This window comes from Pseudochaenichthys georgianus, chromosome 8, assembly GCF_902827115.2.
Source record: "Pseudochaenichthys georgianus chromosome 8, fPseGeo1.2, whole genome shotgun sequence".
Taxonomy (NCBI): domain Eukaryota; kingdom Metazoa; phylum Chordata; class Actinopteri; order Perciformes; family Channichthyidae; genus Pseudochaenichthys; species Pseudochaenichthys georgianus.
Window position 1 is genome coordinate 14,859,794 of NC_047510.2, and position 102,011 is coordinate 14,961,804.

General features: G+C 40.9%; 5 protein-coding genes and 2 long non-coding RNA genes across 9 annotated transcripts in view; 6 read left to right on the forward strand and 1 right to left on the reverse strand.

Moving 5' to 3' along the window:
* The window catches only part of LOC117450719 (neurogenic differentiation factor 2-like), a 4,920-nt gene extending 993 nt beyond the window's left edge, over positions 1 to 3,927 (reverse strand). Inside the window, exons 1-2 of one of the 2 annotated variants that reach the window (XM_034088642.2) lie at positions 3,552 to 3,927; positions 1 to 1,255 (exon numbers count right to left, since the gene is read on the reverse strand). The exon at positions 1 to 1,255 is cut by the window's left edge and continues 993 nt beyond it. In XM_034088642.2, coding sequence (XP_033944533.1) covers positions 163 to 1,248 — 1,086 coding nt within the window. In that variant the 5' untranslated portion in view covers positions 1,249 to 1,255; positions 3,552 to 3,927 and the 3' untranslated portion in view covers positions 1 to 162. Of the gene's footprint in view, positions 1,256 to 2,142; positions 2,689 to 3,551 lie in introns of those variants that run through there. The other variant, XM_034088643.2, reaches the window with a different exon arrangement.
* Positions 3,928 to 15,666: 11,739 nt separating this feature from the next.
* Positions 15,667 to 34,933, forward strand: ppp1r1b (protein phosphatase 1, regulatory (inhibitor) subunit 1B). Its single transcript, XM_034089347.2, has 5 exons — positions 15,667 to 16,175; positions 28,499 to 28,582; positions 29,866 to 29,941; positions 31,129 to 31,257; positions 33,211 to 34,933. Exons 1-5 carry the CDS (start codon positions 16,011 to 16,013, stop codon positions 33,357 to 33,359), a joined length of 603 nt encoding a protein of 200 aa, XP_033945238.1. The 5' UTR covers positions 15,667 to 16,010; the 3' UTR covers positions 33,360 to 34,933.
* Positions 34,934 to 44,457: 9,524 nt separating this feature from the next.
* LOC139434316 (uncharacterized) lies at positions 44,458 to 45,552 on the forward strand. The gene is made up of 3 exons (XR_011643676.1): positions 44,458 to 44,579; positions 44,856 to 45,048; positions 45,444 to 45,552. It is a non-coding gene; the product is annotated as an uncharacterized lncRNA (long non-coding RNA).
* A 490-nt stretch (positions 45,553 to 46,042) lies between these two features.
* Positions 46,043 to 47,063, forward strand: LOC139434315 (uncharacterized). The gene is made up of 3 exons (XR_011643675.1): positions 46,043 to 46,183; positions 46,297 to 46,423; positions 46,506 to 47,063. It is a non-coding gene; the product is annotated as an uncharacterized lncRNA (long non-coding RNA).
* A 691-nt stretch (positions 47,064 to 47,754) lies between these two features.
* stard3 (StAR related lipid transfer domain containing 3) lies at positions 47,755 to 58,420 on the forward strand. Of its 2 annotated transcripts, XM_034089100.2 has the most exons (15): positions 47,755 to 48,025; positions 49,917 to 50,155; positions 50,236 to 50,313; positions 50,738 to 50,815; positions 50,914 to 50,967; positions 51,416 to 51,533; positions 51,623 to 51,724; positions 53,474 to 53,529; positions 53,605 to 53,697; positions 53,931 to 53,993; positions 54,964 to 55,059; positions 55,488 to 55,567; positions 55,676 to 55,780; positions 55,882 to 55,975; positions 56,783 to 58,420. In XM_034089100.2, exons 2-15 carry the CDS (start codon positions 49,943 to 49,945, stop codon positions 56,903 to 56,905), a joined length of 1,353 nt encoding a protein of 450 aa, XP_033944991.1. In that variant the 5' UTR covers positions 47,755 to 48,025; positions 49,917 to 49,942; the 3' UTR covers positions 56,906 to 58,420. The 2 variants fall into 2 exon arrangements, with proteins under 2 accessions (XP_033944991.1, XP_033944995.1); XM_034089104.2 differs by lacking the exon at positions 50,236 to 50,313.
* Positions 58,421 to 59,052: 632 nt separating this feature from the next.
* Positions 59,053 to 62,252, forward strand: mreg (melanoregulin). Its single transcript, XM_034089700.2, has 6 exons — positions 59,053 to 59,203; positions 59,346 to 59,538; positions 59,650 to 59,812; positions 60,028 to 60,118; positions 60,203 to 60,366; positions 61,403 to 62,252. Exons 2-6 carry the CDS (start codon positions 59,444 to 59,446, stop codon positions 61,604 to 61,606), a joined length of 717 nt encoding a protein of 238 aa, XP_033945591.1. The 5' UTR covers positions 59,053 to 59,203; positions 59,346 to 59,443; the 3' UTR covers positions 61,607 to 62,252.
* Positions 62,253 to 64,467: 2,215 nt separating this feature from the next.
* Positions 64,468 to 66,260, forward strand: tcap (titin-cap (telethonin)). Its single transcript, XM_034089346.2, has 2 exons — positions 64,468 to 64,802; positions 65,111 to 66,260. The coding sequence occupies exons 1-2, from the start codon at positions 64,654 to 64,656 to the stop codon at positions 65,499 to 65,501; spliced, it is 540 nt and encodes a 179-aa protein (XP_033945237.2). The 5' UTR covers positions 64,468 to 64,653; the 3' UTR covers positions 65,502 to 66,260.
* The last annotated feature ends 35,751 nt before the right edge of the window (positions 66,261 to 102,011 follow it).

Genomic DNA, 102,011 nt, shown 5'->3' on the forward strand with positions numbered 1-102,011 from the left:
ATAGCTTAAGAAATAGTAAAGACGGGAGAAATAAAAGGAAAATACTAATGACAACAAGTGAAACATCTCTCCAGAATGCCTGAATCCTGGCGGGTAAGCTTGTTAGAAAAGTGTGCCGTGGTTAGATTGTTGATTGCAGGGCTGCACTGTGGGCTTCTAATTTTAATTGTGAAAAAACGCGTTCAGTTCGTCATACACCGGAGCACGTTCGTGATGTAAGTGCATGTCGTGGTAAGGCACGACGTTTTCAGAATGAATGCCGCTCCGGGCTCCAGAAGAGCCAAACACTAGGTTGTGGGGCCCGGGGGGTCTGGAGCCAGGCAGGCCGGAGTAATGCATAGAGTAGTGGTACCCCTTCTCGTTCTCGGGCGACGCAGAGCCTTGTTGCTTCAGGGAAAAGTTGCCATTATTAACGCACAGAGGCGGGCTAAGGGGCGCCTCATACTCAGGGCTGTTGTACTCCGGGGATCCGCTCCCACCGTACGAGTCGTAAGTCGAGTAGCCCTGCGTCCTCAGTGGATGCGAGTTCGAGGTCGAGGTCGAGCCTGGCTGGCAGTGGGGGCTGGAGAGACGCGCACACTGGTAGGGGTAGGAGTGCATGGAGAAGGAGCCGGAAGCGTACCGGCTCCCGTCCGGACCCTGCTGCTCGGTTAGGAAGTTACGGGAGTTTAGCTGCAGGCACCCCGCTACCAGGTTGGTCGTGGGCTGGGAGAGTCCCTTGCACAGCGTCTGGACGTAGGCCACAACGTCGGGCCTTTTTCCAGAACGCAATATCTCCGATAAAGCCCAGATATAGTTTTTGGCCAAACGCAGTGTCTCAATTTTTGAAAGTTTTTGCGTTTTGGAGTAGCAGGGAACCACTTTGCGCAGATTGTCAAGTGCAGAGTTCAGGTCGTGCATTCGGGTCCTCTCCCGTGCGTTGGCCTTTGTCCGCCTCACCTTGGTGCGTTCGACACGGGCCGGGGTCATTTTTCTTTTTTTGGGTCCTCTTTTCTTGGGCATGTCCCCCTCTATCCCTTCTTCGTCTTCCTCTTCCTCTACCTCGTCGTCGTCGTCGTCCTCATCGTCTTCCCCGGCATGCTCGGAGTGAGTTCGGCTGCTTCCTCTCAGCTCTGATCCCTCGTCGTCCTGGATGTCCTGATCATCATCTTTCATTTTCGAATCCTCCTCATCGCTGTCCTCCGCCCAGCCCGAGTATTTCTGCACATCGGGGAGCAGCGATGGGTCACTGAAAAGCCTCGTCAACATTATGGCTCTAGAGAGGAGAGAAAGGAAAATAAGGCCTATGGAAATATACAATAAAAAACGAAGACATGATCTATATTATGAAAACGCAGTCATACGAGGTTACATTCACTATTGCGCACGAGTAAACATCCACATATTGGTATGATCGAAGTTCCACATATATTTGAAATTGTAACGTCACTAAAGCTCATCATGAACAAAGTGACTTTTGTCATAAAATATATCAGAGACGTTGTTTTTTGCCAAAAGGACAAAGTGTTAATTTGGGGGAAATAAAAAAGAGATAGACTTCAGCTCTGAAAGCTTTGCGCTGAGTTGCAGCCAGACGGATCCCCATTTAATTCCCTGCTGTCATCCGTGTGCCCTGTCGCGTCCTCTCGCAGCGGGTCCCAACGGCAGGGGCCACATTATAGGTCCCATGGGGGCCCCCACTTTCACTCCTCCTGACGCCCATATATACTCCTGGCTGCATTCCAGCACTATTCATCCACACCATACACCTCTACTCAGAGGAGGCAAAGGGGATTTCATTTAATTGATAGGCTGTAGCTCCGTTTAAAGTCACGCTGATTATTAAATTAAGGCTTACAGACAAACTGTAAAAAGGCTTTTAAATGCATGGCCTATAAGCAAGAACAAGCCCACAATTAAGACAACTTGGAAAAAAAGTCAAAATTGAATTATGCTAGCCTTAATAATAATCAAAATAAGAACAACAATGTTTTTAAACGCAATAGTTATTCTAAGCTATTTCCAAAATTGCACACATAATAATTCAAAGCTCTGTTAAAACGAAACATAACGAAATGTATATTAACCATCCACAATTGAATACTAAGAAAAAGTGCTAAATCATCAATCTAAAATTCGCCCAAAAAGTAGAGATTAGCCTACTTGATTAGTAAATGCGGTCCAATCCAGAAAAAATGGCTACTGAGAGACGAGGTGATCTTTGACAGCTTCAATAAGCCTCCATTGGCTTCCCCTCTAACATGTTTCACTTCCCATCTATTATTATAGTGCAGCAGGAGACAGACTTGCAGCACTAGTAAGGTAGGCTGTGATGGTTGGCTAATTATCTTGGGGGGTGTGCCAGGGGCAAAATCTAGTTTTTACATCTCAGGCTCAGGAGGTTTGTTCAATTAGAAGAAAAAAAACACAACAACGTTTAATTAACAGACCATGCAGCTACACGAAATAGATTTCACACATAATTCAGTATGCACGAGTGCGTGATTTCAAAGCACTTTTTAGGCAGCGATAACCATTCACAGATGGAAATCCCATGTATCCTTTTAGCCCTCGTTAAATATAAAAACATAACACAATTATTCAATCTCGCAAAAAAAGACTGCAATAGCCCCCCTTCAACGGAACGTCTGTGGTTCAGACAATGTTATGTCGAGATAGATTGTTGAAGATAAAACTAGACAAACAGAGATAAATCATGCTGCACACTGCTTGTCACAGTCAATGGCGTTGTCCCACCCTTTCATTTGCTCCAAGATTGAACGTGCAAATCATCGACAAAATTATCAATAAATATCCCATTAAGCTCGAGGACGTCCTTAGCTGAGGCAATTGTGCTGATGTCAAAATCTACCACGAATTGTTTTAATCTTGCATATGTCTTTTGTTGCTCTGATTCAGGTTCCAGACGCAGGAATCTCTAAATCAAATTAGTGTCCGGTATGATCTAGTACAGCCTGTGTGATGCTGTACGGGGATACTCCATCCTCAGGACTTCTCCTTGTAAATAATCCTGGAGGAACAACAACCGGGACCAGGAGACCCTTGCCTTTTGACTCAAGCGAGGTATTTCATAATAAGCTTTAGATTTGGATGTCAAAAGTTGAAGGGCACGCAGAGGGAGATCGGGGTGCGAGGAGATATAAAGCGATCGCTCTCACACGGACAGCTAATAAAAGACAAACATGGAAATGTCTTGTATATCCATTAATTGCATTTTGTTTTATTGGAATGGATTTCAAAGTGTGCCATCAACAGATTTAAATAAATAAACGTTGATCAATAAACGTTACATTTCCAAATTGATTATATTGCCAGTGGCGTTTTACCTTACAACTGTAAAAGATAATAAGGTTTTAATTCCTCAAAACGACTGCGAATACCTCAGAACTGTGTTAGACATAGATGACAACTTTTCAATAATAGCCTGCATTTGTTTATTAGATAAATGCTCTCCACCATTTTGGACTCAAGCATCCAGGTTTTATTTAGTTTTTGTGTATTCATTCATTTATTTATTTTCAGCTGTTATTGTTGATTGTGATTCAACTTACCTCGACTCGAGCTCTTCACAGGGGGTGGGAAGAAAAAACGCGCTTGAGTTTCAGACCATCTTCAGGGACCGCACGAGCGAACCAACGCTCCCTGTGAGTGTGTGGGTGCAAGGCAGCGCGCGGATGGGTTGTTTAGGGGTGCTTCTCTCCCAGCGCGCACACTCCAATAACCGGAGCTCGTGAACTGAACGTGCGTCTTGGCGTGTCTGTGTGTATATGAGTGAGAGAGTAAGTGAGCGTGTGTCTGCATGTGTGTGTGAGTGCGCGTGTGGCAACCGTGAGCTACCGGGGACGGGTTACATACCAGCTAAGACTGCGATGCCAGCGCCCATATGGCTGGCACGTCACCGGCAAGAGCCATCACATGAGAGCCCGGTGATTGACATGCGCCCGCATTCGCAGAGATTTGCCCGCGGGGGAAGAGAGACATAGAAAGAGAGAGGGAGAGAGAAAAGAGAGCGAGAAGGAGGAGGAGGTAGGAGGTGGAGGAGGAGGAGGGCTCCGCCATCTGTCACCGCGCTATAGAGCTCACACAGAAAAAAAGGAGTAAAAAACAGAAGAGAGGGAGAAAATAAAATGGTGGAACAAAAAAACTCATCATTGTTGACCTGTGCTGCATGCTGCTTCAAGGGATGTAGACTATTTGTTTTATTTGTAATCAAACCTGTGAATTTTCTCGTTCACCTGCCAAACCCACCCGTCAATGTTTAATCCAATTAAGCTTCCCAGATATCCCTCAGTCCCAATGAGAACGATAATAGTGATATTATAGGTGTTAAACATGTAAGATAAGGCCACATTAGCATCTAATAGGGATTTTAGAGTGATTAGTCCTCAGGGTCTATAAGGCATCTTTTCATTAAGTAAAAATAATAAGCCCCAAGTCATATGTTCTGCTATAAATCATATCTACACAAGCTATTAACCCCTGTCAAATATTTATTTTCTCATACACAAGTTTTAGAATTGCTACATGTAATGCAATACAATCCAATCTTCAGCTGATAAAAGGTGGGTACACTGGGTTTAGTTTCAGGGTTTACCCTCCATCACATATCTGGTTCAGATGCAGGTTGGGGGATGGGGATGCATTATAAGTGCATTACGGCCAGGGAACAGAAGGCATATTGTTTATTTATTTACCTAATTGGATCAAATTATGCTTCAATGTATTCAGAGTAACAACAAACCAATTATGATTTGTTCTGACTCTTGTGGGCACAACAGGGCCGCAGATGACCCACTTGCCCAAGCTGCGAATGAGTCCGACTGAAAGGAATAATTTATAACACAGGCCTCTGCTGCATGTGTGTGGATTGGTGCTCATGAGGTTAAGTGTGAAGATCAAATGTTCACTGGTAGCTGTGTCCGAATGTGCGAGGTTTGCCAGAGTTGCTGCTGGTGTTTCAAGCATGCAGAGCTGAGAGAGGGGAGCCTGCAGGGGCCACACGGAGAGACACAGTGAGAGTGAGACCCAGGTGTGCAGGCCCACTAGGGATGCATGAAAAATGAGGAGGGAGGGGGGTTTCGCTATAGATGACAGGGGATTGGAGCTGGCAGGAGCTGGCAGGAGCTGGCAGAGGTGCCCAAGATTTAGGAGGAGGCATGTTGGCATACAGTGGTGGCTGCATGAATTCCTCACCACTAACATCTTAGTCCCTGTCTGCTTCGCTGCATTGTGTCCGTCCCAGCTTCGAGATCTCTCTATTTAGCAGACATTAGTGGAGTTAATGTGGGAGAAATGAGCTCAATGACCACCAAGTCCAACTTGGCACAAAGACACCCACTGGACTTGGGGAACAGGGACATGGTGGCTGAGAAATAGCTGCAGAAGCTTATCATGTCCTTGGGCCAGGATCACCCCTACATCTCCTCGGCAGCCACAACTTAGGAGCGTTTGGGGGGTTGCAGGGTCATCTGTGTGGTCACCAGTGGTGTGGCAGCTGTGGTTGGGGAGCCAGGATACTGCACATTCACTAATGTATCTTCTCCATTATGGGATGAGGGGATGGTAGCCTGGCACTACCCCAAATATGGTGGGATGATTGTGTCTGTGTCTGTGTGTTTGTGTGGGGAGTAAAGGGGCATCCAGCTTCACTGCCAGCCAAATCCGTGCCCTATCCTACCTCAGCTGCACCAAGGAGGGGGGGGGGAGATGCTGCTGCCAGGGAGGGGATGATGCTTCTCAACAAGTCCCAAACAACCTTCAGGTCACCTTGCCAAAATAAATGCTAAATGTCAACAGTGTGGCTTTAGCCAGCGCCAGGCTAGAGGCAACTCCAATCAGGGAGGCTTTGATCTGATCTTGAAACGCTGGAGGAGAGCTTGTTTTTAATTATGATATTTTAGGAGGACTTCGCATCCTGTTTGTATGCAGATTAATCTTAAGTAAGGGCCACCTGCTTTGCTTTTTCATAGGCTAAATGCATGTCATCAAAATGCAAAATTGCAGCCCTTCCCCTTTAACATATCAAATTCTCCATCACTCTCTTTTTTCCCTCTATGGTCAAATGACACCCACTTGCCTTTCAAAGTCACCAAGCCACACCTCCACCTTTGTCACCCCCCCCCCCCCCCCATTTCTCCTCTTCTCACTGTCAGACATGCGAGGTGACGACCTGCACTTCACTTGTCTTTCTAGAAGAAGTGCAAACTTCTGCTGGCACAAATATAATACACAACACACACACACACACACACACACACACACACACACACACACACACACACACACACACACACACACACACACACACACACACACACACACACACACACACACACACACACACCCACACACACACACACACACACACACACACACACACACACACACACACACACACACGCACGCACGCACATGAACACCCCCCCCCCCCACCCCCCACCCCCACCAGACTCCCGGACCCCATCTGCACTCTCCTCTCTCCAGCCCCCTAATTGCATATGCACAAATGCAAATGCCTATTAATTAATTACTTGACTAATTAGTGCAGTGGTATTTTAGAGCGATAAATCAAGTGGAGATGGGGCCGAGGACGGTGGGGCAGGAGGAGGGCTGTGCGGAGCATCCACAATGAACCCACACCAGAGGGAGGGCTCCTATTGTACCAGCCCTGTGTGAGAGTGGGCTGTGAAGAAGGGTGTGTCCACACTGGATCCTCAGAAGTGAAGCACCATTTAAAAATTGCTGAAGTGCCCGAAAAGGTGTCTGAGTGAGATGCGTACTCTCTGTCCAAAGAGGAAGTGAGAAAGATAAAGAGAGAGGATAAGAAATGTAGGTTGCATATGAGAGATATGACCTCTGCTCTACCAACTGTGTTGTTTCCTGGCATGTGGCCCAGCTCGGAGGCTCGTTGTACCTATTTTCAGGAGAAACCACCATCCACATTATGACTGCTCCATACTGATGATGTATACTGATATTGTACGCCTCGTACAATAGTTCAATGAGCATAACAGTTGGCAACATTTACGCAGTGATACTGATGTGATAATTGTGCATCTGTGATTGGGAGGTGAATAATTCTGGCACCCGTGGTAAATAGTGTCTGTCTCTGTGTGTGTGTGTGTGTGTGTGTGTGTGTGTGTGTGTGTGTGTGTGTGTCTGTGTGTGCCTGTAGGTGTGCCAGGCCCCCACCATAGGTACCCGTGAAGATCTCCGGACTGAAATATTCATTCTTGTTTGCTCGCCCAGACAGTGTGGTCCTAATTGCAGCATCAGAAAGCTCCACCTCTCTTCTCGTCTCGTCTTGGCTGCTGTGGAGACAAACCTCATCTGGGAGCAGGATGCCTGCCTTTGTGTGTGTGTGTGTGTGTGTGTGTGTGTGTGTGTGTGTGTGTGTGTGTGTGTGTGTGCACGTCCTCCTACATCCGTCCTTCTTTCTAGGGAGGGGAACTGGTGTTGGTTGATTTGTACTTGGCTCGCTCTTCCTGTCACTTTCTCACTCATTCACAAACATGGCACACAAAAGCACATTTTCAAGAAAGAGTTTCACGTCCCTCAAATTCATTCATCTTATCTGCGTGCATGTCACATTCTCTGTGGCTTTTTATTTACCTTCATACCTCATTCACCCTGCTTGTGTTGGAGTTTGGTTGACTGTTGATCATTGATCTGCCTGCCTGCCTGCCTGCCTGCCTGCCTGTCTGCCTGTCTGTCTGTCTGTCTGTCTGTCTGTCTGTCTGTCTGTCTGTCTGTCTGTCTGTCTGTCCCTCTGTCTGTCCCTCTGTCTGTCCCTCTGTCTGTCTGTCTGTCTGTCCATCTGTCCCTCTGTCCCTCTGTCCGTCCGTCCGTCCGCCTGTCTGTCTGTCTGTCTGTCCCTCTGTCCGTCTGCCTGCCTGCCTGCCTGCCTGCCTGCCTGCCTGCCTGTCTGTATGTCTGTCTGTCTGTCTGTCTCTCTCTGTCTGTCTGTCTCTGTCTGTCCCTCTGTCTGTCTCTCTGTCCATCCGTCCGCAGGGTGCGTATGACGCTCTGGAGTTTTCCATCAGTTCCCGTGCCAACCCAACCCGTGCCTGGCCAGGCTGAACCATCTTGTGGGATTTTTGGCTTTTAATTATAGTAAGAGAGGATTAATTATGGCAGTGGAAACAAGGGGCCATGCATTATTGATGCTATGAGTGAAGGGCTGGAGGGGGTAGAGGGTGCTAATTAAATCACTGCCCTACTGCTACGTCCTCCTCTGTCTCTGCCTCCACCATGTCTTCCACCTGCTACATCTCAACACCCCACCCTACTTCACTGCTCACACCCACCCATACATATTGTCACTCAGACAAACATGCTCATGCATCTGTTGTTTTTTCTCACGCTGTTTTTCTGCATGATATTTATTTTTCACCCAGCTCTACCTTGCTCAAACCTTCAAATCAGAGTTTACAAATATCTTCCACTCATCTCACCTTTCCAGGTATTGCACGCCTTTTCAATGTTTCCTTCACCTTCTTGGGTATCATTTATGAAGAATGTATCTCTTTATATCTCCATAGTATATCAGTTTGCAAGCTGCCAGATTATATTAATAGTGATTGGTCCATCCATTTAATGTTCCTCTGTGATGACATGTTTAAATCTGCTTCAATCCTAAATCAGCATCTCGGTTTCAATGTCAACCCCCGTTAAGAAAGCTCCATCCATTCAACATGGGAGCCAAAGTTAACAAAAGGCTGCCATCTACTGGACGTTATTTGTAATGATCAGCTTTTACATGTTTTACAACCATTCTGAGATAATTGTATAATCTGTATTACACTTTTTAGTTGTAAATCCATAAAACTGACCAACACGAAAATCTAATAATTTCTGGAAAGCAATGCCTTTACTTTTATAGTGCCCTAAAAAATAACAGCATACAACTCCATCATTTTATACAATGTTCCCCTTCCAGAGAACTTACATAAACCGTATTGCCCATAAGAACCAATTAAGCAATGTCTACGCAAGAGAAATTATCCGTTTTTCCAACCAGACCTTTTTTATGTGAAACAACACAAATTCTGCCATAGAAGTGTTGTTTTCCTTCGGGATATATTAAAGTCCTGCATGTTTTGTCCATCTGAAAGTGCACCAAATCCTGTGCAGAGTGCAACCTAACAGACACTGGTCACACTGTACACAGTTCAACAACAGTCCACATTTGCTCAAATAGTGCACTTTATGTTTTTTTCTGATGCCCCATGGTCGTCTTATCTTCAGTCCTTGTTTTTTGTCTTTTCTCCTATTTTCTCACTTACTGGTGATCCCTCTCTTGATTCTCAGCATTCATCCCATCATGTGCTCTGTTGGTTCCCTGGCATCAAACAATACAATGATAAGAAGCTGAGGAGGTAATCCGCTGTCTATCCCTTTGTTTTTCTGCCATATTTTCATGACACCTCTTGGGCTTCTGCAGAAGACTAACAAAGAAAAACATTATAGCACTTTCTAAGAAAGTTCTTCATTGTCCACATGTTACACAAAGAAGAGTCAATCAAACAAGAGTATTGACTTCTACATAAGTCAAAGAAGAGTGTTAAATAAAAAGAACATATCAAAGCAACGGGAAGATCAATACATTGCCTTAGAGAAAAGTATGATGAGTTTAATGAACTCAGATAACCTGACCTCTGGCAAAGATAACAAAAGATTCAATGACATTTCATGCATGTTGACCTGCCATTCTAAATTGTAATAGCCCCAACAGGACAGCAGATGGTGCAGGTGCTTCCCTCACGAACAACACATTTCCACGCAACCAGAAATGAAACTGCCTATAGAGCATCTTTTCCCTGTGTGTGTGGCTTTGGCTATTCATGCTTGCCGTATCTGTTTATTGTGTGATGGAATGTTGTATAACCAGATGGAGGGGGATGAGTGGGGAGTGTTGAACGGCGGGCAATGCTTCTCTGTGTCTCTCAACAGAATTACCAGGACACCTGCTATGGCAGTACAAAGCCTCTCTGTGATCCTGATTAATGGAATATTTCACCTTTTACAGTAATAAGCTGATACCTTCACATGGGATTTCAGGGACACTGAAATCCCCTGTGAAGGTATCAGCTTATTACTGCTATAATTGGATCTGAAAACTAACCAGAAAGCATGTGGTCTTTAGACCAGGTTGGCTATCATCTGCAGAGGGGCCTCTGAATCACTTTCAGAACAGGGAGGTTGTTGTCCGCTCTTGCTCCATTGACTACAATGCTGCCCGGTTAAGGAGTAGATACAATTACATACTTTTTCCCAATCTGTCCCTGAGTTAGCTTGGAGTGTCTCCAGTGTGTGTAGAGTGCACATGTCACACATTTCGTACAGCATGTCCTGCTTGCTGCTGGAGTTATTGCAACATTTTGTGTTTTCAGCCTTGAAGCGTGATCCATCTTTTTTTATAGCTGGATTTGCTAGCCGAGTGCTTTAAAGAAGGTGGCCGGGTGACCCCAGTTTTGACAAGCAGATGCAATGTCTTACTGGTGGAGGGGGGCAATGTTTTTTAGCCTGCCTAAACAATCTAAATCAGTTGAAGTGTACACTTAAAAGAACTATTTTTTTACTGCTTTGCTTTGAGAGCTCTTTTCACAATAGAGTTGTTGGATCCATGTATGCTCGGCCGAAAGGAACCGAACCACCTTGGCAAAAATAGTAATTAAACTTATACTCACAAATCCCTTCTTCTTCACATTAGGGTTTTTGTCAATGGAGTTTGGTGACTTTAGTAAGCGCATCGGAAACAACTTCATGTTCTTGTTGGAAAGGGCTGTCTGACGGCAAGGTTAAATGGTATTCATTTCAAATGTAGCGTCTTTTTTAAGGTTGTTTTTTCTTGGATATGCCTATTTGAAAAATATCCAAACTATTAACTTTGTAACATATCTTACACATCAAAATGTATATACATATATATATATATAATATATACATATATATATACATATATAAACATAGTGAAATGCAATGCAATAAAATAGATGTTGGTGTGTCAGTAATACAAATAATAGCATAGAAATGTGATCAAATTACACATCAGTCTTAATTAGAGGTTCCCCAAAGGGATATTCAAACCCACAAACAAGGTAAAGAGGCTTGCACTGGTTACATAACATTATACCAATAGCAGATTAAACATTAACAAATGAGTTAAGGTGGCACAGCATTGGAAATATCAGGGTCAGCTGAGCTAAAACCGGAACAAAGAAAGTTTTTCTTTGAGGTAATTTCTTTGTTGATGCATTTAGGCACAAATTAGTTCATTAACTAAGAAATCTGGTTTCCAATTACAGCAATGTGTTCTCCTTGTAAGTGTGTCAGACATGTTGAGTAATATTGGTTACATGACGGCCAGAGAAATTGCAATGCCTCGATGCTCTGACACTTCTGTGTTTACACATTTGAGAGCTTAACTGAAAAAGTGTCTTTTCAGTAATACACAGATGAGGCTGCTTATGTTGCTTCCACATAGGGATGAGAGTTGAAGTATTTGCTTTCTCCATATAACACAATACCTAACAGCTTCACATTTCACTCTAACCTGACACAACTGCTCCTTGGAGCTGTAGATGACAAGCGTTGTTTTCTCACTTGATGAATCCTTTTTTCTAAACAAACATCTTTATACACTGAACAAAAATATAAATGCAACACTTTTGTTTTTGCTGCCATTTTTCATGAGATGAACTCAAAGATCTAAAACATTTTCTATATACACAAAATAACCATTTCTCTCAAATATTGTTCACAAATCTGAAAAGATCTGTGATAGTGAGCACTTCTCCTTTGCCGAGATAATCCATCCCACCTCACAGGTGTGGCATATCAAGATGCTGATTAGACAGCATGATTATTGCACAGGTGTGCCTTAGGCTGGCCACAATAAAAGGCCACTCTAAAATGTTCAGTTTTATCACACAGCACAATGCCACAGATGTCGCAAGTTTTGAGGGAGCGTGCAATTGGCATGCTGACAGCAGGAATGTCCACCAGAGCTGTTGCCCGTGAATTGAATGTTCATTTCTCTACCATAAGCCGTCTCCAAAGGCGTTTCAGAGAATTTGGCAGTACATCCAACTGGCCTCACAACCGCAGACCACGTGTAACCACACCAGCCCAGGACATCCACATCCAGCATGTTCACCTCCAAGATCGTCTGAGCCCAGCCACTCGGACAGCTGCTGCAACAATCGGTTTGCATAACCAAATAATTTCTGCACAAACTGTCAGAAACCGTCTCAGGGAAGCTCATCTGCATGCTCGTCGTCCTCATCGGGATCTCGACCTGACTCCGGTTCGTCGTCGTAACCGACTTGAGTGGGCAAATGCTCACATTCGATGGCGTCTGGCACGTTGGAGAGGTGTTCTCTTCACGGATGAATCCCGGTTTTCACTGTTCAGGGCAGATGGCAGACAGCGTGTGTGGTGTCGTGTGGGTGAGCGGTTTTCTGATGTCAATGTTGTGAATCGAGTGGCCCATGGTGGTGGTGGGGTTATGGTATGGGCAGGCGTATGTTATGGACGACGAACACAGGTGCATTCTATTGATAGCATTGTGAATGCACAGAGATACCGTGACGAGATCCTGAGGCCCATTGTTGTGCCATTCATCCACGACCATCACCTCATGTTGCAGCATGATAATGCACGGCCCCATGTTGCAAGGATCTGAACACAATTCCTGGAGGCTGGAAACATCCCAGTTCTTGCATGGCCAGCATACTCACCGGACATGTCACCCATTGAGCATGTTTGGGATGCTCTGGATCGGCGTATACGACAGCGTGTTCCAGTTCCTGCCAATATCCAGCAACTTGGCACAGCCATTGAAGAGGAGTGGACCAACATTCCACAGGCCACAATCAACAACCTGATCAACTCTATGCGAAGGAGATGTGTTGCACTGCGTGAGGCAAATGGTGGTCACACCAGATACTGACTGGTTTTCGGACCCCCCCAGACCCCCCCAATAAAGCAAAACTGCACGTTTCAGAGTGGCCTTTTATTGTGGCTAGCCTAAGGCACACCTGTGCAATAATCATGCTGTCTAATCAGCATCTTGATATGCCACACCTGTGAGGTGGGATGGATTATCTCGGCAAAGGAGAAGTGCTCACTATCACAGATTTTTTCAGATTTGTGAACAATATTTGAGAGAAATGGTTATTTTGTGTATATAGAAAATGTTTTAGATCTGTGAGTTTATCTCATGAAAAATGGGAGCAAAAACAAAAGTGTTGCATTTATATTTTTGTTCAGTGTATGTATTCACAGTTCCTTTCCTCACTTAATCTGCGAACCTGAAAGACTTATTTTCACAGCTGGTCTTCCTATTCATGATAACTGTGTCAGCTTTGCACTTGTTTAGTATTTGTTTGACTGTTTTCATGTTTTCATGTTATCTTGGCCTTCCAGGTTTGCTCATTCTGGTTGTGCTACAAACAAAGTGGAATAGAATAGCAAATGCAAAAGGATTTCTACAAGAAATGGCAGATGGCACAAAGGATTAGTCTCTTCAAATCTTAGCTTTCTAACCTTGTTGCAGTGACATACAAGTGTACTCCAGGACATGCATTTCCAAACATTTGGACTACCTATGTTGCAAATGTATTATCTTTTCAATTTACACACGGCATCTATTGCACGTCTGTCTGTCCTGGGAGAGGGATCCCTCCTCTGTTGCTCTCCCTGAGGTTTCTCCCATGTTCCCTTTAAACTGTGGGTTTTCTTCGGAAGTTTTTCCTTGTACGATGTGAGGGTCTAAGGACAGAGGGTCTAAGGACAGAGGGTGTCGTATTGTCATACTGATATTCTGTACAAACTGTGAAGTCCAATGAGACAAATGTAACATTTGTGATATTGGGCTATATAAATAAACATTGATTGATTGATTGATGTTACTTTTCTGTTAGGTGTGGTTAAAGAGGCAACAGAGCACACTTTGGAGCACACTCATTAGTTTGTGTTGGCCCAGTTAATGGATTTATTTTCAATTCAGTTGCTGGATTTCCTTTTCAATTGATGCCAATCCTTCTTTTCTATAGCCATAGCTGTAACTACAAGGTGGATTGAGAGGAGGGGGATCTTTTGATATTCAGCCCTTTGTGTCTTGCTTCCATTAATGACCACATTGCTGACCTGAAACCAGCTAATCAGCTCTTTCCCATGTTGTTCCACAGCTCATTTGTACTGCCCTTAAACCAAACAAGTGTTCAGCATATTTGCACAGGTCAGATTCAGTCTAAATCTTTATCTTGGTTGTTTAGATGCCGCTGGGATGCATGTGTTTATCATATCCTGCTTTTACACAGCACTATTAAGACTCTAATTGGCTTCTCTGATAAAAACAAAGAAGCTTATTTGTTATTCGTCAATAACACAGTCATTTGTTTCATTTAACTTTTCTTGTATAAGCTTATTTATTACACACTTTTCATGATGTATTGCGCAATTCATGCCAAAATAGTAAAACCAAATGGCAGCTTGAGACTGAAAAAGGTTTAATTTCATCAAAAACATTCAGCAACTACATAGACAGTCTGTATTTTGTCTAGCTTGTCATTAGCAACATCCTCTCAGTCTTCATAGATGCAATGATGAGTTTCCCCCTGCAGGCATGTGGAGGAGGATGCTTTGCTAAAAAAAAGGAATGGCCAAAACAACCAGACGAACCCTTTAAAAATCAACACCCCACAACCCCCCCCCCCTCACCCTCCCACGCTGCAGTGAATTAATACCATGCTGGCATGTTCCGGTTGCTCTGACCGGCGGGATAAACACTCAGTTGCCTGTTTAATGTGGCACATGCACTCCGAGGGCACCACACACCTTGACCTTCCTCTCTGTTCTGCCCACTAAGCCCCTCCAGCCACCTCTCTTCCTCCTCCTTCTCTTCCTCGTCCAACATCCCTCCAGATATATTCTCCATTCCAGCCCATGCCAAAGCTCAACTCTGCCCCGAGGCCAACTCCACCGCTTGCACTGTCCAAATCCCTCTGCCATATGAGAGAAATAACAACTAGGCCCTCATCATGGCGCTAGAACTGTCAATCTGTCCTTCCTACCATTGTGTGTCTGTGTTTTTCCACAAAAATATCTTGTTATTTAAAGATGTTCCATTTCCTGTTTTGTCATTAGATGCATGCTATTTGTACGATGAAAAACCCACATTTAATCTGATTTGTCTCAGTTATTGATGAATATCAACAGGATGGAAGACCTAAGCCTAAGCATGTCACTGCAACTCTGATAAGGCATGACATACAAATGATTGGTCATAGCACCACGTATAACACTAGTCAGCCTAATGTTGTCCGTAGAATGGGTTTAGCTGCTGGGTCATGTACATTGCCCCTTGTATACTCCACACATCTCTCTTCTTGTTTATCCCTCCTTGCACTCCATGCTCCCTCTCTCCCTCTCTCACCATAAATCTCTCATTCACAAATAGAGGCCAACAGAGGCTCAACTGATGTGATGAGATTATTATTTTTCTGATTACAAATCAACCTCAGCTTAGAAAGCTATAAAAACACAGCTGCCCCCACCACCCTGTTTGTTACATCCTCTCTCCTCTCCTCCCCTATGTGCTATGGCTCCTCCCCTCCTGCCTGATATCTCCACCCTCCTGTGGACCCTGGCCCCTCCCCTGCCACTTCTCTCCCTTACAGCCACATCTGAGGACCTGCTTCATTCACTCCAGATGCACAGGTTCTATAGCCAGTGAAAAAAGAGAGAAAGGGGGAGAACAGAAGAGGTACAAGAGAATATTAGCTGCTGCTGGAGAGAGGGAAGAAGACTGGAGGTGAACAAGAGAGGGTTTCTGTTCAGTGTGTTGCTTTGAGTCAGGGTGTGAGGGTAAGGTAAAGAAGAGATAAGACAAGTCTTCAGGAGCGGGACCACTCAGGAAGTTTCCTTCAACCTCCAAGGAGGTGTAAGTGATCTTCGGCAGAGACCCCTACTTTCTGCTGGGAGTCAGACCCCCAGGATCCAAAGCCATGGAGCCCTCTGTGTCTACCCAGGTCGAGGAAAAGCCCAAGGAAAGGAAGAAGATCCAATTTGCTATGTCATCTGATGACGAAGACGAGCCCAAGGAGAGGAAGATCCATTTTAATATGCCGGCCTCTGTGCCCTCCAACCTGGACCCTCGGCAAGTGGAGATGGTGAGCACTCAGGGGACAGATTGGTGTTTGAGCCAGAGAGTATTCGGTTAGAGCTGTTTAATTTGAATTTTAAGTATTTCACACATTGATTTCTTATTGTCCAAATGTGTCAATACTTTCCTTCCACTCATTAAGGCAGGGTGCTATGAGGTGCTGTAGCATAACTGACCAAGTGTCTCCCCTCTAGAGCATCATAACTCTTCACCACCTTCTGCAAGTCCGTTTGCTGGGTGCCAATCTGCCACACGATTGAGAAATCATGATGACATTTCCTTTTTGCTATTTCCTCATGAGATTACTGCCTTGCTGTCTCATCTTGATCTGTTTAACAGTGTGTACGAAAGTCATTATCTTGCGTATGAACGCCTTTTGTAACAGAGCAGCAACAACAAGCCCTTGACATTTTGTTGCTCACATCTTTGGCAACTTGTTTTGCGCGTGCGTGACCTTGGTTTTCGGAGGTTTTCTTAGTACAATTCATCAGCATTGCTTTGCCTTCAGAGATTATGTTATGGCTGACTCAGCATTGCCTGTACAATTCTGTGAAATGTGTTTGCTCAGGACAAATCTGAAGGTTTTTTTGGGCTCTAATGCTGGTGGCTCCTATTTTAGAGCAGAGAAAGTGGGACAAAGTGAGAATCGTTTGGAGCTGAGGTAGATCGAGGCCAATGGCTCATCCCTCACGAGAGCTTGAGGAGAGATTGGGCGCGAAAGAAAGAGATAGACATGTGAAGGAAAGCAGAGACAGAAAGATACACAACCCAATATCTAGGTCCACCTGTCTGGGGACAGTTCCCTCAGTAGCTGTCCCTGTTTCACAGCTTGCATCAAAGAGACTTTCGACGAACATAAAGGGCCTCAAACCCTGCTCCATAATTCCCCTGATCATCATAAACACTCATACCTTGTCTGTTTGTGAGAAACAGTTTATCATTTCACTTTCAGGCCCATTTTCTATTCCAGGCTTTCTTGAATCAAGTATAACTTTCTTGCCTTAGCAGCTTTTAACCTTAATATTGTTGTAAACACATTTGAGATGCTCGTGCTGCATTATAGACTAAAGGACCTGCTAAAATGGAAATGTGTTGCAACACTACACATGACTAACACTCACATTTATACATAAGCACTGGCTCTCCTCCTCTTCCTCGTTTTCTCTCCATCTCTCATGCCTGTTGTGACGCTCTGATCCCTATCATCGCTTCTAAGAAACTACAGGATATTAATCTACCATATGTGCGCTTCATATTCTCTCACTTCCTTTTGTTTTGGGGGAGACCTTCTTTCGCAATCACCTGATGGTCAAACAGTGATCAGCTATATTTAGGCTTGTTGGCTGGCTCTCCTCCAGCATTGGCCTCTTACCTTCAGATAGGTTGTGTGTGTGCTAAAGCTTCTGTGCCATTGCTTTACGAGACACCTTTGTCATTCAGAAGCCTCAAGTTGTTGTTGATCCATCTTGATGTTTGTTTGTGATTGTGTTGGCAGTCATGTTCAGGGGAGAATGTGTTTATATATGCTTAAAAGCAGATAGCATCTAGCCGGTGGCTGAGGGGAGTCTCTGGGGACGTGTGGGTGGGCAGGAGTAACGTTTAATGACACTCATTTAATTCCCCTCCCAAGCAATTACTGTCGCCCACAAGTCCGTCTTTGCTAATGAGCCGCACTGACTGTAACAGTCTTCCGAACTTCTTACACAACCCATAACTCTTCCTTACTGTTCTTTCCAATGGCATTCAAACCCCAAAACCGCTATCGACTGTAATGATGCGGCCTTGTTGCTATGGGGACAGGTTGCACAACTATGTTGCCAAAAGCTCCCCCACAGTTTGCATCTTAAAGGTCAACTTTAATGGACAGCACTGTGTGTCTCATAGGTGGTATGCATTGGTGCTTACATGTGGATATATTCTGTATGTGTGAATGCTCTTTGTTGGGTTGTGTGTTTATGTAAATACATTTCCATACCTCCCACTCAGTGAAAATAGTGCACATTGTGGGAGAAAAACAGCAGCCATGTGTACATTCCTCCATAGGTGTAAGATATTACTCCTGGACATGTATCTCCTGTTGTTGTTAAATGTTTATTTTGAAGGAATCTATTCTACTTTTAATATCTGCACACATCTATCATAAACACCCCAACACGTTTTTACTTTCCATTTGAGGTGAATTAGATTTTGAGCTTAGACAATTTACTTTTTCTTGTGTACAAAATTATCTTAATTTACAATTGTTAGGATAATCTTGACATGACAACATAAAATGTTCATGCAAGTGAAGTTTTCTCACTTAAAGTGGACCTATCATGCTATATTTGAATAATATATTGTAGGGCCATACCTATATAAAACATGTCTGTGAAGTTTTCTTTTCAAAATACCAAACAGATCATGCATTTTAGCCATGCCTCATTTCGCTCTATTTGCTCTATTCCAGCCCTGTCTTCACAAGGGCTGATTCTGTGGCAAATGAGCTGCAGCTGACCACGCCCCCCTGCAAAGGAGGGGGGCGAGGCACGAGTGTCATGTTACCATGCTGTTACCATGCTGTTACCATGCCACGCAACCTCTCATTCCCCTGGTAGGTGGAGAGTTGGCCATACAGGCGGAGCACCCCGTTTCTGACGTCAGACTATTTCAAATCTGTATCAGTCTGTATCAGATCCGTTGCAGCCCCGTTTTTAGAGATTTGGGTATGGAGGAAAAGAGAGAGAGTTGTGTTTTCTGACACTTGGTGAGTTCCCTGACACACCGGGGACACATATTCAAGATGTACAAAAGTGCATTTTGCATGATAGGTCCCCTTTAACTGAAAGACTTGTAACACCTTTTTCTCACTTTCTCGCTCTCAAGTGCCCTGATCAGTTTTTTTTATCACATTTACATATTTGGTTTTCCAACGTCATCACTGTCAGCTCTGAGTAGATCTGCAGTTTTGTTCTGCTCTCTTAGCATCTGACATAAATGATCTACTCATTATGAAACAGACATAAGTAAAATTGTGTTTTTTGCAACAACACGGAGAAGCACATGGTTTGTGTTTATCATCCCTCCCCCCACAACACACGAATACACACCAATCCTACGTGCTTAGCAAGTGATGTAGGGTAATGTGCACCCACCACGGACAGAGATTAGGGTCATGGTCCAGGCGCTGCGTCCGTGATTCCCTCCAAGTCTGCCTCCCTTTGGACTTAAAAATCAGACATCTCTCTACTGTATGTCTCTCCTCTTTAAACTCAATTTGATCTTGTCATCTTGTGTTGATCCTCTCAATTGAAAGGAAATAATAATATGAAAGGCAATATTAGAGGGCAGTAAAGGGCATTAATCACTTCGCACAATAATCTTTATTAAGGGAGTTATGTATGATTTAGGTTCCTCTGCCCCACCTACTCTCCTCACACTATATCTGATCCCGCCCCCCTTCAGCCCCCCCCGGTCCAGTCTCTGGGTTAAAAGTCAAACAACGACCTTTGATGCAGTGTGTGTTTGTGGGTAAACATTAGCGGTCAGGGGGACTGTCAACATGCACTTCCAGAAAGAACATATTTTGGTTGGCCCAAAGCAAGAGGGTGCAGTGATCTTTCCCTGCACGGATAGAATGTCACTGTGGTGGTGTGACCCAGCCCAATGACGTGTGTGTCCAATTTATGAACACAACTTTGAATGGACTTATTGTCCTTCAAAGTTGCATGCCCAAAGCAGTTTGTTGATGTTTGGAGTGGCAAAATTAATAGGGAAAGGATTTAGCTGAAAACCACAGATTGTTATTACAATGTATACACAATCAATGGACCTCTGTCCTCTGAAGGCTGCTATGTGTTTGTGCCTCCTTGTTCTTGACAGTCCAGGCATTTGATTAGTAAATGACTGCAGAAACATTTTCACGTCAGCAGTTTAGCACAAAGGTTCCTTTCATGGTACGTTCCCACTTTGTTTAAGAATCGCATGTGCATGAAAGCCAGTTCATTCTATTCATATGTTTGTCTCAAAATGATTTTGTCCTGATGAGTGCATGAACTAAACATCTATAGTCTGTGTGCATGGCTGTGTGTAATGTGTAAACACTTTATGAAACGTCAATATTGAGCTTGGATAGAGCTTTGATGACACCGTAAACAGTGAGTTGAAAATGCGCAACAATGCCCGCTGCACCTCAGGCACCGGCGTCGGTCACAGAAGCTGGTGGAGGCCAGCAATGATGCTAATGACACACTTAGCCTTCCACATTATGGTCAACACATCCTCTGGTGTCAGGTGGTGTCCAAATCACAAGTCACTCACTTGTCCCTTCAGGGGTCATTGTTAATCTAACCAAGTCAAGCTGTAGTGAGCACAGACAGCCCCATATGTGCATGGATCCATCTCTAACTGACCAAACATATCCTTATTCTCTACCTGGGACTGTGTTGATAAATGAAAGTGAATCGAGTGAGTATTAATCAGCAGGAAGAGAGATTGGGCTGGATAAAATCAGGAGCTGCCTTGCCACCACATTTCGTCAGATTATAGTAACTGCCTTCCTCCCTCCTGATTTTCCTTTTCCCATTGTGAGGGGCTTGAGTCCCTTCAGCTCTGTTCAAAGAGCCACAGGATGGTCAGACTGATGTAGGCATATTGAGATGAGCACTGAGGCTTGACTCAAAACAAATGGGATTGGTCTTGATCGCCGTTTCATCAACACTGAGAAGCCATGGCATTATGTTATTGCTGCCGTGCCCGTTGTAATCTCTGATTTTTGTTACAGCAGTTGAGAGAATTTGTGTTCATGTTTATCCGCCTGCAACTTAATGAGCTTACACAGGGACACACCAGGTCATCTTCAATGGGCTTTGGGAGCATGTCCCGATTCAGAAACAAGGTTATGCACACATATCAAAGTAACACATGGTTGCCGTGCCGAAACACAAAGTTATATTTGGAATGTGTAAACTGATGATAGATTAGCGGTTTTTAGATTTCAAATGAAGGCTAATTTTCAAAGATGAGGTGTTAGAAACATTGTGGTGCCAACAGGAAAACACAACCCTAGAGTTAAATATTAAGTGATGTTAAAATGTACACTTAGGGTAGATGCATGACATTTGCATCCAAGCAATGATGTGTGAAATTCATAGCAACCATCAACAGTATAATCTTCTTTCATGTACCTGTGGGCACAGTACATATGACGTTGCAAATCAGTAACTATGGCTACTCTGTCCTTTGTTTGTCCCTGCTGTTGACCTCTGGATCTGGTCTTTGTCCGATACACAATATAACATCTCTCTATTTGAGTGCATGAACAAGAATAGCAGAATGATTCTTTGTATGCAGGCTGTAAGAGGGGCCATCGTCTCTGGGAAGGCTTTGATTGGCATCTCCCCTGTTGTCACCTCGCTGCATCGTGCGCTGTGACCTGGCAGGAGGCTTCCTGTCACTCATCAGAGTCTGGTACATTAACTCCTTACGGACGTAATGGCAACACTTTCTATCAAGAGTCTCTGGAACAACGGCTCCCTGTACCTAATTACGTTAATGCTGGAGGGGAACTGTGAGACCGAAGAGAAGGAGGAAGAGGGGGATGGCCTCTGATGGTGATATCATTCTGCCATCATTATGTTGGGGTCAACAGAGAGCCCTTCCAGCAGCTATCGCTTGCCCATCTGTGTATTCAGTTAGCTGGTGTTGGGGCTAAAGGTCGCTGCAGGAGTGTCGCGTGAATGTTGAGAAGCAACATACTGCAGCCTCTCTGACTTATGGGAATTCAACGATGCTGTTCATTTGAATAGGAATGAGCTAAACATGCATATCTAACAGACCACGGACTTCACTGAGCTGCAGTTGGGGTTGTAAATTACGTAGCCTTGTCTTTGACCTTGTTTGAAACAGCTGGAAACCTCGAAAAGCTGGTGTTACTCAGTGAAGCCTTGTTGAGACTACCTGGCAGCGTTTTCTTTGAGTGACACCTAAGTACTGTATAGCCTGAATGTGTCGGACAGAGCTGTTTGTCACATGATATATCTGATCGCTGACCTTTGGTTCTGTATTTGTCATGCTTATGTGGAAACATTTTGTCTGCCAGCGTTGTCAGGAATGTGCTGAGTGGCTGGTATTTTGGGATAATCATGGCAACTGTGTGTCCAAATCTTTTAGCAAAACACAAAGTCGGAAAATAATCTAATTCTTCTAATTCCATTGTGGATATGCACACAAAAAAGCAAAACATCTGTCAAAGATGATAAAGTAAAGTATGCTGATATGTAGGAGCTCAAAAACAGCTTGGAATGTCTCCTTCAACAACAACAACAACAACAACACCACCACAACACATTTGTACTTTGAATTTGATAAACCTGTTTGAATTTCTAATTAACTATCACCCATTGCACTCTTGTATTAATAGCAAATATTTATATTTTATATTTAAAAGTTTGTCTTTTTTTTATTGTTAAACTTGCAAGGTTGATGCAGTTTTGTTCCACCATTTGTAATATCCAGAAACATAAACATAAAACGTGTGTCTTATCTCTCAGAAATACATTTGAACTAGAAATGTGCAAAGGAAAACAAATCATTCAGCCCATACTGACAGGGATCATCTTTCATGCTCACGGTGTTATTGAACTCAATGCAAGATGGCACTTAGAGAACCACATGGGGCTCTGCCACTTATTTTTAAAAGGCTCACTGGGGGGGGGTATGGCCCAGAGAGAAAGGCGGACATCATGAGTGCTTAATTGAGTTGCTCTTCAGAGACTAAACAGGCCAAAGATTACGACAGCTGAGACGGGACTCTGTGTTCAGCACCTGATGTTCCAGAGGAGACGAAATACAAAAACATGAAGGTGGCACAAATGATCAGGGTGAATGGTGTATGTGTTGCCTGAGTACATTTGCTACAGTTAAATAAATACCAACATTTCAGCATCATAAAAAAAATATTGTATTCAACTTTCAACAAGAACAGAGCTTCACCTTCAGAAACTCTATCCGACTGGTAACATACCAGCATTTGACACAAGACCTACATTGCATTTACAGCACAAATGTCTCCCCTCATTCTTTGGCTGAACATTTGACTATGTTCCCATTGGTGTCCGATACCACTGCACAGCCCTGTGGGCAGATGCTATACCTCCAGATCAATCTTGTACAAATCCATATGTGTCCATCCAGAGCTGGGTTACAGCTGGGCCACGAGGGAGAGAGTTGAAACTGCTTAAGAGGATATCGTGATAATGTAGGGCTATCGGACACCAGGGATGTTATCTGACAGGGAAGGAGATCTGAGGTGTATTTCTCTCTGTGTTTGTATTTGTTTTAACGCCAGGACTTCACAACTGACTCCCTTTGAGATGCTCCACTGTCGGCTGGTGCAGGCCAGAGTTTCAGAATCTTTCTGTCTCATCCCACCGAGCCCCCAGGGACCACCTCCGATCTAGTTTATGCTGTCCTACTACTGCTGCTTTTTATAGGCGCGGCCCGAGAGCACCAGCTTAGAGGATGACGGTCTTTAGAGAGCAGACCCACATGAGCCAAACTGCACCCGGGCTGCCATGCAAGAGTGTGTTGAGCCAACACACACATACCTGTGCACAGCATACACACATGTGCAAAGTCAACATTTCCCAATGACTCCTGCACCCCACAGAGCACAGAGTTAGGTAACGGAGTTCTTCCTGGATTGCGGCCTTGTCCCCAAATACACTTGACTTCTAAAGATTCAACCATAACATTACAGCATTTTAAATAATATGGCATGTTTCAAAACAAATGTCCAAATGGCTTTGTGGAGGTTTAAGGAAATCAATGATAAATCAATGAAACTAAGTAAATAAAAGCATGATCATTTAATGTAATAAAAGAGGAATACATAAAAACACACCAAGTAAAGCTAGTCTATAATTTATCAAATGAAGTTTAGTCAATCTATCAGCTGTGCCACAATTGATCTGTTGCTTACTTTAGATTTGCTTTTTGATTCCATGTCTGTGTCATTGTTTACTTGTTGATTGCATGACTTTGCCTGCTTATTGAGGTGAGATTCCTTCTTTAGGCTTCTAAGGGCTCTTTAAATGTCACCTGCACACCATGCTTCCTCACTTTAGATGCTGTGTTTCTTCAGCTCTGTCTATCGTGCAAACACAATAAGAAAGGAATCTAGAGGTTTCTCTCTGCCTCTCACCTGTGGCACATTGCAGAGTCAGCAGGATATTCAAGTTCAATCCTCAGCTTTAGATACGCTGGTGCATCTATTCTCTACGCTATGATCTATCAGCCACTTCTTTCAATGAAACTGAAGTGAGGTGCTGCTGCCTCTCAGGGAAGCCTGCAGGCCCGCACCTGTGGAGCCGCTGAAAGCCCACGGAAAGCTCTACTGATCTTGGTATAAAAACAATGGCTGCCAACAGAGGAGAGGGGTTAGGAAGCCTGGGCAGGGGACAGGGGGTTTAGAGAGGTGGAGGATGGAGGGTCTGTAGGGATAAAGCATAGCGGGAGTAATCTGACATGCTCACATATTATGTAACTTGGGGAGAGTGCGGTTTGAAAGCTGGAAAATTACTAGAGTCACTACAGTATGTGTGTTTATGTCATCTGGCATGCCAATGTCATACAGTAGCACGTCACCGCCACCATCACTGTGTGCAGTGAATGACAGGAAAAGACAGTTTGCTAGCTAAAAATGCATGTTTGCACGATGACCGTTTTTTTCATCCACTTTACTTTTGCAATTTAGGTGGAGTGTTGTCTTTTATATGGTTACGGAGGTCATGTCCTGGCATTTTCACAAGATCGCCATGATGATTAAATGATACATTAAGAGGACAGCCATCACACACACTGCATGTGAGCGGTGTTATTCAGGTAAATATATCAGCAGATTTACAGATTACGCTTCTCAGTGACCTTAATTATCTTACACAATCACTTTACCTTCTTTTATCTCACATCTCTTCCTGTGTCCATCCGAATAAAAGGGCAGGACCCGGTTGTTATTAAGTTTAAATGCTTTCATTCTGCAACCATCTCTTTCATTCAAGTGTCATTGGCGGAGTCAAAAAATGGACTTCAGAATTTGTGAAGAATGCGAATTTCTTTCTTCTGTTTGCTTCCAGGAAATAGAAATACAAAATGTGAAGGCAAAAGTCCTTGGGGGGGAAATTGATGTTTGATGTGCAGCTGAGAAATGTTTTTCTTTGAATATTGGTCCAGTGGATTTATCCAGTGCTTGAGTTCTATTCAGATTTTTTTCCCCAAAATAATGTAACATAACAAAAACAGTAGAATAAAAAAAGGGCAGCTATTTTATAGCTAGGCTTATGCTACACATTTGTGGAACACTAAAATGGGAAGGTCACCTTGCTGTAAGCTATGTGAACATTTGTATGAGCAACTGTTGATTGAATGCAGATAACAATTATTTCCTTATCAATAGCCGAAGTTATCAAATATTGGGAGTTTAAGAAAAAAAATCTCATTCTCTTCACTTAAAGGTCCCTTGTTATACTGTCTTTTCTCTAAAATCTGATCAGCTCATTTTCAGAAAGGTTTTTATATAAATGGATAAGAACAAAATGTGAGCAAATCTTTTTTTCTGAAACTTTCAGAATCTCTTTACACAGAGGCGACACATGTTTATGTATAAAAGATATGAAAAAGTGGATTTTGCATAATAAGTTACCTTTAAGTATAACAACCTTAACGTGACCTTACATACACAATGTCTACAATGGAGGACAATAAGGGGACAAACCAGAGGATTTCCCAGTTGAATGGCTTTAATGCCACAGGACTTGGGCATAGGCTCGGTCATGGCAACATCTGGTGTCTGCTCCCTCGTGTGGGTCTCTGTGTGAGACACCTTCAGGCTGCCCTGCAAGGCTGGGAGCAGGTGACCGGCAGGCAGAGGCAGCATGGAGCCCCGGGCCCCCACACCTCGCCCAGGGAGAGGTGGGCCCTGTGGATGTTCCCTGCCAGTAAAGAGAGAAATAGAGAGGTCACTTGAGGAAAGGTAAAGGACAGACTGTGGTGGAAATTCCACACTTAATGACCTTCTGGTAAGGAATGAACAAATACGTTTTAACCGAAGTTGTGTTATTTAATAAAGAGTTATAGAATTGAACAGAATCAATCTATTTCCAGCCGGAAGGACAGATAACCCTGCACCACCAACGTAGTACAAGAATCTGACTCTGTTACAACAGAAAAACAAGCACTTTATACAGGAAAAAGACAAAAGGGGGGGAGGTCTCAGATAGGGAATTCACATTACAGGCCATTGAAATGTTGGCTAACCTGCATACTAATTACAAACCTATAGATCCATAATATGATAATTGCCTGACAATGGACAAAGCGGCACCTTTCTGTCTGAGAACATTTAGTAGCTAGGCATGAATTTAAACTGTAAGCAAATAAAGTTACAGTGACATTATATATAATTAAATTAGACTTGTGATACATTTCTATATCATGATTTCAGTTATGACGCATTCTGGTGATGGAGAGGAGAGTAGGGGAGAAGTGAGGTAAATGTCAAGGAATGAAGGATGGATATGGAAGTAAACAGGAAGCAGAGGATCAAGTGAGATGGAAACGAGAGGTGAACGAGATAAAGACAGATAGTGTGTGAGATCCAGGGGAGACGGGACAGCTGGAAGTTGCGTGATGGGATTCAAATGTGTGTCGGGTGTCATAAATAAGGGCAAAATGCACGCTCTATTACCTTGTGTTGTCGTGATTGACAGCAGCAGCTTTCCAACATGCCTCTGCTTTGGCAACATGCGCCTCACTGCGATGACGCACACCTCCCTAAACGAAAAGAAGGGGAACCAACCATAAACAAATCTCTGAGTATGGAGGAGGATTAAATCTCCTCCATGCATTAAAGAGTGTGCCAGGGTTCATGCCATGGACAAGGTGGCTCTTTCCACAGAGGGCACTTTTCAATACCTTGTTTGTTCGACTTGCCAAGACCACTTAGCTAGCTGCTTTCATTCTCAGCACACTTTTTAAACAACATGTTTTCAAAAGGTAGTTTTATACATGTCAGCTATATATCCTTTTTGTGGGAAAGTTTTTATATCTGCACGCTTTCTTTTCTGGGCCTTACACATTCTTCTCAGGGGTTTTATCAGTATATTTCATTAATGACATTCTTCTCTTTTGTGTAGCACACAGTCCCCTCCTGATTTCTTAAAAGGTTACTTGCTAAGGTTGCAACTTCATGATTGACAGAAGCTGTTTCAAAATTGACTTTTCAGTTTTTAATGGTGCAGAAGGTCCAGAAAAACCTCCCAAACCACTCCTTAAGTATAATCTGCTTCAAAGCTGCAAATGGTTGCTACTAATAACTGTTGTTCATTGATGACTTAAATGTAGTTGAATGATTCAAATGATTCAAATAGTTCTTGAATCATTTTCTTGATACTTGTATTTGTTGCTATAATACAGCCTAAATGTCATTTTATAACGTGTTTCCGCTGCACTATTTCTTAAGGCTCTTAATGTCTTCTATTTTTGTAAAGCACTTGAACTTGAATCACCTTGTGTCGAAAGGTGCTATATAAATAAACTTGCATTGCCTTGCCCTGCCTTAATATATCTGTCTTTTTTCAGTAAGGCAAAATATATGGGATTTGCCAATACTTATCCTGAAAGGAGAAAAAAAGACCCACACCACCACAGGCAGGGCATTGGATTGGCGAGCTGCGGGGCACAGCAGGGCATTTGTTCCTGTGAGGGTAGAGAGTTTACTGTAGTGACTTTTTCCATATGCAAAGTGCAGACCTGCAGTCAGTCTGTCTGTCTGTCTGTCTGCTCTCAGATTAGCGGCGACCTGACTTTAGCCTACAGGGATCAGTGTGTGTTGATTATTGGGCCTTTACAATGGAGGGCAGTGTCTGAATGCTGGGGCTCATTAAGTCTAAAATCCCACCTTCCATGGTCCCTCTGTTTGTGAGGGTGGTATACCGTATAAGCTTATCTTAATTGCAGGATCATTTCTGACTTGAGCAAATAGCATGAGTTTCTCTGCTGTTTTTCAAAGCATACCTTTCACTGTATCTGTTACAAGCTACATAACGAGTCTTCCTCTACTCACGTTGGCTTCTGACCTGACCCGTGTGCACTGAAACCTGTCGACCAATCAGCCAACTGGGCAGCAGCACTGATGGTGTCAGCCGCAGAATTCCTTTCACCAGCATCAACTCTCAACAATCTCAATTTGATTTATAGGGCTGCATTAATATTATATAAAATGTTGGCCAGTTAGATTACTTATTTATTTATGGCTGCCCTTTACGTTTGTGTGTGTGTGTGTGTGTTTGTTTATAGATCCGGCGCAGGAGGCCAACACCTGCCACGCTGTTCAGAGTAGCCGACCAATCATCTCCTGAGGATGATCAGTCCACCCATCAGGTAAAGGTGAAGTGACAACACTTTTCGAAGTGTCTGTGCATTCTCCTCAATCCACCACCATTTCCTTCAAGCCTATCCCATGAACTCAAAACAATGCACACAACCTCGTTTTGGAGTTTCCATTTAATTGTTTAACAACATTATTCTGTGTTTTTTCCAGAATCTGCTGTCCGCCTTATTAATACCACCTCCCAAAGTATAGATTTAGTTAAAACTCTTTCATCCTTGCTTGTGTCCATCACAAACTCATGCTGTGTGGTCAACCATTTTTTAATCCCCAAGAAAAGTGTAATTCAAATGTTCATATTTTAAATCCCCTGAGATTAAATGTTCAGTGTTTTATCACATTTTAATTGCAGTTATGACCTAAGTGAGAACAAAAGTGTCCTTGCACGTGTGCAGTAGCACTCATATGGCATTTCTCAATGTCAGTGTAAATATTGCATCACATGACTGACCTTGCAATGTAGTGACCTTGCAATACCAAAAAAGGGAGTCTAATGGCACATTTCCACTACAGCGTGGAGCTCTCTTTATGCGTGCCGAGCCGTGCGGGGCCCGTTTTTGGTTGCGTTTCCACTTAGCGTACCGGCTAGCGGGTACTATTTCACAGTTTTTCTGGCCCCATAAATTCGAGGTTCTTTCCGTGATTTAATTGTAATACACGTTTCAAAATGATGCCGAAGTAACAACATACTGATATCGGTTAGTAAAAACCAAGAATTAATGCTTTGACAAGTCTGCAGACAGACGGCAGGCGAAAAACCTTTTAAAATGCATGTTTTCTAAATGAGATCGGCTAAACTAATGCAGCATATGCTCCGACCGTCCACACTCACAACCAGGGGTGGACTGGACATTGGGAATACCGAGAGTTTTCCCGGTGGGCCGGTGCTGTATGTGTAGAAAGAAAGAGCCAAAAATGCTTATTTTTCTCCTATTTAGTACTTCACTGGGACATTTGATCTTCACTGTGCAGAAAAATGTGTGTGCAGAACTAGTCTGTTATTTACTGTTTCAACTCACAGGGAGTGATGGATTTTTGGAACCACTCATCCCGAATGCAAATGTGAAGTGTTTCCATTGCACACACCAAAAAAGGAGACATTATGTGAAGCAGTAGAACTTTTGAAATGAAAATGATTTGCATATTTATACATTCTGTATTTTTTTCATTTGAGGAGAAGGGTAAAATACACCAACAAATATGTAACTGATCTCATTTGTGGAAAAGCCATATCATTAATAACTAAATGGTGATGTTGATGCCTCTCTGTTTGCAGTGGGTCGTAGGAGAGAACGGAGTACTCAAACCAAAACGTGTCAACCCAAATGTGTATCAGCCTCCATCACTCAGAGGTAAGTGTGAGCAGTGTTGCTACTACAGGTGGCGCTTGTGTGTTGTGATTCATCCTTGTGTTTAAGTCCTTTTTGTTTTACCGTGCTTCGCCGCAGTCAATTTCCTCCTCGCTTTCTCATGCTCACTGATAGCTGACATGTGACAGATGGGTAGATATGTATTAAAAGCCTCTATTTATTTTCTTTCTGCGCATGTGTGAAATGCAGACGCCTGTTTCCATGTGTTCCTGCTCTTACTCTACACTCCACAACAGTGTGTGACGGAGAGACAGAGAGGGAGAAAGAGAGATTAGTGTGTGACAGCTGTGAGACAGTGAGTGTGAGTCTAGGAACATCTAGATCATCCAGGATTACAGTCAGTTGTGTATACAGTTGTTACACGCACACACACAGACACGCACAACACACACACATAGGCAAGATATATAACTCATGTTGTTTCATTTGAGTCTTTATGCATGTGGCTTTCTGCTTGTTGCATGTGGTCAATAAAGGGGCAAACATTCTCTCAGAGCTTGTCAGCAGAGCTTCCTTTAATGGGGATTTATGGTTACGTGTGGCATATCACGTGATGATATAATGAGCCCTCATTCCTGCATCAGAAATCTGCCTTTCATCTGCTCCTACGCACAGAGGGGAAGAGAGAGCTACCTCAGAATAATTTCTGATTACACAACCTAGAATGAGTGACCTGCTCAGTGCCGCACTGAGGGTGAGAGAGAGAGAGAGAGAGAGAGTCAAGGTGACCCAGAGGAAGTGAGAAGGGGAGTTAAGGTAATATCAAAAAAGAGAGGAGAGTGCATAGTGGGGGGATGGAGAAGAGGGTGAGTCAGCACTGCCAACGGAAAAGCGCTGAATATGGCGGCAGGCGAGAAAAGACGAGGGTACAAACGAACAGATGGAAGAACAGGGTGAGAGATGGGATAGAAAACAGCAGCGGAGGCTAAAAAACACCAGTGTGGGATAACGTTTTGCAGTCGCCTGTCTTTCTGTCTGTCAGTGCATGTATTTAATTGGCTTCCTGCCTGCCTGGCATGTATTCAAAATCCCCGGTGAGGCTTGATAAAAACTGACAATATTGAAGCGTGGTAAAACCAAAACAACATATCCCTCTATCCCTGTGTCCATGTGTTTGTGTGGCCGTCTCCCTGTGTGTGTGTATGTGTGTTGTGATTACCTGTGTGTAGCTGTGCAGAAGATGGCCGAAGCACATATGCAGCACCTAGGTATCTACCCCCCCTTGGAAGACCCTTGTGAAGGGGAGGAGGAGGACAACGACTGGCAGGGAGAGGACACATCTCCCACCCAAGCTGCTGGTGAGAGGGAGGCTCTCTGACGCAGTCTGGGAAAACACAACAGCAGCAGCAAGGACACAAGAGAAAATAAATCCTGTGGCCCTTAAAAAGCACTAGCGTTTATAAGCCTGCTTGGGTGGGAAATGAATTATTCAAGCAATGTCTCTTGACACTTCCAGCATGGTTGCAATCTAATTTAATATAATATCTTTCTTCTTTGAGTTTCCTGAAAAGCGCTATACAAGTCTTATGTGTTATTATTATTAATATTATTAATAGGATAGAAAAATATTTCGAAATAGTTTTAATCAGATTTTGATGGTACAAACAGGATTTACTTTTAGTTATTGGAGTTCAGAATGCTGACTAATGTGGTGTATGATAATCTCATCACCTGAGAAAACATGGACCAGACTAGAAATATTACAAACGTAATATTTTAGTATTCTTCTGACAGCACTCAGTTTCAAGTTTGGACACATCAATGTATTTGTATTATAAAGCATATTGGAATGAAAATGAAAATTGCAGACAGAAAAACTAAAGTAAAAGACTTAAAAGGGCCATAAATACCACCACTTTCCCCCTGCTCTGAACTATTAAACTGTTTTTGTTAACAGTAGAACAGAGATGCGTTTCTTAAAGGCTGCCGTGGTTTTCAGGGTAACTTAATTTCCTCAGGACCAGCAGCACAGATGAAGCTCTGTAGTGTCATATAATATTATCTCTCTGTGTCACGCCCAGAATCTGTCAGAGACCTGCAGCTGACTACAGGTGGACACACACACACACACACACACACACACACACACACACACACACACACACACACACACACACACACACACACACACACACACACACACACACACACACACACACACACACACCACCGCGCGCGCACACACACACACACACACACACACACACACACACACACACACACACACACACACACACACACACACACACACACACACACACACACACACACACACACACACACACACACACACACACACACACACACACACACACACACACACACACACACACACACACACCTGTACCAGGCAGAGGCCAGACAGTAACACGCTCACAGAGAACACTGTCTGTTCTGATCCTTATTATTATAAAGCTAATACAACTCATAACTCAGTTTGAGTTATGTGCTGCAACAGAACAGCTGTGGAAATTTGAACTCCATCTACATGAAGAAAAAAAAAGAGTCCACAAATCTTATGTTGAAGTTAACTTTTTAGCATACTCCCTTATTATTTTGTCAAATGTATCAAAATGATCGTTTCTTCATCTCCATTATGTCAAATGAGAACATTTTTTATCCAGAATGATTGCTCTGTCAGCGCAGATGACAGCCTCTCAATTAATCCTCTGTGTTGAAGTCTGCTGAAACACAGAGTAACACATGATGTTTAGTAATTATAATCAATGAATCGTCTGGTCTTTAAAATGTCTGAAGATATTGTCAGTGTCTGACCAGCAGCGCAAAAATCAGTGTCCGGTGTATTGCCAAGTAGGTTACATATAAGGAATGTTCCCTGACTTAATGGTTGATTACATAAACTTAGAAAGAAAAAATGAAATAAGGAAATATAAATAAAGAAAAAAATACATTTATAATAGAAATTAGAAAAAGTACTATAAAAAAAGATGTCAATATATCTGAATCAAAATAAAAGCGCTGTGCAGTTTTTAGAAGATAATCAGTTTGCAACATTTGTTCTTTAAAAATTGGCTCAACCAATCAATAAGTTGTCAAATTAGTTGAAATAATACACTAATGATTCCAGCTCTACTTTAAATATGAATTTCTTCGTGCCCACCAGTCATCTCCTTCACCAGAATAAATTGTACATTTCATCTATGAAGAAAATGTTAACCAAAAGCAGAACTTAGTTGGGGATGTCAAAAGAAGAAAACTTCTTCTTTTGACATCTGTCTTTGTCCCCTTAGATCACACAGAGACGACAACCGAGCAGTCAGACAAGTTCTCCAGCGTGAGAGAGATGGCCAAAGAGATCCAGGCAGCACAAGAGGAAGAGAGGGAGGAAGAGGATGAAGAGAAGGAAACGACAGAGGAGAACAGGCGGGGAAATAACTGAGAGAGAGAGAGAGGGGGAAGAACTGGGGGGAGTGAAGGTGTTTTATGAAATGGTTAAAGCTAAAGAGATCAGGAAACGGGTGTGTGCTGTTTGGTGGATGTGAGGATGAGAGCTGAATGAAAAATACCTCCATGAAAGCAAACATGAGAGTGAGCAAAGATCTCTGTTCACCTCCAAAGATTGAAAGGGAAAGGTGGATTAAAGAGAGGACAGAGAGGAGTCAGCCCTCGTGAGTAGGTGAGGAATTATCTGCTGACTGAGCAGTAATGTCCCTTTGTTTATAATGAGAGTGGAGGGACAACAAGGTCAACATGAGCAAATACCCTGACCAACAAGACCAGTCCTCCCTCATACCTTAATGCTTCTACACAAAGATGAATGTTTCTCTAAAGATGATAATTATTACCACAATAAACACACATATATATAGATATATTTGTCATAGAATCGTTCTCTTAGAAGACCCATGCAAAAAAGCCTATACATACGTATGGTATGATGCACATTTATTTTGAAACATCATTGTTATGATTTGCATAAAACGTGCTTGAGCTGCCATCTTGTGGTTGAAATGGGATTGACAGTTTCAAAGTGATACTCCAGCTAATATCGATCTTAAATACATTACATTTTTTAAAAGGCAATCTAGTATCAGTATATATTTAATAAAATATAGATACTGAAAACACTTGGAGTATCACTTTATGTAAGACTTAATAATAAGCTCCAAAATGTTTTGTCTATAACTGTGTTAAATCCAAGAGCCATTGAGTGTGTTTGATTATTTCATACCATATTTTTTACATTTGAGTATACTTCACTAAATGAATCCTAAAAGGGCAAAGCTACCTCTAATTAGATGGAAATACCAAACAGTTGCTTTCATGCATCACACATTTAAACTGGATTCATTGTGAACTGAAAGAAGAAAAAATATTTTCAATTATAATACTGTTCACTAATTTCAGGCTCAAAAATTCCCTTTTGTATGTCATTGCTTTTCTATTGTCATCTTTTTAAATGTATGTTAGGATCTGTTGTTAAAGCTATTTTTCTAATCTAACGTCCGGTGAACGAGTAGCTCAGCTCTGTCCTGTTTCCACTGTCTATATCCAACTTGCAAGCCTAAAACCAGGAACCATGGTTACTGTATAACTGACATTCTAGCAATGCTCTCTTTTTAACAACATATTCACTGTCTTTTCTAAGGTTTTTTAAATCAGCATCTGATCTGATTTCCAGTTTAGCTGAATATAAAGGATTTGTTATTTTAGTGCAAAGGATTCCAGTTGTGCCACAATAATTAAATGTTTGTTTCCTCTGAGCTGCAGTTTGTAAATAAAAAGTGTGTTAAACTTGGACCTCTGTCCTGCCCAAATGATGGGATAAATGGATGAGGCTCTGCAGCTGACTCGCTGTCCCCATCCCCTCTCCACCGGGTCAGAAGAACCCTGGAAAGACTTGTATGAACTATTATGTTTATTCTGTCTTTATTTTATTTGTCCATTCTCTTGCTTTCTCAATGTGATGCTTTTGTTTTTAAAATAAACAATTTATCCTTTTTCTCCTTCAAACAGATGTGTGGAGTCTAAATTCATCCAAGGAAATAGGAATTTTCATTATTTATTTATTTTCACGCAAATCTCTTTTCAGTCATTGTCCTCCATTAAACCCAGGTGTGGTTAATCAAGACATAGAGTAGCTAGCTTTCAAAACAAAATATTTTATTTAAAATGTAATCAACATTACCAGAAAATATAGGATTGTGTTGCATCAAGTGGCAATACAACAGTTGGTTTTATCTTTAAGGCCGCAACACACTATTCTGTATTCTGCATTAGTGTTAATAACTCACAACTATACTGCCGTTGAGTCATGGTGTGCCACTAAAGCACTGTCAATTAAAGAAGCTTCATTTAAAATGTGACTGCCTTTGTTGTATAAATGAATGGTATCAAAGTCACATTTGTATTTTTAGAATTTTTTACTGACTTCACATTATCAAAAAATACTAAGACGCATTTGTTGGTTAACCTTAAGAAAATAAAATAACTTTATCTTGGCTCAAAAACACTGCCAACCATCCTACATGATTGTAAAGTATTGTTTATATATATATATATATATATGAATAGTTTCATTCTTTATAGACAAAGATAAAACCTATGCTTTGTGTAGGCATAAAACTTAAACGGCCCAGCATTATATTATATTTAGAAACAACATTGGTAACCACTGTATAGCTAATGTTACAACCTTCAACCATGGATTTATACAGTGATGGGGATTACGGCTCTTTTAAGTGAGCCGGATCTTATGGCTCCGTTCCTTTCCGAGAGCCTTTCAAAAGAGCCGGGGTTTTTTAAGTGGCGGTGGAGATTATTCAACCCAGTCTCACGGCATTTCGTGTTATAGCCACGAAATTAATTTTATCTATTGATTCGTGTTCAACAACGATTTTAAAAGCAATGTATTTGTATTGGTAATAGGCCTATATTTTGTGCCTGCAACACGTCTTTTTATCCGGTCGGGTCTTGGAAGACCAGAAGCTGTGTGGTTCATAACACTTTTTCTTACTCAATATCTTACCCTAAGCCTAACCCTAACCATTTTATTTTAAATTGTATAATGTCTGAGTTTTTTTGCCGTCCGCGAGGAAAAGAATCGGGGCTCAGAGCCTCAGAATACTGAAATCTGTATTTGTTATTATTTGGTGCAGGTACGAAACATACTACCAATAGAAATACATTGCTTCTAAAATCGTTCTGTCAGAATACTGAAATCTGTATTTTTTTTAAATCTCTTTTTCCTTCAAATTTGTTCTTATTTACATTGCTTTTAAAATCGTTCTGTGTGACACGAAAAAAAAAAATGCGAAAATCGTGTTGGTGAACATGAATCAATAGATTAATTTCGTGACTATAACACGAAATGCCGTGAGACTGTGTTGGATTATTTGTTGATCTTGCTTTAAATTATATTTTGGCTTTACAAATGTTGCAATCCGCTTTATCATTGCCTAGGTTTTTCTTGAAGTGCATCCAAATGCTGCTGTGTTTTCGCGTTTGTCTCGTTTTTTCACCCGATAAACACGTCGTACCAACACACTCCATAATCGTCCAGGAGCAACGTTTGGTCAGTGTCCGTGGCGTGCAGTTGTGACGCTCCTAGGCTCCTTCAGCTTCATAAAGGGACGCAAATAGCTTTCAACTGATTGCAATGTATTCCCAACTGCGGCGGGATTTGACGCTCATGGAAGCACGGCATTCGTTTGTGTCGGCTGTCCATAAAGGCAATGTGAGCGTCCATTCTCATTGGATAAAGGAGAATTGTACACCCGGATGTAAGTATTCCCCTTATTGTCGATTGATTTTACAGTGATATCTGCACTACTCATCGACTAAAAAACACCAGATTATCCTTGTTAATTACACTACATTGATTGGTTTAAATTGTGTGCAATGCTTTTGTATTTTTCCCCTTCGATTCGGAGAAACAAATATTTTTTCGGAGTAAAGGATGGCAGAAGACACTACACTACCCAGAATCCCCAGCTATCGTTTGGACTACACCATGTGCTCTGTTTGACAAACCCCGTGATAGTCCTCAAGCTCTGTGATTGGAGAGTGTGCTCCGAGGGTTACACCGAGCCTCGAACAGCACTTGAAATGGGATGGAATCACGGCAGACTGCCCAAAACTGGATTTGAACGGGTCCACCGCGTTTACATTAATTGATAAGCCTGAAACATGCACTTATCAAGGTTCAGAGGCAAATTTTGCAAATATGGCAGTAGCCATCGATCAGCTTAAGATAAGATATACTTTATTGATCCCAAGTTGGAAACATTTGCGTTACATCAGCATGTGTAACAGTTGTAAATATGCAGTGGTGTTTATTTGTAAATCATTTAGTATAATTACACAAATTCTGTGTTTTATATTTAACAATTCTGTGTTCTTTATTTATTGATTGTTCAATACCTGACAAGGCCGGAGATGAAATATCTACATAGATCTTATAAGAGTATAATACATTATGTATAATATCAGTTAAAATAAGTGCTTCAACATAGTTAACATTGCTGGAGGTATGCACAAATATTGATAGATGTCTTGTAATGCACTATTGAGGAACCTGCAACCCAAGTTTTTCATTCAATGCATAACTACACCATAGTTGTGTAGGCCTATATGATATGTCAATAAACCTTGGAAAATCTTGAAATCTTGAAAGGGATGTGCAAAATAGTCATTATATACAGTCTTTAATTAACTATTAGTAGAGAATAACGAGTAATGAATATACTTTATAGGGATCCTATTAATATCTAATAATAAAAATAATGAAATTCAATAACATGCTTTAACCACTAGGTGTCCCTTTATATCAGCTGTGCACCTTTATGGTGTAAATATAGCATATCTTCCAATTGGATCAAATATAAAAGTCAGCCGAATTAGTGCTGATACTGCAAGGAGACGTATTGTGTGAAAATAAATGTAAGATGTTGTTTAATGGCTGATATATTTATGATCCACGTCACGTTTTCAGTTCCTCATGTTTGTCTAGAAGTCTTCTCATCAGGGCTGTATAAATACAGAACTACGGCAGATATGTAATATTTAATGCAGCCGAACCGTGTATTACAATGCCGTTATGTGATGACTTTCAAAGAGAAAGGCAAGCACACTCGGAATAAAGTATTTTTTTTATTTTTTTTAAATGTTTTCGGTCTGTTTCCGGTATTTGTTAATGACGATGTGCTGTGAGATGTGAGACTGGAATTGCACAGGGGAAAATAACGTATCTTTAGATGCGGATTTAATATGTTTGCGCTGTGGACCAACACTATACATTTACGGGGAAGGGGGTAGCAATAAAGATAACACCATTAAACAGTTACACAACATAACAGAAATAATATCGGTAGCAGCGTCCCGAGCAACCACCTTGGTAACAATGAAAACGTTCTATGGACGCAATTTCCTGAAGTAATCTTCGTAATAACTAGCAAACTAAAGATCATGTACATCCACTGCACACATAATCTGAAATAACAACTCATATTTCAAGCATCAAAACGCATTTTAATGGCCAAACTAACTTTAAAATAGGCATTTTCCACCTAAAATAAAACGAAGTTCGGCCATGTTTTTTTTTCTGCAGGGAGAAATTTGAAGATCACGTGACATAGACGCCAGCCATTGGAATGAATGGTGAAAAAAAACGGGGTTTGTCAAACAGAGCAAATGGTGTAGTCCAAACGATAGCTGGGGATTCTGGGTAGTGTAGTGTCTTCTGCCATCCTTTACTCCGAAAAAATATTTGTTTCTCGGAATCGAAGGGGAAAAATACAAAAGCATTTCACACAATTTAAACCAATCAATGTTGTGTAATTAACAAGGATAATCTGGTGTTATTTAGTCGATGAGTAGTGCAGATATCACTGTAAAATCAATCGACAGTAAGGCGAATACTTACTTCCGGGTGTACAATTCTCCGTTATCCAATGAGAATGGACGCTCACATTGCCTTTAAGGGCAGCCGACACAAACGAATGCCGTGCTTCCATGAGCGTCAAATCCCGCTGCAGATGGGAATACATTGCAATCAGTTGAAAGCTATTTCCGTCCCTTTATGACGCTGAAGGAGCCTAGGAGCGTCACAACTGCACGCCACGGACACTGACCAAACGTCGCTCCTGGACGATTATGGAGTGAGAGTGTGTTGGTTGTACCTGTACCACTGAAGAACGGCTCTCACCAAGTACGACTCGGTTCCCTTCGTTCGTACCAAAGACCCGTTCAAAAGAATCGGATCGTTCGTGAACGTAACATCACTAGTATACAGAGAATGTAAATCATTGGTACACTGAGCACCCTCTAGTGGTCATATTGAGTAAGTACATAATAATAGCATCAAGCTAACCGGGGTGTCCAAACTACGGACCGGCGGCCAAATGTGGACATTTTGACCCTCAGCAAATTAAAAAAAGTACAATGTAATACGGCCCACAAATGAAACGTGTGCTTGTCTTATATTGTACTTCTTAAATATATATATGTAGAAATATATTACAGAGTAATATTCATGTATTAAAGGCAGTGTTGTGCTAGTTACTGAAAACCAGTAACTAGTTACCATTACTAGTTACTTCATTTCAAAAGTAACTCAGTTACTTTACTGATTACTTACACCAAAAAGTAATGCGTTACTGTGAAAAGTAACGTTTTAGTTACTTAAAAATGAGCTCCCATTATATTAATGCCCTTATAGCCTTCATTTCAGTACTGTTATTGCATTGGAGAATAATACAATCTGTTGATCAACTTGACATGCATTATATGCAATCTGGATAGCATCGATATTAGCTGGCTTTACATTTTTGTATATTCTTTCTCCAGGTAGTTGGAAAAAGTTTTCCGTTTCATATGCCGTGTGCCGCCCGGACATGCTATCATGCTAACTAGCTCCCTGAAAGCGGGTGACTCCACTGTAGCAATAGCCTGCATGTGTTCTACAACATACCGTGCAATGGCTTTATCGACTTTTCCCTGTCTAGCAGTCCCTTGGTTAAAATCCAGCCGCTGTTACTTAGGTGCAGGTGGAGGTGGAGTGGCGTCGGCTGAGTCTCTGTGGTCTTAGCTACTAGCTTCGTCCCAGCATGTTGTTTTTGCAGATGTTTTAAGAGATTTGAATGACTGGTTTGGGCAGTAGATAGGCTCTTTGACCCGCCAGGACACAACTTACATTTAACTAAAACTTTCTTTTCTTTGTGCTCGACAAAAGTGAAATAGTGAGAATATCTCCAGATGGAGAAACTAGACTTGAGCTCCGCCGCCGCCATGATAGTCTTGTTAGTAAACAACACAAACACGCCCACAGCCCGTCTCCGCATGTGACACAGGAAGTATTTAAGTACATTTACTCAAGTACTGTACTTAAGTATAGTTCTCATCTCTGTTCACCTGGCTGTTGACTATATAAAAAAACTAACGCAGTAACGGAGTAACGCACCATGTAGTAACGGTAACTGAGTTACTGCCAAAAAATAACGGCGTTACAGTAACGCGTTAGTCCCAACACTGATTAAAGGTGGGGTAGGTAAGTTTGAGAAACCGGCTCGAGATCGCTAGAATTTGAAAATACACAACCGGAGAAAATCTGCCACTTCCTTATAGAGCCCCTCCTCCAACACACACGAACGCGCACATGACCAATGAGGGCACGAGATAAATGTGTGCCCCGATGGAAGGCTGACAGGCAGGTAGGCCATCGGCTAAACGGATTGGTTGTACTTTTTACAGTATTACGGCTTCTACAGATGAACATTTTTTATGGATTTTTTGTCAAAGCACTTAAGATATTCATTGCTATCGGGATGTTAAGAGAATTCCATGGAATATAACAAAAAGTGTATCTCGAGCCGGTTTCTGAAACGTACCTACCCCACCTTTAATAAGCCCACTTTTCAAATAAATTCAGTCAATTAAAGTTGGAAAAACATTTTCTAATAAATCTTAGTTGATAAGAAAAAAGGCCCAATAACTTATTTACCTAACAAGCTTGAAATATACCCTTCATATTTCCCCTTATTATAAGCAAACTGAGGCTTCTGTTGTAAGGCATGAGCTGCCAACACAATAAATGAAACCCTGGAGAGCTGGGATGGAGGCTGTTTGTTTCTTAAGGCATTTTCAATTATCAAGCATAATTTACCTACATTTGATTAATTTTGCTAACTTATAACTGAAATTATGAGGCAATATACCTCACCTCTAGAGAGTGGCCCAGCCCTTCGTATATTTTTCTGCATGTGGCCCTTAAAAGTTTGGACACCCCTGAGCTAGATAAATAAATGTTCGTACTTCCGGTTAACCATTCAAAATAAAAGTCCAGTCGGCGTTATGTAGTTATACACTCTGTCCACCAGAGAGCAGTGTGTACTATGGATTCTAAAAAAATGTACCGTCAAAAAAAGCAAACACAACAGTTTAAAGACTAAACAATCGTACCTAACGCAATTTAAATAAAAAATAGATATATTCGTATGACCATAGGTAAACTAAGATTTCCGAAGCAGGCAGTACAAGGATAAGTAAGTAAAAATAATAGTGAGAAAAGAAGATAACTCACACATAATATCAAGAGTACACATTTAATAACAATAAATGCATTGTATAACAAACGTTATTGCTGCAGTACTACACTTCGTAATATCCTCCTGGGACCCAGCCCATTGAAAATGTCCACTGTAGTGGACATTTTGTTAACATGCATCTCCTTTTGCTCTTTTGAGCTACTCTATCGATCCCTGTACTGTACAGAGGACATCCTGGTCTTTCCAGTGATATGTCATTGGTTAAAATTGCATGCTGGGAAGTTCCTCTTTCTTTTCATCCAAAATGGCTGGCATACGAAAAACAAAATTGTATAGAAAAAGTAGGAGAGTCAAATATTGTTGAATAATTGTAATTTTTACCATGAAAATCATATATGTTCACATGTGAGGAACTATATAATTAGTTGCTGAAAGCAATTCAATAATTCAAGTTTTCAAATAACAGCCCTTTTATAAATGTCCATTCTAGTGGACATCAGGACCATCTTCATGGACTTTATGACTCAATATTGTTGCAGGAGACGGAACTGAAGCAGACATTTTCTGTACCAGATAGTTCAGGAAGATTAAGATTTTGAGCTCTCAGATGATGAGAGAGATGAGAATGTCACACCTGGGATAGAAGAGGGTCAAGAAGAAGGGGGGGAGATGCAGGAGGCTCCATGAGCGCACAGATAGATACATAGAGACAGATAGGGACGAGCTGGAAAGACATGGCCCTCTGTGGGCCAAGAGTAGCACGTATGTCTTATTGTTGGTTTTATTTTAAGTGAGCCATGACAAATGAGAATTGCCTCAGGAATGCAAGCTTTGTTTCTGTGAGCATGGTCAAATGGAGACCACATCCATAAAACTAGTCAAGATGACCCTACTGCCCGTGCTGACTGGAGTCCAATGAGGTACTTTCCCAGTACATTGACTACAAAGTCTTTGAAGATCTGGAAAGATTCACCAAAAAACAAGCTAGTTTTGTATTGACCAAATAAACAGCAATGTTCAGATCAATTACTTATTACTTAGTTATGTTTTAAATAAAGGTGAATGTGTTATTGTATTAATATCACTCTATAACCATAATACGTTACATAGTCTATCTGTTCATTTTGGCTGTCTTTTTTATGGTCCCGACATCCTCTACAGACATACTGTAACATTTTAAAATAAAATAAAAAAAGTCTAAATTGCAAGATGTTTTTTTTAACTCTAAATCGGTAGGAGAGCACACAAAAAAAAGGAAATTGGAAGACACTTTTTTTCCTCGGGTCCAGGTCTGTGGTAACACAAAGTGCGTATGTGTTGTTCCGCATGGAGTCCTCTCGGTATGTGACAGGCTATGACATATTGCTTATCTCTTAGGCAATGTCAGTTTTGAACAAGTAAATGGTGACTTTTGTTTTATTGTTGAAATGTGTGTTCCTCCCAAAAATCATTTAAAGCAGACACGGGCCGTTTCTCAATCGCAAGTACACATGCTGCAGAGCAACTATTTCAATTATACTACGTCATAGAGTGGCGCAGAATGCTGGGCATTTAACATGCATGTAGGCCCATTCCCAAACCGCCCTCTACACCCCTCCGTTTGCGCGTTCACGCGGAGGGTCCGCCATATTGAGGGCTGTTCCAAATCAACGAGTGTGGAGGGGGAGTGGGCTATCAAGCCCTCAAACAGCGAGTCTGCAGCGGTGCTGACTTGAGACCGGTCTCTACCTGACCGGAGTCACGCTGTGTGTGTCAGTCAGGAAAGACGCTGTTTACAAGTAGTTCCAGCAAACATCCACTGATAAACGGCGATGTTAAAGGTCCCAGGTCATGGCCATTTCCACTGATCATAATTCCATTGTTGAGGTCTACTAGAATAGATTTATACTGTGCAATTTTCCAAACTCACATTGGTTTCGCATACAGCATCTCTGTAAAGTATGTGTATTCACTCTCTCCACTAAATGGCTCGTTGCAGCTCTTGCCCCCCCTCCCTGTGAGCCCAGTGTGCTCCGATTGGTCGGGACCAGTCGGGACGTTGTGAATCGCGCTGAGCTCCGTGGAGGTGTGATTTCCTTGTTTAGCGATACACAGCGAAACACAGCCAAACTCACCCTGATCACACACAAAGTCACAGCCGAAGTAAAAACAATAAGTGTGGCTTGATATTGAGTAAGAAAAAGGTTGATAAACGCTGTGAGAATGGGTCTGCAGAGAGAATTTCGCCGCGATCCCAACTATCTGTTATCAGCCTGCAGCCAGGGAGGAGAGATCAGCAGAGCTGCATGCACTGAGTGTGTGTATGAGGAAGTCCGTGGATTGGTCAATTTGGACCAATCAGCGGGGGCTTAACGTAACGGCTCCACGGACGTAACGTAACGGCTCCACGGATTGGTCCATTTCGTTCCGGGTACGACATGACATCAGATGTCCCCGGAAGAATCAAATGGATGATGACGTTTCACCAACGAGGCGTTTTGGGGAGGTATTTTCTGTGTTAAAGTTTTACTCGCTACAGGGTGTACTTTGAGGGTTTTGACTCTGCACACCGTTTACATGCATATAAACCTTCATAACACACAAGGGGACGGGTAATAACCGGAAAAGCATGACATGCGACCTTTAACAACCTCATTATAACCTCATATGTTTTTAACTTAGGATCAAACCTGTGTTTAGTCTAGAAAAAGGTAAATGTGTGCATTTTTATTATAAAGTTGTGTATATTTACAGACCATTGCAAAAACTAAGAAGCTTATAAACATCAGGTTTAAAACTAAAAGAGCTTTGAAACACAAGGAAAGATGTTTGGAGTTTTATTTGAGTTATTCATTTAAACTTGTTGTCAAAGAGATGCTGATTTGAAACCGTTGTTATATACAGTTACGGCATTTCCTGTTTCTGCCGGAGAGAGGGGAGGCCATAGACATATAAAGAGTAGACGCCGCATTGGCTGCTGGGGCGCAAGAAATACGGCCGCCATCTTGGACCGGTCATCCTACAGACATTCTACCCATAGACAGCAGAGGTTTCAAGATGCCAGAGCACTGTGCAGCATATTGCTGTGCAAATCGGCGGACGATTGCGAACAGGGGTCGGGGGATTACTTTTCACAAGTAAGATTCAACATTATAATTGGTTGTATTTTGTAAATAGAATATTATTGTACTGTATTGATGTCCGCCAGCGAAATCGTAGCCAGCAAACATTATGTTCATGGCCAACTGAGACTTTATAAATCGCTGCTGTAACAAGTGAATGTCCCCGTTGTGGGATGAATACAGTAAAATCTAATCTAATCTATCTAGGAAGAAGAAGGAAGAAAATAAGCTTGACCTCCTTCTTAAAATGTTTTTGTGTTGACTCTCAAATCTCCCGTTTTTATTTTGAAGGTTTCCCAAAGACAAAGATATGAGAAAGAAGTGGGAAGTTGCTTTGAGGAGGGAAGGGTTCACTGCAAGCGAGTCATCCGTGATTTGCAGTGAGCATTGTAAGCAGGACGAGTTTGACAGGACAGGACAGATTGTCCGACTCAGAGATGGTGTTATTCCCTCCATCTTCAGCTTCCCGGTTCACCTCCAAAGAGTAGGTGTATCATCATACGGTTATTAGCATTCATAAATGTAAATATTCTATTATCAATAACAGGGCAGGGTGGTGTGTGTGTGTGTGTGTGTGTGTGTGTGTGTGTGTGTGTGTGTGTGTGTGTGTGTGTGTGTGTGTGTGTGTGTGTGTGTGTGTGTGTGTGTGTGTGTGTGTGTGTGTGTGTGTGTGTGTGTGTGTGTGTGTGTGTGTGTGTGTGTGTGTGTGTGTGTGTGTGTGTGTGTGTGTGTGTGTGTGTGTGTGTGTGTGTGTGTGTGTGTGTGTGTGTGTGTGTGTGTGTGTGTGTGTGTGTGTGTGTGTGTGTGTGTGTGTGTGTGTGTGTGTGTGTGTGTGTGTGTGTGTGTGTGTGTGTGTGTGATTCTGCTTTTTCATTTTAGCCAGAAAAGGGCAGGACTACGTCTACTTCCAGAAAAGCTGAAGAGAGCCTGTCTGTGGCCCCTCAGGACGACCCAGAAGCTTCAACCTCACACTCACAACCTCAGCCTAATGATGTGAGTATTTCTATTTTCAACATCATTCATAATGGTCCTAGACAAAGTAAAATCTCTCTTGTTTGCTGCCACTCATATTAAACACACTCACAAATAAACACATACACACACAATTGAAGACATGTTGAACATGCATTCCTGGCACACACACACACACACACACACACACACACACACACACACACACACACACACACACACACACACACACACACACACACACACACACACACACACACACACACACACACACACACACACACACACACACACACACACACACACACACACACACACACCATGATGCTGGCAGTGGCTTTGACAGGTGATGACTATAAGAAATAATGTGGGCCATACTCTAGTTGTGTCAAAGTGATGTGTGTGAAGTGAAACATCACTCAAACCATGTTCATCCCTCTTTCTAGGATCATAGCTATGTCTCGCCTGCTTCTCCTACTGGCCAGACTCAATGAAGCTTTAGCAAGAGTGGAGAGTCTCGAGCGAGAGAGGAAGAATGCCATGGCTAGAGAAAAGAGGGCAGAGACCACAGTGAGGACTCTTTTGGGGGATTTGAGGGAAAAGAACCTCATTAATGAAGAACTCAAAGAGGCTTGATTTCTACTCAGGTAAATGAAATTAGCACTTTGAAATTCATGTACATCTTACTCTTACACTCTTTATTAAACTCCTTTGTTATTATATGAAGGGGACTTATTAATTTTTTCTCATACAATTTCAGATCTTCAAATAGACTTCAAGGCAAAGCAGGGCCATGAGTACTCCAAGGACCACAGAGAATGTGCCCTCACACTCCATCTACATGGTCCAAAGGCATACAAATACCTCAGAGAGACTACAACAAAAAGGTAGTCTTAATGTTGTTCAATTTCATTTTTGGAAATTACGGTTGCAAGTACGTTAAATAGCTACTTCTCAATTTTTTTACAGGTGGCTGTGTTCGGTGGATGGCAAGCCTGGCCTGAACAAGATGATGCTGGATATGCTGGAGAGAAGATGCCAGGACGACCAGGCTAAATATGGATGTGTTTCACTCATGTTGGATGACATGGCCATCAGAAAACATGTGCAATATAATCCACATAACCAGTCAATGTCTGCTTTTGTAGACATGGGTGATGGAAACAATGAGACCGATGCTGCTACTGAGGCTCTTGTGTTCATGGTGGTTGGCCTACACGGACATTGGAAGGCTCCCATTGCATATTACCTGACGAAGTCTTTGTCACCTGAAACACAAAGGGTCCTAATCTAAATCTAAAATCTAATCTAATCTATCTAGGAAGAAGAAGGAAGAAAATAAGCTTGACCTCCTTCTTAAAATGTTTTTGTGTTGACTCTCAAATCTCCCGTTTTTATTTTGATGGTTTCCCAAAGACAAAGATATGAGAAAGAGGTTCTCAGTCATGCTTTGGAGGAGCCGCATGCACGGGGCATTCGGGTGTCATGAGCAACTTTGTGTAAATATGGTTTGGGCGGGGTGGTGTCATGTTCTTGTGTTTAACTTGAACATTTACATTTTTTATATAGATGTAGAAGTACATTTTCATTTTTTATGACATAGATATTCATTTTTACTGATATATAACTTCTGTCTATGTATAATGTATTATTGTTTCTTCATTTTTCAACTTATTAAAATAGCTGAGTATAGGCCTACACAATATGCTTCTCTATCATATATAGACCATTAGTGTTTTTTTATGTGTGTGTGTGTGTATATATTATATATCGTGTGTCTTTTGCAAAATACCTATCATACATAACATAGGCTATCAAATACCAGAATATTCTATTGCTGTTAAGCCTACTATGAATATTAAAATACGCCGAATCATGTGTCCGGTATCATGCCTACATATATGACGTTTGCAGAAAACCCCCCCCCGTGAAAATCAGTTTTGTATTCAGCGAGTTATGATTGATAAAATGCGCTGACACTTCATTGCGCCTGCCAGACAGATTACACTGAGTGGAGCGGGTGACCGGTCCAAGATGGCGGCCCCACGGCTCGTCAGCGCCAATAGGCAGCAGCGGTCGATGCGGCGTCTACTCTTTATATGTCTATGGGGGAGGCCGTCCCAAAACTTGCTGCTGTATTTACACCCTCCATCTGACAGGAGGAGCCTCGTTGAGCTGCGAGTGTGGCTACAGACGGAATTCACTCCATCACGGAGGGGTAGGGTCGAGGGAGTGGTTTGGGATTGGGCCTTAAACAGTCCTTCGGCGCCACTCGATGACGTAGTATATTTGAAATAGTTGCTCTGCAGCAGTTTTACTTGCGATTGAGAAACGGCCAGAGTTAGTTTCGTCCTGTGATTATCAGCGCTTTGGAGCGTCTATGTTCGGAGCAGCGAGGCAGTGATTCCTCTTGCGGCAAGATTAGTCTTTGATACATCAGCCCGGAAGAACTGGGAACGTTAGGCGATGGTGATGGTGCTGTAAATCAAGTAAGTTTAATACGTTACATTTTTTGTTTTATGAAATAAGTAAATGCTCAATAATATCCACGTTATTTCCTTGATTCATAGCGTTGCTTCCTGTAGCTGTTAACTAAAGACATGACGTGTGTGTGACATGATTCTTCATGGGGTAACAGTTAGCAAATAAGAGTAACTTGCTTAGAAGGTAAGTTAGCCGGTGTTAGCTAACCGTGATAGCTTAGCTCAGCTGTAAGTTAGCTAGCTAAACTTCAATCGATGTATATCCTTTTGTTTCAAATGGTTAACCATAAGTGTGTATCTGAGAACCTGGTTATTATCTTTCTATGTCTTGTGTTATTGTTGACATGGGTAGGTTAGCTTGTGAGCTCACCTGACAGATACTGAAGCACCTTGAGACAGTTGTTTGTTTTTTAGCTGAAAGTGAAAACAACATTTTATTAGTGTTTTAAAGATTTGAAAACGTCATGACCACTGCTGATGATTAACGTAGCAGTGTATTTCTATTGTAGGTGAATATATATAAACCGGGGATGTCACATGATGCTTGTAAACATCAAGTGTATTGTCTAGAAAAAGCCAAAGAGACAATTGAAACTTGCTCGGGTTTGACTGATCGTTATTCACCGTGTTCAAACAGACTCCTTCCCTTTTACAACCATTGTGCCACAAATCAAGCAGTCATTGCTAGCAACAGCCTCAAATACATGCTCCAATAGCCTCCTATAACATACTAACAGTTTGCCTTTTAAAATGCGCATTATTTGCTTTACTGAAGGTTTTATCCTGTATCATGGACCACCTTTCAAACATCTTGCGGCACATAAAGTTATTAAACAGATGATAAAATATATTCTGTGTAATCCAGGTTGTCGTCCCTGTGTCATGTAGTTTTTTTTGTGTGCAACATAAAGAAATTAATTCAAAAAAAACTATGGGCCTACATGTAGAGAGGTGATAAACTCACATCGACACCTTTTAACAGTTTGTCTCAATCTCATCTAGCTAGACAATAAATCATTAAACATGGAAAAGGTTTTCATCATCAACATATTTGAATGAGCATCCAAAAATATCATGGATCATGTTTGTTTTTGTATCCTATTCCTGATCAAATGGCCTGAGGTGAGGAAAGTCATGAGACTGCATCCATGGCAGCGAAAACATTGAAGGAAGTAGACATTCATACTCTGCTGCTTCCTGTAATAATGGTCATGAGATCTCTTGCACAAACAAACAAATCTCATCTTTAAAATCAACATTTACCTTCACTGGTGAGAGAAAACAAATCCCATCAGTCCTTTTTATGGGACTTTTACCTTTCTAGTATTGAACAAACAGTGAAAAATACATAAAATATGAAGAAAAACGATTATGCAATCTAATTTATAACACCCGCCATCACGGGCCACGGACTCACTTTTAAAATAAATGAAAAAAAATATTATTATTTTTTTAAAGTATCTAAACCGGATCTGATTTCGGTACGGTATAATACCGTAATAATAATACCGGATACCGGTATGCATCCCTACACTAGTATACACATTTCTATACAAATTAAAACATGTTGCAAAAACAATTCCCTTTTACATCATAGTTTATTCACCAAACATTTTCAATAAGATGTTGCCCTGATGAAAACAAGATAAATGCACACCTGTGGACCTCATCTTAATCTCAAGTTTATAAATCTTATTAGAACTCCTTTACAAAAACATTTCCTATTATTTGGACGCTGCTGTAGCACACATTGGAAACGAAGCAGTTTCTATACTTTAATACTCAGCTTTGAAAAGGGGTTTTTACCCCCTCATTGGGTGAACATTCAGATTTCTATTGCCCTTTTTTATTCACATTCTCCTCATTTTTTGGTTGGCCCTTATCTCCCTTGTTGCAGGGGGAGTATCCTGTGTCAGCGCAGGAATGCCGAGTGGAGACTATGGGGAGCTGGGGGGCAGCCTCCCTGCCATCGCCTCCCTGAATACATCCTACTCTACGTCGCTGTCCTTCCCGTCCCCCTACCTGTTGGTAACACCCGCAGAGCGCAAGGCCATCTCTGATGTCCGCCGCACCTTCTGTCTCTTCGTGACATTCGATCTGCTCTTCATCTCCCTTCTGTGGATTATAGAGCTGAATGTGAGTGTCAATGTTTTCTCCAAAGACGGAAGCTTTAGAGCCTTTGCTAAAACTCTAATTTGGATTCTGTTTTTTTGCAGATATCCAGTTCAATCTGGGAGAGGTTAAAAAGTGAGGTCGTCCTTTATAACTACAGGGATTCCTTCTTTGATATCTTTGTACGTGGGTCAATCCAAGTCTGTGTACTTTCAACTTGATCTTGATCTAGAGCAGTGTTTCTCAAACTTTTTCATACCAAGGACCACTTAACCAATAAAAAACACTCGCGGAACTCCTAACTCCACAAATATCAAAAATCACATCGTTTTTCTAGAACAAATTATAAATCGCCTGAAAATGGTACAAACAAGTGGCAACATGTGTGATGAAGGTGTTGCGCTGGGCTATATCATACAATCGAAAGTTAAACTTAACCTCGCTCCATTGCGGAGATATTCCCACGAGTGCATTTTTACCAATATACTCACAGACCACTAGGGAGCGCTCACGGACCACACTTTGAGAAGCACTGATCTAGAGTAAAACCAAAGCTTCTTCGTCTTTAACACATTTTCTATTTTTGTTCCTTCCTCCTTGTCTCAGCTCCTCGCTGTGTTTCGTTTCCTGTGTCTACTAGTGGGCTACGCTGCTTTTCGGTTGAGGCATTGGTGGGTTATAGCGGTAAGCGAGCCACAGTGAAGCACACACTGTATTATCTCTGTCATCAGCAGATCTGGATATTGATTATAACACGAAACGTATTCCTCCTTCCTCCACAGGTTACCACCTTAGTGACCAGCGTCTTCCTACTTGTTAAGGTCATCGTGTCCAGTGTGAGTGTCCCCTCCTTCTTCACACTTGTGTATCTGGTGTCATGCCAGCAATCAGTTGAAACCACAGAAACCGTTTCACTTCTGCTTCTACGGCACTACTCTGCCTGCTGACCAGAAAATGAGCTGATGGGAGTTTTTATGATCACGTTGTTTAATGCATTACAGAGAATCTTTTTCACCTTCTTCCTAGCAACTTACACAGCACACCTTTTACCTTCTAGGTGGAATTAGTTTTCATGGTCTATCCCAACTCAAATATTCATTCATTTTCTGAATTTTAACCCTTTAATTGTCAGTTTGGTTACAAAATGCCACTAAAATAAACACTTAAATAGATTACTAAAGACTGATGGTATAGTAAGAGTACCCTTAGCAAAACATATGCCATATGTATTTACTGTTAATACCCTGCAGCTTGAGGACGGTATTGGTTTCTATCTCTACACAGCTCCTCTCCGTAAATGCCTTTGGCTACGTGATACCCATCACTTCCTTCGTGGTGGCCTGGCTGGAGACCTGGTTCCTCGACTTCAAGGTGCTCACTCAGGAGGCTGAGGATGAGAGAGGTGAGGGAAGGATTCCTGACAGGTTTGAACATGACTCCACAAAAATGTTTTTCTCCTTTTTTAACTTTTCTTTCCTCCTTTGACACCAGCCTACCTGGCAGCGGTGCACGCAGCGTGTGAGCGAGCGCCCATGATCTACCCCCGCGCTGTTTCAGACGGGCAGTTCTACTCCCCTCCTGAATCTATCGCAGGTGATGTCTGCGCTGCTATGTAGACCGGTTATTGGTTTCCACTAGTCTTTTAAAGTTCTAGAAACGTCGCTGTATCAGAAACAATGCGCAACTTTTAAAAAAAGTAATATGGTCTGTGTTTACAATTAGCAAGCATCGCTAACACTCAGAGCTAACGCTATACTGGAGAGAGTATGTGTATAAAAGCAGGATATAAAAAGGTACTCGGGGCTGAAATACAGCATAGATGTATAATAAGAACTGGATACAGCGTGGGAGGCGGGGTCTCGTTCTTTCCTATGAGAGCTGCTCATTGGCGCATGAAGGCAAAATGGCCCAACTTTTGAGAAAGCGAAACGTCACAGAATACCCATCATGCCTGGCTCGAGCATGCACAGTTGAGTTGCCCCTTAAGCCCCGCCCCCCTAGCTCCCACTCTCGGCTCATTAGAATGAATGGAGAGAGAAAATACATCTAGATTGGCTTTTAGTGCATTTTACAACTTTAAGGACTTAATGATTATAATAAAGGCTATAAAATAGTTCATAATGGGTAGTTTATTTAGTTTAAAAAAAATTATCCGCTGATTTACAGACGTTTCTTTTCCCATTTTAGTCAATGGGAAAAAATTGTTTTGGGCCGGGTGACGTCACAGACTGATACGGAAGTTGCAGTACCGCCGTTTGGACACAACGAATGTCGGGCACAGAGTCCGGTGCACTTCCTGGGGGCTTGAGATAGAGGGGTTTGAAGCATGGCTACAATGGGTGGTCTGTTTGGTATTTTCAGCAAAACACTTCAGAGACATGTTTTGTGTAGGTATGGCCCTATAATATATTGTTCAAATATAGCATAATAGGTGAGCTTTAAAGTTTGTGAGTTTGAGGAGAAAAGATCAAGGCCATAAAAATGTATTTAGAAATATCTATAATCGTAATGGTCAACAGTCATCTTCCTGCGTGTTTCTCCCAGAGTTGCCTCCTCAGTGGTTCATGCACCACCTGCCTGGAGAACGTGCCCTAACGTGTGTGCATCAGGGATTGAAATCAAATGATGCCGGTTAAAGAGCTGCAAGCTAGAACGCTAAGCAAGCCTTCAGCTATGCCCGGAAAATGTAAATTCCAGGACTCTTGTCTTACCAAGGACGTACAAAGACTGCTTTGTTAAAGATCTGCGGGACATCCATGCAGTATGGCCTGATGCAGACCCTGCAGCACATCAATAATAGTTCACGCCATGACCTTGATCTGTGTCTTAAACTATGCTGTGAGATAAGATAAGATGTACTTTATTGAACCCAATTTGGGATTTGTTTGCGTTGCAGCAGCATAAAAGACAAGGCATTGCACATAAGTAGAACGTTTAGTAGAATTAAACAATTCTAAAATGTAAACATCTCAAAATTGAAATGAAACGGCATTCAAAAAAGTTGAAAATATACATGTTGAAATACTAATTTACAGTAAACAAAATATAAAGCAGGATATTATTAACATTAAGTGTGTAAGGAATGGAATATTAAATTAAATGTAAAATGTACATTGTGAGTTTAAGTCCAGTTATCCAAGAGAAGCTATGGAGCACAGAGTTCTCTTGGTACATGCATTTGATGACATTTGACCTAATGTAATCACTTAAAAAGTGATTGAATATATTTGTAAGAAGGTGTGGGAGCCCTTTTAAATACATACAGGTACACTCTTTGTTTGTCTGCTCTGTTTGTTTTCCAATGTGGTTATCCATTTATAATCTGCCTCTTGCTTTGAACAGGCTCTGAGGAGGATCTGGACGAGGAGGCTCTCGGCCGCAGAGCTGTCACTGCACAGGTACCTGAGTCAGTCTGAGGGTCTGTGTACTCCTCCTGTGATCAGGACTCATGGGCTCCTTTCCTTTTCTTCCAGGAGAAGGAGTATGTGGGACAGGGTCGTGAGGCCATGTCCGTGTTGGAACAGATCCTAGCCCAGGAAGAGAACTGGAAGTTTGAAAAAAACAATGTGAGTATACGATTTGGCTTTTACATGTTGTAATGTATCCAATAGGGAAGTGTCTGCTCTTCCGCTTTGGTTTTGGTATCATTCCAAACGGCAGTGCTAAAAATGAATCGCAGGCATGATCTGAATTGTATTCTACCAACCGAAAAGTACAAAGTATTTTACTTTCGTTTGGATCGATACCATACTGCTTCCCCTTTCATGTCAGTGTGTCTAACAGTACTTTGTTCTGTCAGGACATGGGAGACTCTGTCTACACTCTGGAGATTCCCTTCCATGGAAAGACTTTCATTCTGAAGGTAAAGCAGCGCCGTGTCCGTTCATTATAAAACGCATTGAGGCATCCCCCAGCAGTTATCCAAAGTCAATTAAATGTAGACTATAATAATGTGATTGCTCGCCCATGTCATGCAGTCATTTAGGTCTTGGTTGTTTAACATGAATATTTTCAAATGTGTCAAATATTACTAATGGACATGAGATAATGGAACATTTTTCATATCTTGATTATCCTGACTAACATAAACGCTATTTACAACAATATCCCAAGAATCATCAACATCTAACATGCTTAAGAGTCTTTAAATGGCAAGAAACAAATATGAATTTTGCATCCAAATGGAACATAGGCTTTTGCAAGTGCTATGTTTACACAACACTAATTATAATCATTTCTAAGCCATTTTGAGCCTCATTGGAATTAATGTGTAGATTCTGTACTACAGTGTGAAGCCATGCTCTATATCAGAATTCACTATTTATTTTCTGCTCTGCCATTACTAAAGTACGCACACATTGCAGCTGATGCAACCCCTAGGACATGGTGGTGGAATAACTTGTTACTGATGTGGTTTAACATTAGATCAGAAATGAAAGAGACTTCCTGCTGCTGTTCCACTGGCTTCAGATCAACTGGAGTCACATAGCAACCCTTCAGCTGGATGACCTGTGTGTGTCGAGTCCTGTCCTGCAGTGTGTTGGTTCTAAAGAAAATCTTTAGAGATAGGCACCAAGAAGAAGCTTTCTCTTCACGATTCAAAAAGCATTGTTTTTTTATATCGCATAATGATAGAAAATGATCTTTGGTTAGTGGTTCACAAACAAGAAAATAAGATGTATCTATTAAATAAAAGCATGTGAGTTCAGGTCCTCTTTGGTTAATGTAGCCAGCTCTCGGTCTAGTCCTCTGTGAGGGAACGTGACACGGTTTACAAAAAAACTGGTTTGGAAAACTTCATTTTGAAATGTTTGTATCTTTGTTGTGTTCAGGGCCTCATGCAGTGCACTGCGGAGCTTGTGTATCAGGAGGTGATCCTGCAACCAGAGAAGATGGTCCAGTGGAACAAAACGGTTTCTTCCTGCCAGGTGACACCTTGTATCCATCCATCTGAATAATTATTGTTATACGATTAGAACTGCAACCATTAGTTGATGAAATGATCACAAACTATTTGAAAATGAATGTTTTTTGCGGTCCCTCAAGTATGAAAAATGTATGGGTTTTCTCCGCTTTATCATTTCAAATTAAGTATTGCGGGCTTTGGACTGACAAAACAACACATTTAAACACGTTTATAGACCAAACAATACATCTAGAAAATAATTGTCGGATTGATCGACAATTAAAAAAAGTGTTGGTTGCGGCTCCTATTTATGATTAAAGTTGTAGTCATATTGTTTATAAGATATTCTAGTGTTTCTTCTCCCTGTGTGGGACAATAAAGTCAATCTGGATCCGAACAGTTGTCATTGTGTGTTTCCAAACTGTAACAGTGGTCTCTGCCTCTCCTCAGATCCTTCAGAGGGTGGACGACAACACTCTGGTATCATACGATGTCTCCTCAGGAGCAGCAGGGGGGGTGGTGTCTGCGAGGTACAACAGCAGGCCTCTCTCCTCTCATCTCTTCTTCTTCTTCTTCTTTTCAAACTGCAGGTCTGACATAAAGTAAATTGATTGACCGATGGATTTTTCTTGTTTCAGGGACTTTGTTAACGTGCGGCGGGTGGAGCGCAAACGAGACTGCTACCTGTCTGCTGGCATGGCAACCGACCACCACGCCAAACCTCCAGTCGGTCGCTACGTCAGGTCAGACCGTGAACATCTTATCGATTTGACAAAAGTGTGGTTGTTTTTCTTTTTCTTCTCTAACTTTCCGATCTACTCTTTCTTTGGATTGTCGGGATCAGGGGGGAGAACGGCCCTGGAGGATTTGTGGTCCTCAAATCCAGCAGCAACCCGTCCGTCTGCACCTTCATCTGGGTCCTCAACACTGACCTGAAGGTGAGAATAACAGTCTGCACTCAACTGAAAAACATTTGAAATACAGAACACACTGAGACAAAGGGCTGGAGCCATGTCTTGTTGTTGTTGTTTGTATTAAGGTTTTCTTGTAAAGCTTCACATTTCGTCTATCACAGTTTATGATGTCCTCATCCTAAAATAAAAAAGCATGAGCCAACAGTTTATTTTATTTTTGGAAGTTTAAAACCCACAAATATGTCATGAAGCTGGATATTTATTTCCATAATGTTTTACCTTTGGACTTTACAACACTGGAGTTATAGGTAATGTTTTGATCAAGTGGAAAACAGCCACCACTGGAATCTAATTCTACCAAAAGTATGACACTAATACTATTAATGTAGCCTAATCTATCTGTAACCGTGGAGAAATCCTGGCTTTACAAAGAATAAATAGACAAGCAAAATAAGAATTAAGAGAAATTGTGGAGCGTTTAGTTAGAATTCCAACGTTAAGAATAACGCTTAGAGATTTCTGTATAGCCCTACTGAGGCAAACTAACGGTTCCCTGATGGGACTGTGACTAAACAAATAGATATTTGACCTAACGAAGGCCTGAGATTAGAAAACAATATAAGTCCTTTATCTATGAGCAATCCATTAATATAGTGGAGATATTTCAATATCAAGCTGCCATCCATATAGCCATGAAATGGTGATGATTCAAGATGCATTTGAAAATAAACAAAATGCATACGTTTAAATCATATGTGTATATATAACAGTTCAAAAGTGTTCAATGTGATTGAAGAACAACATTTAAAATCCCTTTTTGTGTCTTGTCAGGGCCGACTGCCCCGCTACCTCATCCACCAGAGTCTGGCCGCCACCATGTTTGAATTCATGTCCTATTTACGCCAACGCATCACTGAGCTGCGGCCTTCCTTCCGCTCCGTCCACCTCACCTAAAACAGGAGGGACATCCCCGCAGGTGTCTGTGTTTGCGTTTGGAGGACTCCAGAAGTACCCTGAGCTGGAGGCTGTGCTACCCTGACTGAAAATACTGGACTTCTGAGCGTAGGAGATGAGACATGTGACCACACATTCACCACATTTCAGTCTCAATAGAAGAGGAGTTATGCAGATTTCAAATATCAAACTTTAAGGGTGGTCACATATATGTTAATGTGGACCTGTGTATGTTTGGCTGTGTCTCCCTTTGTGTGCATTGAAAGCTGTGTCTCCTCACAATGACATTGCAGGATGGACATTACCGAAACATTGATGAAGGTGTCTCACTTGTGAAAACAGAAGTGGTGCAATAGCGTGAAGCAGCTGTCTCTCTGAGCCTTCTCTTACTGCACACACTGCTAGCCATGGTTTTTCTTTTCTTTGTTAAGATCATTTTGTGTGCATGTCTTCACTGCAGCATCTTGTATGTTTCTCTGCACCTGCCCTAATACTAACCCCCTACAGTATATTCTTCTCAACGTCACTGGGCTAGATGTGAACACAAGTCACCCTTCAGTCCTGTCCCCACTAGAGGGAGACACCACTGATCTGCATTCTGAGTTTGTGAAATGATATCCAATGCTACATGTAAGCATCCTCAACTGGGAGTCAGATCAGGCTGTTCTGTGTTGCAAATGGATTACGAGCTCATTAAGACAAAAGGTCAGCTTACATTAGGCTGCAGTGTGCTTACTAGAGCTGTCTTTGGTGCCAATGACCTCCTGTGGCCTTGTGTTAAAAAGCTGTATATCTCTGCTACTAATATGATTATCATTATGTTTCTGTCCTCCCTCAGACTTAATAATGTTTTACTTTCATTTCTTACCTCATCAAGCATAACATTCTTCTTTTAATCAATTAGAGAATGTTGCCCCTGGCTTGTTAAGCTTTGTTTCAAATTATGTACCTCGGAAAATCGTGATTTCTTAATGCATATGTAACTAGAAGCTCAGTCAGCGAGCGCAGACCTCTGCTGCGGCTGATTCTATTAGTTAAAAATGATGTCTGTATCAGATCCATGACTCCATGATGTAAGTGGTTCTCCTTTGGCCTGAACCAAGAGTCGTGGAAATCTGGCTTGTAGTTTTTTTATAACAAGGAAACCAAACCGAAAAATGAACCGCCTCAGAGGAAGTTCTAGAACTAAAACAGGACTGGTTCATTGGTTCAAATAGCTGTAGAGACCAAAGAGCGTCACTTTTAAATCGATTAAACAATTTGGTGCCTTTTATCAAAGAAACATGTCAGCCCTTTCTTTTGCTTTGCATTTATTTTATACAGTTGAATCAGTGTATGCTTATAGAGCCTGCTTAGAGGACTTGTTTCTCTTTGATATATTTTTTTGTATAATACATTGAATGTGGTTTATCAATGATTCATCAGGCATGTTAATTTAAAGCCATCGCAGCACTACTGACCAACCGTTACTCAGTCTTAACCAGTGTCTTATGTTTAATAAAATCTATGAACTCATGACGGCTTCCAAATCTCATTTCGACAAAAGAAGTGGATAATATAAACCTCTTTGTTTATCTTTCTGAGTACATTGAATATATGTACATACATCTTTTTTGCAATTATACCGATTTTTATTAATGTATTTTCTATTTTATTTCCCCTCACACATGAAGACAGCATTAGAGGTGATTGAGACTCGACTTATCACACTAGATTCTACACACACTTTATCCCACTTTGGATACTTGGGGGCCATTACTCTGTCATGAACAATTGTACCCTGTGACTTGAGCATATGTCACATGGATGATAGTTAGAGAGAAGGCCACAATGTTCACAATTCCTTCCCAGACCTTTGCTCTTTCATTAAAACTAAATTCTCCTTTCAAGTGAACAACAATCTTTCAAACTAATCCATCAAATCAAAGAACATGATCATAAAATCAATACAGCCATGGTTAAGTCACGGAAACGGAGTGTGTGTAAGTAACTACTGTTGAAGACGATATGCGTTGTCCCTGGGGCAAAACACAATGCTAAGGACAAGAGATGGAGCCGCTCACATGATTAAGTTGTGACTGTTCTGAGGCTGTGGGTGTGTGAATATGTGTGTGTTTTTTCATCGATGAGAGAGCGAGCGTCTCACTGCTCTCATTGTCCTTCATGTCAGGCTGATGAGAAGCACCAGTCGACGGGCTGCCTTCCTCCTGGGCGGGCTCTGGTTTATAATCTGCAGGACGGACCTCTGCTGAACAAGGAGCCGCGGCTGGGCCCTGAAAATGGGAAGCTGAAAATAAGGTAGAGTTGACTTTTTCGCTTTGTTACTATTTCTGACCTGTTGATCCTTCTGATACAAATGCTAAACCAAATGATTAAGATTTATTCAAGTGAACTTGTGACAGCTAACTTTTCTTACTTTAACAAATCTGTTTTGAAACAGGCTGTGAATAAGGTATAAAGAAACCCTTAAGAGCACCTACAGACCCAAAAGAAGTTGTTCTGCCATTGTGCGTCTGGAATTTCAACCATTGACTCTAGATGGGTTCTGCCTTCATGAAGTACTGCTGCTGCTGCTGCTGCTGCAGCACCGCTGACGAAGACGATGAGGATGACGAAAAGCAGCCTTTAGTACCGTAAGAAGATATTTAAAAGGCCAGAAACAGTTGTCAGAACATACAACTTCATTTTTACTATCCACAAAGTTTCATGTGTGGTAAACTTCTGTTTGTTTGCTGACCACACAGGCAGGATCCCTTGGAGTATTTTAACCGTGAAGTCCAGAAGCGTCGTGATGAGGAGACCAACCTGTGGAGTGAACCGGGAGACCCCAGCCACTCAGAGAGACAAGACGACCGGGTGCTGTTCGGCCTGCTGCAGGCCAGGACCAAGACCCCCATGGGATCCACGGTATGGAGTATTCTCTTCACACTCAATTCAGATTTGAGGCTTAATTCAAATCATGTTTACCATTTGAGTGTTCAGTTATTCAAATCAGCTTTGGGGCAGCATGACAATGATGTTTTTTTATATAAGACAGTAGACCAGAAGAGCCTTTTCTATTAGAGAAAGGACACCTGGCACAAAGAACTACTTTTGTAAAGCTGTGTCCTTGTCTTGTTTAGGGCTATCGGCGACTGAGCGTTGACATTGAGGCCATGAGAGATACTCGTCGGGAAGTCAGAGACAAATGGAGGCAAATCCTGGAGAACTTAGGTAACGCCAGGCAGAGGAGATGTGGGAGAGACTGTCACTTCTACAGGACAAAGTAACCATACAGGGTCTGCCTTCTTTTTCTAGGTTTCATGGCAGAGGCAGACTCACTACTCAATGTGTCAGCTGGAGCCTCACATGACCGTATGCGTAACGCCCCTGCAGCACGTGATCTGCTTCATACACTCCACACTGAGACTTCCCTCTTCAGCAGCAGAGAGACACCCCCAGAAAGATATCTACTAATCCTGGTGAGAGCTGCGGCTGGTCAGTGATAATAAACATCAGAACAGAAGTGAGAGCACCCTTGCTGTGACTTGGAGTTAAGGGTTATAAAAACACCCTTGGGTCCTGTGGGACATATCACTCATCATAACTATAACCTGACGCAAAATGGCGGCCGGTTTACTCTTTCCCTGCCACGACAATATGTAATGTCCCTATCCTCTTGATGCAGTCTAACTGCCACTCATTATCCATAAAGTCATTTGAACGCCTTTTACTGTATTTCTGAGATCAGGCGCATGAACGCGGTATGAACCTTTGGGTGATCCTCTTTGGAAGGAGTAAGGCTGTTAAAGGAAACAGTCATTTAAACTTGATGTACTGTGACTATAAAAAACTGACGGATAAATCGACATTCCCAACAATATCAAAAGAGTGGGAAGGTCAGAGCGGCGGCCATTTTTATATTTACCCCTGCCATTGCAAAGAAGTTAGTAGGTCTATCTGCGGACACACTGTAACTTCGATAAGGGTTAGGAAAACATCTGGTTGTGGTGTCTATAGTAGCAATGTTGGTATTCTACAGGACTCCAAAAAACTGTGACTAAGGTATGGCTTACTTTTGTGTCACCATAACAACTAACAACAATAGCCAATTGATTTTGAACTAGTCAAATGACCACAGCAAACAGTTCAATGTGTTCAACTGTAATTCTATTTATTGGACCGTAACTGAAAGTACTCCATTGTACTAGTTTAGAATTGAAGGTTAGGGTTTATTTTAGTATGAAGACAGTGCTTATTAGATACTAATTCTCCCCCAAGGGATTAATAATAGCATGTTGAATCTTATTGAAACATGTCACATTAATTCACTCCATTTCCCACATTCACAATATCTCTTTCTTGCACAAATATACTATTCATTTTCTGATGATCTTTCTACAGTTAAAGTCCATCATTGGTCAAAAGAAGCTTCAGATCACATCAGTTACCATATTACATACACTCACATTCATTTAGGTTCACTGCCTCAACCACGTTTTCTTTACCTCTTTATAGGATCGTCTCCTCTATCTAGATGTAGCAGACGATTTCCTGGCTAAGGCAAAGCGCTTCTATCCTCCAATGGACAATTCTGAAGAGGATGAGCCGGGCCTTGCTATAAACCTGCCGCTGCTGCTGGCCAGGATGGAGGCCAATAAAGGCAATGCAGAAAGTGAGGACGAGAGCGGGGGAGATGGAAACTTGAGTGACCGATCTTGAGACCTACTGGCTGCAGTAATAATAGACACAAGGCAGGGGGCAGTAGCCATCAACCTCGAAGACCAGGATGACAGAAATGCATAGATCCAACCATCAAGTGTCTTTTGCTGCTTCTTGGCAGTTTTAGGCTGAACAATTTCTAGTTTCTCACCAATTATACAGCTCGAGTCTTAGTGGGTTTTTCTCTTGTCGAAATCTTATGAGGCTTTGCTGATATTCTGGTAAATGTTACTGTTAGCTTGCTCATTGTTTAGCTGCTGTGAACCTTCAGGGTAGAGATGTTCCTTTTAGAAGAGCCTCTTTATTTGTGTCCTATGATTATCAGCCCACATTTTATTCCATCACATGATCGGTTAAGACACTGAATAAGTAGCCAACTGAACTGCTGTCAGATTTTCTTAAAAGTTTCATAAGAATGTATGTTTGTGTAACTTTAAACATTTTAAAGTCTAACATTTTGGAAAGATAGCAGATGGAAGTACATTATGTTGAACATTTTGCATTGGTTGTGTATGTGTCTGTGACTTTTGGGTAATGCAAAAGGGTGTTTTTTCACCTTCAGCAATTTACTGAAAATGTGAAAGCCATTTGGAAGTTTGTGCATGTGATCACGTCCAGTTTCTGATTAAATAAAGTTCCAGCCTGAAGCCTGTACAGTGTCACATGTATGTTGGTATGTTACTTCCCAGGGTGTGTCCTATGTCCATTAATATGAGTTTCCTTTTGATCCAAAATGGCAAGAGGATGTAAAAATGTAATACATACAAATTGGCAATGTGTATGGAGATCAAGTGAGCATTGGTTTCACTGAAACTCTGGCACGAGAGAAACATTCCTTTGCAGTGGAAACAATGGTCCTCTTTGGTCTGATCCTATGCCCTCATTTAGATTGTTTGTTTACCAATTTCTGGCTTACACTCTGATCCACAGACATACCTCAAATCCAAGTCTGGTGCTCCCTGACTTTCTAAATATCCCACTTTGACCAAACATGTTTCCAAGATGGACGAAGAATATGGTGTTTGGGTCGTCAGCTGCTTGTTGTTGTTGCTGGGTTTTTTTTGTAAGAGAGACACTGCTGAGGGCACATGTTTGAACACCAGCCTGCTGGCGCGTTGTCTCCGACACAACACACACACACACTGATACTGAAATAGCTGATAACTCTGAGTGGAGTTGGAGACTGTGAGCATGAATCAATAGAAAGTTCACTTCTACTCATACTTTTTTGCTAGATAAGCACAGTGTCACATCTTACTTGTGTAGGTGGATATTCTGTCCTCCCAAATCAATGTATTTGCCACAAAAACGATCTGACTTACTCAGACTTACAAACTTCATCACTTCCTGACAGGGCAGGATATATTCTGAAATCTACCCCCCCACTTCCAGTCAGTGACAGCTCATCTAAATGTCATATCCCAGCAACTGTGCCGTGCTGTTATGCAACACAAAGCTGTTCCTGTCCTGTCGTGGTCTGGCAGAGGTGGAGGAGGGTGATCACTGTGACAGGGTTCACCTATAGTCACTGTTCACCTTTACAGACCCTCCACACCCCTGGCTTTCATTAGCATTGCATGAATCACACACAAACAGCAGGGATGAGACAGCCTGTGATGTCCTTTTGTAGTTTCAGCAGGCCGTACCCAAATTATTACAAACCACTATATTGCTCAGTATCTTGTGTATTCTAGCTAAGTTTGTGAGTCATTTGCAAAAAAAGACTAAACCTGTAATGAAATCCAGCAATCAAAGATTAATAAGACTTAGAAAATAGTTTGTTTATTTTATGTTTTTCATGTATTTCTTTTGTAATTGTGTTTCTACACATTTATTAGAAGAGAATCTTAATATTGTGAAATGCCTAATGTTAACGCTGAAGGACCCTGCAAAGTTCCTACGTTTCTGAAATGGCATGTCATGGTTGCCATGGTGTCACAACATGACTGAAGACTCAGGCTCTTTTTCCCCACTCTGACATTGAGCAATAATTTACCAATGAAATGTCCCCCTGCTGAGAAGTGACAGAAATGAAAGGAAATACTGTCACGCTTAACAGGCAGAGGGATATAACTGTTACATTAGATAAACAGGCCATGCACACTGTGTGTGTGTGTGTGTGTGTGTGTGTGTGTGTATGTGTGTGTGTGTATGTGTGTGTGTGCGTGTGTGTGTGTGCATGTGTGTGTGTGTGTGTGTGTGTGTGTGGCTCTTGAGGTGCTCTGTCACTGAAGTAATGAATCACTAGGGAAAGAGCTTTCACTGTTACTGCAATGGCATTTAATGCCATTGATGTTGTCGGAGGGCACAGCTGTTGTTAAAAAACTCCTTCTGAACTGTATTATGATTTTAAAGTCAGCAGGATATAATGAGCTTTTCACCTTTTATCCCCAAGTGACAGATGTGTTATTTCTGATCATACATGTCGGAAATGTCCTTTGTGTACAGTAAAACAGCTGCATCATTGTTATCTTTCCACATTAACACAGTGTCACTTTGTGTACATCAAAGACAAAGTATATTAAGATTCCTCGGAAGACTAAATCTGTTGTGTTTGTCTGTCTCCATGTTAATATAATCTTGGTAGAGAGTGTCTACATGATACCCTCTCCTCTGAGACACGGAAACCCGGCTGAAGTGGAAAGTGTTTGGGTGAGCGATAACAGTGGAGGCTGGGCATACACTTTGAGAATCAGGGGGATTCACAGCCCATTTACCCGAAACCCCTCCCCAGAGTTTGGGCTCTCAGGGAAGGAGACACGGTGCACTTGGTGTTGGATGTCAGTGCATACTGATTGTAGAGTGACAACATGCATCAGGAATAGCAACAGCAGGACATCTATAAAAGCCGTAGACAGACGTAAGCCCAGCCAGACAGATCACAACAAGAGAGGACAGGAGCCAGGAGACACAGCCAGCGGGAGCATCACTGAGCACAGAAGACCCTCATCACAGACACAGAAGACCCTCATCACAGACACAGAAGACCCATCAACAAAACCCGTTGAGACTAAATATCTGAGACAGATCTTCCTACAGCAGAGACGATGCCATTCTGTACCGTCCTAGAGAAGCAAAACGGTGTGATGGTGGGAGCGGAGCTGGCCTGCAGCGTACGGGAGGAGAACAAGGCTAACAGGGAGAGCTACAGCGCTGACTGGACTAGTGTCAGTCTCAAGACTCACCCTCAGGACAGGTGAGACTCACAGACTGATCACAGAACCTCTGCAGGTCCCCTGATCACTCACTGAATGAGAGTTGAAGAGTTATCCTTATAATAATAATAATAATAATAATAATCCTTATATTTATTATTGCGCTTTATCAATGACTCTCAAAGCACTTTACTATCATTCCAAACGTTACCATTAGAAATAGATTGCTTCTTGCTGATGTACCAGGCGATAGTTGATGATCTCATATTTGAAGGCAGTTCAAAATCAGGCAGATGTTAATCACATTGAATGCTCCAACAGTTTCCAACTTGTTTTCTGATGCCCACAGGCAGACAATGAACATGAATGACGACTCTCGTAGGGAGACTCTGTCCCGGCAGTGGCAGGCCCGCTCGCTGACACAGATCTGCCCCTCCGGTGTCTTCAGAGTGGGCACTGTGGAAAGTGGGGTGAGGGAGCACCAGCTGCTGCCAAAGAGAAGAACCCTCCCCTTACCCATATTCACCCCTGCAGAGCTGGGCATCAGGCTCGGACGTGGAGCTCCACACACAGAAGAGGACCTGCTGCCCTTAACGGCCCCAGACGGAGCCTGTCCCAGCAAGAGGAGCATGGACGAGATCCTCAAAGACCTCCCTCCAGTCAAGCCTGGCGCCATGGATTTCTTCAAAGGGCCCAGAGACCTGCGTCGCTCCCTGTCCATCGAGGCCCAGAGAGGCTGATAAACAAAACCAGAAGAGAGGATGTTAGGGAAAGACGAGATGGGTGCCAATAATCAATATAGTACGTGTTTTAGGAATTGGCTTGAACAAAAATATATATACAGAAATCTCGTATTAAAAGCTGTAGATCTTTAGCACTATCTGTGTTTCTTGGCGAGCACAGCACCAGTCATCGTCTGCATGTGGTGGTCAGTGGTATTACAGATGGTTGTGAGGGCATTGTGGTGGAGAGGCAGGGTGTGTGTTCTCAGCTGTGCCATGGGCTGATCCCAGCCTGTGCCTGCCAGCTGGCCTCATATCTGTTGATCAGTGAAATGACTGCAACCCAACTATTTTTGATTTTTCTTTTTGCATTGAAAAGGTAAAATGAAAGTCTTCTTGACGACATTAGATTCATGAATCATACCTGTAGGTGATAAAGGTATGCAATGACGCAGAAAGTGACAGATGGAAAATGACGTGCATGAGGAAGATGAATAGTCAGAGGGGAATGGGGGGGGGGTGAGGAGTCGGAGTAGGGTTTTTATACAAGCTCTTGACAGTCTCTGATCTCTGTGTAAAGTACAGAACGCTCTGGCTGCAGCTGTAAATATGTGTTTGTGTTTCTTGTTAGTTGAGTGGCAGATATTTATATCCAAAGGTCACTGTATTAGCTGAGAATGGTGGTGTTGTGAATTCATTTAAAATGTTTGTGATCATGTTGGAATATTTTACCTAGATATTTATATTTTTCCAAATAAAAGCGTCTTTGAAACTCTCTACATGTGTTTTCTCTTGTATGCCACTTATTATCTTTATATTCAATGGAGAATGGGAAAAGCTTTGGGGGATAGTGAGAGTTTGGTCATTCAAACACTGCTGAAAAAGTCATGATAGCACACTTAGGGACAAGTAATCTAAGCCCCACTTTTATCTCGACACTATTGTAGTTAGCTTGGTTTATCACTGTGTAAGATTAGATTGGACTTTATTGTTCCCTGCGGATATTGAGTTGTAGACAGAAGAAAGCTGGATACAACAGAGAGAACTGGGGATACATAGCACTACATCGAACAGGGTTTATACCTAAACACTGATTAATGAGAAAAGAAAATATGTGAATAACATCAGCTGTAAAACAGAAGAAAAAAACCATAACAGGGAAACATCGATAATGAAACAACTAATTTGAGGGGCGGGGTACCATGGTGCTAGAAAGATTGAAATAAATAGCTGGATTTCTCTCACTTATAATGTGGATACAGACACACTGTGACCGTGTCCACCAACCCCTGAGCAAGCCCCACCTCATCACTTTAAATCCCTCTTTATCGTTCATGTTCCCCCACGTGTGTTTGTTAGTTTCCAACACAGAGCGTACTGTTCCCTTGTTGGTGTGCAGAGCTTTACTGAATGCACTGCACTACCTCTTCTTCATTTGCTCCCTAAATCTATAATAATCTTGATATAATTCATGTATTATACGTCGCCATTCTCATTCCTCTTCTGATTTTATTTGCCAATTTCTTCGGTCTCTCTCTCTCTCTCTCTCTCTCTCTCTCTCTCTCTCTCTCGTCTTTATGATAGGCACCGTGTGCTGGTTTGATATTAATAGCTGGATAAACATTGGCATTACCGTGGAGACAGCTGTATTGGCAGGTCCTTACCACTTGAGCTCTTAATCCTCATGTTTTATCAGAGATGTAGGTGTGCTGCCTTCAGCCTCTATCTTTAAAATTACCCTCCCACAGTGTTGATGGAACCATGTGGTCCTCAGCACCCTTCACTGTCACAGTTCAAACTCAAAATGAGCCTCCAAACCTTGAAACTATTTTCAGTGTATGCCAAGGAATGTGGGAATTGATATGTGCCATGTGTTGTCACGGAAAAAATCTTGTAAATTGATATAGAAATTCTTCAGCTGTTCCAGCTATTCTGCTTACTGAATTATCCCATTTGGCAAATTCAACCAATATGCCATTGCCATTAAGTTAATGCAACACTCAACATCTGAGTTTGAATCAGTGAAGAATACAATTAAAACCTCAACTGTTGTTCTCATTTAAACCTAGCTTTTGATTGAGCAGTTTGCCTACTACTCATCACAGTGTATTTAAAGACAAGGTCAGTCAGTGATACACAGCAATCGATCTTGTGTGTTGACAATCCTGCTATGCCATACAGTGGCATGTTATGACCTAAATCAGCAAATAGCTTTCAGTGTCACTTTGAAAGCTGTTCACCAGGTCAAAACAGGACTTAGTCTTTCTTGTGGTCTTTTAAGCATACCACTTAACATATGTTGCTGCTCCCTACTGGATGATTGGAGAAATGCAGGATGAACAAAGAAAGACAACAAATCCATTCACATGGGACTTAAATAGATTTGTCTTGTTTCACCGATTGCTCATTAACATAACAAATATTGAATTTCATTAAGCTAGTACATTTCATACAACAGTGTGAAATAATGATCGTTAAGTGAATACTAATGAATGCAAGATTCGATTTTTTTTTCATACTTGTAATTTGACAGACAAGATATCAGGTTGGGTAAGTGGATAGATGATCACTCTCTGCTCCTGCCTCATCAGTACTGTTGTTTAGTATGAAAAGAAAATACAAAAATAACACTCAACATCAAGCCTCTGATGAATTCATCTCTTCATCCATTCACAATCACCAGCACCATAATCACTTGCAACATCCCCAATCAATAAACAATCACTCTGATGCCTGCCGATGCAGCTCCTCTTGTCACCTTGCTTTCACGGCTCCTGACAATACAGGAGCAGACAGTGTTACTTGGCTATTTTCTGGGTGATGCTGTGTTTGTTTTACTTTATGCAAGTGTGATGTTGGTCCCAGTGCATTGGCAAATGAATGAACCTCAATGATCATCTGACGGTCCTTAAAATACATTTCCAGCATGTTTTGCTTAAACTTAAATGTATCAAAATGTATCAAATATCACCTATGTTCTTAAAGTAAGGGCCACACCTGCAGTGTTAACACCCAATGTCTTTGAGCATGTATGGGTTTACAGTCTATGGTTTAAGCCAAAGGGATGAGTTTCATGAAAAGAAAACACAGGTTGAATCAGCCTGACACGGTGGAGCCTCTGGAGAGAAAATGCCGCTTCCCTTTTTAATCAAAACCTCAGAGATTGGCTCTGTGAATATTCGATTTGGGTGCCTGCTATAAAGGAAATGTCTTAGCCTGCAAGTGCAATCGGGTGATTGATTTCATACAAACTAATCATTAGGTTGAAAGGAAGAGTGTCTGATTAGTTTTAAGGATTTTCCTTTCATTTTCAGAAAGATTAATGTGCATGTCATTTTGTTTTCTATTCTTCTCATGGTATTGCACAAATTATTATTAATGAATCAAAACTCATTCCACATTCCATAATCAGAAAGGAGCAGGAACAAACTAGTGTTTTAACGAATCGAGAAGCGGTTGACTTTTTTATAATCTTCTGCACAGAGGCGAAATGTAATTTGGTGCGAATGGCAACAAAAGAAAATGCCCAATCCCTGTTGTGAGTTATTATTCATGTATTATTATTCTACATTTCAGTTCCTTGGCTGAGTTTTTAGAAGGCATTTTAATGTGCTTGTCCCCAGAAGAGGCAAACTCACAATTGTGTGCCATTGCGCATGCTCAAAAAACCGGGTTGATTGCAGGTGCAATTTGATTGGCTGTTTGCCAAATACTGCCGTCTTTGGACGACGCTGAAGTTGGCTTCCGATTCAGAGCATCCGATTCGGCAGTGAAGGGGAAAGTTAAGGGACATTTAATTTACAGCGCTGAACGAACAATCCTCCGTGTTTGAACCTCTTAAATCGCTGCATAGCCGATTTATTTGGACTGGATTATCCCAGAGAGTCTAAAGATTCTTTATAACCCAGTTTGAGATTTGTGAAACCTTTATTCTAGTTGTGAAAATACAAACAAGGGAGATTTCAGTGCTTTTTTTCGCATCCTAACCACATTAGACCAGGTCCTGATCTGAAACCACTAGACCTACTATCATCAAATCTGGACTGGATTATCACACAGAGGCTAAAGATTCTTTATAACACAGTTTCAGATTCGTGAAACCTTTATTCTATTTGTGAAAATACAAACACAGGTGGACGACTGAGGCTGCGGCCACACGAGGACGAAAACGGCGAAACGCATAGGATTAACGCAAACGCAATCGCAAAAAAGCTTCCGTCCACACGCAATAGTTATCCGGATAGTGTCTGTCCACACGAGACCGCTCCGTTTAGCTCCAACCGCTGGAGAATCTGCAGTACATATGCAGGAGCCTGTACATGGCGCTGTAACTTCCTCCACAAAAGCAGCGAAGAAGCATGGTTGTCATGGTTGCCCTTCTGTTTATTCTCCGCGGTGGGGGCCGAGGGAACCGGGCAGAGTTTTTCGCCAGTCAGCGTGTATTAAAGTTTAAATCTTCCGGACAAAATTATAAAAGTGCCGGTCAAAGGTCTTCTTTGTTATTTATTGAGCTTTAAAACAAATGAATAACGACTCTATATAATATAATAATAAAATACACGGAGCCTCTCTTTTTCCTCCCTCTCTTCGGACAGCATCAGTGTCTGTCTCATGCAGCAGCTGATCCAGTAATGAGTGACCCGGCCAACAGTAAAAATAAACATATTTATAACTAGTTTAGGGAGTTTGAGAGGTAATTAAAATAGCTAAGGGTGATGATTTGACTTGAAGTGTGTGTTTTGCTGCAGCGGGAGGAGCTGCAGGTGAGCAGAGCTGCGTGTCTCCGTCCTGTCAGATTAGACTTCACTCGCGTTTAGGTCCATATCGAGAGAAAGATAAATAATTTGAATTCAGGGTGCAGTTTACTTTGACGCGGGGGTGAGCAGCAGAGGTGGGGAGAGGCGGGCTATTGCCTCATCATTATCAGAAAATGATCGTATAGGGCGTACACACAGAGCCGTTGGCCCCCCCAGAGAGTTGCGTATGCCTTTCTATCCACCTTGGGACCCGTTATCGTTTCCTCAGTCGTTTAGTGCCGTATTCGGTCGTCCTCATGTGGCCGAACGGTCTATATGACACTAAACAGTAACGCAAACGACCGTTTTCGTCCTCGTGTGGCCGCAGCCTTGCTGCAGCAGGCCAGAATCAGAATCTAGATGGGCGGGCACAAACAGGACGACAGTCCCAGTACCTGCCAGAGGACAGCAAGGCAGAGAGCACAGACAGGCAGAAGGGGGGAGGGGTCGTCACAACATGTTCTTTTGTTTTGTTTTATTGTTCTGTCTTTTTATTTATTTAAGTATTCCAGTAATGTATGTTGGATGTTTTAATTTGATTGTATTTACTTGTTTAAATGAAATTTGTTTTAGGTTCACTTATAAAATCTGTCGAGGGACAACAGATGAAAAATAGCCTCTTGGCTAACTCTGGCACATTTACAGGAATGTTAATTAATGTGCACTGTCCATGTTAAACAAATGAATAAATAAATAAAAATAAGTGTATGCTCCTCATTTAGGTGATACTTCTTTATCTACAAAGTTTTCGTATCTTAAATAGTTTCATAGCAAACAAAAAAATGAAAGAGATGTTAAAGGAATTCAGGTTCATGAGATAAAGAAAAAGGCTAACCTTCAGTCTTTCATCCACTTTGAACAGCTTCTGCTGCTTTGTCCTAAAGCAAAATATGAATAGCAATTATTTTTCTGAGAGAAGACAGGATTACAATGAACCAACTTTCTCATACCATTGTTACCAAAGTGTTATTTTCTAATATTGCAATGTTTTTCACATTCCAAGCAATCCTAGTACTTAAGATGACATACTGTAATTAGGCAAACAAAGCTTGTTGCTTAAAGTAAACTTGAACAATGCTAGTTATAGACTATATTTAATTTCCTGTTGAAATGTTTTGCCTGCAACTGTAAATACATTACTGTATAGTGGTTTCAGATCAGGACCTGGTCTAATGTGGTCTACATGTAAAAAAAGCACTGAAATCTCCCTTGTTTGTATTTTCACAAATAGAATTAAGGTTTCACAAATCTGAAACTGTGTTATAAAGAATCTTTAGACGCTCTGGGATAATCCAGTCCAGATTTGATGAGTGTAGGAAAAGTGGTTTTAGATCAGGACCTGGTCTAATGTGGTCTAGATTAAAAAAAGCAGCAAAATCTCCCTTGTTTGTATTTTCACAAATAGAATTAAGGTTTCAAAAATCTCAAACTGTGTTATAAAGAATCTTTAGACCCTCTGGGATAATCCAGTCCAGATTTGATGAGTCTAGGTATAGTGGTTTTAGATCAGGACCTGGGGGGTATACTGCGAAGCAGGATTTTCGCTTAGCCGGCTAAATTCAGGGAAAACTCCGGCTTTCCGGTCCTACGAAGCTGGTTCTCTTTTTAGCAAGCTAGATCTCCATGGTAATATATGCTAAGCAGCTAACCTGGTCGGGACCAGGTTAGGTTGCAGGCTAAGAGCTCAACTCAGTGAAAGCACCGCCTGCTGACCAATCAGAGCTCAGTGTGCGGAGTTTAAAGCGATCAAGTCATATTACAGGAGAAAGGAAATACAGAAAAACTGCCGTCGCAGGAAAGACGGCCGGCAAAAATCACCGACTGTGTGAACGTGAACATTAATAGAATATCACCTCCCATCTTCAGAGCAATCTGACTATTATAACATTAGCGTTAAGAAAGCTTACTTAAATATCGGCCACAACATAAGTAACCGGATCAGAGTACATTAAGTACAGTCCGCGGCATATCACTTCATAATGTATCATATCTCTCCTTATCTGAGTCAGCTGAGCCGTATCTGGCCGTGCAACACTCACAGTGTCACATACTGTATGCAGAAGTATTATTTTAAGCAACACATAAGTTGACGAAACACTCGAGACAAATGTAATTGAAGTCAGATCGTGTTTTAGACGGGGCAGTGATATCATAAACCTATTAATGTACGCATTCAAACACTTTTTCTTTTACAAGCTGTATTCACCTTGCAGGTGCAGCTATGTGGCTTTTATCCTGGATAAAGTGTTTAAGTCATGGATGTTTAAAGTTTAACTTCTTCATTTTTGACTAGTATTAAAGTTCACTTTTCATTCAGGAAGTATGACGCTGCGCTGTCAGTGCGCTTCTCCATGTTTGTGATTGGTCGAATGCTCCAAATACCACCCCTTTCATGTGAACGCGCACCTAACTAGATAGGACACGGCTGGCTTGAGCGATCCACTTGATAACCAGCGTCGTAGGACAGTTTAGCGAGAGCGCGTATGTTTTGGATTAAGCCAACCGGCTAACTCAAACATATCCAGGTTAGGTTGAACCAGGTTCGCAGTATAGGCCCCTGGTCTAATGTAGTCTACATGTAAAAAAAAAAGCACTGAATCTCCCTTCTTTGTATTTTCACAAATAGAATAAAGGTTTCACAAATCTCAAACTGTGTTATAAAGAATCTTTAGACTCTCTGGGATAATCCAGTCCAAATAAATCTGCTATGCAGCGATTTAAGAGGTTCAAACACGGAGGATTGTTCGCTCAGCAGTAGTGATACAAATGCCACTTCAATCTCATTAGTATGCAGAAAATGTGACAGGTCGCCCCGCCCCTTTTCGACCGGAAGTCCCGCCTTATTTGACCGGAAGTCCCACCTTTTTATTTTATTTTGAAACCGGAAGTCCCGCCTCGTTCGACCGGAAGTTCCGCCTCGTTCGACCGGATGTCCCGCCCCCGCTTCCGGCGGATGTCCCGCCCCCGCTTCCGGTTTTCAAAATAAAAAATAAATTAAAATTAAAAAAATGAGAAAAATAAAATGCCGTTGTTTTCAATCAATTAATATGCCTAGGATATATGTCCCGCCTCCTTACCACTTCCTGTGTGGTTAATCCTGTATACAGTATCGAATGTAACTTACAAATACTTGCAAATAACATGAAATGAATCAAAAGTAAGGCATCTTAAAAACATATATTTAAACCTCTCTGTTTTTGCAAACAGGACATGACAGGACATGAGGGGAGAGAACATATGGTGGAGGAGGGGGAACACACACACACACACACACACACACACACACACACACACACACACACACACACACACACACACACACACACACACACACACACACACCCACGCACCCACACACACACACACACACACACACACACACACACACACACACACACACACACACACACACACACACACACACACACACACACACACACACACACACACACACACACACACACACACTTTCCCCGCCCCTCACCCTCTCCCTCTGTCTAAATAAAAAGCCATCGTCTTTAGTCACTCTTAAATATTTTTCAAGTCGAGAGAAAATGGCCAAGAGACGTCTTGATATGAATTTAATCAGCGAGACACCGGTGACAACTTACAGCCATCCGTTGGGTGCTCCAAATCAAAGTAAAGCATATAAAAAACAGATATTTTAAAAAGTCAGCCTTTTTGCTAGAGGATAAGGGAGGGGGAAAACCCCAAACCCCCTATGGAGAAGTCATAAACCCCCTATGGAGACAAACATGTTGTAAACAGAGGGAGGTAGGTAGGTAATATACTTAAATATATATATATAGAAAGTCAGAGAATATTTATCAGAGGATAAACCATATACATTTGTACAAGTCGACACTGGTGCATTTTGTAAGAAAACAGAGTTTTCGTACTCAGACCGCTGCAACAATTTCAAGCAGATCTCTGTGATATGCAGTCGCTGTCCGAATATAATGATGGTTTTAATTATTTATTAACAGTCATAAATGTATTTAGAAAAACCTGTGCTCAAACATTAAAGAAAAAGAAGGGTAAGGTTACCAAAAAGCTTTTGATATAGTTTTAACACACAGCGAGATCCCTAAAAAGTCACTAACAGCTGCGGGGAAAGAATTCTTTTAAATAAAGTTTTTCAAAACTTGTTGAAGAAAAAACGGTATACAATATTATATATATATATATAACAGCCATTGACATATAGGCATGTATGGTAGAAAGATTTAACCGTACGCTGAAAACTAAAAAGTGGAGGTATTTTACAGCTAAAAACACTCCTAGACCTATGATAGTGTTTTTTATGTATGACAACTCTACAACTGGTAGAAAGTAAAGTACTTTTTCTGAGCAGATTTTCTTTAAGACTGTGACTCTTAACAAACCAACCCCCGAGAGACAGACATACTCATCCACTTTTCAACGTATTTTGTTTTTGTCTTTCTCGCTTTTTTTTCCATTATATTTTTGGAAAAATGCCTCATACCTCCATGTGAATTGCACACAAATCTGCAGAGTGTCACTAATATATATATATATATATATATATATATATTCTTTATTTAACAGGTAAAAAAAAAACCTCATTGAGATTAAAATCTCTTTTCCAAGAGTGACCTGGCCAAGAAGGGCAGCATGTACAAAGTTACAACATATAAAACACAGACATGAAAGGCAGACAAATACAGCTGTAAAACACAAATAAAATGGCACATTAGCCAGTCAATATAAAACCTTTATTTAACCAGATTGGTCCCATTGAGATCATAGATCTCTTTTTCAAGGGAGACCTGCAGAAATATGCAAAGTAAAACAAACTATTAAAATCATTCAAAAACTGGCAACATTTTTAAAACGATTTCAAGATATACGAGCACTCACATCGACCAAAACTAAAAAAGTGTTACACAGTGACTGACATTCTGTACGGGAGTTCACACCTCAGCTGCTGTAGGGAGTTGAAATATGTTATGGCTCTCGGGGGATGGTGGTTAAGAGACAGATTCTTAGTTTTTGGACTGCCTCAGGGGGTTAACGACATCTACTAAAAACAAAGTACTTCATAATCTACTTTTTTCAGCTTTTATACACAAAAGTGCAAGGAAGGTAGGCAGATTTAGAACACTATCTATGAGATAGTGTTAGTGTTCCCTGCCCTTATCCATTTATTTTTTCTTTATTCAGCAATCGGCAATTGTGTCACCTTGTTTTTCTTGTTAATTAGGAAAGTGCTTGCTTAAATTTATGTATTTTAAGTGCATATTATAGAACAGGTATAGGGCAATATCAAAATTAGCCCAAACTTTTTTTTATTCACAATGTTTACTGATAATCATCAAAATATATTTAGAACACTATCTGTGCGATAGTGTTAGTGTTCCCTGCCCTTATCCATTTATTTTTCTTTATTCAGCAATCGGCAATTGTGTCACCTTGTTTTTCTTGTTAATTAGGAAAGTGCTTGCTTAAATGTTTGTATTTTAAGTGCATATTATAGAACAGGTATAGGGCAATATCAAAATTAGCCCAAACTTTTTTTATTCACAATGTTTACTGATAATCATCGAAATATGCAGGGGGTCCAATTCTTAACTTTTCCCTAAAACATTCTAGAATTTCTTTATCTAACACAAAAAAACATAATTTTAAAAACATTTGACAACAATAGATACGTTGTTCCTGTTTTTATTACGATTATCAGATACAAAATGATAAGTATAAATAAATCTATGCTTTCAAATGCATTATTCAGAGATATTAGGCCTGTCAAATCAAAACTGGAGCATGTGAATAAGAGAGAGCAGAGTCCTAACCAGCTGATCCAAACCAAACTCTGAGCAGCCGGCGGCTGAGACGGAACCAACCAGCATGCGGACCAAACTGCTGCTAAGAACTCATGTTTAAATGAAATAGCAAGCAATGAATTCAAAGTGTGTATTTACTACACTAAGAGGAAAAGGAGATTTATCTGAGTTCTGTTGTGAGAGATTCGTGAGTAGAGAAGCGGCATCAGGTTTACAATCCCTCCTGCTAGGACGAAAACACAACTGCAGGTAAATGTGATGATGATGTGTGACAGGTTGAATGCAGCACAATAATCATTTTATTTTCTGAAATCTTTGGTATCGTAATCGTTTAACCAACATTTTAGTTCAAAATAAAATTTGAATAATCACCCTGTCCTCCAACCAAACAAAAGAGAATACAAAATACACTCATGTAATAACAAAAAATAAGTTAATTTGTCATTTTAAAGCAAATAAGACAAACTCTACGAATACAGACTTTACATTTTCCAACATCGACATAATACAATTGAAATGTAACCATTTAACATATAAAATCGCTCATGTTTTCATCAAGGGTATCTACAGCATTACTATACTTTAGAGAAGATTGGTACAGTATATGATGATGTACATTATATATATATATATATATATATATAAAGCTTATGTGGGATACACAAATAAATATCACCCAATGGATGTTATCTACATCTCATCACATTTTAACTCCTCAGAGTGATTGTGTCTTGATATTTGTCTATATTGATGTTAAACATGGAACTGCTGTGATGCAAGTCAAATTTGATCTGACCATTAAAGTATTATCGTATTATCGTATCGTATTTCTGCAGGAGATCCACACATAGACAACTCAACATCACAAAGAGGTCAAAAACTTCACAACAGCCCTTTCAATTGGGACAAAATGTATCGACAGTCATTTAAAAATGACCCCTCTCACAACTAAGAAGAAGTTAAGAAAATGGACACTGCAAATATAGCTAGGTAAAATGCCAAGTGGGTACAGCTCATTACAAATGTTAATCTTGGGTTTGCTTTCACTCGATGAAGCTCAGTGCAAGTTCTTTCATGAAGTGCAGGGTCTTTCATGAAGACTTTCACCTTTCCTAGTCGGATTCTCGTCCCCCTAAATCTATCACAGCACGATGGAGTCTAATCGCCAAAGTTTAATATATATTGCCCTTTGTATACACAGCAATAAATATGTTTATCGCACTAAACAAACTTCAACTGTCAATCATTCCAAACACTCTTTAAACCGAGGAGGAGGGGCACACTTAAAATATTGTAACGCAATTTAATCACATTACAAAGTTTGACCCAAAGTTGCTCCCACGCGGATGTTCCCCATGAATTGAATGGTTTTGGAAGAGCAAAGGTGGCAGATAAATTGGCAAGAGCTACAAGTATTGCACATATAGTGTTCGCAATATGATAGCAGAAGAGATAATATGCATATTAGACTGACACAGTGAGTGAAAAGAGGAAGAAAAAGGTTTGATTAGCAGCATTATATTTGTTATTCAGACAACATTTTAGAGGGTTTAATTCCAAATTATGCAAGTTAACTGATGATGGCAGGAAATAGTTCAAATGAATTTTTTTTTTCCGCTTTTTTCCTTATATATTACACCTAAATATGGAAAGGTTATATGTTGTATGTTGTCTCTGAAATACCGAATTTGTTATACCAATTAAAAGAAAAAAGTCCTATCATATAGACTCTTCCTTCCATAAAATATTTGGCAACATTTGCAAAATATTTGGAAACATTCTGAATCATTCGGTACAGCTTTGTATGTGGTTTCACTTACATTCATTCGGTACAGCTTTGTATGTGGTTTCACTTACATTTTCTCTTAACATGGTCTTCAATATTTGAAAGTCAACTACAAGGCAAACATGCCCATTTAAAGACAAATAAAATAAAATGGGAAACTATTATGCAAAACACTCTGTATATATTGATCAGAATGTAGTCATTACCCGTTTAATAAGTGTGATGATGGGGACGATTGAAAACAGAACGAGTAGTGACCCCCGTGTAAAAAGAATGGCCGAAGTTTGTAAACTGGAAGACATTTTGGATATCGTTCATTCTGGCAGTACTATTCCGGGTCATTGGGAAACGATTGTAAACGAAACATTTAAAGTGGTCCTGCAATCTTCATTTTCCGAAACATTCTGTAACATTATCTCAGAAATGAAACAAACATCAAAAGTGTATCATGTGCTCTCATGGTATGCTCTGTTTGTAGATGTAATGCATCTGTGTGTTGAAAACAGCATACACGTGAATATTTTGACTGAAGTGAAAAACTTCCATCACGATATCTCCAGTAATATGGGGAATTCTAAGCTGGAGACTGTCCTGGGGATGCTACAATCACTATAACTATTGATTTTGTGTGTGAAAAAAATTAAAAAAGTGTTTTTTACATCTAAAAACTGTAATATTCACGTGTATGCTGTTTTCAACACACAGATGCATTACATCTACAAACAGAGCATACCATGAGAGCACATGATACACTTTTGATGTTTGTTTCATTTCTGAGATAATGTTACAGAATGTTTCGGAAAATGAAGATTGCAGGACCACTTTAAATGTTTCGTTTACAATCGTTTCCCAATGACCCGGAATAGTACTGCCAGAATGAACGATATCCAAAATGTCTTCCAGTTTACAAACTTCGGCCATTCTTTTTACACGGGGGTCACTACTCGTTCTGTTTTCAATCGTCCCCATCATCACACTTATTAAACGGGTAATGACTACATTCTGATCAATATATACAGAGTGTTTTGCATAATAGTTTCCCATTTTATTTTATTTGTCTTTAAATGGGCATGTTTGCCTTGTAGTTGACTTTCAAATATTGAAGACCATGTTAAGAGAAAATGTAAGTGAAACCACATACAAAGCTGTACCGAATGAATGTAAGTGAAACCACATACAAAGCTGTACCGAATGATTCAGAATGTTTCCAAATATTTTGCAAATGTTGCCAAATATTTTATGGAAGGAAGAGTCTATATGATAGGACTTTTTTCTTTTAATTGGTATAACAAATTCGGTATTTCAGAGACAACATACAACATATAACCTTTCCATATTTAGGTGTAATATATAAGGAAAAAAGCGGAAAAAAAAAATTCATTTGAACTATTTCCTGCCATCATCAGTTAACTTGCATAATTTGGAATTAAACCCTCTAAAATGTTGTCTGAATAACAAATATAATGCTGCTAATCAAACCTTTTTCTTCCTCTTTTCACTCACTGTGTCAGTCTAATATGCATATTATCTCTTCTGCTATCATATTGCGAACACTATATGTGCAATACTTGTAGCTCTTGCCAATTTATCTGCCACCTTTGCTCTTCCAAAACCATTCAATTCATGGGGAACATCCGCGTGGGAGCAACTTTGGGTCAAACTTTGTAATGTGATTAAATTGCGTTACAATATTTTAAGTGTGCCCCTCCTCCTCGGTTTAAAGAGTGTTTGGAATGATTGACAGTTGAAGTTTGTTTAGTGCGATAAACATATTTATTGCTGTGTATACAAAGGGCAATATATATTAAACTTTGGCGATTAGACTCCATCGTGCTGTGATAGATTTAGGGGGACGAGAATCCGACTAGGAAAGGTGAAAGTCTTCATGAAAGACCCTGCACTTCATGAAAGAACTTGCACTGAGCTTCATCGAGTGAAAGCAAACCCAAGATTAACATTTGTAATGAGCTGTACCCACTTGGCATTTTACCTAGCTATATTTGCAGTGTCCATTTTCTTAACTTCTTCTTAGTTGTGAGAGGGGTCATTTTTAAATGACTGTCGATACATTTTGTCCCAATTGAAAGGGCTGTTGTGAAGTTTTTGACCTCTTTGTGATGTTGAGTTGTCTATGTGTGGATCTCCTGCAGAAATACGATACGATAATACGATAATACTTTAATGGTCAGATCAAATTTGACTTGCATCACAGCAGTTCCATGTTTAACATCAATATAGACAAATATCAAGACACAATCACTCTGAGGAGTTAAAATGTGATGAGATGTAGATAACATCCATTGGGTGATATTTATTTGTGTATCCCACATAAGCTTTATATATATATATATATATATATAATGTACATCATCATATACTGTACCAATCTTCTCTAAAGTATAGTAATGCTGTAGATACCCTTGATGAAAACATGAGCGATTTTATATGTTAAATGGTTACATTTCAATTGTATTATGTCGATGTTGGAAAATGTAAAGTCTGTATTCGTAGAGTTTGTCTTATTTGCTTTAAAATGACAAATTAACTTATTTTTTGTTATTACATGAGTGTATTTTGTATTCTCTTTTGTTTGGTTGGAGGACAGGGTGATTATTCAAATTTTATTTTGAACTAAAATGTTGGTTAAACGATTACGATACCAAAGATTTCAGAAAATAAAATGATTATTGTGCTGCATTCAACCTGTCACACATCATCATCACATTTACCTGCAGTTGTGTTTTCGTCCTAGCAGGAGGGATTGTAAACCTGATGCCGCTTCTCTACTCACGAATCTCTCACAACAGAACTCAGATAAATCTCCTTTTCCTCTTAGTGTAGTAAATACACACTTTGAATTCATTGCTTGCTATTTCATTTAAACATGAGTTCTTAGCAGCAGTTTGGTCCGCATGCTGGTTGGTTCCGTCTCAGCCGCCGGCTGCTCAGAGTTTGGTTTGGATCAGCTGGTTAGGACTCTGCTCTCTCTTATTCACATGCTCCAGTTTTGATTTGACAGGCCTAATATCTCTGAATAATGCATTTGAAAGCATAGATTTATTTATACTTATCATTTTGTATCTGATAATCGTAATAAAAACAGGAACAACGTATCTATTGTTGTCAAATGTTTTTAAAATTATGTTTTTTTGTGTTAGATAAAGAAATTCTAGAATGTTTTAGGGAAAAGTTAAGAATTGGACCCCCTGCATATTTCGATGATTATCAGTAAACATTGTGAATAAAAAAAGTTTGGGCTAATTTTGATATTGCCCTATACCTGTTCTATAATATGCACTTAAAATACAAACATTTAAGCAAGCACTTTCCTAATTAACAAGAAAAACAAGGTGACACAATTGCCGATTGCTGAATAAAGAAAAATAAATGGATAAGGGCAGGGAACACTAACACTATCGCACAGATAGTGTTCTAAATATATTTTGATGATTATCAGTAAACATTGTGAATAAAAAAAAGTTTGGGCTAATTTTGATATTGCCCTATACCTGTTCTATAATATGCACTTAAAATACATAAATTTAAGCAAGCACTTTCCTAATTAACAAGAAAAACAAGGTGACACAATTGCCGATTGCTGAATAAAGAAAAAATAAATGGATAAGGGCAGGGAACACTAACACTATCTCATAGATAGTGTTCTAAATCTGCCTACCTTCCTTGCACTTTTGTGTATAAAAGCTGAAAAAAGTAGATTATGAAGTACTTTGTTTTTAGTAGATGTCGTTAACCCCCTGAGGCAGTCCAAAAACTAAGAATCTGTCTCTTAACCACCATCCCCCGAGAGCCATAACATATTTCAACTCCCTACAGCAGCTGAGGTGTGAACTCCCGTACAGAATGTCAGTCACTGTGTAACACTTTTTTAGTTTTGGTCGATGTGAGTGCTCGTATATCTTGAAATCGTTTTAAAAATGTTGCCAGTTTTTGAATGATTTTAATAGTTTGTTTTACTTTGCATATTTCTGCAGGTCTCCCTTGAAAAAGAGATCTATGATCTCAATGGGACCAATCTGGTTAAATAAAGGTTTTATATTGACTGGCTAATGTGCCATTTTATTTGTGTTTTACAGCTGTATTTGTCTGCCTTTCATGTCTGTGTTTTATATGTTGTAACTTTGTACATGCTGCCCTTCTTGGCCAGGTCACTCTTGGAAAAGAGATTTTAATCTCAATGAGGTTTTTTTTTTACCTGTTAAATAAAGAATATATATATATATATATATATTAGTGACACTCTGCAGATTTGTGTGCAATTCACATGGAGGTTGAGGCATTTTTCCAAAAATATAATGGAAAAAAAAGCGAGAAAGACAAAAACAAAATACGTTGAAAAGTGGATGAGTATGTCTGTCTCTCGGGGGTTGGTTTGTTAAGAGTCACAGTCTTAAAGAAAATCTGCTCAGAAAAAGTACTTTACTTTCTACCAGTTGTAGAGTTGTCATACATAAAAAACACTATCATAGGTCTAGGAGTGTTTTTAGCTGTAAAATACCTCCACTTTTTAGTTTTCAGCGTACGGTTAAATCTTTCTACCATACATGCCTATATGTCAATGGCTGTTATATATATATATATAATATTGTATACCGTTTTTTCTTCAACAAGTTTTGAAAAACTTTATTTAAAAGAATTCTTTCCCCGCAGCTGTTAGTGACTTTTTAGGGATCTCGCTGTGTGTTAAAACTATATCAAAAGCTTTTTGGTAACCTTACCCTTCTTTTTCTTTAATGTTTGAGCACAGGTTTTTCTAAATACATTTATGACTGTTAATAAATAATTAAAACCATCATTATATTCGGACAGCGACTGCATATCACAGAGATCTGCTTGAAATTGTTGCAGCGGTCTGAGTACGAAAACTCTGTTTTCTTACAAAATGCACCAGTGTCGACTTGTACAAATGTATATGGTTTATCCTCTGATAAATATTCTCTGACTTTCTATATATATATATTTAAGTATATTACCTACCTACCTCCCTCTGTTTACAACATGTTTGTCTCCATAGGGGGTTTATGACTTCTCCATAGGGGGTTTGGGGTTTTCCCCCTCCCTTATCCTCTAGCAAAAAGGCTGACTTTTTAAAATATCTGTTTTTTATATGCTTTACTTTGATTTGGAGCACCCAACGGATGGCTGTAAGTTGTCACCGGTGTCTCGCTGATTAAATTCATATCAAGACGTCTCTTGGCCATTTTCTCTCGACTTGAAAAATATTTAAGAGTGACTAAAGACGATGGCTTTTTATTTAGACAGAGGGAGAGGGTGAGGGGCGGGGAAAGTGTGTGTGTGTGTGTGTGTGTGTTCCCCCTCCTCCACCATATGTTCTCTCCCCTCATGTCCTGTCATGTCCTGTTTGCAAAAACAGAGAGGTTTAAATATATGTTTTTAAGATGCCTTACTTTTGATTAATTTCATGTTATTTGCAAGTATTTGTAAGTTACATTCGATACTGTATACAGGATTAACCACACAGGAAGTGGTAAGGAGGCGGGACATATATCCTAGGCATATTAATTGATTGAAAACAACGGCATTTTATTTGTCTCATTTTTTTAATTTAAATTTATTTTTTATTTTATTTTGAAAACCGGAAGCGGGGGCGGGACATCCGGTCGAACGAGGCGGGACTTCCGGTCGAACGAGGCGGGACTTCCGGTTTCAAAATAAAAATAAAAAGGCGGGACTTCCGGTCAAATAAGGCGGGACTTCCGGTCGAAAAGGGGCGGGGCGACCTGTCACTTTTTCTGCATACTAATGAGATTGAAGTGGCATTTGTATCACTACTCTCAGCGCTGTAAATTAAATGTCCCTTAACTCTCCCCTTAACTGCCGAATCGGATGCTCTGAATCGGAAGCCAACTTCAGCGTCGTCTACTACGGCTTGTTGTTGTTGACATAAATTAGTAACACTTTTTAAATGCTGCTTTTTGTAGATTAAACACCTCGGTGCCCAGCAGCCACTGGATATAAATGTATTCTGATTCTGATATTGTTGTTGTCAACTCCTCTTATTAGAAAAAATAAGACCAAACGCGTAGTGATTCTCCAGGGAAAAAAGGATTAACTGCTCACGTTAGCTAGTCAGAGAAGTTTTGTTCGCCTTTTTTTCGGAAGTGGTAGTAACTAGTGATGGCGAGATAATCCGTGTATCTACCGTCCAATTGTTTTTCTTTATTAAACACGTAAACGGAAGAGCGTTTGAGAGGCCTTTTTGCTTTTTACCTTACTAAATGGTCAATGGTCCTTGGAGAGAGGGGCGGGGCGAAAAACACGGAAGTGATTTCAAAACAAAAGCGGTGATAATATTATAAACAAGGTGAATTTAGCGATCACAACGAAAACGGCCAAGACACAGATTGAGCCCAGAAAATGGATGTTATTAAGGGCTGTAAATATAATAAGCCTATGTCTAAAATGGACAACATTGTTAGGAGATTTAAACTATACAGCGATTCTACACTGCGGTCAATTCCGCCGTCTCTCGCGTTTGTTTTTTCAAATCAGCCGCTCTTCATTCCTGCTATATTTGACGAGTGATAAAAATATGTTTTACCACAAGTTCTTAAGGAAACTGACTCTGTTGGACTCGGTACTAGTTTGACTTCTACCAGAAATAAAATGAAGTACTTTTACTGTGTACTTTGTGAGTAATCCTCTATCAGTCCCCTCCATAGTAGCCTACATAATGCATGTTTTTCTGCTATCCTTGATGAATGATACAAATATAATTTACCATTAGTTCTTAATGAAATTGATACTGTTTGACTTTGTATTAGTTAGCCTACTACTAACAATACATTGAAGTACTTTTACTGTGTATTTTTGAGAAATCCTCTGTCAAAATCCCCTGCTGAGAACAAAATCAAGCCACTTCTGCTAAGTTTGATGAGGGTTTGATTGTGTAATTACAAGGTGAGAGAAAATAAATCCACATCCTCCTATGAAACCTATTTTATTTCCTTTTCCATGTTATACTTATACTTACTTGCCTTAAAACATTTGCATGTTGAACTACATGATATCTTCCCCAGCCTCAAGGAAATACAATAAAATAAATGGATTCATAATTTTAAAAAAATTGATACAAATGTATACATTAATAATGTTGTGTGCAAACATTTCAAATCTTTTTTAAATATACAATAATACTTTATTCCGAGTGTGCTTGCTTTTCTCTTTGAAAGTCATCACATAACGGCATTGTAATACACGGTTCGGCTGCATTAAATATTACATATCTGCCGTAATTCTCTATTTATAGAGCCCTGCTGAGAAGACTTCTAGACAAACAGGAGAACTGCCGCCAAAACTGAAGATGTGACGTGGATCATAAATATATAAGCAATTAAACAACATCTTACATTTCTTTTCACACAATACGTCTCCTTGCAGTATCAACACTAATTCGGCTGACTTTTATATTTGATCCAATTGGTAGATAGGCTGTATTTACACCATAAAGGTGCACAGCTGATAGAAAGGGACACCTGGTGGTTAAAGCATGTTATTATTTTATTATTAGATATTAATAGGATCCCTATTGTGGTTTCTCTCATTTCAGTCTCAGCTTTCCTGCCCTTGATTGAACTCCACCTGCTTCCCATCCCTAATTAGCCGCACCTGTGCCCCATTATCATCTCTCCCTCTGCCTATTAGTCTGCATCCACATTCCCTTCAGTGCCAGTTCGTCTTAGTTATTCCTAACGTTCCAGAAGTAAGATTAAGATTAAGATGAACTTTTATTAATCCCTCATGGGGAAATTATTTCTCTGCATTTGACCCATCCTAGTGTTAGGAGCAGTGTGCTGCCATTTTGAACGGCGCCCGGGGAGCAATGTGGGGAATGGTGCCTTGCTCAGGGACACCTCGGTAGCACTTGGTCTTTCGGGGACTTGAACTGGTGACCTTCCAGTTCCCAAGCCAAGTCCCTATCGACTTCGCCACCACCGCCCAAGTATTTTTCATAGTATCTGATTCCACGTGTACCTGACCCAGCTTCGTGTCCTGACCCGTCCCTGTCTACTCCCAACCCAGTCTTACGGCATTTCGTGTTCACCAACACGATTTTTAATCTATTGATTCGTGTTCACCAACACGATTTTTAATCTATTGATTCGTGTTCACCAACACGATTTTTAATCTATTGATTCGTGTTCACCAACACGATTTTTAATCTATTGATTCGTGTTCACCAACACGATTTGCCTCTTTTTTTCGTGTTGCACAGCACGATTTTAAAAGCAATGTATTTCTACTGCCTGTGTAGGTACCAGCATCGATATATATAAACACTAGATGACTCACCCGCGCTGCTGGCCAATGGAGACCGACGTTGCCACTTGGCCGCCATCTTGCCACAGGCAGTTCTCTCATTCATAACATTATGGTTTACTATTTAAATAACCATAGCTTGCTCAATTTTCAACCAATTTTTTTTTGGTTTTTTATAAACATCAAAGATGTAGTTATGATACTGCATACTTATAATCATGGACTTTCATATGAAAATAACATTAATCAGATAAAGCAATAGCTATACACACACACACAAGGTATTTATATTAAATATTTACCGGTATATATATTTCCATTTATTTTATTATATTGTTAATATTGTTAATAAATTATAAATAAATTATAAAATTAAAATACATTTATATTTTATATATACAAATCGGTCTCATGTTACCACTCTGTAAGCCAAGAGCTGTTAATTTAGCAATGCCTTAGCTTGAAGAACAGGGACACAACTAATGACAATAGCATATGTTGGTATATTATTTAGATATTCACACCTTTATCAGAAGAACCAAACCAACATAAAATGTGCTCACAGACAGGCCAGTTCTGTCTAATTTATCACAATTATTTTTGACATGAGATCTTCATATCATCCTAGTTTTGTATTTAGTTTCTTGATTTGTAAACAAATCCAGAACCTTTGAAATATGTGATTTAAAAAAGACCAAGAATAATATATACTGTACCATGTGTCCTTCTGTAGTCCATTTGTGGTTTGTCTTGTCTCACCCCAGCTGATATATCACAAAATCCACTGTTTAAATTGTTCCCTATATTGCCCCTATGCCCCTGTAAGGTGTCCTTGGGTGTTATGAAAGGCGGCCCCCCAAAATAAATGTATTATTATTATTAAGAAGAACAACTTGCTGTGGTGTGGAGGGGATGTAGGAAGCAGGAGCAGGTGGGGAGAGATGGGGCTTCAAGGTTCAAGGTTATTTGTTTTAAATGTGTCTTGGAGATAAGGACCAGCTGCACACAATACAATACAGTATAACACAAAAACAATAAGACACACGGTGACACATGGCACACCAACAATCAATCATCGTCCAGCCTCAGCTTTGGTATTCTTTCACAACCATGTTATGGGTTTATTAGACTGAGCAAACATAAACATATGTGGTGATCCCACGGGTTCTTGTTTGCAGACAGCGGCGATTGGAGCATCCGTAGGCTGCACAAAAGTCCGGCATAGTCAGGTACTTCTGTAAACACAAAGCCAGCAAATTCCTGTATCATAATGCAAGATGTTTTTAACAAGCCAAACCACTTGGAAGAAATAATGTGTAACTTAAGTTATATTGAAAAGAAAGAGCAGTTCTGCCTCTCCCACTGGTGTAAAGTTGCTAGGTGAACTTTGTAATACTAGGTCTCACTCACAGCCTCTTGTTACACTGAACAAAAATATAAACGCAACACTTTTGTTTTTGCTCCCATTTTTCATGAGATGAACTCAAAGATCTAAAACATTTTCTATATACACAAAATAACCATTTCTTTCAAATATTATTTGCATCATTGCGATTGTCAACATTTCTGAGTTTAGGATGGCCGAAGACACTACACTCCCCATAATCCCCAGCTATCGTTTAGGACTACAGTCCCCGTAAGGTTACGCAGAGCGTCAAACAGCTGTGTGAAATGGAACGAAACCACGCCAGACTATCCAAAACTGGAATCGAACACCCACCCAGAACTACACATGTTGGCTATTGTGTTTCGCAAAATGTTCTATGGGACGTCTCTACTGAACGTTTTCGTTTTTCCCACAATTAGAAGTTGCCAGTATTAAACACATTGGTGTTATCAAATGTAAAACATATAATTAATAAATGGGTGAAAATCGCTTGTGTCCATAATGCGCAGCATTAATATATACCCACATGACAGCTCATTGTTACTTTGTAATTCTACTCCATGACAATTCAGAGGTTAACCTGGTATTTTTACTCCACTGCATTTATTTGAGTTACTTTGCAGATTCTGATTAATTATGTGAAATATAAACAACCCTTAAATCATACTTGAGTTACACGTGACCTGAGTAAAATTCAGGTAAGGTGATTGTCAAGTGCCAACAATCAGGAGAGATATTTGATAGTTGGTGCTTGAGAAGACTAAACATGTATCTGCAATTGACATGAATGGAAACGAGTAATAAAGTATATTCATTACTCGTTATTCTCTTCTAATAGTTAATTAAAGACTGTATATTATGGCTATTTTGCACATCCCTTTCAAGATTTTCAAAGGTTTATTGACATATCATATACACAACTACGGTGTAGTTATGCAATGAATGAAACACTTGGGTCACAGGTTCCTCAACAGTGCATTACAAGACATCTATCAATATGTGTGTACCTTCACCATTAAACATATTCATATTCTGCACATTTCTTTTTCTATCTACATACATAAGAGTATAATTAATGTGTATAATATCAGTTAAAATAAGTGCTTCAACATAGTTAACATTGCAGGAAAGCAATATATTAGACGTTAAGTACTTTGTCAGGCTTAATATTTATCTGTAGATAGATACCCCCAAAGTTTTTTTCTTATTTAAAAGAAGACCTTAATCTGTTATTTAATGTTTAAATAAAGGTTAATTCGTTTTTCTGTTTTGCACCTCCTCCTATTAATATCTGTGTACATCCTGCACTAAACTGTTTTATTGTAGAGATCACTTATAGTATCTTCTTGATTTTTTATATTCTATATTTCTATCACAGACCTTCTACTTTCCCCCTATGAAAGTATGTACTCTTCATATTTTGATTCAAATATTCAAATAATATTTGATGAAAAAAATATTAAGAGTACATTATTGTTTTTATGTGTTATATTATAACACATAAAAACAATAATTCAATAACGTGCTTTAACTACTAGGCGGTGCACACAAGTTACACACAGCCATAATAACTTTGTATTATTAGTGTAGGACACGTTTTATTCATGCTTTCACATAATTTTACAGCATATTGCTATACTATTTCAGACTCAGTATTTACATTCTTACATTCAAAGAAAATCAGTAATATCTTTAAAAACTAAAGTCCTTTTATATCAGCTGTGCACCGTTATGGTGTAAATCTGTGAATTAGATCAAATGTAAAAGTCAGCCGAATTAGTGTTGATACTGCAAGGAGACGTATTGTGTGAAGAGAAATTGAAGATGTTGTTTAATTGTTGAATATATTTATGATCCACGTCAAGTATTCAGTTTCGGTGGCATTTTCTCAGTTTTTCCAAAGGTTTTCTCATCAGGGCTCTATAAATAAAGAACTACGGTAGATCTGTAATATACAATGCAGCCGAACCGTGTATTACAATGCCGTTATGTGATGACTTTCAATGAGAAAAGCAAGAACACTCGGAATTAAGTATTATTTTAATCTTTTAAAATGTTTTCCGGATTTCATATCATATAAACACCAAATCGAGAGAAAAAAAAAGCGAGAGCTGTGTCCGGGTCCTCGGCAGTAAGTCGGAGGGTTGGCCTCCGCCAGGGCTGCGCTTTGTCACCAATCCTGTTTGTAATATACATGGATCGGATTTCGAGGCATAGTCGTGGGGGGGGGGTCTGCAGTTCGGTGGACTAAGGATTGCACCACTGCTTTTTGCAGATGATGTGGTTCTGATGGCTTCATCGGTCTGCGACCTTCAGCACTCACTGGATCGGTTCGCAACCAAGTGTGAAGCGGCTGGGATGAGGATCAGCACCTCCAAATCTGAGGCCATGGTTCTCAGCAGGAAACCGATGGACTGTCCACTCCAAGTAGGGAATGAGTCCTTACCCCAAGTGAAGGAGTTCAAGTATCTCGGGGTCTTGTTCTCGAGTGAGGGAACAATGGAGCGTGAGATGGGCCGGAGAATCGGATCAGCGGGAGCGGTATTGCAGTCGCTTTACCGCACCGTTGTGACGAAAAGGGAGCTGAGCCAGAAGGCAAAGCTCTCTGTCTACCGGGCCATTTTCGTTCCTACCCTCACCTATGGTCATGAAGGATGGGTCATGACCGAAAGAACGAGATCGCGGATACAAGCGGCCGAGATGGGTTTCCTCCGCCGGGTGGCTGGTGTCTCCCTTAGAGATAAGGTGAGAAGTTCGGTCATCAGGGAGGGACTCGGAGTTGAGCCGCTCCTCCTTCGCGTCGAAAGAAGCCAGTTGAGGTGGTTCGGGCACCTAGTTAGGATGCCACCTGGGCGCCTCCCTAGGGAGGTGTTCCAGGCACGTCCAGCTGGGAAGAGACCAAGGGGTAGACCTAGGACCAGGTGGAGGGATTATATCTCTTCGCTGGCCTGGGAGCGCCTTGGGATCCCCCAGTCAGAGCTGGTTGATGTCGCCAGGGAAAAGAAAGTTTGGGGCTCTCTGCTGGAACTGCTACCCCCGCGACCCGACCACGGATAAGCGGGAGAAGATGGATGGATAAACACCAAATCCCAGCATGCATTGCGGCTAAAACATCCAATAAACGAGCTTAAAACCATAGCTGAGAATCTTGGGTAATCGCTCGAAATGCCTACGTCTGTTTCCGGTTATTTTTATTTTGAAATTCAGTTCCTGACGGACGCCAAAAAAGCCCGAGATTATGGAATGAAACCAATAAATAAAAGCAAGGATAATTGAGTGTTATTGGTGAGTAAATAACAGTGTGTTATTTTGAAAAGAATAACAAATTAGAAGGAAAACAAGATTTAAAAAATACAGCCCCCATTTATTTTCCTGACAGACGGCAACAAAAGTCCGAAATTATACGATTTCAAATAAAAGCAATAACTGTGACTTGATATTGAGTAAGAACATGTTTTTATGAACCACACAGCTTCCGGTCTTCCTCGACCCGACCGGAGAAAAATACGTGCTGCAGGCAGTAGAAATACATTGCTTTTAAAATCGTGCTGTGCAACACGAAAAAAGGGGCAAATCGTGTTGGTGAACACGAATCAATAGATTAAAAATCGTGTTGGTGAACACGAAATGTCGTGAGACTGGGTTGCTACTCCTCATCTGTTTTGTTAGCCTTATTGACTGATCTCCCGTGTACCGAACCTTGGCTATAAAGACTTTTTTTTTCCATCCTAAGCCTCTGTCTCTGAGTCGTGCTATTGAGTCCTCCACTTGTGTTCATTCAGTCGTTACAAGCTAACTAATACAAAGTCAAACAGTATCAATTTCATTAAGAACTAATGGTAAAATTATATTTTTATTAGGGATGCACGATAATTATCGGCCCGATAATTATCGGTCCGATATTAGGAATTATGACGTCATCCCGATAAACCCGATACCAGTATTAATAGCCCCGATAATATACAATATATTTTTTGGGTAAAAAAAAGAAAAAAATACTGCGGTGTGGGTGGATTGGGATGAGGGGCGCTTGTTTTTCACTCGGCTCCTCCCGTTTTGCCAGTACTGTGGTATTAGTGGTTTAGGAAGAGGGGAGTTCTTCACAAATCCAGCGCTCCCTAATACTTCGAACCTGATCAGTCACCTGAAACATCGCCATCGCTACGATGGTGTGTTAAAAGCGTACGAAGACAATAATACAATACAAAGTGTGTGTGTGTGTGTGCATGGCCGTATCCACCATTGAGGTCACCGAGGTCCGGACCTCGGTAATATTTGTCGAGCTGTGTATATAACAAAACTTGTGAAATAATTGCACTAAACGGGGTTCTTTGTAGTACTTCCATTTACTGACGACGGGGGTGCTGCATAACTACGTAGCCTCGGTTAAAGCAAACTGAAGAAGACGACAATTATCAACAAACCACCGCAGCTCGGACTTGTACCCTTATACATCCATGCTTGTACCGGAGCAGCGAAGGAGTGATGAGGTATCTAGAGATCCGAGTCCAGCGGGCTTCTTGTGTTTCTGCTCCTCACAGAACATCATAGGACCAGCAGATCCTGTGTGAACGCTCTACGTTAGTCAGTGGACGTCCGACAACATGCACACTAACTTATATTGCAGCTTTAATAATAATAATAATAATCCTTATATTTATTATAGCGCTTTATCAAAGACTCTCAATGCGCTTTACAAATACACATTACACATACAGATCATACATGTAATGGTCATCTACTGTGGACAATACCCACAGGAGCAAATTCGTGTGAAGTGTCTTGCCCAAGGACACAACGGCTTGACGCAGTGGGGCGGGAGCGGGTTATACTTTGGTTTAAATTGCTTGAATAAACTAGCTAGAGAGCTAACGTGAATTACATTCATCCAATGTCAGAAGGATTACCTTTTAACAAACGTTGTAATGGTTTTCTTTCATTTCAATTTGAGTAAAACATTGAAGATATAACATTGTATTGTTTTGTTTTTACACTGACTCAGATATAATGAAAAGACTACGTGAGTCAAAGCTCAGCTTTGGTAAGGAAGAGACAGGACAGGCAGAGGCACAGAGAGAGAGAGAAAGTGATGGAAGTCAGGGAGGAACTGCAGGTAGGCTACAGTCACACAAAAGAATGTAGGCTTAATAACCACATCTATATATCTATCCATCTATCCATCTATCTATATATCTATAACAATAGTCTTCATTTACAATAGGCATCATTTTAAAACAACATATATCTATTGCAGTTATGATGTCATAATAACATCCAATTGTATAAAACACCATTTGCCTACATCTATGTTCTCTTTTGAGAATCAAACAAAACTGATTTAAAAAAAAAAAAAAATGAAAACAAACCAGTGAAATGAAATTGCTGAATTGCTTTTAATTCACTGGCAGGAGCGACAAGTGAACAACGAGGGAGAGATTGAACACAGAGAAAGCGTAGAGGACAGAGAGACTAAAGAAGATGGAAGAGAGGGTTATGGAAAGGAGAGAGACATGGAAAATGAATGTTGACAATGTTTTGTGATCATTTTAGCCTCTTCTGCATGTCCAGATCATTAATAGTAACAATCAACTGATTCGTATGCATTACACTTTAAAACATAATTGATGCTGACATTGTCAGCCCACTGACATGGTTTGAAATCAATATATTATCCAATTTGTGACCCCCACAGGATTTAAAAAGCACCTAACTAGATCATGAAAATCCCAAAAATCTCTGGGAGTATCCCCCGAACCCCCCTAAAGGCCCTGACACACCAGGCCGATTTCGGCTGTTTTCGTAAGTCGGAAGACGAAACGTGTCCTGTCGCCCAAACTCAATTTGGTGTGTCCCGCACCGTCGACCGTGACACGGCTTATTTGGACTGCCTGACCCGATGCATGGCCGATTCAACATGTTGAATCGGCCATGCATCGGGTCAGGCAGTCGGACCAAGCAATCACTCTGATTGGCTGTTCAGCTAGCGAATCAGTGCATGAGAAGCGAAACAGAAGTGAGGGACGTAAACAAACGATTTAAGAAGGCACACACAGACTGCTATTCATTTTCATCTCATCATGGCGATCTGGAATGACGCAAACGAAGACCTGCTCATCACCTTGATCCAGGAGAGGCCAGCTCTGTACGACATCACGGAGAAAAGGTACTCGAACCGAGTAGTGAAAACCGGACTCTGGCGAGAGATTGAAACGCAACTTGGTTTCTCAGGTAAGATTATCTTTTTCATCAATTGAGCTCTTTAGCAGATACTGTTGGCTTTTTATTGTTTGCCAGCGTACAGTGACGTTAATGTGAAATGTAATTTGTTATTTCAAACTTGTGTTTTGTTGTTATCTTGTTGCTAGCTGTTGCTAGCTGTGCAGTTTGGCACTGCATATAGATATGAATTGGACATGCTAACTAGCCACAATGCTTACATCGTTTATTTGTGTGCTTCAGAGAAAGAGCTGAAGAATTAGGATTCTATGCGAACCCAGTACACCCGGTACAGGAAACATGCCGCTTCGGGTAGTTATGGAGCACAAAGGACTGGCAGACAGCAGTGGATCATAACCAGGCTGCAGTTTTTAGAGCCCTACACAAGAAGGAAGAGAGTACTTCGAACCTCACCATCACGGTAACTATTTTATTTGTTGAGTACAAATAAGTGTTTCTTGCTTCTTTCATTTACAAAAACATTAATTTCATTAATTTGGTGGTTACAGTGTTAAATATAACAATAACAGAATAATATATATATTATTCTGTATGACTTTAGCATCTGAATAGAGCCATCACAATGTGTCTACGATGTACCTCTCACACTTGACCACACCCCAAACTAATGGCACACACATTTCAGGGTATTGTTTTGTTATGAATGCTTAGTAAACAGTTTTAAGAAGCCATGGTATTAAATCCAACTAACAGTGAATTTATTTTTTAAAAATGTAAGGAACGTCCGGTGGCTGCAGAATCACCCCCCGGTGGCACCAGCAGTGAAACCTCGACCAGCACCAATGAGGAGTCCTTCCACTTTGATGCTGAGCCCTGCCTGGCAGAATACACCATCTGCACCACACCAGCACCGCTCGGAGAGAGGCCAAGCACACTCAGCACTCGAAGGCCTCCGGCGAAGCGCAGGATGATGATACTAAATGAGATACTGTCTACCGCTGTTCATTGTTCAAGATTGAAATGTAAATGTGCAAGCTGTTTTTCTGCCCCTCTATTCACATGTAGCCTTTCATACGTGATGGTTTCTTCATTCTCTAACTGTTGTGGAGCAGAACTATACAGTTGCAGGATTAGTCTCAAGTACCTCAATATAATTATAGTATGTCTGCACTTTGTGCTCATTTCATCATTCATTCATGTATTTTATATTCTACTAAAACTGAATCAAACCATAAACAAGGTGGCCTGTTGGGATTAAATATATATATACAGTTGCAAGAAAAAGTATGTGAACCCTTTGGATTCTCCACACATAGCGTTGTGTGTTCCTTCCAAACAACTCAACTTTGGTTTCATCTGTCCACAGAATATTTTGCCAGTAGTGCTGTGGAACATCCAGGTGCTCTTTTGCAAACTTCAAACGTGCAGCAATGTTTTTTCTGGCTTCCTCCGTGGTGTCCTCCCATGAACTCCATTCTTGTTCAGTGTTTTACTTTTGTAACCCTTTCCAGTAGTGATGTTATGTATTGCGCCGAGGCTTCGGAGCGTGTATCGAGTAATCCCCGAAGCTTTTTGTGAAGCATGTACCGAGGCTTGTATCGTTTTGGGCCAGTGACGTCACCGATGACAAACGAAGCCTCGCTGCCTGTCGATACCACGTCACTGCTTCAGGAAGCGATTCAGATTGGTTGAACCGTTGAACCACAACGCTCATAATACCCATGGATGTATACTAAGAACCATATTACCCCTCCTGTACCCGGGCCCGGTGACACGATGGAATGGAGAGCTCAGACCCTCACTTATATAGAGGTCGGAACATGTCATAAGTATAAAGAGATACAAGCATAAATAAATGTAGGAATAAAAACATCAATAAATACAGGAATACATATGTTGCAGTGTTTTCAGGGAGCTTTAGTGTGTGTGCTGTGGCTCAGCTGGAAAGCAGTTGACTCATGACCACAGGGTCCCTGGTTCAACGACTGAACAATACGTATTTGTTGTTGTTTATAAAAGCTACAGCTAAATGAGATAATGTAGTTAATAAATGTATTCTTTGATAGGTTTAGCCTTTCTCAGGCTACAACATGGTTAAGTTTACGAATATTATTAAGGAATACAAATCCCTCTTTGCAATGTTTACCAGCCTCCTTAGGATTTTCGATCACAATCATTAAACTGTAATAAATACAATATTGTTAACATGAAAATATGATTGTATGTTCGTTGTTTAGAGTTATTCTAAGGCTTTACTCATTGGGAACTCGGTACGAGATGGAGCACACTGTTGAGATGTCCAATCTGCCTGTTTTACACACTTTGACCAACAGGGGGGTTTGTGTTCAAATGAAGCCCATGATGAAGCCTCATGAGATGAACCCTTTTGCGAACCAATTGGCTGGAAAGCTTCAAAGCTTCATAAGGCTTCATCTCGCCATCACTACTTTCCAGCTTTATGCAAGTCAACAATTCTTAATCGTAGGTCTTCTGAGAGCTCTTTTGTGCGAGGCATGGTTCACATCTGGCAATGCTTCTTAAGAATAGCAAATTCAAAACTGGTGTGTATTTTTATAGGGCAGGGCAGCTTTAACCAACACCTCCAATCTCGTCTCATTGATTGGACTCCAGGTTGGCTGACTCCTGACTCCAATTAGCTCTTGAAGAAGTCTGTAGCCGAGGGGTTCACATACTTGTTCCACCCTGCACTGTGAATGTTTACATGGTGTGTTCAATACAAACATGAAAACATGTAATTGTTTGTGTGGTATTAGTTTAAGCAGACTGTGTTTGTCTATTGTTGTGACTTAGATGAAGATCAGAACACATTTTATGACCAACTTATGCAGAAATCCAGGTAATTCCAAAGGGTTCACATACTTTTTCTTGCAACTGTGTATATAATATATCTGCATTATTTGATCCCACTTTATGCTTTGCTCTTGCTGCTTGTTTTACACTGATTTTATATCTTATTTCTTACTGATGTAAAACACTTTGAACTGCAATCCCCTGTATGAAAGGTGCGATACAAATAAAGTTATTATTATTCAGATGGATGTTTCTCTGTTCATTCTCCCATTATCCTCCTCAATCTGCCTAGAAGTATTTTAATGTTGTAGCTGTTACTATAAACAATACTAATGCTAGGGCTGCAACTGACAGTTATGTAGGCACATTGTTATTGTTTCTTATCGCTGTGTGATTAAAAGAACACAAATAGCAGGATAGGCAATGCAAAACTTTATTTCGCACCTCACACACATAACACAACATTAGAATGAGCTTTTATCAACGCCTACATGATGATAACCTGTCAACATGACATTAATACAGAGCGGGCAGAACCCAAATCTAGCTCCAGTGCCGCACGAAACATGTTTTCGATGGACGAGAGTGAAAATGGAACGCACACGCTATTTGTTGTTTGTTTATATCACGGTTTGTTCTTCTTCTCTGTCTTCCAGTTGTTGCCTGTTTTGAATGACGAATACACACTACCGCCGCCTGCTGGTAAGGAGAGTTATTGCCACTCACACACTGAAGTCTTTGCGGTGTGTTCCCGTGCGACACATGGCCAAGACGCAGGAGAACACGGCGACGCAACAGCCGGCGTCGGCGAGTCCTCTGGTGACTGCTTGGTGTGTCAGGGCCTTTATGTTTGGACCTCAGTATTTCGGAAATCCTGGATACGGCCCTGTGTGTGTGTGTGTGTGTGTGTGTGTGTGTGTGTGTGTGTGTCTGCGCGCGCGCGTTGGAGCTATGTGCAACTCAAGGCATATGCTCGAACCGGAGCTGCCTGGACGCTGCAATCATGTTGCTGAGTGTGCTGACTTTTCGTACAATGTCCCACTGTCTGGCTTCCTGCATAAAGTCAAGTGCTCGGCGCAGTTGTGGCAAAATGTCGCTCCTCTGTTTTCATTTAAACAGCTCCTTATATCCATTAGCGCAGCTAGCTAGCACCAGATGCTAACAACAACAATGCACGTAAGGTCTCTCTCTCGCTCGCTCGGACCACACATACACACACCCTCCCGGTCCTCCAGATGGCCAGTCGGTGCCTGCCGGTGAGCATGGAAGTGTGGTCTGCCACAAGCGGGCGGCAGGCTGTCAGCATCAGCTTGTAGATGGTATTTTAAACTCGATGCGCTCTGAAACTACGGGGCGGCCAAGGTAAAAAAATACACATGCGTTAATCGCGTTAAAATAATTAGTGGCGTAATTTTTTTTTTTTTATTATCGGTTATCGGTATCGGTCTTGAGAAGCAGGAAGTTATCGGTATCGGTTTCAAAAAACCAATATCGTGCATCCCTAATTTTGATCAGAAATAAGATAGCAGAAAAACATGCATTATGTACTATGGAGGGGACTCTGACAAAGGTTCTTAATGAAATTGATACTGTTTGACTTTGTATATTGTAAACATATTTGTATCACTCATCAAATATAGCAGGAATGAAGAGCAGCTGATTTGAAAAAACAAACGCGAGAGACGGCGGAGTTGACCGCAGTGCAGAATCGCTGTATAGTTTACATCTCCTAACAATGTTGTCCATTTTAGACATAGGCTTATTATATTTACAGCCCTTAATAACATCCATTTTCTGGGCTCAATCTGGGCTCAATCTGTATCTGCTAAATTCACCTTGTTTATAATATTATCACCGCTTTTGTTTTGAAATCACTTCCGTGAGTTTCGCCCCGCCCCTCTCTCCAAGGACCATTGACCATTTAGTAAGGTAAAAAGCAAAAAGCAAAAAGGCCTCTCAAACGCTCTTCCGTTTACATGTTTAATAAAGAAAAACAATTGGACGGTAGATACACGGATTCGAGATGAAGCCTTATGAAGCTTTGAACAACACATCCTCACTCCCAGGTCGGCCTATGTTGACGTTATGTCAAGTCCCCTGCCGGCTTTTTCCAACGCAAGGGGGGGGCCTTAGCGTCCATTTTCAACGCAAGGGGGGGGGCCTTAGCGTCCATTTTCAGCTTTCCGGGATGTCCATGTGCTTCTATGGACGCTCATGGAAGCACGGCATTCGTTTGTGTCGACTGCCCTTAAAGGCAATGAGAGCGTCCATTCTCATTGGATAACGGAGAATTGTACACCCGGAAGTAAATATTCCCCTTACTGACGATTGATTTTACAGTGATATCTGCACTACTCATCGACTAAAAAACACCATATTATCCTTGTTAATTACACAACATTGATTGGTTTAAATTGTGTGCAATGCTTTTGTATTTTTCCCCTTCGATTCGGAGAAACAAATCTTTTTTCGGAGTAAAGGATGGCAGAAGACACTACACTACCCAGAATCCCCAGCTATCGTTTGGACTACACCTTAAACTCTGTTTGACATCACGTGATCTTCACATTTCTCCCTGCAGAAAAAGAAAACATGGCCGAACTTCGTTTTATTCTGGGTGTAAAATGCCTATTTTAAAGTTAGTTTGGCCATTAAAATGCGTTTTGATGTCATTTGATGCGAGAAATATGAGTTGTTATTTCAGATGATGTGTGCAGTGGATGTACATGATCTTTAGTTTGCTAGTTATTATGAAGATTACTTCAGGAAATTGCGTCCAACGTTTTCATTGTTACCAAGGTGGTTGCTAGGGACGCTGCTATCGATATTATTTCTGTTATGTTGTGTAACTGTTTAATGGTGTTATCTTTATTGCTACCCCCTTCCCCGTCAATGTATAGTGTTGGTCCACAGCGCAAACATATTAGTTTAACACAATCCGCATCTAAAGATACGTTATTTTCCCCTGTGCAATTCCAGTCTCACATCTCAGAGCACATCGTGATTAACAAATACCGGAAACAGACCGAAAACATTTAAAAAAAATAAAATAATACCTTATTCCGAGTGTGCTTGCTTTTCTCTTTGAAAGTCATCACATAACGGCATTGTAATACACGGTTCGGCTGCATTAAATATTACATATCTGCCGTAGTTCTGTATTTATAGCCCTGATGAGAAGACAAACATGAGGAACTGAAAACGTGACGTGGATCATAAATATATCAGCCATTAAACAACATCTTACATTTCTTTTCACACAATACGTCTCCTTGCAGTATCAACACTAATTCGGCTCACTTTTATATTTGATCCAATTGGTAGATAGGCTGTATTTACATCATAAAGGTGCACAGATGATATAAAGAGACACCTGGTGGTTAAAGCATGTTATTGAATTTCATTATTTTTATTATTAGATATTAATAGGATCCCTATAAAGTATATTCATTACTCGTTATTCTCTACTAATAGTTAATTAAAGACTGTATATAATGACTATTTTGCACATCCCGTTCAAGATTTCAAGATGTTCTAAGGTTTATTGACATATCATATAGGCCTACACAACTATAGTGTAGTTCTGCACTGAATGAAAAACTTGGGTCGCAGGTTCCTCAACAGTGCATTACAAGACATCTATCAATATTTGTGCATACCTCCAGCAATGTTAACTATGTTGAAGCACTTATTTTAACTGATATTATACATAATGTATTATACTCTTATAAGATGTATGCAGATATTTCATCTCCGGCCTTGTCAGGTATTGAACAATCAATAAATAAAGAACACAGAATTGTTAAATATAAAACACAGAATTTGTGTGATTATACTAAATGATTTTCAAATAAACACAACTGCATATTTAACTGTTACACATGCTGATGTAACGCAAATGTTCCAACTTGGGATCAATAAAGTATATCTTATCTTAAGCTGATCGATGGCTACTGCCATATTTGCAAAATGTGCCTCTGAACCTTGACAAGTGCATGTTTCAGGCTTATCAATTAATGTAATGTAATGTTATCACAGGGGTCACACACATAAGACCAGCTGTTAAATAAAGCTCTTCTGACCTTAGCTGGCATGTGGGTATATATATTAATACTGCCCATAATGGGCACAAGCAATTTTCACCCATTTATTAATTATATGTTTTAAATGTGAGTGTTTCCTGTCCCCTAAACCTCCAGGGATGTACACAGTTTAATACTGGCAACTTCTTATTATACGAAAACGTCTTTTAAAACTACAACTCCCAGTAGAGACGTGCCATAGAGAACATGTTGCGAAACAGAATAGCCAGCATGTGTAGTTCTGGGGACGGGGTGGGGGAGGGGGGACGCGGTGGACCCGTTCAAATCCAGTTTTGGACAGTCTGCCTTGGTTCCATCCCATTTCAAGTGCTGTTCGAGAATCGGCTTAACCCTCGGAGCACACTCTCCAATCACAGAGCTTGAGGACTATCACGGGGTTTGTCAAACAGAGCACATGGTGTAGTCCAAACGATAGCTGGGGATTCTGGGTAGTGTAGTGTCTTCTGCCATCCTTTACTACTGGGAATGGACGCTCACATTACCTTTAAGGGCAGCCGACATAAACGAATGCCGTGCTTCCATGAGCGTCACATCCCGACGCAGATGGGAATACATTGCAATCAGTTGAAAGCTATTTGCGTCCCTTTATGATGCTGAAGGAGCCTAGGAGCGTCACAATTGGACACCACGGACACTGACCAAACGTCGCTATTGGACGCTTAGGGAGTGAGAGTGTGTTGGTGCTGTGGGCTCGAGGCGGCAAACCCAATCCCTGGTGGTGGTGTTCTTCACGTGTCCGTTTTGTTTGATGTGCAGTGTCACGGGTGATTTTGATTTGACCCCTTCCTCCCCGTTTTGTTAATTGCCGCCGTGGTAAGCCCCAGCACTGTCCTTCTGCCTCCTCCCTGGAGGACTTTTAGAATATTATATTGTGTATTATTAGGAATACAATTATGTGCTAAATAAAATAACAATTGTTGTAATATCTTTTATACTGTCTCTGCCTGTGGTGTTCAAACGAACCTGATTGCCTTTTTATGAAATTGTATAAACTTTAGTTTTTAGTAATTTCCTGGGGGCGAAACTCCCCCAGGTGGCGTTGTCAGCAAATCGAGAGTACATGAAACCCACACCGCCACACGTGCTTCCATGAGCGTCCATAGAAGCACATGGACATCCCGGAAAGCTGAAAATGGACGCTAAGGCCCCCCCCTTGCGTTGAAAATGGACGCTAAGGCCCCCCCCCTTGCGTTGGAAAAAGCGGCAGGGGACTTGACATAACGTCAACATAGGCCGACCTGGGAGTGAGGATGTGTTGCTTTGAAGCTTTCCAGCCAATTTGTTCGCAAAAGGGTTCATCTCATGAGGCTTCATCATGGGCTTCATTTGAACACAAACCCCCCTGTTGGTTAAAGTGTGTAAAACA

What these genes read in the sequence shown, in the direction of transcription:
- tcap (XM_034089346.2), top strand. Translation starts at nt 64,654, where the DNA reads ATGCCATTCTGTACCGTCCTAGAGAAGCAAAACGGTGTGATGGTGGGA. An exon ending in AAGACTCACCCTCAGGACAG is followed by an intron (nt 64,803 to 65,110) that starts GTGAGACTCACA and finishes TGATGCCCACAG; the next exon opens with GCAGACAATGAACATGAATG.
- stard3 (XM_034089100.2), top strand. Translation starts at nt 49,943, where the DNA reads ATGCCGAGTGGAGACTATGGGGAGCTGGGGGGCAGCCTCCCTGCCATC. An exon ending in TGTGGATTATAGAGCTGAAT is followed by an intron (nt 50,156 to 50,235) that starts GTGAGTGTCAAT and finishes GTTTTTTTGCAG; the next exon opens with ATATCCAGTTCAATCTGGGA. An exon ending in CCAGTCGGTCGCTACGTCAG is followed by an intron (nt 55,781 to 55,881) that starts GTCAGACCGTGA and finishes TGTCGGGATCAG; the next exon opens with GGGGGAGAACGGCCCTGGAG.
- ppp1r1b (XM_034089347.2), top strand. Translation starts at nt 16,011, where the DNA reads ATGGAGCCCTCTGTGTCTACCCAGGTCGAGGAAAAGCCCAAGGAAAGG. An exon ending in ATGATCAGTCCACCCATCAG is followed by an intron (nt 28,583 to 29,865) that starts GTAAAGGTGAAG and finishes CTCTGTTTGCAG; the next exon opens with TGGGTCGTAGGAGAGAACGG. An exon ending in TCAGCCTCCATCACTCAGAG is followed by an intron (nt 29,942 to 31,128) that starts GTAAGTGTGAGC and finishes ACCTGTGTGTAG; the next exon opens with CTGTGCAGAAGATGGCCGAA.
- mreg (XM_034089700.2), top strand. Translation starts at nt 59,444, where the DNA reads ATGGGTTCTGCCTTCATGAAGTACTGCTGCTGCTGCTGCTGCTGCAGC. An exon ending in GCAAATCCTGGAGAACTTAG is followed by an intron (nt 60,119 to 60,202) that starts GTAACGCCAGGC and finishes TTCTTTTTCTAG; the next exon opens with GTTTCATGGCAGAGGCAGAC. An exon ending in AAAGATATCTACTAATCCTG is followed by an intron (nt 60,367 to 61,402) that starts GTGAGAGCTGCG and finishes ACCTCTTTATAG; the next exon opens with GATCGTCTCCTCTATCTAGA.